General features: G+C 39.2%; 3 protein-coding genes, 1 long non-coding RNA gene and 2 pseudogenes across 4 annotated transcripts; 2 read left to right on the forward strand and 4 right to left on the reverse strand.

The window, feature by feature from the left end:
* Positions 1-6459: 6459 nt before the first annotated feature.
* Positions 6460-6586, reverse strand: LOC116587300 (annotated as a pseudogene).
* Positions 6587-35871: 29285 nt separating this feature from the next.
* LOC116587215 lies at positions 35872-43277 on the reverse strand (annotated as a pseudogene).
* A 9780-nt stretch (positions 43278-53057) lies between these two features.
* Positions 53058-118711, reverse strand: LOC116586382. Its single transcript, XR_004284011.1, has 4 exons — positions 118503-118711; positions 115302-115421; positions 71643-71814; positions 53058-53403 (listed from the first exon to the last, which is right to left on the reverse strand). It is a non-coding gene; the product is annotated as an uncharacterized LOC116586382 (long non-coding RNA).
* On the forward strand, positions 61467-76216 carry C3H5orf46 (chromosome 3 C5orf46 homolog). Its single transcript, XM_032336245.1, has 4 exons — positions 61467-61587; positions 66426-66561; positions 70886-70943; positions 74698-76216. Exons 1-3 carry the CDS (start codon positions 61500-61502, stop codon positions 70932-70934), a joined length of 273 nt encoding a protein of 90 aa, XP_032192136.1. The 5' UTR covers positions 61467-61499; the 3' UTR covers positions 70935-70943; positions 74698-76216.
* Positions 77110-80716, reverse strand: SCGB3A2 (secretoglobin family 3A member 2). Its single transcript, XM_032336244.1, has 3 exons — positions 80556-80716; positions 77643-77842; positions 77110-77251 (listed from the first exon to the last, which is right to left on the reverse strand). The coding sequence occupies exons 1-3, from the start codon at positions 80608-80610 to the stop codon at positions 77228-77230; spliced, it is 279 nt and encodes a 92-aa protein (XP_032192135.1). The 5' UTR covers positions 80611-80716; the 3' UTR covers positions 77110-77227.
* On the forward strand, positions 112690-120107 carry SPINK1 (serine peptidase inhibitor Kazal type 1). Its single transcript, XM_032336246.1, has 4 exons — positions 112690-112810; positions 114104-114135; positions 115639-115745; positions 119983-120107. The coding sequence occupies exons 1-4, from the start codon at positions 112756-112758 to the stop codon at positions 120026-120028; spliced, it is 240 nt and encodes a 79-aa protein (XP_032192137.1). The 5' UTR covers positions 112690-112755; the 3' UTR covers positions 120029-120107.
* The last annotated feature ends 1789 nt before the right edge of the window (positions 120108-121896 follow it).

Here is a 121896-nt window from a genome sequence, read left to right on the forward strand (position 1 = left end):
TCTGTTCTGTTTTACAAACATGTGATGCTTTCACTATTTACTTTTAGTTCTTAAATCCAAAATTTTCAGTGTAATCAGGTATGCCATGTCCCAAATTCCCAATTTTGCATTCTATATTAATGGCATTTAAAACCACAGAGAAAACATAAAATCACAAGTTTTAAAATTAAGAATTTTTAAATTTTCTAATTAATCATGGTTTTTTAAAATCATGTAATATGAAATGCATTTAATATAAAATCTTTAATTTCTTTTATTTACTATTTTATTTAATATTTTCTCTGCTGACAGGCACTTTTTATCTTATTTACATAAGTCTTCTTTATGCCACACCTGCTCAGAATTCTTCACTAGTTCCTCACTGCATGACTCATTCAGGAAAACTCTTCCATCTGTTTTCCAGGGCTCCCCATGATCAAACCCCAGTCCCCCTTCCCAGTTCCATCTCCCATGGCTAACCTCTACACACTACTCTCTGCTGCAGACATGCTTGTCCCCTCATCAGTACTGTAGCCTGACAGATCCCTTTCTTACATGTTCCTTACATTGTTGTACTCTCTGAAGTGCTTTTATGCATATTCAACTGTCCCACTACTTACTAGAGAAATATGAACGAAAATACTACTCAGGCATAGTAAACAGGCAGAAAACTATGGTAAGCATCCTCTCTCTTCCTGCCTGCCTCTCTTGCCTACTTGTGATCTCTGTCTGTCAAATAAATAAATAAAATCTTTAAAAAAAAAATATGGTAAGCAAAAGACACCTGATCTCTGCCCTTATGGGCTTTGCAGTCTATAGAGGGAGAATGGGCACTTATCAAGTAGTCACCTAAGTAAATGTGAAAATGCTACAAGGAAGAGGGACCTGTGCTGTAAGGGAACAAGATGGGATCTAACCTCATCAAGCAGCTTTCATGTACGGGGAGAAGGCGCAGGTAGTCAGCGGTAGGTTCCAATGGTCAGCTGAGCTGATATCTGGATAAGAGGCTAACTGGATCAGGAGGAAGAGGAAGCCCATCCTGGGCAAGCACAACAGACTCTAAATGCAAAAGTGACTTTCTTCTGACAATTGTAGATGCCAAAAATGAAAAGAAAAAGTAGCCATAAGTTCACTTTGTTTAGTTAATGCAAAAGCTGAACATGTGAGGATTCATTTGACCCTGATGGATACTCTGCAATCATTCATATGAGCCCATTTTATAGATAAGTATATTTGAGTTCAGAGATATTAACTGGCTTATCCAAAGGACAAAATCTGGAATAAAACTGTAGTCGCTAATCACTGGTGTAGTATGTTTTCTCCACAGTCATTGTCCACTACCCCTACATCTACAAAGTCCACTCATTTCTGCCCAGCTAGCTGCCCAAGTGTGACTTCTTCCCTCAAACCTTCCCAGTCTTCTCTGATCTACACTCAAAAATAACTAGTGCAGGGATACCTGGGTGGCTCAGTAGGTTAAGCGTCAGCTTTCGGCTCAGGTAATGATCCCAGGGTCCTGGGATGGAGTCCCGCATCATGCACCCGGCTCAGCGGGAAGCCTGCTTCCCCTCTGCCTGCTGCTCCCCCTGCTTGTGCGCACTCTCTGACAAATAAATAAAATCTTAAAAAACCAAAACAAAACAATCACCACCACAACAAAAAACCACTAGTGCTAAGCACAGGGTATCTTACAAACTGGAAACATATCTGTAACATAAATGGCAACAAAGATCACCATTAAAAGATGTCATAAAAGTAACTGGAGAAAGAGTGAGACTCTAGTTGAAGCAGGAATAAAATCCAGACAAAAGAAATACAAGCAGCTACATAAATACAAAAAAATACGTCAGACTTTGCTAGTAACCAAAGAAGTGCAGACTGGGGAGTCTGGGTGGCTTAGTCAGTTAAGCAACTGCCTTCAGCTCCAAGTCATGCTCCCAGGGTCCTGCGATCTAGCCCCACATCGAGCCCCAAATTAAGCCCCACATCAGGCTCCCTACTCCCTCTGGCTCTCCCTACACCTCCCGCTCCCTGGTTTGCTCCCTGTGTCTCTTTCTTTGTCAAATAAATAAATAAAATCTAAAAAAAAAAAAAGTGCAAATAAAAAGGGGGTAACATTCATCTATTAAAGTAGTATTTTTATATAATAAAAGGAAAAGCTGTCAGACTTGCCACAGAAAGATGACATTAATGTTGGTAGGAGCATAATCAAAATAGCAAACAATTGTACAGAATGTGCCATTCTCAATACTATTCATCCACTGTTCCAAGTACGTTCTTTTTTTTTTTAAGATTTTATTTACTTTATTTGACAGACAGAGATTACAAGTAGGCAGAGAGGCAGGCAGAGAGAGAGGGGAGGATGCAGGCTCCCTGCTGAGCAAAGAGCCCGATGTGGGACTCGATCCCAGGACCCTGAGATCATGACCTGAGCCGAAGGCAGAGGCTTCAACCCACTGAGCCACCCAGGCGCCCCTCCAAGTACCTTCTATATGACAACTCAAACCTATGAAATAGGTACTCATGTTATTCCTCTATTAGAAACAAAGAAGGTGAAGCACAGAAAGATTAAGTAACTTTCCCAGTCACTAATTAAAATTAATACAACCATCCTGCAAATTAGTTAGAGGTTATACAACAAGAAAATTTTAAGTATCTATATTTGACCCAGTATAATATCTTATTGGAAAGATTTATGGTTAAGCGTATTCAAAACAGTGTTAGCATTCAGGTTGTTCCTGATTTTTTTCACTGTTATATATGCAAATGGTAAAATGAAAGAGTGAAAACTTAGTTATTGTAAGAGAGAAATGGTTAAGTAATCATAGTTTATTTGTGTAACAGAACATCACTCATCCTTTCAAAATAAAATGGGTAATACATTTTTCACTGACATAAAATGTTCTGGAATATTCTTAAAAATGTTCAGGGAGAAAAATAATTCAAATATATACATATAGAGTATAATGATTCCAACTTCTTTTTAAAATAATACTCAGTAAAGGGCACCTAGGTGGTTCGGTCAGTTAAGCTCCTGCCTTCACCTCAGCTCATCCCAGCGTCCCAGGATCCAGCCCTGCCAGCTCCCTGCTCAGTGAGGAGCCTGCTTCTCCCTCTCCCTTTGCCCCCTCCCCTGCTTGTGCTCTCTCTCTCTCTTTCTCAAATTAAAAAAACTAAACTAAACTACACTAAATTAAAACAAAACCAGTACTCAGTAAATATTTGAATGGAGCTGTAAAGAGAGGCAATACCATCCTTGGCTTGATGAAGATAAACACATAATCTGTAATTAAGAATGTGGTAAATCTGCTTGGAAGGAGCACTTAAAAAGTTAGTAATTTAAGAACACAGAATCTTGTTTTATTTTTTTTTTAAGATTTTATTTATTTATTTGAGAGAAAGAGAGAGACTGCGAGCTCAGGAGGAGCAGAAGGAGAGGGACAAGCAGACTGTGCACTGAGCACAGGCAGGCTGACACAGGGTTCAGTCACAGGACCCTGAGATCATGACCAGAGCTGAAATCAAGAGTCAGAGATTCAATCAACTGAGCCATCCAGGCACCCCAAGTGAATCCTTTTTAAAATCAAAATAATGATTTACATTATGAGATACTCTATCTCCATAAAACAGTTCAGAGTTTACGAACTGGAGGAACCTCAACTCTGTTGTATTACACCTAAATCTCTTTAAAATGAATCACATCCACAAAGCTTTTTCAGTATTACAGGAACAAAACTTAACTAAATCTGAGCTACTTGGCCAGGACCCTGTTCTTCCGGTTTGGCTAGTCTCCTTGACCCACTGGGGTTAGGTCCAGCTGACCCTCTGAACCCAGGAAGTCAGATTTAGATGTCCTGTTAGACTCCTTACAGTTTAATAAGAGTTTCATAAAAAGAACCTCACCTTCTGATCCACCCAAAGGACAGCCTGCAACTTTCTCCAAACTTAAGACTCTTCCTTCCTCTCTTGAGACTGTTTGTTCTCCTGAGATTCCAAAGCCAGCTACTGTTGATCCCACTTCTCTTCTTTTACTCTGGGCCTGAATATAATCCCTGTTCCTCAGAAAGATCCTCCCTGAGGTGGAGACTGGACTGTATTAATGCAGTACTAACAGAGCATGCCTAATTCAGACCCTAACCCAGAGATCAAGAGCAAGCAACACCCAAGCTCAGAGAATGTGATGAAGGAATCCTAAATCTCTGCCTTCTCATGCCCACCCTCATGATGAGTAGAGGCTATGTATATTGATCCAGTGACCTTATCTATGTGTCTCCATTTTCTTATCCAGGAAATGGATGCAATAATAATACCTTACTAGGAACATGTCATGGAAATGTTTTCAGCACATAGGTGCCAAGTCCATAAATGTTAGTTACTATTATGTTAATGATGATAACCAAGAGAAGCTAGCTAATTCCCGTTCAGAGCAAGTATGGAAATTTAACCAGATGGTTAACTACTGACTGTTTTCACCAATAACTTTATCAGTGTCCACAGTGTAGCCAATGGCACAGAGTTACACTTGACAAATACAGATAAATGAGTAAGAAGAATGGATCTGGCAAAAAACTTCCAGCTGCCCAGATTTCAGGCATCCCTTGGGAACAGTGATCTCACACACACCTGGGTGAAGAGCCTGGGATTTCTGGGAGGGGTATCCACGTTCCCTAGTCACCTAGAAGAGTGTCTAAGTGCACTCTTCTACGAACGAGGGGCTGCTTCTTTTCCTAGATCTCTATATAATACTAGGCAGAACTAAGATTTGCTGTTAAAACTGACGGCAACTTGGGGCAAACACTATGAGAGGTCACTCCCTTGGTTTGGGCAAAACCAGTCAGAACTTGGGCAGTAAAGGCACATCCAGCCAGACCCTTGCTGGCAGATTAATGGATCGCCGTAATCAAGAAGCCACTCCCTGTAACAACCATCCGAGAAGTCCTGCAGCTTCTCTGTACGGGATGAACCTCATTAAACTCCATGAGGCAACAAGCCACACATGCAAGCAATCAAAATCTTCGTTTCGTACAGCAAGGAAGGGATTGTACATGGGTGGAGAAGTCAGCTTCCAAAGCTGCCCTCCCAGGTCACCTCCTCCTTCCCTAGCTCTCATCACTCCCATCTCCCTTTCAGAATAATGAATTCGGTAGCACAAACTAGTCCCATTGCTCCTGCACTGGAAGATCTCAGAAACAAGGTCTCTGCTCTCTGATTCTCAAATGACAAGCAATGTCATTTGCTCAGCATTCCTAATTGCCTAATTTGCCATACTGTTGTTTGTACCATGGAAACAGATTTTTATGGGTGCGAGTATCCTTAAAAAGCCATTTGGTTCATTTGTTTTCATTTGCTATTCTCTTAACTGTATAGAAAAGAATCACCAAGCAGCTTATTCAAAATTCAAATTTCTAGGCTCCAAATCCAGATACTCCAATTCAGTAGGGCTTAGATGGGGTCCAGGTGTTTTTTGTTGTCATTTTTTATTTTTTTGCCCCCTTCCTTCCTTTTTTCCCTCTCTTTTATAAATAAACTTCTCAGAAGATTTTGATGCTCAGACAGGGCTGAAAATCACAAATCTTCCTAACTCTTCTAAGTTCCTGTCTAACTCTTGAATCTTCTTCATAGTATTCACAACAAATGATCATTAAATCCATGTTGGAGAAAGCTTGACTTCTAGAATAAAGCCATCTTTTTACATAGTTACCTAACTCAGTCTAATTTTATTCTTTTATTCTAGTTTTTAACCCCCTTGGGACCTTGAAAAACAAATATAATCTCTCTTACACATCTCAAATTTCTTTATTTGACATGACTCTTTATATGAGGATTAAAGGATTATTTATGATTCAGTCTTTCCCAAATTGTGTTTCTGAGGACAATCTATTAAGATCTGTTCCATGAAAAGTGGTCTGTGGTCAAAGAAATTTTGTTTTTGTTTTTGTTTTTAATAAAAAACACAGGCTACACTCAGTGGTAAAAAGTTTACATTACACATGGCAGGGGCAAGATAGAGATATCTCTCACACAGGCACTGGAAAAGGTTTCTGCCCAGGACGAGAGAATTGACTTTATAACTAAACTATCATCTCAGGTAGCTTCAGTACTGATATATTTATTAAAAGGATCTAGTAATTCCTTCTTGCTAACAATAGACCAGTCCCATATGAAATCTCATAGAAAAGCAAGGAAAAGTGAGCATTCTGTATTTAATCTATCCCCAGTCATCAAGGGTCAGCCCTAGGTCACACCCCATCAAGACAGTTTGTCAATTAGTCATCATCATGAAGGGAAGGGCCAGGTCTATCTACTCCCACTATAATTCACTTAGTTCTCATCAATGGCAGAGGAAGATTTCACCCTTCACTTAGTAAAGGCTCAGCAGATTTCAGATGAAAGGGAATCAGAAGTCAAGGAGGTCCACACCTACTCTTTTCCAGACACTTGAGAATCTGACTTAATTTTGTTTTATACATTGTATAAACCTTTTGGTAGACTTAAACAAATTATTTAAAAATATAAAAATATATATCTGATATGTTAACCTGTTTCATCAAGGGCTTTCCCACAAATTATTCTACACTTGATCTTAGCCAAAAGGCTGAGAAGCGATTCCACAAATTATTCTAGCCCTGCAGTTACCACTTCCTATTTCACATAGTTGTAGTCATAGTGTACCTATAATTTTATGTTCTATATCTCACATATTCTGTATATATCTTTTGTACTCTTATGGTATTTATATTTTTTTAATATTTTTTTAAGTTTATTTAAGCAATCTCTACACCCAATGCAGGGCTTGAACTCATGACCCCAAGATCTAGAGCCATACACTTTACTGACTGAATCAGCCAGGTGCCACCCCCCACTTACAATATTTATGTTTATTATACAATATATATCTATGGAGTTCACTCTAAGTGCCTTAACATTTCCCCAACTTGTAACTTGTTCACACATTTACTATAATAAAGTATTAAAATAAACATTTTTGTACAGAAGGGTTTCTCCTTGTCTTCATTTTCCTAGGGTAGATCATTAATAAAAGTGGGATTACCAGCCCTAAAAGCATAAACAATTCAAGGCAAATTAATTGTTTTTTCTTATTTGACAGACAGAGATCCCAAGTAGGCAGAGAGGGAGGCAGAAAGAGAGGGGGAAGCAGGCTCCCCGCTGAGCAGAGAGCCCGATGCGGGGCTCGATCCCAGGACCCTGGGATCATGACCTGAGCTGAAGGCAGAGGCTTTAATCCACTGAGCCACCCAGGCACCCCAAGGCAAATTAATTTTTTATAATGCTATGTTAATTTATAATAACAACAGGTATTAAAATTAGATGTTTCAGAATACATATTTCATTACAAATTTACCCATATCATACATTTTCTTCTACATTTATCTATATATGACACTTTCACAAACTTTTAAAGAAAAAGAATGTATCACAGATTTTTTTTTTTTTCAAATGCCAGGAAAGATACTCATATGGAAAGAAATCCTCAAGGACGTCTCTAAAAATATTTCTTCAAAGGCCACGTAGAACTGATAGGATTTAAATTAGATCTTGTGGTAGACAGAATTCTAAGTCTCCCAAGATTGTCATCCCCTATTACACATACTGTGTCAGTGACGCTGAGTGTTGGAGGTCCTAAAAATATGACAGCAAACCACCACGAAGATCAGGCTATGGTACAGGACAAAGTAAAAGGATTTTGCAGGTGTAATTAAATTGTAGTTAATTAAAGGCAGATACCCTGGGTGGGCCTTACCTAATCAGGTGAGCCCTTGAAACAGGGTCTAGAGAGATCAGAATCAGAAGGTGAGACAGATTTGAAGCAGGAGCATGCACACTCCTCCAGATCTTAGAGAATCAAACTCTGGATTTAAGAAAGGCCATTTCTGATGAAAGGTCACTTCTAGGAGTCAAGGGCCTCAGTTCAACAGCTGCAGGAAACTAAATTCTGTCAACAACCAGCGCCTTCAGAAGAAAACCCAGAACCTCAGCTAGGAGTTTCACATCAAAAGACATCTTGATCTCAGGCTGGTGAGACTCTTAACATAGAATCCATCTAAGCCATGCCTGGACTCCTGACCCACAGAAACTGTAAGAAAATTAATCTGTGTTATTTTAAGGCACTAAGTTGGTGGTAATTTATTACTCAGTGATAGAAAACTAATATAGGCTTAACACAAAATATTAAAAGTAAAAAACCTTATGGTGATCAAAGAAATCAATGAGCATTAGAGAAAAACATAAAATAAAACCTTACTTACAAATGTAAAGAGTTAAAGCTAATGATTATTCTAAATTAATGTTTTAAAGAAGTTTAATTCATAATGACCAACAAAAAAATAAGCAAACACAGGGTTTCCTTCTTCAGATTAAAGATAATAAAACAAAACAAAAGCCAACATGGATGGTCTTTTTTTTTCTATAAAAGTAAGTAAAAAACTTATTTTAGATAAGTATGAATCAACAAGTTTACAGTTGACAATGTCTCAAATCGTATTAGGAAATAACTGATGTCATAGAAAAAAGAGCCTTTTTCCTCACAAACAATTTTAAATGTGAAATTAAATTAAAGATACTTCATGTACTAATAAGCAAGTAAAGAAAGAATAAATATAAATAAAGTATATAAAAAAAGTCAAATTATGAAAAATTTTTCAGTAAACGTATATGATCTGAACTTCCCTAAAGGCAGGGAGTCTCTAAGTGCATCTCAAAAAATAATTATCAATACTGCTTTTAAGAGACCATTTCTAAAACAAAATTACTAATTAGTTAATGAACATATTGATTTGAAAGGCTGAGAATAAATGAAAACAAACCACGCTTAAGCAAAAGAAAAGGTTTGCCAATAACAACTTCAGACAAAAAGAAAAAAGATAAATTAAACAAAGCATAGCAGATAAGTTTCGAAGGCTTATTTTATAATATATAATAAACTAAAGTTATAATAATTTGAAAATATACACAAAATTATGAATGAAAGGAATATGTAAAACAAAATACAGTTATTTATTTATTTATTTATTTATTAAGATTTTATTTTATTTATTTGACAGAGAGAGATCACAGGTAGGTAGAGAGGCTGGCAGAGAGAGAAGAGAGAGAGAGAGGGAAGCAGGCTCCCTGCCGAGCAGAGAGCCCGATGCGGTACTCGATCCCAGGGACCCTGAGATCATGACCTGAGGTGAAGGCAGAGGCTTAACCCACTGAGCCACCCAGGCGCCCAAAATACAGTTATTTAAAGAATGATCAGAAACAAAAATAAAGTTTTATATTAATGCTGCGAAAGGGATCTATTGCAGATGAAACAGAAATTTTTACCACTGAAAAATACTTAAAACACTTAAGTTTAAATCCTACATACTAGAATTTATAGAATCTGGTCACAGAACTACTCAGAACAAAAATAAAATAAAATCACACAAGAAGAAAATAAATAGAAGAAAATCAATTATATAAAAGTTGACACCAAGAGGGCTCCTAGCCTTATGCTGAGAACACTGGCATGTCCTCACTTCTTCCATGAATTTTATTTTGGTTGTAGATCATGTAGATTTTTATAAGGTTAAATTTACTTTACAGTACGTTTTTTACAGTCTTTTTTAAAATTTTATTTTTTTAAAAAGATATTATGTATTTATTTGACAGAGATCACACGTAGGCAGAAAGGCAGGCAGAGAGAGAGAGGAAGGGAAGCAGGCTCCCCGCCGAGCAGAGAGCCAGATGCAAGGCTCGATCCCAGGACTCTGGAATCATGACCTGAGCTGAAGGCAGAGGCTTTAATCCACTGAGCCACCCAGGCTCCCCCAGTTTTAGTCTTTAATAAAAAACTCCCTTCAATCTCTCTTTGGATATGAAATCCTATCACAGCATTATCAAACTAGGACTAGACAACAGGTCAAATAATGGCTTTATTTCTGCTTTTCTTTTCTTTTCTTTTTTTTTTTACAAACACCCTTAGGGAGCAGTTACTGGAAAAATGTAGATTTAGGCATAAGGCAGACCCAAGTTTCTGAACTTTTTTGAGCTTAATGTCTTCATTTTAAAAATAGGGCTAAAAATACCATGTTGTTTGCTTTGAGACTTGAGAGAAATAGGGACTACATGTGGACTAATACTTGAAAAAATCATTCTTTTTCTTCTTCAGATTTTTTCAGAGGATTAAATTCTGGTGGTGCCATCTACCCACACATTTGCTAGCCTCTCTCTCATTCTCTTTGTTTGTTGCTCTCTGCCCCTCATTGTTCTTTCTCTCTCCCCTCACAATGAACTCTTCATCACGTGATGAACACCGCCTTGGGACTTACCTAGTGGCTGATGAGAAGAATCATAGTTGTGGGATAAAACCAAGTTTGCAAAATGAGTGAGAGCCCCCAGCTCTGAACTGCTTGGGCTTGACTCTTCAACATCTGCTGTGAACGTGGGCAAATTCTCTAACTCCTCTCTCCTTCATAATAGTAGCTCCCTCATGGAGATGTCATGAGTGTTACATGAGTTAACATATGTAAGCACTTAGAGGGGACGGTGACACATAGGTAATGTTCAGTAAGTGTTAGCAATTATTACAGCGTAAGTAGTCTTTGTATGTTGAATAAAAATACAGCTACATTTAATCCACATATTCTGGACTTCCCAGGATATGACAATAAAATGAGGTCATACTTCCTTTTTATAACCAAACTGTGACAGGATTAATGAACTTCTGGTCAAAAACCATCTATCCAGGGATGCCTGGGTGGCTCAGTTGATTAAGTGTCTGCCTTCAGCTCAGATCATGATCCCAGGGTCCTGGGATCAAGCCCAGCCTTGGGCTCCCTGCTCAGCAGGGAGCCTACTACTCTCCCTCTGCCCCCGTTCCCCCCAATCCCCTGTTCATGCTCTCTATTGCTATCTCTCTCTTGAATACATAAATAAAATCTATAAAAAAAAAATCCATCTTCCACATGTCCTGCAAGTATTTCCAGGATTTTCCCCATTACTACTATTTGTGTAGTTAGAATAAGAAAACACTTCTGGGGCGCCTGGGTGGCTCAGTGGGTTAAGCCGCTGCCTTCGGCTCAGGTCATGATCTCAGGGTCCTGGGATCGAGTCCCACATCGGGCTCTCTGCTCAGCAGGGGGCCTGCTTCCCTTCCTCTCTCTCTGTGATCTCTTCCCTTCCTCTCTCCTACTGTGATCTCTCTCTGTCAAATAAATAAATAAAATCTTTAAAAATATATTTAAAAGAATAAGTAAAACTTCTAATTCATCTGCCCTCACTGCTTTATTCATGCTAGCATTCCAAAGTCTCTGTACCTTGGAAATTATTTTGTTTGATACAGCTATTGTCCAGAGGAGATCATGATTGTTATCCTCTTCTGGCCTCAGCTGGAAAAGGTGGTTTGCTTAGCAATTTTGCCTTTGCCTCTCAAAACATCCCTGAAAAAGGCTCTATACTTTTTTTTTTTACTAAAATTCACTGAAGCTTTGTGAATGATTAAAGGGAGGAGAAACACTGAGAATATCTTTAAATGGCTCTTTGCATGGCTGGTTCCTCTCAATTTAAGGGTCATCTAAAGTGTCATCTCTTCGGAGAGACCTTCCCAGATCAGCCCCTAACATACCATCCTGTTTCAATTTTCTCTTCCTCCTTCTTACCCTTCACCAGTACCTGAGATAATCTTACACGTTTGTTTACCTGTTTATTTATTCCCTTGTCTTAGAGAGTTGTTGTTTCTTCCTAAATCCTTAAAGCCTAGAACACAGCACACCTAACTGGAGGAAAACAATACACATTGCTGCAGGAAAGGATGGGCGAATAAATGAATGAATGCACAGAACCAGACCTGCTTTATAGTGTAGTGAATTTTTGCAAGGTCCTCCAAGACCTACCAGACAAGATAAGCTCTCCCTGTGCACCCTTTATCTAAAATGTATCTTTTATCTGTCTTCCCTGCTTGATTGTCAGAGCAGGAATTATGTCTTGGTTCATTTTACAATGTGTCCCAAGGCCTAAGAAGAGTGCATGTTATATAGTCAGTGCTTAATAAACCTTTTCCCATCAAATATTTACTAAAAGAGTATTCAAATTGATGAAATAACACACAATTAAAAGGCAGCCTTTTTATTTAATGGAAAACACAAAATTGAAATTATGTGAAGAAAACACTCTAATGTACAGCTGACCTGTCCAACATTTTATAAATTGTTTATATTTTCTTGGCCCTCCCTCTCTCACTCATGACTCACTCTAGTCCCACCATTACTAAATATTACAAATTCCTTCACTGCAATTATAAGTACCTTTCAGAGTAACACTCAGCAATAAATGCATCCTTTAACCCACAATGTACTAATGCTTTCCATCAAAAAGTCTAGTGACTAAGGAAATAGTTTCCCCATGGGTACTTCCACATTTTTTCTAGGAGGGGGAAACTCACAGTCAGTCCTTGTATTGTTTAACATTTGGTGTCATTAAAGAAAGCCACACTCAAAGTGACGTGTCTCGGGAGTCAACCTGCCCAAGGGTTCTCAGTTCTCAGGAATGTGAAGATGGTAGCACATTCTCACCTAAATTTCAGTGGCTAAAGTGGTAAAACAGACACTCAGCTGTTTTGATGCTTAGTTTCTGCATACGTTTACACAATGGCAAAGAATACTGTTTATTTAAATGAAGAAAAGCCATGATTTTAAAAAAAATTAAATGCATAATTTAATTTTGTAAAAATCATACTATTATATTATTTAATGTTATGGCAAAATCTCTCACCCTAGAGGCACACTGTGTTTGTGCTTTGAAAAACAATTATTTTTACAGTGCCATGCCTCCTGCTTCATAAGCGGACATGTTACTGGCCATCAAGTTTGGATGGTTGCTGTAATGTTTAAGGGAGACAGTTATCATGAATCCAATCGTTACAGCCCCCAGTTACGCTTTACTATGTGTCAAGTCATGTGTCATATATTTTATCTACATAACTGAAATGAACTTTACAAAAACCTTGTAATGTGGTATGATTCTGGGCAAGGGGAGGCAGGGAGGAACCAAGGCACAAGAGATTTGACAACCTGCCAGTAAGAACTACTGCAGGCACCATGGATGTCATCCTCTGGAGGTATGCCAACCCTTGAAATTGGGAGACTCTGAGGTCCAGAGCCAGTTTAAAATCCAGCCCTTAAAACATAAGGCTCTCCAACTTGGTTTGCTATCCAATTCAGCACTGATGCATAAATATTAGCTAATACCTTCATAAACAACAGTAAATATTTAAAATAGTTTTATTTTGAATGTCTTACTTAGAAGAAAGTATGTTAATTAAATGTATTTAAAAGGAGGAATGGTTATTTAAATTGACTAGAAACACTAATTCAAAAAAAAAGACCATTTAATCAGGCTTAGAAGAATCGCAGGTTGGCCCAAATAGGACCAAAGAGTGTAGACCACTGGCTGAGTTATTAGCAGGGGAATACTATTGCCTTCCTTGTTAACATCATATATTACAGTATAACTGTGTTAGTTCAGAGGACCATGGATATACAAGCATCAGTATTATATATGCTTTATGCAGAGAAGAAACAGAGATTCAAGTCAGATCTTTATAAGGAATTATATCCGAAAGGATCCCTTCACCGTTACGTCTTCTGACCAAGCTTTTGTCATCCAAATTGCAAGAAATTGGTGTAAGCCTCAAAACAAATCTTAATACAAACATAAAACCTTCTCTTGTTGTCTCCTTAAAAATGATTCAGAATGATTTTGATTAAATATTAACTATTTACACTAGTGAGGGCTTACAGTGTGCCAGGCCCTGTGCTAATAATGTGACACTGATTACCTAATCTATCCTTCTGGCCATTCTGAAAGTTATTAATATTATTATGATTCCATTTTATAGAGGCAGAAACTGACACACAAAGACATTATGTTACTTGCCATTGGACACATAAGCGAGTTAAGAAGCAAAGCTGGCACTGAAACAAAGCAGTCTGGACTCCTGTGTACTTAAATGTGCTGACATCTTGACCAGGTATGAATTCTAGAATCATTCCCGAGAACCAACCCCTCCATACCAAACCACATACCAGTCTTTGAGTCTCTTTGCACTGTCTCCTTCTGAAATGTGATTACCATCAACTATTAAAATAGCTCTATAGTTCAAATTCTAGCTCTTGGCTACCCTTCCTCATGAAACTTTCTTCCTTAGGTTTCTTATCACATGCTGCTTTGTGTTATAGTTATTTGAGGACAGAAATCAGAGTTCTCATCTTTCTTCCAATATCAAGAACTGTTAGTACTCCAAAATCTTCCAACACTGAGAACAAGTATCTATTTAATAATCGTGGAAAAAAATAAACGAAAAACAGAAAGAGAAAAGTAATTGATTGGGCAACAATTTTATAGTTAAGTTAGACTGTAAATATTTACAAGATTTTATGCTTTTAAAGATTTTATTTATTTATACTGACAGAGAGAACACAAGCAGGGGAGAAGCAGCAGAGGGAGAGGGAGAAGTAGGCTCCCTGCTGAGTAGGAAGCCCACCTCAGGGCTCAATCCCAGGACGACCCGAGCCGAAGGCAGACACCTAACCTACTGAGGCACCCAAGTGCCCTACTTCCAAGATTTTAAAAGTGATGTATGGCAGGACCATAATCCCCAGAAGAGGTACAGCAGCTCTAGCAGACTTGACTCAGTAGACTAGAATTCTCCCATTACCTGGCAGGTTTCTCTCTCTCTCTATCTGCCACCATTTCTGTGCCCAAGATCAGGTAAACCCTACTCCTACCCTCATTTACAACTGTGTCCCCACTTGGACCTGAACATTTTTCTTTGATGATCTTAATATGTAAAGCAGAGTAGCATTTCCAAAATGAACATCTTCATTTGTCATGTCAAATAGGTAAGTTACTGTTATGGAATAAATCAAACAAATTTCCAAAAGAAAAGTTTCTGGTACTTAGCCACTAGAAGTAGTAGAAGTATCACTCTGCCAAGCACTCAATATGTATTATTTCACCTCAGGGAAAAAGTATTATTTTTATTTCCATTTTGTAGTCTACAGAGAGTTCAAGTACCTTGCCTGACTACACAATGTTTTGTGATAAAAACAGAATTTGAACCCAGTTTGCCTGATGTTAAGGTCAATTCTGTTATCCACTATGTTCTTCTGAGTATTCCATCTCCTCAGTCCTAAGGACAAGCCCTCAATTGTCCCCAACTGTGCCCATCTGTCATTTCTCCTCTCTCCCCTCAACGGGATCAGTACTCTCACATTCATACTGGTCTCTCTATTTAACTTGCTTAATTCCCTGAATGATTTCAGAAGAGGCTATAAACATTTTTAAATTCCTTCACTTTTCTCCTTCATAATTCCCAGAACACATAGGTTTCTTCCATTTCTAGAAGAAGTTCCAGAGAAAAGGAATAGAGAATTAAACCATGGATCTGACTGTGGAGACTTCCACCATAAACCAGGAAGGTACAGAGTCCCAGATACGATGTTCCTTCCTCACAAAGAAACCATCTCTGCTCGCCTGTCCCACTGCAGGCATTGTGACTCAGGCAAGAGTCTCCATTCACCCACACATAGTCATCGAGTGGATTTTATTATTAACAGTAATAACATTCATGACAATGACCATAAGTGGCATTTACTGGAATCTTTTATCATTCTCAGTATTTGCTAAATGTTGCATATTTTTATCAGATTTAAGTCTCATATCCACACTATGAAGTATATGTGTTACTATCACCATTTGGCAAGTAATGAAAGTACAGCTCAGGAAATTAAGTAATTTTGTCACCAGGGCTGTAAGCTGGAGTTGGAAGACCCGTACTTCTGACTTCAAAGTCCTTGCTCTGAACCTTTGTCCCACATTACACCGATCCCATTCCATCAAAATTTAATTAATACTGAAGCATAAATATAGCACTGAAACAGTGCAAATGCATACACACATGCATACACATACACGCACCATATTTATACATGATGCAATTCCACGCCTACACGTGTTTTCTCACAGTGTCTTTCAAGTTTCACTTACAGTGCTGTGATCAAGACAGCCATGTCAATTCCACAAACAGTACTGGTAGTCTGATATAGTTCAGAGGAGGCCTTATTATTCTAACCAAACTGTGGCTTTTTATAGTTCACAAACACTTAGTTTTCGCTTGAGGCTCACATCAACCTCACAACGTGCAAATCTGCAAAGGAGGTGTGGCCTCCATAAGTACACAAGAACCTGAATCCAGAAGCTCATAGAGGGAAGAGTGGGGAATTGAATCTTGGCTCAAGCTCCAAAGCCTGGGGCTCTCTGCATCACTTCCCACCACCTCCCTTCAGATGTCTCATGAATTCTTTCCTCATCTCTTCGTTTCACTGGGTAGCTGCTGATATTGGTCATCTGTGGAGCTGAACATTCCCCCAGCTGGAAATCTTCCACTCATTGTATTACGCCAGAATGCTTTTATCTGGGTGGAGTCCTTAAATTGTCCCCTAAGTCCTTTCCTTCCCAGGGAACTGCCTGGACACAGTCCAAAGAAAAATGGGTTGACTCGCTCCTTTCCCTCCATGCCAAGTCAGCAAATGCAGGGTCTGCATGACTGAAGCAGTTAATCCAAAAATGCAGATCTCTTCACCTTCTCTGTGGCCCCAGGGCTGAACCCATCAAGCCAGCACTTTGCCCAGGATGGTTTTGGGCTTTTACACTGGAGCACTGGTGATTTGTCACCTTCCTTGTCTAAGTGAAAGAGATGGAAGGATGAAAGGCATTTTCCTTCTGAAATCAAGGAGTTATTTGCCTGTACCTTTTCTGATTCCATAACTCATATGAATGGGACAATCAGCAATAATCCCGAACAGGACTTCATGTAGATTGATGTGACAACAGTTTGTGAACTAGCAGTTCTGGAGATGGCACTCTAAGGGGAACAGCAGTGTGTTGAATCTAATCAATCAGCCTCCCAGGTTCACAGGACCCCTTCTCTGATGCAAGCTGACACCTGACTTGCTGTAGCCCCTGAGGACACAGGCTATTGCCACATACAAATGCAATCCCTGATTCCTTGGAAAGTAACCCCACCACGAACTCACTCCCTCTGAGGAATCCAGAGACATGGATCCAGGAACTCAGTGGTGATTTTAGTCGGCACGCAGAAGTTTCTTCATGCTGAGAATCTTGAACAACTTGAAAAACACTCATAATGACCAACTGGCCATAATGGTTTATATATATCCTCTATGGTTTGCCAGGAGTTTCCTCAGACATTTGTTTCCTGCAAGAAGAAAACTCCTGAGGAATGTATCATTTTTCCAAAATTGCCCTGTGTCATTCTCTGTCCCTAGCAGCATTTACCAACCTCCTCCAACTTCATTTTTTCTCCCCATATCCACATTCAGCGTATTTTATTTATTTGCCTTCCTATACTCACCAATAATAGCTACATAGTAAATCCATCAGTTACTATTCTAAGTGCTTTATGAACATATTCATTCATGTAATCTTCATAGCAATCCTGTAAAGTACATTCCTATTACTATCTCACTGTGGAGATGGGGGAATCGACAGAAGAGGGAGATGAACCATGAGAGACTATGGACTCTGAAAACAATCTGAGGGTTTTGAAGGGGCGGGGGGTGGGAGGTTCGGGGAGCCTGGTGGTAGGTATTATGGAGGGCACGGATTGCATGGAGCACTGGGGATGGTGCATAAACAATGAATTCTGTTACACTGAAAAGAAATTAAATTTTTAAAAAAGAAATCTAAAATAAATAAATAAATAAACACAGTTCACCATGCTGAAGTTAAAAAAAAAAAAAGTGGATGGGTTCAGTTTTGAGCATGGTGAGATTGAAACAGCCTTAAGATATTCATGCATAGCCATCAAAAGAAATGAAATCTTGCCATTTGCAACGATTGTGGATGGAACTAGAGGGTACTATGCTGAACGAAGTCAATCAGAGAAAGACAATTATCATATGATCTCCCTGATATGAGGAATTTGAGAGGCAACGTGAGCAGGTCGGGGGTAGGAAAATAATAAATGAAACAAAATGGGATCAGGAGGGAGACAAACCATAAGAGACTCTTAATCTCACAAAAACAAACTAAGGGTTGCCGGGGTGTAGAGGGGTAGGGAGAGGGTGGTGAGTTTTACGGACATTGGGAAAGGTATGTGCTATGGTGAGTGCTGTGAAGGTGTGTAAACCTGGCAATTCACAGACCTGTACCCCTGGGCTAATAATACATTATATGTTAATAAAAAAATAAGAATTAATTTTAAAAAAAGATATTCACGCACAGATATCCAAGAGGCCACTGTGCAAAATCCTGAACTCAGGAAGAGAACTGACATTAGAATTAGATAGTAGAGGGGGTGCCTGGGTGGCTCAGTAGGTTTGAGCCTCTGCCTTCAGCTCAGGACATGATCCCGGGGTCCTGGAAACAAGCCCCGCATTGAGCTCTCTGCTTGGCGGGGAGCCTGCTTCTCTCTCTCTGCCTCCTGCTCTGTCTACTTGTGATCTCTGTCTGTCAAATAAATAAATAAAATCTTAAAAAAAAAAAAAGAATTAGATAGTAGAATCCTCAGTCTGTAGATGGAAACTAGAGCAGTGGAACTATAGAGATCTCTAGGTGGATGGTCCTGGTGTGTGTGGTTGGGCATTTTTGTGCTTGTCTTTGAAGGAGATGGGGATGGGGCACCTGGGTGGTTCAGCCGGTTAAGCGCCTAACTCTTGATTTTGGCTCGGGTCGTGATCTCAGGGTCATGATCTCTTGGTCATTGAGATAGAGCCCCATATGAAGCTCCCATCTGACTTAGCTCAGAGTCTGCTTGTCCCTCTTTCTCCCCTTCTGCCCATCTCTCACACGTGCTCAAGCACATATGTTCTCCCTCTGTGTCTCTTTCCCTCTCAAATAAATGAGTAACTAAAATCTTTGAAAAAAAAATGATGGCAGTTGGGAAAGAGGAGGGGAGAGAGGCAGGATGCAATAGCAGAACGGGGCGTTTGGTGTTTTGTTGGTTTTCTCTGATATGTGAGACCAACACCTAAGCCTCCTGCAGAATTTGAAAATTAGAACTAACTTGTTCTATGACTTTGTGCAAGTCTTTTTGCCTTGACAGTCTTCATTTCTTCATGTGTTGTACAATAAGTGGGTTATACAATGTGATTTCTGAGTTTACAAGCTCCAAGCTTTAAAATTTTAAGAAAATAGTCTTTCAAATAATTTTCTGGGAATGTAAAGAGTACATCCTGTATAGAGCATGATTTGTCAGTATTCTTCAACATTACAAAAATCTATACCTGTTAACCCGTAGGTGTACTTTTAGGAACTTAGTATACTTGCATATACAAAAAATAACATAAGTTCAATGATGTCCATTGCAGCACTGTTTGTATATCAAAGCTTGGAAAGAGTGTAGGTACCCATTAATAAGGGACCAAAAAAATAAATTACAGTATATCCTTACAATGGAAATTTATATAGTCTCAAAATAGAACACAGATACAATGAAATACTAATATGGCAATGAGAACAAAGTACTATTATATGCAAGACTATCAAAACAATGTACAGAAATGCACAGCAAAAGAAGCCAAACCCAAAAAGAAAGTCCTGGTATTGGAAACTGGAATACTGGCTACCCCTGGGGGGCCAGAGCTCTAAAGAACACCAAACATGCCATGATCTATTACTAATGGCGTCACATAAATACATTTACTGGATCCCTTGTGTAACTGAATGTTACTGAGAGCAATACTCTTTATGATGAAAAGGGGGCCCAGATTCTATAATCTCTAGCCTTCAAAGGGGGCAGAGATGTACTGTATTAGAACATGATATCAATGATGAGGAAGAGGAGGGTACTGGAAGTTGCTCCGCAGAAACAATCCATCTGTGGGAACAATGGAGAATGACAAGGAAATGAACCACAGCACAAACACTCCATTAGTCTGCATCTTCTGCAAGATTCCCATGGAAGGCAATGGGGAGACTTGTTCTTTGTGGTTAAAGGAGATGAAACTAGGGCATGTGGGTGAAAACTATAGAGAGACATATTTTGGCTTGTTTAAAGAAAGGTTTTCCATAGCTAGAGCCCCCCAGGTGGATCTGATGCCTGTCAGCAGTCAGTACTGGGAATAGGCCAGATTCCAGTTGAGAGTTAGACAGGATGGATCCTCTTTGTACCCATGAGAAGCCCTTCTAGTCTTTCCCACGGTTGTAAGGACAGAACAGGCATTTTTCCTGGTTGGGCAAGAACTATGGGACAATAGCTGTGTGGTTCTCAGACAGTTCTTGACAGTGATGTGGGTGATGGAAAGTCAAGACTGAGTGTCACAGCCAACAATGGTGCTCAGAGAGCAATGGCTCTTTGAGTCCTCATGAGTAGCAACTTAAAGGTTCTCCAAGATGTAGGAGAAAAACTCTAGTTCTAAGTCTTTCCAGCATCCTGGAATTCACCAAAAAGCAGAATTACAGAAATCTCCTAGCCAGAATCACCTCAAAGTTCTAACTGAGCTCCCACCCATGTAGGAATATCCTCTGCAGCATCCCTGACAGATATCCACCTAGTCCTGTTTACACACCTCCAATGATAAGGAGCTTTCTGCTTCACAGCTTTCCATGGTTCAGCAACTCTCACTGTTGTTGATAAAATGTGAAAATCGTAGCTAGAATTTGTCGAGTTCCATGTACCAAACTGGGCTGAATACTTTCTGTGCACTTAACCATTGAATCCTTGGTTATTATTATTAATAATAATTATTAAACAGATGAGGAAATGTTAAAGAATGTGTTCAAGGTCAGGCAAAGTGATAGAGCTAGCTTCAAGGAATACAATTTTCACAGATTTTATTCATTCATCTGTCACTTTATTTGCATTATGTCTGAGAATCATCTTTACTATTATGCACTTAAAATTTCTCTTTAGGGGCACCTGGATGGCTTAATCAGTTGGGCATCCAACTCAGGTCATGATCTTGGGGTTGTGGGACTGAGCCCCACGTTGGGCTCTGTACTTAGTCTGCTAGTCCTTCTCCCTCTACTCCTCTTCCTGCTCTATTTCTCTCTCTCCAAAATAAATAAATAAATAAATAAATAAATAAATAAATAAATAAAATCTTAAAAAATTTCTCAAGTGATGATGTTTCATTTTTTAAAAAAGTTAAATACTTATTTTAACCACTTCTTAAATATATGAAATCATAAAATGTGCCTATTAGCTATATATTTTCTCTCATATGTATTAAAATAAATTCTTAACAAATCAAAGTATTCAAAGTATTCAACCATGTTCTAAGTAAAAACTATTTCTTAGCACCATTTTGTATGTATTATATTTTGATAAATACTGCCTTAATCTACATTACTGCTCATTTTTAAATATATATTTTTAGTACATTTATGATGATGAGCACTGAATAATGGGTAGAATTGTTGAATCACTATACCATACACCTGAAACTAATATATTGTATGTTAACTACATTGGAAAGAAAAAAAAAATCAAAAAACAAAACCCCTTATTTTTGCCAATTATTTTCACTATTGGTATTAACTCTGCCTTGTGAACTTGTTGGGAAGAAGTCTGGGTAATCTTGTCTTCAAGACTGGTTTTTAAGTTTCTGAAGAGATCAACTATATTTCTATTAAGGCTAATCCAGATTGGTCATTAACTGCTCTTCCAAACTCCTGGACAGGGTTTTCTAGGGCTCTCGAGATCCTCCCCTCATAGGTTGGTCAATCCTGCTTGAAATCCCCTATCTTGTAACCCAGCCACAGTTGTTGTATAAAGGCATACACACTTCTACGTGTAGAGGCCAGAATCTTTACTTGTATATCCACTGGCTGCTTTCATGCTCGGGCTCAGATCCATCCCGCTGGGGACAGAATATACAAGCTAGGGGAAAGAACATAATCCCAGCCTAGAAGACATGAGCTATTCCCAGCTCTGCCCACTCGTTAGCCATCACTTGACTTGGAGAAACCTGAGTTTACTCAACTGAAAAATGAGTAATTCTTATCCTGCTACCCTCTCAAGATAGTTGTGAAGACAAAATGAGATAACTGATGTATAGATTTTGTAAACTATGAAGAGTTACAAATACTAGTTACTAAACCAAAATCCATGGCCTAAATATACCAGTACCTACCCCTTCAATAACCCATAAGCCCAGGCCACTTACAACTCTTCTAGAAAACATCAAGTTGGAGAAAGTGGTAGGTGGACTTGATGATACTCAAGTAATTCATCGTGTGAGGGACTGCTATGTTCCAGTCACTGTTCTAGGTCCAGAAATCCTAAAATAAACGATATCTAACCACTACAAACCAGTGGCTTACTGATTGCTAAAATACTGAAATATTTTTTAGGGCACCTGGGTGGCTTAGCTGGTTGAGGGGTCGACTCTTGGTATAGGGCTCCAGTCATGATCTCAGGGTTGTGGGATTGAGCCTCGTGTCAGGCTTCGTGCTCAGTGTAGAATCTGCTTAAGAGTCTCTATCCTATCTCCCTCAGTCCCTCCCCTGACTTGGACTCCCTTGCACTTTCCCAATCTCTCAAATAAACAAATAAAATCTTAAAAGAATAAAATGAAATATGGAAATATTTTCATAGTAACATGACTAACGATTTCCTTGAGTCCCCTACTTCACATGTATTGCCCTATTTACTCTAACTCCTCCCTCAGGACTTCTAGACTTCTCACATGTCAGCAACTTAAGGGTTAAAGGACAGAAAGAAGGGTTTCCTGGACCCTAATCCAAGACTTTGGCCAGTATCAACTCCAATTGATTAGTGCCATGTGATATTATTTGTTAAATATTTGGAATATCAAACTGGAAGAACAGGTTTCATTCTATTGAGAAAGTACACAGTAAACAAGGGAATGAAACAATGCATAATTCAATTGCAGATTGTGATAAGAGCTATAAATTAAGGAGATGGTGATGGGGCAAAGGAGGGTACCTTAGATAGCATCACTGGGAAAGTCCTCCTTAAGGAAGTTAGCTTTGGGTAGAGAAAGGAATGAAGATGAAGGCATGACAGCCAGCCATGCAAAGGTTTAGGGGAAGAGCATTCATTATAGGAGGAGGGAAGATAAGAACAAAAGCCCCAGGGCAAGAATGCGTTTTGGCATATATGAAGAACAGAAAGTCCATATGACTAGATCAGAATGCAGGTTGCTCAAGGGAGGCCAGGGCCAGAGCCTGTGAATGCTGGCAAGTCTTCACTAACAAGTCTAGATTTTATTCCAAGTGCAAGCAGAAGGCATTGGAATGACTTAAGCACACTGACACGTGGTTATCCTGTTTATAAAATGCCTAATTCTGAGAGACTCAAATCCTGGAAGTCACTCCCTTTCCTACTGTCTCCCTACTAGAACTGGAATATCTGAGACTGATGAATGTTCTGCATAGATGTTGTGGAGGATTACAAGCCATTCACCAGCCTAGACTGACTAGCTTCAGAGGGTCTACAGAGACCTAGAAACCCTATCCTATGAAGATGGAGCAACAGAAAATGACCAACCTGGTGAAAACTTAGAGGGAATATATCTGACTTTCTCAGACATTTAAAACTAGCCTTGAAGACTAAGTTGCCAGAATGTTTTCCTTTGTATTGTCTGATCTTCATAATAACCAGGTACAGTTGTCCAAACTGAAGTTATAATTTCTTACCATTTTATAACAGGAAGTATCAGATTCTTCAAGAAAATTCCATTTGTGTCCTACAGAGCGACAGGCAAGGATTACTTGTCTACTTTGCTTATTGAAGTAGCAATTAAGAAAATTTGCCTGATTTTACATACAATTGTCACAGCTGAGCTATCACTAGAATACAGACAATCCCCAACTTAAGATGGTTTAACCTATGATTTTTTTTTACTTTTCAATGATGAGACAGCAATATGCTTTCAGTATAAACCATACTTCAGATTTGGAATTTGGATCTTTTCCTGGGCCAGTGATATGTAGTATGATATTCAAGATGGTAGGCAGTGGTAGTGAGCCACACAATCACTAGGGTAGACAACCAATACAATTACAACTGTTCTGTATCCATACAGTCATTCAGTTTTTCACTTTTCTAGAGTATTCAATAAATTATATGAGATATTCAGCATTTTATTTTGAAACAGCTTTGCGTTAGATGATTTTGCCCAACTATAGGCTAATGAAAGTGTTCTAAGCATGTTTAAGGTGGGCTAGGCTAAGCTAGGTAGGTTAAGGTGTATTAAATGTATTTTTGACTTGGCTATTTTGGACTTAGCTAGGCTAAGCTAAGGAAGGTTAAGTGTATTAAATGTATTTTTGACTTTAACATTTTATTAACCCTGTCATAAACGAAGGAAGATTTGTATAGGTGCCCTGATTCTAATAATACTCCACTGCCTCCTTGTGACATTAGGAGAACAGGAGAATTTGCAACTTTCATATCAGTGAGGCTGAAGAATAATCCAACTACCTCCCCATGTACTACTCAGGCCACCACACGCAATGACTATCTGGTAAGGCATTCAGAGAATCTGCATGCTTTATCTAGTGTTGAGAGGGCAGACATGCACTCAGTCTGGCATACTTACACTTCATTAATTTTCATTCCAAGTTTTAGAGATAGCTAAAACTTGCCCAGGAAATTTTCTGTGACTGAACAACTAAGAAAAAAAAAATCTCAGTTTTTAAATTGTGAAACAACAATCACAGTGTTGTAAAAGGAAGTACAAGTGGACTAGAAAGAAAGAGACATTTCTTCATTTTTCTAGAGTCTCCTAACTAACTGTAACTCCAGCCCATGGTTAATTTTCCTAAATATAGGATAACAGAGGCATATATGTTCATGGTCTTGATGTAGCACTACTGAAAAGAAGAGTCTCACACCAGCGGACATGGGGAAAGATTTTGCCCACAAGATGGGACATTACATCAAGGTGGCCTTCCCCACACTTCTGCAATATGTTTTCTCTGGGACTCTCCTCCAGGCAGTGAAGTTCCAGCTTCATGTTCACTGAGTTCTTTCCCTCTAACTTTATCTTGCTTCATCCTTCCCTTTACCTACTTTGGTATTTCCTATCTCTCCCATTAGTCCAAGGTATGCCTTGAAGACAGGGACCATGTCTCCTCTTTACTTACTTCCACAGTACAAGCATGGTATTTTTCGTAATAATGACTCAGTGCATTTTTATAAAGTAAAACAGAATATAAACAAGGACTACCATTTGGGAGCAATGTGTGCCAGGCAGGCCACTAAGTGCTTACCTATTTTATTTGTTTAATCCTTACAGCAATCCAGTGATGAGGGTGCCTTCAGTCTTGCTTTATAGAGGAGCAATAGAAGTTTTAGGAAGTTAAATAACTTGCCCAAGGTCACATAATTACTAAGCAGCAAACTGGGACTCAATCCACATTTTTCTGATGCAAACACAGCAACTACATACTAATCTGAGCTGCTTCTTTGAACTATTTCGCTATAAACTGAGAAGAGAAGAGCTGGAAGGGTGAGACAGAGCTAGACAAGTAGCCACTTGCATTAAGGAAGCTGGACCAGTTGAACTGCCAAGCGGAGTCCACATTCTTGATGTGTACCTGGGTATTAGAGGGTGGGCAGGTATCTGTGGGAAGGGAACTCATTTTCAGAATGTTAAGCTTGTTCCCATCCTCTTTAATACCAGACAAACAAACTAAAAGGGAGCTGCCCTGTGTTCAGTGTACTGGAATGCTAATCCTATTTTCCCTGGGAGAAGAGAAGGAGTAGGAGATGCTTTCTACAAGTCCTTGCCTGGCTTTGCAGACAGAGGGCTGAGTCAGAGAGAGAGTTGGCTTGAAATTGTGGAAAGACAGAGTGGCAGCTGAACCCAGGGTGGTGCAGAGTTCTCAACAGTCAACCTTTCCCAGAGCTGGGGAGCAGGATGCCCTTGTCACACAGTGGGAGTCGATATTTAGTAAACTGTGGGAGGTATACTGATGGAAGTGGACTATGCCACTGTTCACTTTGGAAGTCCAAGGTCTAGAAGTTAGTGAACAAATTAGTGAAGGGAAGACAACTCAAGTGGGTGTGGTATAGTAGAACAGGCACTATCTGGTGAAGTTGTGTCTTTGGATTTTAAACAACATGAATCTTAAACATCATGAAGATGAATAATATCTTAAAGAGCTAATTAATATGCTTTTTGTGTCCAGAATTTTCTTTAAATCTTTGTTCTTTCCCTCATTTAGTCAGTTAAGTGTTCTTAATCATTGTCTTAGAGATGAACAGACAGCAGGAAAGAAAACAAAGAGAGTCAATTGTTGGCTTCCAACTTTAGCAACCTACATGTTCTGACACGAGATGTTGAAAGAATATATAATACAATAATGATCTGAATGATAAAATTTTCCCATCTTGAGATAAAGGATGGACTTTCCAAGGCTGAGAAGAAAGAGATTGGGAGAGACCTAGAGATAAGGTGGACAAAGAATGAGGGGACATAGCCGGGACCAGGAGGACAGTACTGAGTCAACATCAGGGAATGCCCAGTGTCCATCTGAGTGTACATTTCCTGTAGCCAAGGCCTAGGGACAGAGGCTACTGCCTTCACACATAAAGTCTCATGCTGCCCATACTAGAGGAGCTCTCACGAGGTTTCTGTCTTTGACAGAAGTCAGTAACTAGCCCACTGATCATCTAGCAAGGGTGACAACATTTTTATCTTCACCCTTAAGCTTGTTCTGTCCATTCATCTTACCCTAGAATTGTCAACTCATTTAGCTTCCCAGAATACTTGTATACCAATGATATGGGCACTGAGAGGGTTAATGGTTTACAAGAGAAAACCTCTCACATATGGATTTAGGTGGGAATCAATGAAATCATCTAAGGATTTCTCTATGTAATATAATCGACAGTCTAAAACAACAATAACAATAACTGGTTACCACCAATGACAGAATAATGGCCTCCAAGGATGTCCATATTCTTATCCCCAGAATCTGTGAATGTGTTACTTTACAAAAAGGACTTTGCAGATGTGAGATAAAAGACTGAAATAAAAGATTTCCCTGCATTTTCCTGGTGGGTCCAATGTAATCACGAAGGTCCTCATAAGAGGATGGTAGAGGATCAGAAGGGGAGTAGAGTCAGAAGGGAGATGTGACAACAGAAACAGAGGCTGAAGCAATGCAGGGCTGTGAACCAAGGACTGTGGTGGAAGCTGGAAAAGCCAAGGAAATAGATTCTTCCATAGAGCTTCCAGAAGGAAGCAGCTTGTTAGCAACACAGGATCTTGATCTATAGATGCAGTTGGATTTAGGCCCAGACTTAAGTATTTTTTAAAAGTTATCCCAGGTTGGAGCACCTGGCTGGTTCAGTTGGTATAGCATATAATTCTCAGTCTCAGGGCTGTGAGTTCGAGCCCCACACTGAGTGTAGACACTACTTAAAAATAAAATCTTTTTTTAAAAAGTTATCCAGTTTATTCTGATACAGCCAACCTATAGGAGCCCACGCAGATTCGGTTGAAAAATACTGAATCTAAACTGACAAATCACTCACTACTTACCACATTCAGAAATTCTAACCTTTACCACATAAACACCAAGCAGTCATTAGTTTCACAAGAATACAAAGGGATTATGATCTCATTATCTCTTGAGTAATAATACAGCTTCCATCTAGTTAGCATATTCTAAGATAATCAATATGCTAATATTTTAAATATAAATATTTTTATGCATTATCATATTTAATCTTGGAGCAAACTTATACAATGATTATTAATGTTAAAATCTATAACAGAAAAAAAGACCTAGACAAGTTAACTGTAACTGGATGGGAAGGGTAGAAGAATGGATGAAACTCTCATGCTTGTTCTATGTTCCTACTAAGACCCAGAAATGAGGCTGCCCTTCCAAATATACCTTCTTCCTTTCGGTATTCAGAAAGACCTCCTGGCATTTTCAACTGGGCCTTAGAACATGCCAAGAAACAAAAGCTTTTTCCATACATGGCAAGGAGCTGAGCAAAATATGGGCCCCAAAGAGTTGATCCTCTTATAGGACAGAGAAGAGCATTCTGCTGGCATTTCAGTAGAGGTCTTCATAAGGAGGTAATGAAGATAAATAATATACCTCTATGGCATGGCTGATTTACAACACTGGTACAATTGCCTAATATGATCCCATGATCTGCATTAAGGATTTGGCTCCCACCTTGTGATAGATTGTTTCCCTCTTGGTAGTTGATGAGTCTTGGCACTGATTCCACTGCCCTGTCCTGGATCCTCCGGCATATTGAGTCCCAGGCACGCTGCGCTCGCCAACCTCCTCTCTTGACATTATTTTTCCTCCACACCTGAACCTCTATCCCATGGGATTTTTATGTGGTCTTAGGGGGTGGTCCAGTGCAACTCCTACTCTATGTTTCTAAACTTTTATCTAGTGTTGAGAGGGCAGACATGCACTCAGCCTGGCATGCTTTCTAATTCCTTTCAGTATACACTTACACTTTATATACACTTTAGTTCTAATTCCTTCCAGACATTCTTGCCTTTGATTCTGAAGGCCAGACTTTGGGTACTCAAAACCCTTTTTCTCAAACTACTCTCTTAGTCTTTACTTTAAACTCTAGGCAGTGTAGGCTGGCAGTGAGAGTGTGATGCAGAGGGGGCATGTGGAAAACAATATGCCTACTCAATATGGCAAAATATTGCTCCTCTTCATAACCACTGTTCCCAGGGTCATACAGGCAATAGGGATGGAGCCAGGAACCATACCCACGTCTCTCTGGTGTCCAGGCCTCTATGACGTCCAGGGCATCATTAGCTCTGACTAGTAAGCTTAACTCTAAGTCCCAGCAAACCCACCCATAGGTTCTAGTTCTGGAGTTATGGAGCAGGTAAGCTCCTCTTCTCTCTGGTTAGTTGTTCACGTACTTGAAGATAATAATTTTGGCACCTGAGTTTTCTGAGCTAATATACCCCAGTTTCTTCTACTCTTCTTCATAGTCATGATGTTTCCCACTTTTTATTATCTTGGACCTTCTTTTAGATATGCCCAAGTTTTTGTGTGTCTCTCCTGACTTGTGACTTTCCTAAATAGGCTGCCTCATTCCAACCAGGAATTCCAATCAAGTCCAAAATCCATTACAGAAACTTTTCCAATCCCTTGTTCCTGGCACCACACTTCTTAAGCAAAGGATGTTTGTACAATGCAACACGTGTGCAGATTTCTACTACACCTGTCTATGTGATAGCTGCAAGCTCAGAAAAAATATCTGTGGCCAATTTAAGGTAATCCTCAGCTTCTCCCTACAACTCAAAGAGCACACAGGTGGCCAAACATCCAAGACCATAACAAGACTAGGAAAACTTTCCTTTTAATGTATTATACAGTAGTAAGTCTAGTGAACAGAGCAAATCTTGAGTCCCTACAGGTGAGCCTTACTTGAGAAACCCCAGACGCGGAGGGCAGCAAAGCATGGATGGGTATGTTTGTAAAATAATGTAATGAAAAGCACAAGAGCCTGCCAGCTGACTCTGCCAATAATGTCTCTGGGACCTTGAACAATCATTTTTTTCTCTCTTGATTTATTTTTCCCACTGGTGAAACAGTAGCATTAGAGTAGAGTGGTTTTCAAATTCATCTGTTTATGTACTTTGATGAGAAAAACATTTCTGCACATGAAATTTATGTGTATTTTATATAAAAATCATATATATGGAAGAACAACTCTGCTTATTGTTTGTTTGCCAGAGAGAAAGGAGAAAAAGAGAGAGGGGAAAGGAAGCAAGGAGGGAGAAAAGGAAAGGTAGTTTCAAATGTTCTTTCTAGCTTTGAAGTTCTACTACATTCATTTAAAATGGTGCCCAATCAACAACTCTGGGACTGGACTTCAGTCAATCTTGAAGTCTAAAGATTTGTATATTAGGCTGTATTTTAGTTAGGTCTATTCCGATTTTCATGAATTTTGTAGGCTAAATTCTTTTCTGCAAATACAAACAGCAATAATGGAAAGTAACGTAATTTCCTACACCGTGGGCCTAAAGAACCAGAGGAACAGAGAGCTTTTTGGCGCCCTCTTGTGTCCATAATTAGTAATCACAACAGCCCACCCCACTAAGTGTTAGGGACCTCTATTAAGGCCCCAAGGCAGTGGAGTAAAATACAGGGAACAAAGAAGTTGAGGTGGTGATAAGGGTTTGTTATCACTTATACAGATCTGCTCTAAATCTTTCGCCTTTTACTAAAGATTTCCGTGGAGAGATCTGCTCTAACTGAATACAACTTCCACAAATAAGAATGCCCTACGAAGAAAACTACTTCCCTTCTCTTTTTCTAAATGCTACCCATTTTTTGAGAAAGTTGATCACCTTTAGGTGTTTCTTTAGTTCACCATAATGATCCCTTCTCTGCATGATTAAAGCAGGGCTCTACTGAGCAGGGATTGATTACACATTCTAATATCAGGTATCAGATGGATTCTCAACTGCCCTTCATCAGCTAAGTCTGGATAGACAATTTACCTTCTCTCCTAAGCACCTCTGTAGCCAGTAATCAATGAATGGGAATACACTTAAGCATAATTGCTTCATCTATGATGGAACTAAGCAAATCCACTTCTCCTCAAATGTTAGAACTGGAGATCTAAGCCACAAAAGAGAGAACAGACAATTTGGACTTCATCAAAATTTAAAACTTTTATATATCAAAGCACATTATGAAATGAATGACAAAACCTAATAAATAGGAGACAATATTTATAAATCATACAGTCTATTCTTGTTATTTGGGTTACATTCTAAAAGTCACTACAACCACTGAATTAGCAAAAACTGAAACACTGCTTCTAGGAATACATATAGACCAGGGATCTATAGAGAGGAGGGACATAATCACATAAGTTACAGTTTTCAATCCTAAAAACAATTCATCTGGGCATTTTTTTTTTAATTTTACATGACAGAAATGCAGGTTCAGAAGAGTCATACAACTTACCTGAGAGCATACTACTAACAGATTCCAGCACTGGGATTCAAACCCATCCAAACAGGCCCCAGAGCTGGACTTCTTATATTATACTGCACTGCCGGGCTGTCTCCATCCTCTGGTCATCTCTGTGTGACAGCTGGAAAAAAAGAAGGTAGAATAACACTATTTCTATCTCAGCTGGGAATGTGTGTCTCTAGCAACTGAATTTTTCACTTTTCTACATGCCTTCAAACGATGACAAGACCATACTGATTTTTGAGTGATAAATAAATTTTAGCAGGTAGACAAATTCACAAATACAGAATCTATAAATAATGAGGATCAACTTTATCTGATAAGGGACTATTATCCAGAAAATATAAAGAACTGTTACACTCAATAACAAAAAGATACACAATTTTTTTTAATGGACAGTGAATTTAAATAGGCATTTCTCCAAAGAAGTACATTAATCAAGTACAAACGAATGTCAGGTACATTAAAAAGTTGCTGACTCTTGGTGGCAATGCGCCACTATGGAAAATGGTATGGAGTATCCTTACGAATTTTTTAAAAGGACTACCTTATGATCCAGGAATCCCACTTCTGGGAATATATCCTAAGGGAACAAAAACACCAACTTGAAAGATACCTGCCCTTCCATGTCCACAGGAGTATTATTTACAATAGCCAACAAATGAAAGCAATCTAAGGGCAACTGATGGATGAATGGATAAAGAAGTGGTGGTATATATACACAATGGAATATTATTAGCTGTAAAAATGAGAAAAATCACACCATCTGCAGCAACATAGATAGACCTTGAGGGCTTTATGCTACATGAAATAAGTCAGAAAAAGACAAACACAGTATGATCTTTCATATATGTGAAATCTAAAAAAAAAAAATCTAAACTCAAAAAACAAACTCCTAGAAAAAGGGGGATCACATTTGTGTTTACCGAAGGTGGGATGGGGATAGAGGAAAGGAACTGGAAGAGTGGTCAAAAGGTACAAATTTCTAGTTATGAGATAAGTACTAGGGATGCAACAACATACAACATGACTGAGGGCCAGCACTGCCATAAGAGACGTGGGGAAAGTGCTAAGAAGGTGAATCAAAGAGTTCTCATCACAAGGAAAAATCTCTTTTCTGTCTTCTTCTTCTTCTTCTTTTGCTTTCTTTTTATTGTATCTATGTGAGATGAGGGGTGCTGACTAAAGTTAGAGTGGCAATTATTTCACTATAGATGTAAATTGAACCTATTATGCTGTATATCCTAAACTTATACAATGATGTATGTCCATTATATCTCAATAAAACTGGAAGAGAAATTGCATCCGATTTCTTTAGTCATTTGGGAAATATAAATCACCCACCACTGAGATAACATTTTCACTATGTTTTGACTTACTAGGGTCATTATACTTTAAAAAAAAAAAAGAAAGAAAGAAAATAGCAAGTTTTGGCAAAGAGGTAGAGAAATTAGAGGTCTCGTATGTTGCTAGTAGGATTGTAAAATGGTACAGCCATTGTGGAATACAGTTTGGGGGGGGGTCCTCAGATTTTAACACATATAATTTTACCATGTAACCCAGCAATCCCACCCCTATGATATGCTTCAAAGAATCTGAAATGAGTATCCACACAAAACTTGTAGCACTAGTCATAAGAGCCAAAAAACAGAAACACCTAAATGTCCATCAACAGAGGAATGGATCAACAAACTATGGTATATTCATACAATGGAAATTATTTAGCCATAAAAAGAAATGGATACTGAAACACATTACAACAGTAAAAAATATTTTGTTAAGTGAAAGAAGCCAGCACAAAAGGTCATATATTATATTATTCCGTTTATATAAAACATGGAGAATGTGTAAATACACAGACGGAAAGCTGAATAGTGATTGCCAGCGCGTGGGGGCAGAGGGATAGGAAGTGACTTCTTCATGGGTAAAGGGTCTACTTTGGAGGTGATAAAAATATTTTGGGACTAAATAGAGGTGATGATTTCACAACATTGTGGAAGTACTGAAGGCCATAGAATCGTACAGTCTAAAATGGTTAATTTTATGTTATTTGAACTTAACCTCATTAAAAAATTTGTCTTTGACAAAGGAGGAATTAATATACAATGGGAAAAAGGCAGTCCCTTCAACATATGGTGTTGGGAAAACTGGGCAGCAACAAGGAAAAGAATGAAACCGGACCACTTTCATACACCATAAACAAAAATAAGGGGTGCCTGGGTGGCTCAGTGGGTTAAAGCCTCTACCTTCGGCTTGGGTCATGGTCCCAGGATCCTGGGATAAAGCCCCACATCAGGCTCTCTGCTCAGTGGGGAGCCTGCTTCCCCCTCCCTCTCTGCCTACTTGTGATCTCTGTCAAATAAATAAAAATATCTTAAAAAGAAAAAAACAAAAACAAAAAATAACACCAAAAATAAATTCAAAATGGATTAAATACCTAAATGTGAGACCTAAAACCATAAAAATCCTTGAAGAAAACACAGGCAGTAATCTCTCCAACATCAGTCGTAGCAACATTTTTCTATTAAATAATTCTCCTGAGGCAAGGAAAACAGAAGCAAAAATAAACTATTGGAACTACATCAAAATAAAAAAGTTCTGCACACCGAAGGAAACAATCAACAAAACTAAAAGGCAACTGAGTGAAGGGGAGAAAATATTTGCAGATGACATATCCGACAAAGAGTTAGTATCCAAAATATATAAGGAACTGACACAATTCAATACCCAAAAAATTAATAATACAATTAAAAATGGGTAAAGACATAAGAAGGGCCATATGTACCCCAATGTTTATAGCAGCAATGGCCACGGCCTCCAAACTGTGGAAAGAACCAAGATGCCCTTCAATGGACGAATGGATAAGGAAGATGTGGTCCATATACACTATGGAGTATGATGCCTCCATCAGAAAGGATGAATACCCAACTTTTGTAGCAACATGGACGGGATTGGAAGAGATTATGCTGAGTGAAATAAGTCAAGCAGAAAGAGTCAATTATCATATGGTTTCACTTATTTGTGGAGCATAACAAATAGCATGGAAGACATGGGGAGTTAGAGAGGAGAAGGGAGTTGGGGGAAATTGGGAGGGGAGGTGAACCATGAGAGACTATGGACTCTGAAAAACATTCTGAGGGGTTTGAAGTGGCGGGGGGTGGGAGGTTGGGGGAACCAGGTGGTGGGTATTAGAGAGGGCACGGATTGCATGGAGCACGGGGTGTGGTGAAAAAATAATGAATACTGTTATGCTGAAAATAAATAATAAATAAATAAATAAAATTTTTAAAAAAGACATAAGTAGATATTTTTCCAAAGAAAACAGCCAGATGACCAAAAGACACATGAAAAAATGCTCAACATCACTCATCATCAGGGAAATACAAATCAAAACCACAGAGATACCATCTCACACCTATCAGAATGGCCAAAATAAACAACACAAAAAACAAGTGTCGGTGAGGATGTGAAGGAAAAGGAACACTTGTGTGCCGTTCGGAATGCAAACTGATGCAGCTACTCTAGAAAACAGTATGGAAGTTCCTAAAAAGATAAAGACAGAACTACCCTATGATCCAGCATTTGTACTACTGGGTATTCACCCAAAAAATACAAAAACACTAATTCAAAGGGATATAGGTACCTCTATGTTTATAGCAGCATTATTTATAATAATCAAACTATGGAGGCAGCCCCAGTAATCACTAGATGAATGGATAAAAAAGATGGGAGATACATATATATATACACACACACATATATGTATATATATACATGTATATATACATACACACACACAAACACATATCTACGTATGGACTATTATACAAGTATAAAAAGAATGAAATCCTGCCATGTGCTGCAACATGGATAGAGCTAGAGAGTATAATGCTAAGTGAAATAAGTTAGAGAAAGACAAATATCATATGATTTCACTCATATGTGGTATTTAAGAAACAAAACAAGAGAATAAAGGAAAAAGAGAGAGAGAGAAGCAAACCAAGAAAAAGACTCTTTTTTTTTTTAAGATTTTATTTATTTATTTGACAGACAGAGATCACAAGTAGGCAGAGAGGCAGGCAGAGAGGGAAGCAGGCTCCCTGCCGAGCAGAGAGCCTGATGTGGGACTCGATCCCAGGACCCTGAGATCATGACCTGAGCCAAAGGCAGCATCTTAATCCACTGAGCCACCCAGGTGCCCAAAGACTCTTAACTATAAAGAACAAACTGGGGGTGTCTGGGTGGCTCAGTGGGTTAAAGCTTCTGCCTTCGGCTCAGGTCATGATCCCAGGGTCCTGGGATTGAGCCCCACATAGCATCGGGCTTTCTGCTCAGCGGGGAGCCTCCTTCCTCCTCTCTCTCTGCCTGCCTCTCTGCCTGCTTGTGATCTCTCTGTCTGTCAAATAGATAAATAAAATCTTTAAAGAACAAACTGATAGTAACTAGAGGGAAGATGGGTGGGGGGGATGCAGGAAATAGGGGAAATAGGGGATGGGGATAAAAGAATACACTTATCATGATGAAATAAAATAAAGTGATAAAAAATGCATCACCAAAAATATTAAGAATTGAAACCAAAAGTAAGATCTTTTTCTTGGTCAAGATCTGTCTCGTCAGAGACTATCATCTCAGAAACACTCAAAAGGGTATCTACTGCCTACCAAGTGGACAGAAGAACAGAGAGAAAGCTATTCTGCAAAGAAGTGGAGAAGAAAGAAGGATAACCTGTGGGCAGGAGCACAAATTCAGGATGGAGAGAGAAAATACAGTATTTCAGACTCTAGTTTCAGTTCTCTTCCTCCTGCTTATGGACTTCTTGAGGTAACTCCTTATCTTTATAATGAACTTTTTTCTTAAACCAGTTTTTATTCTACAACTTGTAGTAATCAAAAGTATACAGTCTAATGCACAAAGCCAGCAGAAAGATCTTTTTTTTTTTTTTTTTTGGGTAGCACTAGGGTTTATTAAGCTGTGCCTTAGTACAGGTGCTGGGGCTTGCTCATGGTGCTCTTGATGTGTAAAGCCTAGACATTCTGCCAATTCTCCTTGAGTAATGACACCAGGAAACTGACAGCTAAGTGGATATTGCACACAAGCTCATCACCTGTCATCTACACGCGGTCAATGGCCACTGCCAAACACAGCACCTTCTTCATCTGGAATTTGATGGTAAACTTCACTCCATCTGCTTTGGCCACCATGTTCTCATTGTGGGTCAGTAAGGAAGGGAGCTTGCCATCCTTATGAGGCCTGGGCCCAGCATTTGTGGGATCTGCTTGATCAGAAATTCTGAGGCCAAAAAGGCATCATACTTCTTGGCCAGCTTCTCGACTTTTTTTTCTTCTTGTTGAGTTTCTTCAGTGCCTGAATGTCCACGTGGGGAATAACCACAGACTCATCACAGTCCTGCTGGTCCCCAAAAAACATATGGGGAGCTTGGGGTGTGGGAGTGAACTTAAGTCTGACTGTGCCCGAGAAGCATCTATCTTCCTGAGAGTCATAGTTGTTCGAGCTGATCTGTAGATCCACCGGCTCCAAAACCTAGCTGGGCTTGCAGGGGTTGCCAGGCAGGAATTCCCGCACCGCCTTGTACAGGGCAGCTCAGGAGCCCTTGCTGCTTGCGGAGCCTCACACCTGCAAGAACCAGAAAAGAGAGCCAGTTGAAGGGTCACTTCTGCCATGAATTTTGAAGTTGATTATATAAACAATGACTTGCAAGATTAGAAAATACTTCAGTGGTCCTTCTCAAACACAATCCCTACACTATCTTTTCCAAATATCAGCAGACTCTACTTAAAAAAAAATCTCTAATAATGGAGACTTTATTATCTCCAAAGGCAGATAATTTCATATTTGAACAATTTTGGCTATTAGAAAATTAGTCTGTGTAATTGAATAGAACTCTATTCACCCAAAATATTATAACATCTGGGATCATTTGGAAAAAACATGGTATCCCTTCCCCTACGACAGCTATATAGCAGGTTGAAGACAATGACCACAGCTCCACCGTTCTCCTTCCTCCTGCTCCTCTTGCGTGTAACACACACACACACACACACATGCTCACATACCCATGCACCTGCATACATACACACACTGTCTTCTCCTTAAAAAATATAATTTCCTTGCTCAATTCTCTCACAAGAAGGTTAGAGCAGTTAAAATGACATGGTTAATGTCGAACTTGGATTTGATTTCAACACTGCCTTTGTTAGATGTGTAGCTCAGGAAAAATCAGTTATCTCAGAGTCTTGGGTCCCTCACATATGAACTGGGCATAATAAAAGTGCTCAGTACAAAGGAGTATTGTAGGGCTGAATGAAATTATTCATGTAAAGAATGCAGCACACACACACAAAGAATGCAGCATAGCATCTGTCCCTGGTAGGCGTTCAGTAAATAGGAGCCATTATTATCTTATTAATAATACTATTGATACTAGTCATTACGATTGCCCTTATCTAGAAATCTGGTCTTATTTGACCAATGCTCCCAAACTGCTAGCTATGAGGATGACAGATTAGGAGCTCTGCGTGCTTACTATAATACCAGGCACCACAGCATTGGTAGATTATCTCCCTCTGCAGAGGAAGGGAAGACACAGATTAAGGAGCTTGTCCAGAGTCACACAGCTAGTAGGTAGCAGAGCAAGAGTTCTAATTCAAGAATTCTGACCCAGACACTACTGCAACCTGCCGGTTATGCCATCATAGCTCATTAATTACCCACAAGGTGGTGCTCAGCAATAGACAGTGGCTTTTTCTGTTAAACCCTCTCAAGCAATCAGATAAGCAATTCAAAATGAGGCCCCATGGGGGTGAGTCAGCATTTCTAATGGAGACATTTTCCTTCAAAAGCAGTACTTCAAGCCAGTTTTTAAGAAGAGCACAAAAGTCATGGGGATGTAACACAGAGCAGGGTGACTCTAGTCAATGATACTACACTGCATATTTGAAACTTGCCAAGAGAGTAGATCTTAAAAGTAAACTAATAATAACAAGGAGAGTAGTAGACAGGAGGTTTGGTCAGTAGTACAAATTAGGGCACAAGAGAGACACTTAAATGCCTAAAGAAAATATGAGTGAAAAACTTTCATGAGTGTGAACCAAAACATAAGCAACTCCCCACAACTAACTTCCCTATATCTGGTCCCATCACACAAATTTTACATCCTCGTATCCACGTTGCTAATTTAGTCATTTCTTTGAAGAGATATATAATATCTCTATAAATAAATTTACATGTATATTAATTTGTAAGTATTCATTATGTTTTTTCCTTCCCCCAATGTATTAAAGAAAATTCTGCCTTATTCTGGGCTTTTCACTAGACCTCAATCCCTCCCCACCTTCAAAAAATAGATTCAAAATGCTGCAGTTCTGCTTCTGGCCCATTTTTGACAGAGAAGTGGCAAATGAGAAGAGAGATGGATGGAAAAGTGAGAGAAATTTCATCAGAAAGGCAAATGTTTAGTCCATTAAAAGCATAAAATATAGAGGGAAAGGATAAGAGAAAAGAAACATGGAGATCACTAAAGCTTGGTTTTGTGTTTTTTACCCAGGTATATTCCATGGAGGATGGATAGTGAAGGTTTAAGATAAAGTCATGGGGTGGGTAGAGAGTGTAAGAGATGGGAAGATGAGAGGCAGGGCAAAGGGGGACATGGAAGAACTGAGTAGGAATTACACCCTTGTTGATATCTGCCAAGGGACTCAAGGCAGGATGTGAACCACTTTCAGACATCACACTTGGCTTCTTTGAAGATGGCTGCATAGAGAACTCCAGTTAGCGGTAGCTCTCAGGTTTATTCTGGTTAGAGCAACACGTATCCGAAGCACTCATACACATGTCCACCTTGCTGGAATGAGCAATTCTTACCCTGTTTGCTTTTCCTTGCCTACAAGCAGACCTGTCAAATAAATCATTTCTGTGATACTGATGAACCAATATTAAGCAAATTGGGCTCCCTTGCCACTTTTAAGTATGTAATATAAATACAAATCCCTAATGGACCTACTGTTCCTTACAGTTTTAAACTTCACTTTCAACTCATTTGAACTTGACAACATTATTCCTGGAAAGTAAGCAAGGGTCATTATCACCATTTTACAAGATGAGGGAAAGGAGGTTCATGGAACTTGCAATGACTTTCACAAGATCACAAAGTCAGTATGTGGCAGAGCCAGATTTTAACTTTAATTTCTGACTGCAAGTCCCGTGGGCTCCATAGGATTTGTCATCACACTTTTCCACTGTCTGTACTCCATGAAGTATGTGCTTCATGTAATTACCTCTTGGAGATGGCAGAGTATGTAGAGGCAAGAAGCATTTGGCTTAGAGCCTGAAGGACTTGGTTCTAGTTCGTCCCTTTCTATCACTTTGGATAAGTCATTTTTACACTCTGAAGTTTATTGACTTCATCTGTTTGTATTCATTTTTTATTGAGGTAGAGTTGACACACACTGTTACAATAGTTTCAGGTGAGCAACACAGTAATTTACTAAGTCTATACATTATACCATGCTCACCACAAGTGTAGCTGCCATCTGTCCCCATAGGACACTATTACAGTACCACTGACTGTATTCCCTGAGCTGTACCTCTCAGCCCTGTTGCTTACTCATTCCGTAACTGGACGCCTTTATCTCTCACTCCCCATCACTCATACTGCCCGTTCCCCCCTCACACACACACCCCCACTGGCAACCATCAATTCCCTATACTTAAAGGTCTGATTCTGTGTTTTGTTTGTTTGTTCCTTTGTTTTGTTTTTTAGATTTCACATATAAGTGAAATCATATGGTATTTGTCTTTCTCTTTTTTTCATGTTTGTACTTAAGAATTCCAGTATTCTATATTAACAGTGATAACTGCTATTATTACTGAAGGCTTATATAAGGTAGATACTAGCAATAGGTACATAGATTTGTCATCCATTTAATCTTCATAACCTTTCAAGTTTTCAGAGAGGGTAAAGTATCTCCCAAACTGACAAGTAGTAGCACTAGGATTTGAACACAGGTCAGACAGATTCTTTTCTCACAGCACCATATTGCCTCTACATCTCTTGGTGAATTATCAAAATATGTGTGACTATAAAAGAGGAAGGCCACTCTAGATTGGTAGGTGGCAGGTTTAATAAACAAGGGAACTTACACACAAGGCTTGTCTCAGATAGTGGCAAGACAAGCAGATCTTTGCACCCATCTGACAGAATCTTAAACATTTATACAGAGGTTTTGATTAGGATCCTGTCATGTATCCAATCCAGATGGTCTCAACAACACATTACTGTCTCAAGGCTATGTCTCTGAAAATGACACTTAGTGTGGACAGTGGGTGGAATGTACATTCCAATGATGGGGGTGAGGAGGATGGGGGATGAGGAGCCTCTAATTGCCTGGGTCCAGCTAATGTGTCAACTGGTGATCACATCCTCTCAGTGACCTCCTTCAACAGGTTTGGATCTGGGTTTGTCTTCCTCGGAGTCCAGGTTCTTCAAAACTGCTTTGTATCCCCAGATACGTGGAACTTCTCTGTTGTACCCATACCTATTTCTGCCTTGAATCTAGGTGGTCAGAAGGACTTCTCTTCTGACCCGAATGTGATCAGAAAGCTTTCCTCCATTGCTTCAGTAAACTTTTCTCTGAGTCTTCTACCTCTTATCTGTTAAACCCCTTGTTTAAAATTGCTGGTGCATTACTATCTACCTTCCTTCCCCTAGCACTAAACCAGGAAATACGTGTGCACACACTTTCTATTTCTTGGTATACAGGTAAGTAAACTTTAGAACATGAGAATAAATGCCTTTCTTCACATCAAAAGCTTGAGAACTTTTTGTAGAAGAAACAATCTCCAAATACCTGTTGAGACAAGTTTTGGGCTTGCTTTCTTCTGGATTGTGGCCATATTTTAGGAACACACATTCTAAGCAAGTGGGACAGGTTTGGTCACTTAATTAAGTTAGTAGGCCCTCTTCACGCCAAATGCAGTACTCTCCATTCCTCATACTTTGAGAGGAAGCCCAGCTTTCATTGGGGAAAATACCGTTTCCAAGTCAAACACCCTCTCATAAGCACATATACTGAGGACCAGAGATGTGCTCAACGTCAGGAGACTCTTAAAGACTGTGCTCTTAATCCCCTGCCCTTTTATTAGAACTTAATGCTTCCTCTTGGGAAATCAAACAATCACTGGGAGTCATCCTGGTCACCCACTATGGATGACTGCCCCTGGCAAAAACCCTCTTTTCCTCCCGACTTTTCTAAGATAGATCCACCAAATATGTCCATAAGTGTCCTTAGAGGGCCAATTTAAGATCTCCCCAAATTACTATGACAGAAAGAAGGAAGGAAGGAAAGAAAGAAATCTTTACCAATAAGTGCCAGAAATGTGGAATTATGCCAAATTAAAGGGGTGTTTTATTTGGTACTTCTTGAAGCCTTTGATACAGTAAAGGTGTATTGTGACCTCCTAATAGAGAAATAGGTTCCCCAACTTATTTGGCCATTTATATTTTTTACCCCTCCATGGAGAAGTGCACACATTCAGTGTTCTATGAAGCACACTTTGAGATATGTTAATGTGGTCTGGTATTCCTAAGATCCCATTTGCAATGCTCACAAAGCAGAAATGACTTGTTAAGGCCTTATAGAGTGCATTCCAAAGAAGGAGGACTGATCTGGACGTGGGTAAAAACTGGAGGGCGTTATGCTAAATGAAATAAGCCAGGCAGAGTGACACAAATACCACATGGTACCATTTTTATGTGGAATCTAAGTATATACATACACATTTGCAAATTTCATAAAAACAGGTGGTGGCTGCTGGGGGCTAGGGGATGCCAAAATGAGATGTCAAGGGACACAAACTTCTGAGTTATAAGTAAGTTCTGAGATCTACTGTGAAGTACAATGACTATCATTAACAATATGGTTTTTGTATACTTGCAATTTACTGAGTAGATTTTAAGTATTCTCAACACACACACACACACACACACACACACACAGAAATATAACTATGTGAGGCTTTAGAAGTATTAATTAACTGTGGAAATCAAGCAGGACTGCAATCTGTGGACTATAACTACATGCTGCCATAGTCCAAAACAGGAGTAACTTTGGTCCACAAGACTCAAAAACAATGCGAACTGCATGAGGCCAGGGAACCTATTTTGTTGACTACTGAGCATCTAGCACAGTGCTTGGCACATTGAAGATATCCAGAAGTATTTGTTTAATAAAAAATGTTCTACAACAGTACAGGATCACTTTGTCTTGTTGACTCTTTACAACAACCCTATGAATGTTATTATAATTTTTCAGAAATTGAAAGATTAGAAATTTGAAATTTGAGATTAGAAAGTGGATAGTAACTTGTCATAAGTTCACAGAGATAATAAGTAACTGTGATGGTATACTAGCTTAGTATTTCTCAAATCCTGCGTATAAATCACCTGGGTATCATTGAAAACTGTAGAGTGCATTTCTAACAAGTTCCCAAGGGAAATTGATTCTGCTATTCCACAGACTACACTTTGAATAGCAAAACCCTAGTTTCCAATTATAGAATGCCAGAGTTTTAAAAGGAAAACATAGTTGGTCAAGTTAGAAATATTAAGCCTAGATATTACAAAACGCTCCCTCTTAGGCCATTTTTGATGTTCACATCATTACTCTGAGCTAACATCAGGCCAAAATCCTGCCAACCCTACTACAGACAAGGCATCACAAAGTGACATAGCCAAAGCATAACGATGTGCCATGGAGAAGCTGGGAAGAAATACCCCATAGGACTTTCCTACTGCCCTGTGACATCCTGCTGGAGAACACCATGAGCCAAAACCAACAGGAAACAGGAAGCAGAAGAGTTCACTGATAGAATCCAGCCAGCTCGGCCTCAAAGGGCAAAAAGCAGAGTAGAGAAAAACTGAGGGTATCTCAGGAAGGGCACACTAACACTATCCAATGCACTTCTGCCTCTCTGTAGAGACCAGACCAAGCTCCTTTCCAACTACTCTTTCACCTAGGGTGGAACAAATGTCAAAGGAAAAGAGGGGAAGGAAGGGGGTATACTTTTCTATTTTGTGCCTACACACTTCCCCTAGAACCGGATGACACTACTATCTGTGAAAAAGCAGTATCTCTCTTCACCGACAGGTTAGCCCCTCTGTCGGTGTTCTTGCCATTGGCGTAAAAACTTAACACTCTTCTCTCCCTCTGAGTAGGCAGCTCTCGCTTCTCTAAATTCTCGTCCCTCTCAGCCTCTAGAGTATTAGTCCTTAGGATTCCCCTGGTCATTATCTTACTGTTTCTTCTCAGACTCATTCCGAAGTATCTCTTCTTAAATACAGTAGTTTTTAAAAAATGTTTTATCTGCTGAAGGCTATAACACCCTATCTTTGGGGCTTAGTTTCAACCCCATTCATCCAGTTCCACTGGCCATCTACTTATAGGGAACCCCAACTTAGATGATGAAGCAGCCCTTCAATCTCAAGTGCCCAACTACACTCAGCATCTTCCCCCTGAGCTCCCTTCTTGGCTCCCTTCTCATGATAAAGTCGCCATCACCCTCCTACTAGTTAGTCACCCAGTCTCAAAGCCAGCTCTAACAAATTCTAACTCTATGACACCACTAGTACTTATATCCTTTGTTTATTTCCCAGTGACAACATTGCTGTTTAGTTTCTCATTTTTTTCTTTCCTTGGCTAATAAAGTAATTTCTAATTAATTTCTTGCTTCTTGTTTTTTTTACCTTTCTAGCCCAATTTACAAACACAACCAACCATCAGATTAATGTTCCAAAAATACAGTTCGGATTATATCATATTAAAAAAAAAAAAAACTCATTCAAACCTTTAATAGCTGTTGAAGGGAAAGTAACTGTGAATGTATAAACAAAGAGGAGGGAAGGCAATATTAGCATCCCACTTCTTTGGATTTCATCTGTTTTTCTGTTCTTTACCTTCGTATCTTTTTTTGCTGGCAGTGAGTGGATTTTTGCATTTCTTTTCGTTCACTTCCAAATCATTTGCAAATTTTGGAAATGGAGATAGTGTGAGAGAGAAGAAAGGAGAAACAAGATTTGTGGTAGTTGAGGAAGAGAGGAGGGAAATGAAGACTGGGTGACCGAATTGGTCTTCAATAATTGCTAGTCATTCATTGGGAAACTGAAAGCATGAATGGGTATTTTTAAAAACCAGGGTTTCTGAGTATGGCTGCAATGGAACTAACTTCATTGACCAGAGTCCTTAGTGTCAATATCATTTCTGGGGGCTTGGAAGTTTTGAAAGAGAAATGACCAAATTCTAACTACTTCAATCTGAATGGTACCAAAATCAAAGTACTCAATTCAGTAGATATTCAGGAAAATATTAAAAAGATAGAAAAGTCATGACTTGTTTAACTCTGATATCATAATCCTAATAACTGAGAAAGTATCTTTTTTTAAATTTTATTTTTTATAAACATATATTTTTATCGCCAGGGGTACAGGTCTGTGAATTGCCAGGTTTACACACTTCACAGCACTCACCATAGCACATACCCTCCCCAATGTCTATAACCCCACCCTCTTCTCCCACCCCACCTCCTCCCAGCAACCCTCAGTTTGTTTTGTGAGATTAAGAGTCACTTATGGTTTGTCTCCCTCCCAATAATGACTACAGCATAACATACTAAAGGGATTTTGAAGGCAGGATAATGAACATCAACTCTGAAGAGGAAGAGAAAGAGTATGGAAATAATCATAACCAAGCTAATGGGGAGGACGGAGCTGGACCATCCAGAGAATATGAGGAAGAGGAGGAAGAAGAAAAGGAGAATGAAGGCAAGATGAAGCAAGCTCAGAATTGGGAAAGGGAAAATAGGAAATAGATCTCTCATGGCCAATGAAAGATTTTCAGGATGGATATTACGATGATTATGTTCACAAGGAGAACATAGAAGATGGAGAAGAAGGTCTTTAAGGGAAAAAGAAAAATCAAGATGCAAAGGATGAAAGAGAATGACATAACTAGATTCTTCTTAAACCAGACCATGTAATGCTACTGGTAGCATCAGTAAAATGGCCATTACAGTGATTTCCATAGAAAACAAACAACATGTAACTCTTAAAAGAATGTTTTACTATTTTCATATTGTCTTCATTAAAATAAGCTTTATTAATCTGCTAATGATTATATTATTTGTGGAGAAACATTTTTATTGATTTCATTGTCATAGTCCCTAGAAATTCATTTGGAATCTTAATTTTTCTCATTATCTTATTCTTGTTAATCATTACTAGCCAACAATGAAAACATGACTGATTCTACAGTTTAATACGGTACCTTTTTTTCATGTTTTAAACTTACTTTAAAAACAGAAGTAAAAGTTGCTATAATATATAAAGGCAACAGTTTTTCTTTTGAATGGCAAGTTGGTTATTTTCATAATTGACCCAGAGATCTCTAGTTGGGAAGTTCTTAGTTTTGTGTTCGTTTGTTTAGTAAGAGTTTTAAAATTTTTTTAGGTGTTTGTTTTGTCACACAATTAGTTTGGAGGATAGGAGTAAAATAATAAAGATTCTATTCAGTCACACAGATCAAGAATTTTAATACTCGTTTTATGATTGTGTGTGTGTGTATATACATATATATATAGTGTTAAGTTCCTCATGAGTCTCTTCCTAAAAATTTGAAGTTATTATTTTTTGTGCAACTGGTTTTTTTTTAAGTTTTTTTTAAAAAAAAACTTTAAAGATTTTTTTTTTTAATTTATTTGAGGGAGAGGGAAAGGAGAAGGTGACTCCCCACTAAGCAGAGAGCCCAACACAGGTCTAGATCCCAGGACCCTGACATCATGACCTGAATTGAAGAGACTCTTAACCGGCTGAGCCACACGGGCACTCCTGTTTTCCAACTCTAATGAGGTATAATTGACAATTAAAAATTATATATGTGTAAGGTATACAACACAATGACGTGATATACAAATACATTGTAAAATAATCACCACAATCAAACTATATAACATATCCATCTCCTTACATAGTTAGCATCATTTTTGTGTGTGGTAAGAACACTTAAAATCTACTTTCTCAGCAAATTTTGTACACTGTACAGTATCTTTAACCACAGTTACAGTGCTGGATATTGGATTTCCAGAACTTACTCACTTGGTGTAACTGAAACACTGTACACCTTGACCAACATCTCCCCATTTCCCCCTACCTGAAGGACTGTCATTCTCCTCTCTGCTATGTTCATCAGAGGTATTAGCCTCTAGTGTTCTTTCCTTGTAGTGTCTTTGTCTGGTTTTAGTATTGGGGTGATGCTGGTCTGGTAAAATGAGTTTGGAAGTGTTTCCTCATCTCGGATTTCCTGAAAGAGTTTAACAAGGATTGGTCCTGGGCGTTCACTGGCGAGGGGTTTTGATTACTGACTACTGATTTCATCTCCTTGTTTGTTACTGGTCTATTCAGGTTGTCAATTTCTCCTTGATGGAGTTTTGGTATGTCATATGTTTCTAGGAATTTAGCCATTCCTTCTAGATTATCCAGGGTTTTGGTATGTGATTCTTCATGATACTCCCTATAATCCTTTCTGTTTCTTAGATATCCACTGCAATGTCTCCTTTTTCATTCTTGATTTTACTTATTTGAATTTTCCCTTTTCTTTTTCTTAGACTAGCTAAGAGTTTGTCAATTTTATCTTTACAAAAAAACCGTAACTCTTAGTTTTATTGATTTTTTCCATTTTTATTCTATATTTATTTCTGCTCTAATCTTTATTATTTCCTTCCTTCTGCTACCTCTGAGTTATGCAGTTCCTTGAGGTATAATATTAGGTTGTTCATTTGAAATCTTTCTTCTTCCTTAGTGTAGGTATCCATCACTAAAAACTTCCCTCTTAGAATGCTTGTGCTGTATCCCATAAATTTGATACGTTCTGTTTTCATTTTTGTTTGTCTCAAGGTACTTTTTAAATTGTTGTCATATATTCAGGTATATGACATTTCTAATCTGACATCTGTATACACAACAGTGATCACCCCCAAAAGTTTATTTATCATCCATCACCCTACAAGCCCTTATACCCACCCTCAACTCCTTTCCCTCTGGTAACCACTGATCCGTTCTCTGTATCAAGATACTTGTAAAATTCCCTTTGATTTCCTCTGACTCAATAGTTGTTCAAGAGCATGTTCTTTAGTCTCCACATATTTGTGGAGCTGGGGTGCGGTACACAGGCATGCATGGAGGGGTAGCAGTGCCAGGGTCCAGAGCACAGTGCACATGGAAGAGGTGTGCAGCCAGGGTCCCAGTCATGTGCCAGAATGGAGCAGGTGGGTCAACAGCCCTGGAACCAGTGGAGCTGGGAGAAGTGGCTGCTCTGGCCTGGGATGAGGGGTGCAAAGCAGCTCATACTCCCCATGCAGCTCCACTGGCTGGGGTCAACATCAACAAAATCTGCAGGGATTTTCAGTGGTAAAGCTGTGTGCAATGGGTTGCTGGAGTCTTCTATGATGAAGGCTGCTAGGATCTTCCTGCTCCTATTTTCCCCCACAGTGAGGAAGTCATGGACAAGGGGATCTTACTGGGTGCTAAGCAATACAAGACTGGATGATGGGATGATGAAGGTAAAATGCTCCCTCTACTTTTTAATAAAACCAACCTCAGTTTATGTGTTCCACTGGTTTGCTGCAACTTTCTCATTATGCTCTTCCTCATTTCACATTAAATAGCTCTTCTATGGTGAGCACCTTAAGTTCTTCAAACTTTCCTCAAAGGTCATGTTTCTAAAGCCCTTCTGCATCATTTCCAGGTTGGTGGGTTTTTTTGTTTTGTTTTGTTTGTTTGTTTGAGAGAGATGCAGGGCTCGATCTCACAACCCTGAGATCACAACCTGAGCCTAAATCAAGGGTCAGAGGCTTAACCAACTGAGTCACCCATCTCTCTTTTTAAGACATATTGTCTGTGCCAGAGGTTGTGCTACTTGTTCTCCATGCATCATTACATTTGTGTCTCTTGATGAGTCTGAGAGCTAGGTATTATAATCTCCATTTTGCAGATAAGAAACTGAAATTTTGAGAGTTCAAATAACTTTCCCAAGATATCACTTATTGAGCAGCATCCAAACTGAATTCTGTCTGACTTCAGGGTCTATGCTATGCAGTACCCACTATGTTGTCCCAAGAGGTAGTGGACTGCCTAAGTTCAGAGGTATAATTGTAAAATCTGTATGTGTACTTGGAACAACAGAATGAGGGGCACCTGGGTGGCTTAGTGGGTTGAGCATCTGACTCTTGATTTTAGCTCAGGCAATCTCGGGGTCCTGAGATCAGCCCTGCATCATGCTTGTATGAATGAGGTTCTAAGTGGCTGATGAACTGAATGAGACCTTCGAGAATCATTTTGGCCTTCCCAATCACGTGAGACTTTGAATTTTAAATAGTTCTATAGTTCTATAGTATGCAGTGATGAATGTAACAGGACATTTAAGATCGAACCAGCAGAACTATCAAGAACAGAATATGATTTCCCCCTTTCTCTTCCATACGTGGCAAGTATAATGAACATATTCTGCCTCATATTAAGGTTCTTTGCATTTCCTACCCTTCTGAAGTAGAGAAGGCTGTGGATACATGTTTCACAGATGAAGAAGCCAGCCTTGAGAAAGAGGCATGGAATTGACTTTGTTGACTCTGACACCAGAGAGGAAGTATTATCACCAATGCTACATGAGCACCCGTCCTGCAAGGGACCAAAGGCTCCTCACCACGAGATTAATGAAACATCACAACCCTATCTCTGAGCAGTCTCCAACAAAGACAGCTCGCCCTTTCATAAAATCCCTCTTCTCTTGGTTAACACAGCATCTAAATATTTTATTTCCTTCTTCCCTTCTGATAGCTTTTTCTAAACTTCTCTTCCAAGCCCTTCTTGCTCTGTGGGGCCCTTAAATGTGGATGCTCCTCAAGCTTCTGGTGAAGTGCTCTTCTCTTCTAATCTTCCCACTATCCTTGAATTATCCCATCTATTCCAATGGCTTTATCTTTCAGCAATGACTCCCAGGCCCATATCTCATGTAAAGTCTCCTCTTTCCAAGGTCAGAAAGTATTTGTTGATCAATGAGTAAATGTAGTAATGGATAAATAAGCATAGGAGAAGTAGCTGGGTGTCCGTATTTCAGACTGGAACCCAGTAAAATGCATTCTTATCACCAGTTTTTCACAACAGATAGAACTAAGTTCCAGTCAAATCTTGGCCCCTTACTAGTGGAGTGATGTTAGATTAAGGGATTAAAATGCCCACACCTTAGTTTATTTTTCTCACTGTGGCTGTTAGTTTGTTTTGCTTTGTTTTTAAGAATTTACAAAATGAGGATAATTATACCCATCCTGACCTACATTTCAAGTAGGGTAATTATGAGGAATGCATGAGTTCTCACATAGGAGAGGGCCTTAGGAATGAGAATTATCATTACTAAACAGTATTGAGTTATTCATTCAAGAGACACAGAGCAGGATGCCTATCAGGGTGCAAGACAAATGTTTTCTTTTGTTTATCCTGAAGGTCTGGGTAGCTGTTGATGGCAGTTATTCACAGCTCAGCCATAAAAAGTCTCCTGAAGGAAGGGTATGAAGGATAAAGGGTGGTGGCCACATTAAGTCCAGCCCTAGCTATCCACAGCACACACCCACCTGTTGTGTATGGTAATGCCTCAGAACACGGGCCCAGCCCAGACCTCAGCCAAAGCACCTGGTCTCAAGCGAATACAAAAGTAACTAGTGAGATGACCTCTTTAGTCATCAAAGAGTGCCAAGGCTAGAGGCATTCTAGTCATTACTCCATTCAACAACGTCATTGGAAAAATGGAGACATTTGGGCCCTCGAAGGGAAAAAAGAAGTGCTCAAGTCACCCAGCTAGTTAGTAGCAGAGCTGGAATATAAATGTCAGTCACCAGTTCATTATACATTCTAACCACTCTGACTACAAGACTAATATACTTATTTTTCATCCAGAAGGCTCTTAAAATTATTTTTCTTTTTCCTATTAGGGTATAATTTACATGTACTAAGATATACTAAGGTACAATTTACATATAGTTTGAATTTACCCTTTTAATATTTTTTGTGGTTTAATTTAAATCCAGTTAACATGCAATATATTAGTCACAGGAGCGTAATATAGTGATTCAACACTTCCCTACAACACCTGGTGCTCATCACAACAAATGTACTCCTTAATCCCCCATCACTGCTAATCATCAGTTTGTTTTCTATTAAGAGTCTATTTCTTCATTTGCCCTCCCAATCTCTTTTTTTCCCCTTTGCTCATTTGTTTCTGAAATTCCATATGAATGAAATCATGTTAAATTTACCCTTTTAAATATCAAGTTCTGTGTCTTTTGCCAAATAGAAAATTTCATGATACAAGCATATTCATTGCATAAAGCGTCCATCATCCTTAACAATTCCCTCTAACCCATTTACAGGAAACCCTTCCCTCCCTGTTCAATGAACACATCTGTCTCCTATCCCTAAAAATTTCCCTTTTTCAGAACATCATATAAATGAAATTAGAATTACACACTATGCAGCATTTTGTTTCACTTAGAATAATGTGTATGAGGGGCACTTGGATGGCTCAGTCCTTTGAGGATCTGACTTGAGCTCAACTCAGGTCTTGATCACAGGGTCATGAGTTCAAGCCCCATGTTGGGCTCTACACTGGGCATGGAGCATACAATAATTAAAAATAGTAATAATAATAATAATAATAATAATAATAATACTTTGGAAATTAATCCACACTCTTCCATGTATCAAGAGTTTGAGCCTATTAATACTAAGTAGACTTCTTTCTTAACTATTTTAATTCAATTAATTAACATATAATGTATTACTGGACTCATAGGTAGGTCTGTGATTCATCGGTCTTATATAATACCCAGTGCTCATTACATCACTTGCCCTCCTTAATGTCCATCACCCAGTTACCCCATTCTTCCACTTCCCTTCCCTCCAGCAACCCTCAGTTTGTTTCCTATGATTAAGGAAACAAATGGTTTGTCTTGCTCTCTGGTTTTGTCTTCCTTTATTTTTTCCCCTCTTCCTTGATGAGCCTCTGTTTTGTTTCTTAATTCCACATATGAATGAGATCATATGATGATTGTCTTTTTCGGACTTGTTTCACTTAGCATAATGCCCTCTAGTTCCATCCATGTGGTTGCAAATGGCAAGATTTCATTTTTTGATGGCTGAATAGTATTCCATTGTGTGTGTGTGTGATCTTTATCCATTCATTTGTTGATGGACATCTAGGTTCTTCCCATAGTTTGGCTATTGTGGACATTGCTGCTATAAACATTGGGGTGCAGGTGCCCCTTTGGATCACTACATTTATATCTTTGGGGTAAATACTAGTGCAACTGCTGAGAGGTAAGGCAGCTCTATTTTCAACTTTTTGAGGAACCTCCATACTCTTTTCCAGAATGGCTGCACCAGCTTGCACTCCCACCAACAATGTAGGAGGGCTCTCCTTTTTCCTCATCCTCACCAACATCTTTCATTTCCTGACTTGTTAATTTTAGCCATTCTGACTGGTGTGAAATGGTATCTCATTGTGGTTTTGATTTGTATTTCCTTGATGCCGAGAGATGTAGAGCATTTTTTCATGTGTCTGTTGGCCATTTGGATATCTTCTTTGCAGAGATGTCTGTTCATGTCTTCTGCCCATTTCTTGATTGGATTTTTTGTTCTTTGCGTATTGAGTTTGATAAGTTCTTTATAGATTTTGGATACTAGCCCTTTATCTGATATTTCATTTGCAAATATCTTCTCCCATTCTGTCAGCTGTCTTTTGGTTTTGTTCTGTTTCCTTTGCTGTGCAAAAGCTTTTGATCTTGATGAAGTCCCAATAGTTCATCTCTGCCCTTGCTTCCCTTGCCTTTGGCGATGTTCCTAGGAAGAAGTTGCTGTGGCTGAGGTTGAAGAGGTTGCTGCCTGTGTTCTCCTCAAGGATTTTGATGGATTCCTGTCTCACATTGAGGTCCTTCACCCATTTTGAGTCTGTTTACGTGTGTGGTATAAGGAAATGGTCCAGTTTCATCTTTCTGCATGTGGCTGTCCAATTTTCCCAACACCATTTGTTGAAGAGGCTGTCTTTTTTTCCATTGGACATTCTTTTCTTACTTTGTCGAAGATTAGTTGACCATAGAGTTGAGGGTCCATTTCTGGGTTCTCTATTTTGTTCCACTGATCTATGTGCTTACCATACTGTCTTGATGATCACCACTTTGTGATAGATCTTGCTAAGAAGTACTTTTTTATGTGGATTCACCACATTTGTTTATCCATTTGCTGGTTGAAGAACATTGGATTATTTCCATTTTGGGTCATTACCAGTAAAGCCACTATAAACTGGCATGTATGTTGTATTCTTTGAACATAAAATTTATTTCACTTGATTATACATCTAGGAGTAAGATTTTTTTTTTAATTCTAGGGTCATATGGTTAAGGATATATTTAATTTTATATGAAACTGCCAAACTGTTTTTCCATTTCCCATTTCCCCCAGCAACCCATGAGAGTTCCAGTTTATCTGTGTCTATCTAGCACTTACTATGATCAGTTTTGTCTTTTTCTTTTTTAATTTTAGTGATTCCAATAAGTGGGTAGTGACACCTCATTGTGGTTTTTAATTTGTATTTCTCTGATGACAAATGGTGCAAAATATATCTTTTTATGTGTTTTTCAACCACACACCTACTTTGATGAAATAAATGTTCAGATCTTTTGCCCTTTTCTTTCAATCAAGTCATTTTCCTATTACTTAGTTTTGAAAAGAATTTATGTATTCTGGCTATAAATCCTTCAATAGATAGGTGAGTTTTCTCCTTCTGTCTGGTTTGTCTTTGTTTTTTATCTATAGTGTCTTTTTGTGTATGTGGATCATGTTGTTGTTGTTACAGCTAAGAAATCTTCATCTAACCCAAGGACATAAAGCCTTTTCTCTATATTTTTTCTAGAAATTTTAGAGTTTATGTTTTTACATGTGATTCTCTGAAATATTTTGAATTTAATTAATTAATATACTGAATAAGGTATAGATGAAAATTTATTTATTCTTTTAGTGTGGATGTCCAATTGTCTCAGTACCATATATTGAGAGGACTACTGTTTCTCCACTGAACGACATTTGTTGAAAACCAGTTGATCATAAAAGTGTGACTATACTTCTAGACTCTGCTCTGTTTCACCAATATGTCTATCCTTTCTCCAGTACAATACTGTCTTAGTTGGTGAGCTTTACAGAAGTCTTGAAATCAGGTAGAACAACTCCTCAAACTTTGTTCTTTTTTTCTTTGTTTTGTTCTTTGTTCTTTCTTCTTTGTTCTTCTTTTTTCTTAAATGCATTAGGCTTATTTAATGATTTAGCAAAGTCTATCTTGAATAATGTTTCCTCTGCAAAAGAAAAAAAAGGGTATTTCATTGTTTGATGTAGAGTATTTTATAATGTAATTTAGGTTAATTTGGTTATTTAGGTTTTCTGTATCCTTCTTAACTTTCTATTTGTTCTATCAATCTGTAGATTGATCTCTAGTTTCTTTTAACCCCAAGTTTTTTTTTAATTAGTGTTTGATGATATACGTTTTTGCATTTACTTTCTTTTACTTATGTCTTCATATTTAAAATAAGTTTCTATATATAGTATAGTCTGACAATCTCTGCCTTATTGATGTATTTAGATTGCTTACATTTAATGCAATTATTGATGTGATTGCATTAAAACCCACAGTGTTGCTAGATTTTTTTTTTAATTCCCTCTATACTTTCCTTTCCCCTCCTTTTCACCTACTTCTTTAAAAAAGATTTTATTTATTTCTTTGGGGAAGGGAGAGAGAAAGAAAGGGAGAGCACAAGAGTGCAAGAGCAGGGGGAGGAAAAAGCAGACTCCTGCTGAGCATGGAATCTGACGTAGAACCTGAACCCAGCGATCCCAGAAAAACCCTGTGATTTAAGTGTTATTATACTCTTATCTGGCATGGATAAATTATATATGAATGACATAGAAATATTTGTACTATGAATTTAAGGCTGGGGTCTTTATAATTTAGGGTAAAATTACTATTTTCATGTGATCAATTTATGCTTAATTTTTTTTTAAAGTTCCCTTCATTCTGTCCCATGTGCCAAAATGAGGCATGACCAAGTAAGTACCTATTCTGAAATGTTGTCTCCATCCTTAGCTCTAGCTGCTAGAAAAACAAAAGCCACTGGACTCTTAGGTATCTTTCTATTTATTCCTCATCTCTTGGCCTGAGTTTTGGCTCTCATTCCAGTGGGCATCTAGAATCCTCTGCCACTAGTCCCAATTGTCCATTTACACATTTAATTAGCATCCACTGAATACCCACTGCATTTATTCAGCATTGTCCACTTGCCAGGTAGGCAAAGAGTATCTGAGGATAAATAAAGTATGGCTCATGCTTGATGAGCCTGTAACTTAATGAAGGTATCAAAAATAAAACATGACCTTACAACTCAAAATAATGCATACTGTAATAGAGGTAAGTGCAAATGAGTCCACAGCAGAAGTGATTAATTTTGCCATGGGTTAGTCCAAGGATGTGGTCACAATGTTTTCTGAAGGATGCAATATTTGAAGGATGAGTTGGTGGGAGTTGGATATTCCAAGTAAAATTAATGGAATGATGGAATAACTAACAGTCTGGAGATATGCCTGGTAAGGCAAGAGGGGAAGCTGTATTCTTCAAGAGTGGTAGGAAGTTATAATGCAAAGAGTAACATGTATTAGACACACATTGTGCTAACCTCTTTACAGCATGATCTCATTTATGCTCATAAAAAATTTTATGAAGCTGACACTCTTGATATCTTCATATTCATGATGGAGAAGTAAAGTTCTCTAGTCATTATTAGGAACTGGAGAGATATTATATAATAAATAATTACATAATGAAAGTACAGAGATTGATCCTCCTTAGTGGACTGGATATGAACAATCAGTGTGAGCATTTCAGTACTTGCCAGGTATATACTAGTCCTTATGAAGTCAGAAATTAAATCCAGGCCAACTGACTGCAGACCTGTGCTCTAAGACTCTTTCTATACTATAACTAAGATAAAATAAAACTACTGATTGAAAATAAAATATGAAGGGCTTTATCCATATGCAGTAAGGAGTCATGGAAATTTTTAGTGAAGGGAAATGACAGAGGTTATTAAAATCATGTTTAGAAACATTAAAATGACAGCAATGTCGAGGTGACAGGAGAGGTGTACATCAGGAAGACAAGTTGTTGTTGTTTTAACAGTCAAGACAAATTTGCAAACTATGACACTTTTGGTGGAAATGAAGAGAATTTGATAAATGTGAAGGCTATTTAACAGGAGAATTGATAGGACTTTGTGAGGAAATGGGCTCCAGAGGGAAAAAAGAGTTAAACAAAATCTGCATTTCTAGGGGCACCTGGGTGGCTCAGTCAGTTAAATGTCAGCCTTTGGCTCAGGTCATGATCTCAGGGTCCTGGGATCAAGCCCCTCATGGGGCTCCCAGCTCAGTGGGGGAGTCTGCTTCTTCTTCTGACCCTTTCCCCCAAATATGTTTTCCCTCTTTCTCTCTCTCAAATGAATAAATAAAATCTTTTTTTTAAAAAAAGAAAATTTGCATTTCTTTTATTAATTTTTAATTTTTTATTAACATATAATGTATTATTAGCCCCCCAAATTTGCATTTCTAACTCTTATAATTGATGGATGGCCATGTGCTTCTCTGAGATTTGTAATAGATAAATAGAAACAAAGGAAAAACTAACTATGAGCTTTAATACTTAGTGATCTCTGATTTGTTACTCCTCCCAATGTTGTTTCCTCTTCTTGGTCCTTCCTTCTCTTTCTCTATTATTTCTTCTAGGCATGTTCAATTAATTAAAGCAAACTTCAAGATTCAGTTCACTCACTTCAATGTTCACTTCTAGTAACACTCAAGAGTCTGAAGGTTCATTCCTAGAAATATGCTACACTCTTCCATGCTTCTGTGCTTTTGTAGATGTCATCTCTCCTACATGAAGTGTCTTCTCCACAACTTGCTTGCATAGTGAACACCCACCGATCCATTTTTCAAGGCCCCAAACGATACTTCCATGATTGTCTCTTGATACAATGTTAACCACTACATGATACACTCCCACAGGAATCTGTTCATAACTCCCTTAGCATGTCTCATATTTAAATTGTAATCATTTGGTTATATATTTGCCTCCTCAACAAACGTAAGATCAGGGACTAGTGTTTTACATTTACTTGTCCCTCATGCCTAGCAGAGCACCTGGCAAATAGCACAAGCTCAACAAATGCCCATTGACTAAGAAATTAATAAATTTATCAGTAGCATAAGGACTGACTAAGACATCAGGTACAATGCAGAAAGGTGACCATGACTATTGTCACTCCTCAGCATATGGTCACCAAGGCCAGAGGAGCCCTTTCTGAAGCCAGAGGCATTCCTTCCAGGGCTGGTCTGATACTTTAACTAGAGTGAACCAAGAACAAGAGAGAGGCTAATGATTTCCTTATGAGGAACGCAGGGGAGATAAATGCCCCAGACATGATATTAAAGAAGAACTGGGCCCCTTAATAACTTCTAATTTCCCCCTTCCACATGTGATTTTAACTTCTCATGTACTAACTTTTAATCATTTATTTGACCCTCTTATCCTGGTCATCACTCTCTGATCTTGGGTTAAATGCAAGAAAACACTCATGAGTGCCTACCCCTGTAAGACGGCCAAGATTGGGCAGATACAAGTATAGGACACTCGGTTAAATTTAAATTTCAGCGGAACAACGAATATTTTTTAGTTAAGTTCATCCCGTGAAATACTTGGGACATACTTACATGAAAAAAATTATTCAGTGTTTATCTGAAATTCAAATTTAATTGAATATCTTGTGTTTTACTTTATAACCCTATCTCTGGTTTACTTTCTGCAAGGATTAAGACACTCCATATCCTGCACCTCTGATACATCAAACTGAGCTACAATAAAGGTGAATAAGGTGGGTCAGATCTTCATCCAGGAGTCAGTGGGAAACCTACAGACCAATGGGAAAAACAAAGCAGACACAGAAGGATCCGTGTGCAAGCAGGCTAATGAGTGCAAGTTTCGTTTGACCTAGGATTTTTGCCAGTCTGTGACCCAAAGCACATACCAGTACAACATAATATAATAGTTAAAAGTGCAAACTTTGAAATCACACAGCCTTGAGTTTGATTCCTTCCTATGTCTCATACATGATTTGCAAGCCTGGACAAATCACTTAATTTCTCCAACAACTTAACTTCTCAGACAACCCAAGGTAGAACAGGATAGGACAAGACAAGAGAGAAGAGCATAGGACAGAACTGGATAGGACAAGGTAGAATAATAGGATAGGGTAGGGTAGAACGGAATAGAATGATTAGTCCACCACTTATTTTTCACTTAGCGTGCTCAAGGCATTGTGCTAACTGTATGTATTTATTTTCCCATCCAATACTTGTAACAACCCTGAGAGATACCATTATTTCTATTTTGTAGATATTGGATCCAAAGCATAATGAGATTAGGAAATATTTCTAAGGTGACAAGGTCAAACAACTTGTAAGTGGCAAATCTGAAACTAAACCCATGTCTGTCTGATCCCAAAGCCCATGCTTAACCAGTAACACATACATCAAAATCCTTCTGTGAGATTTCAACCCAGACTGCAATTCTTTCCTATATCAAGAACTCTGGTGACTATCATTTATTCATGCAAATGTCCATAGGAATTAAAGAGTCCCACATTCCTTTCATTCTCGTATCTTCTTACCACATTAGAATGATATTCCAAGAGAAGGTCCCTATCTTCCTCTTCTCGGCTTGGATAAAGCCATCTTACATAATCTCAGTTTCTCCTCCACCTAAAGGCAAATTCATTTGCTTATGTCAATGGGGGATAAGTCACAGCTTATTAAAGGCTCTTTATTTACAACTGCCAAGACACAGAAACAACCTAACTGGCCATCAGTGGATGAATGAATAAAGAGATTATTTTACACACACACACACACACACACACACACACACACACACACACGATGGAATACTATTAAGCCATAAAAAAGAACAAGGAAACCTGACCAGTTGTAACAACATGGATGGACCTTGAAGGCATTATGCTAAGTCAAGTAAGTCAGAAAGATAAATATTGCATGATCTTACTTACATGTGGAATTTTTAAAAAGAACAATAAAAAACCAAACTCATAGGAAATGAGATCAGACTTAACAGTTACCAGAGGCAGAGGGTGAGGAGAGGGGAAATTGGAGGAAGGCGGCCAAAAGGTACAAACTCCTATTTATGAGCTACTAGAGTATAGGACTCTAACCACCCTTTATATGATCCATAGGAAAGTAGTGACACGTTGCCTTCCAGTAGCCCAGACAGTGGTTCCTGACTCAGGGAAAGGATTATGTGCGGCGCTCAAAGACACTACCTCTAAAAAAGATTCATTTCTTTATTAAGGAGCTAGCTATGTTCTGGAGCGGTTGTTTACACTCAGATTTTTCTGCATTTGCTCTCAGAGCTTGAGAGTATCACAAGGAAAAAATGTTTATCCTTTTTCTTTTCTTTATATTGTATCTATTTGAGAAGATTTAGGTCAACTAAACCTTTTATAGTAATCATTTCACAATACACGTAAATCAAAACATCATGCTTTATGCCTTTAACTGATATAGTGATGTATGTCAAGTATCTCTCAATAAAACTGGGGAAACAAATAAATATTCTTTACAGCTTATCAGTTATTCTATCTGTTATCTCTTATATCCTTAAATACTGTAGACAAATAGGCAGGAAATTATAATATAGCCCAGTTTTACAGATGAGGAACCCAAGAGTGTGGCATCAGTCATTTGCCAGCATCACAGGTATTAACTGATAGAACTATCAAACAAGACCAGACTTCTTTTCTCAAAATTATTCATTTATTTGGTATGTATTTTTTCTGTACCTTCTACATGCACTATTTTGGAAACCAGAGCTATCTCAGCAAACAACAAAGACCAGAATCCTTCCATCCTGGATTTTAACATCTCTGGAAGAAAGATGTTGAGTAATGAAACAAAAATTAGTATTTAAATGCTAAGAGGGAAGACTACAGAGTATACAAAAGATAATAATAAAGGGATCTGAGTTACATTAGAGAGTCATAGTTTTCCTCCGAAAAGAGGCATTTTTAACTGAAATCTGAAGTTAAAAGGAATAAACCAACAGAAAAGAACAGATAAAAATAAAGTAAACACAGAAAACTGAGCATCAGGGCTAGAGAGTATTTAATCAGGGTCGTACAATGAGTCAGTGCTACTGACAGGAAGAGAATCCAGCTATCCTGACCCCTCAATGTGGTGTTACTTCTGTGATACCAGACCAGTGAAAGCAGATTCAGGAATTTGTCTGCATGGCCCATTTAACTGGTATCTTTGAGAAGCCAAGGGGCCTCTCCCCAGGCTGCAATATTAGAGTCTTTGCTTGCCTGAACAGCATTTTTATGGTGAATTAGAGTCCCCTGAAGGCTCAAAGCTCATACAAAATAGAAGGTACTTTCCCATGCAAATCAGGGACTGAGGCCTGGCTAAAAGAAGAAACTTGACTGTTATTTTCCCACTAAGATCAAAGGACAAGCACAGTGCTTTCCCAAACGGTGACCCTGATGGTATCAATCTAATTCACTGAAAGCTTCTTACTATGGACAACTATCTCCAGATCACAACCTTTTGTATAGGAGTAACAGGATCAGGGTCTTCTTAAAAAGATAGATTGGCGTGGGGGCACCTGGGCAGCTTAGTTGGTTAAGCGTCTGATTCTTGATTTTGGCTCAGGTCATGATCTCAGGGTTCTGAGACTGAGCCCCACACCAGGCTCTGTGCTGGACATGGTAACTACTTAAGATTCTCTTTTCCCCCTCTGCTCCTCTCAACATTTTCCCAACTTTCTCTTAAAACAAGGAGGAGGAGGAGGAGGAGAAGGAGACAAAGAAGAAGGAGATGAAGAAAAGGACAACGATGAAGAAGACGACGACGAAGAAGGAATAGGAAGAGGAGGGAGAGGGGTGTGGGAGGGGAAGGAGGAGGAGGAAAGGAGGAGGAGAAGAAGAAAATAGGTTGGAATTGGAGAGAAGACCTGGAAGGGTCTAAGCAGAGGTGCTTGATGGCTTTCAAGTGCAGCTTCGTATTTAGAAGTACTAACCTGAGTTAGAGAGCCATGTCCTGGCTCCGTGACACCAGATAAGTCTCCTATTTCCATACCTCAATTAATACAACAGGGCCCTCTGATACTCACAGTGTATATATTTGGCCAATCTGTAAGTTTAGGAACTAAAGTCTTATTCCAATTAACTAAATTTGTAGCAGTTATCAGGATAACCAATATCATATAGACTTGAACTAAAACTTATCCCCTTAAGTGTTTGTATTCAAGAGGAAATATATTTTACCCATGAGATACATAGCAGCATCTCAACCCCAATATTCCTTTTTAACGACTATAAAAATTTATTTTTCTTTTCTTTTTTTAATGTTTGCTACATGCCTTAAGTAACATGTATTCAACTCTGAGAAAGACAGTCTTGCCCTTAAGGTACCTACAGTGTGTTGGTAGAGACATTTAAACACACACTTATCAGGCACATAGCGGAGCATCTACCTCTTCCAGGAAGAACCAGGACAAGATTCCCAAGAACAGGAAGTCAAAGCTGAGAACAGTTAGGAGAGCCATACTAAACTCCTTGAAGATTCAGTAGTAAACAAAACCCTCTGCCCTTAACAGATCCATGAGCTAAAGGAAAAAAGAGCTCTTCAAGAACTTTGTTCTCAAACAATATGGCAGGGTTCCAGAAGGCAGACAACAGAGCAATTGTTTGGAGTTGGGCGGGGGGGGCGGGAGGGGGCGGGAAATCATCATCAGGAAGGTTTCACAGCGAAGGGGGCATTTGAACCTGAACCTGAGGAATAAGAGGAAGGTTCTAAGGGGAGATGATGGGGAGGGTATCCTGGGAAAAATAAAGAGCATGAGCTAAGGGCATGAGGGTGTGACTGGGCATGCCCATGTGGGGACAAGTAATGAGTTCAGAGCATGGAAAAACAAGCAGAGTACACAGGGAGGGGAGGAGGCACACCTCACCAATCTGATTTATCACCTGCTCCTTGGCCCTGCATGGTAATTCTGCCTCATATCCAACAAATCATCAATGCAAGCATTGGAACCACCTATAAAAGAGTTACTCCAGTGCTGTTTATAAAATACACATTAGAAACACTGACAGGGCTTTTCTTTCCCTATATGAAAAACTTTTGGTTTAAAAGATAGGGCAGGCTTCATTAGTAGAAATCCAAGCGCAAACTGTGCAGATATCTTGTGCAACAACCTAATTCCATTGCAGATGATGTCACCTATAAATGCCTTATAAATGGGGCAAGTCTCTGGGTGCATCCAAACAGGTGATCTGCACCGATGCCCAGTGCTGCAGGCATGGCTGTCTCTGTGCTGCGGCTGACAATTGTCCTGGGACTACTCGCCCTCATCCTGACTTGCCAGGCCGGTAAGTGCTCCTCAATGCAGCTCATGCAATGTGTGGTAGTCTGCCAGGAGTGGAGGGAGGTGGTGGCGCTGATCCAGAACATAAAGGGGAAAGAGAGGAAGGGGGCTTTGGGCAGTGCAGAAAGAGCACTAGACTAAGGGCCAAGAGGCAGATCCAACAACAAAAAAAGGATTTTTAGACTAATGTGCTTCAGTTGTACCTTCTATCCTCAGTGAATGTATGAAGTTTGGGATGATTTTTTTTTTATATTATTGATGCAATACAGTGAAACTATTATATTACAGATTTCTTGATGGGGGGATTTTTTTTTAATCATTCTAACTAATAATATTTAAAGGTAAAGGATATATACCCTGGAATAAGACTCCTAGGCCTGGCTGTCCACTGATCAGGAATGTGACTTCAGGCATGTTATTTCACCTCTCTGGGTCTCACATGTTAAAGGGAGTATCAACAGCTAACCTTCTCATAAAGCTAACATAAAAATGGAGTAAACTGAATAAGAGACAAAAGTCTGGTCCTTAATAAGCACCAATAAATATTAACTGTTATTGTTATCACGTATTATCTCACTTGATTCTCATAATAATCCTTTTAAGTAAACATTCAAACTTTTATCCATTTCCCTCTCAGCAGCTTAACAAGCAGAGCTTGCAGAAGGAAAGTCACTTGGGCAAAGACAAAGGTAGAAGAGGCATACCTGGAACTGAGACCCCAGGTCTCTTGAGACTGACCATTATGATTAAGCACCTACTTCTTTCGGGTCTGTCCCAAGCAAATAGGGTACCACAAGGCACCTTTAAGAGTCTCCCTAATTAATTTATTTTTGGCCTGCAGAAGATGGAGAGCTCTTGACTTGTCTTTATTCAGAAGGATAGGTCAGAAAACACAGCCAGTGGAAATAATTTAGTACCAGAGCCTTTTGAAATGTTCTAACTATAACTTGGCAGAACTCAACACCATCAGCCACCCACTGTCCACCAGCAGAACATATAGGCAGATATCCTAACAGAACTGCTATAGAGATGGCCTCAGACACTACTGTGTCCATCAACTCCTCGAGAGTCACCACCACAGTAAAGTGAAAGATGAGATTTATATGCTAAGGACCAGGCCGAAGCTCTGTCTCTCATGAACTCTGAAACTGGTTAAATCAGTTCACTGCTTTGTATCTCAAGTTTCTTCATCTATAAAATGTGATAACAATCAACTTCAACAGGTCAAATGAATATGCCTCTGTCATCACTTTGTAAACTATAAACACTATACAAATATCAGCAGTAATATATTTTTTCTGAACTTTATTATGTAACATTAACTGAAAAACTCAACAAAGTACTTAATGTAAATAAAGGCTAGTCCACAGTATATTTGAAAAGAAAAAATATTCAACTATTGGCTTTGATAATTTGTTTCTAGTATGTCAGACTTCTTAATTTTTATTATTTATATTTCTCTTTCTGTTTCTCAACATTTTCAAATGCCTTAATATTTTAATCACATTTTTAAAGTTTTACAATCTCTTAAAACATTAGAGAAAAAAGCTACTATAAATTGTTTTGCTACTATTACTATGAATATATTATGTGTGTGTGTGTGTGTGTGTGTGTGAGTGTGTTTATGTATCTTCATTATTATGGATATATATCCAGAGTAATGCAGCAAGCATTTATTGTAGGTTTACTTTGACCTGGTATTGTGATAATGGCATACACACACACACACACACACACACACACACGCTTCAGATGTTTCAGATGAACACACGTGTGTGTGTATGTGTATGTGTGTATGATATGGATATACAGATATGGGTTTATATACATATATATGCATTTATATTGAAACACATATATGACATATATGAAATATATATAAAATATCTCTCAATCCTGACAATAATACAACGGAGTAACTGATACAGAGTGGTTAAGCATTGTGTGCAAGGTTATGTGGTGGATTTTTTGCTGAAGACAGGAACCAAACTCAGGTATATAGGATTCCAAAACATATGGTCCTCCATATTCTAAAACCTCTTAATATAGCTGTAGTCCAAGGGCTAGAGCCAAAGATCCAGTCTTCACACATACTCCAAAAAAGGGCTCTTTGTATAATGAAAAGCTAGCATTTAGTAATCATATTAAAATTAAAGGTCAGTAAAATTAATGTGCCAATGCAATTATGCATAGAGCAACATAGGAAAAAGGACCCACCTTTCATGCAAGAAATTGCTGTTTTGTACCTGGTAAATGTCTTCAGGGGAAAACTGCTTGAAGATAGTATTATATCATGTAGATAATGCAATTTAGGCTCAAACCCTGGCTCAGCCAGATTCTAGAGGTGTGATTTTACGTGAGTCATTTAATTTCTCTGAATACATGTTCTCTCTCCTATAAAACCACAGTATCTTCACTGAACTAAATAAAGATAAAAGCATGTCATGTAAAAAGTATCCCAGTACCTGCTCAACAGGCACATCACAAATCTCCATTCTCCTTCCTTCTTCCCTTGATGAAAACACAGCAATTCTGGTCCCTGTGGTGGCAATCCATGAAAGGATCATGTCTTTATATGTTTGTTCATACCCTAACTCGTAGCATATACTATGTACATAATGGTAGGCTCAAAAAACACTTGCTGAATGCAAACACTAACAGCTAAAGGAACAAATACTTGGTGATTAGTACATTGATTTTGGTTAAGGTCCTAGACTGGTGCTCCTACCAAATCTTATGTTGTGGCACAGTAAACCACAAATGCTTGCAGAATTGGAAGCCACATTTTTTGACTAAGAGTTTCTATTTTAGGATATAATATAGATGCAAAGCTTCTAATGCAATTTTTGACAGTCTCCATACAAAAAGCTAGTTACACCTCCCTCATTCAGAGTCATGGGAAACAGGGTCTAGATGCTGGGACTTTTTGAGTCAAAACTTATGGTGGGGTTACCAAATGAAATACAGGATACCTAGTTAAATTTTAATTTCAGATGAACAACGAGTAATTTCTTAGTTTAAATATGACCTAAATATTGCATGGTCATTCTTACACCAAAAAAAGTATTTGCTGTTTTTCCAACATTTAATTTTACTTGGGTATCCTAAATTTTTATTTACTAAATCTGTGACATTACTTGTGAGGCTACAGTAAAACTGAAAGATAAAGGACCCACTTTATCCAGGCACCAGAGTCCAGGGAGGAGGCCACATGAAGCTGCTGACACTCCTCCCTTACTTTTTTTTTTTTTTTTTTTAAGATTTTATTTATTTATTTGACAGACAGAGATCACAAGTAAGCAGAGAGGCAGGCAGAGAGGGGGAAGCAGGCTCCCCGCTGAGCAGAGAGCCCAATGCGGGGCTTGATTCCAAGACCCCAGGATCATGACCTGAGCCCAAGGCAGGGGCTTTAACCCACTGAGCCTGGCGCCCCCCCCCCCTTACCTTTAATCTCTTGAACAATTTAGACTACAAAGCAAAGCCAACCTCCGCCCACCCCCCCCACAAGGGACCTTGCATGTCCCAGCCTCACTCCCTGGATCCTTAGTCCTCATTCCAAAGGGCACTTGACTAAAAGTTAAGAGTAAGAAGACTAAATTTAGAATTCCATTCTCTCTTGCTATTTGTGAGATCTCCTGCAAGTCACTCGATCTTTTCAGTTTCTTAGTCCAGTGGGGTAAGAACTATATACCCCATAAAAATGGACAAGGGTAAAATCACCTGGTATTTGTAAAGTCATTATTTACAGAAATATCAAATCAGGTACAAGTGATAGAATTTCTCCTTGTCATCATCCTTATTATACTACTTTCAATCTTATGACACACTTGTGGTTAAAGCATAATTTTTTTTGTCAAAGGCCACTACAGCACATTTTTGTTGCTGTTGATGATATTTGTATTTTATAAGTATTCTATGTTTGTTGTAGAAAAATTTAGAGACTATAAAGAAATAAAGGTATTTCCATGGGGGTGGGGGGTGGGAACAAGGCTAAGCAGTTCAGCAGAGTGCTTTTGGATCTAGATTTTAATGCCAGGAGGACTTGGGACTGAATTCTATTTTGGCCACTCACTAACTCTGTGCTTTGAATTAGCTCCTAAAGTTCTCTCAACTTTACCTTCTTGACCTTTAGCTTGAGATAATAGTTTTGCCTACTTCACAGTGCTGCTGTTGAGAATAAAATGATGTGATAATGAATGTGGATCATCTGTCATAGGTCTATCCTTAACAAAGGCTACCCATTATTATGTCATTATTATCATTACCACAGGTCAGGGATTGCATGGAGAAAATGACATTAAAATGGGCATTCTGGAGGTACCTGGCTGGCTCAGTCCATTAAATGTCTGATTCTTAATTTTTGGCTCAAGTCATGATCTCAGGCTCATGGAATCTGGCTCCTCACTCAGTGCAGAGTCTACTGAAGACTCTCTCTCCTTCCGCCCCCTCCCTCCACCCACTTGCACACCCTGTCTCTCTCTAAAATCAATAAATAAATCTTTTTAAAAAGGGGGAGGACATCCTATATTTCAATCCTAGTACTGGCATTTACTAGCTGCTTTACTCTGGACAAGTTACTAAACTTCAGTGAGCTTCAATTTTCTCTATCCAGAAAGGAAATCTATGTCTACCTAAGTATTAATATATGTTGTTTTTAGGAATAAGTGAGATGATGCATGTGAAGACTTTGTCCAGGAAGGCATTAAATGTTCTATAAATATAACTGTACCAGGCTGTATAATTAGTGAGGGGAGATACAAAGTGGTCCAGGAGCTCCCTTCAAAGAAAAGTCTTCCCTTTCTTATTGCTGAGAATCACCTGAGATTCTGTTCTGTTTTTCAGATGACAAACCAGATGACAAGCCAGATGGCTCGGACAAAAACCCAGAGCCAGAATTCCCCAAATTCCTAAACATCTTGGGCACAGAGATCATTGAGAATGCAGTGGAGTTCATCCTCCGCTCCATGACCAGGAGCACGTAAGCCCTGAGACAAACCTTGTTTTTGTCCAGTTTGCTGTTGGTAATAACCACATTGTATTAAAATGAATGAGAAACAGAACTGTGCATGACAATATATTATTTGAGTTGAAAAGTATTGTCTGACCCTAAGCTATATTTGCATCTGACTGAATTTTCCTAAACTCTTTTGGAGTGTGCACATTGCCAACAAGTGGTTCCATAAAGTATTTTTTATCTCAGGACCAAGGAGAATGGAGGAAGAGCACCAGACCAGGAACAGAAGGCCAGGTTCTGGTCTTCCCACATGTGCTACTTGACTGGGTGACCTTGAACAAGTCCCTCCTTCTCTGAATGCCTCAGTTTCCTCATCTGGAAAGTTAAAAAAATAAAGGACCCATCCAATACAGGCATTGTAATTCTTTGAAGGTGGTGGGTAGTGATATGTTCACTAATGAGAGGTGTGATGAGTCCTCCCTTTATTTCCTAGTTTGAGAAACTCAAGAGGGTTAGCAAAGAGAGTAGCTGATTATTTCCTCAGAGACAATCTAGAAAACCTCTCATATGAGTGTTGGTCATGAGGAACTGCCATGGTGGCTGAGCATATACCCAGAATCTTCCCAGAGTTCTTTACATGCTTCCAAGCCACTGTATCCAACACATAACACATCTTACTCCAATCTACCTAGCTCAGATTTTCAACTTTACTTCACCCTGTTCTCACTCAAACCACAGTAATTCCTACTTTCAGCTCTCCAGGATCCAATTTGTTCTGAATTTCCAGGTGCTTTCAATCCCACTTCACTGAGCCCCTGTCTCTAATTCTCTCCTTCATAGACCCCAAAGCCCAGTTTGATGAAGTGTGGTCTAGAATTCCTGGATAATTTATACAAAATGAAGTTTCCTTCATCCCATCTTGTGTCAAAGCTAAGGGCGTGCTTCTTAACAAGCTTGCTGGTGATTCTGATATCCCAACAATTTTGACAGCCCTTGATTAGATGCTCTACACTACATGGCCTTGACTTAAAGGTCCACATATCCTTTAACTTTTTATTCATTTTGTGTAAATGTGCATCTTAGCATTTGAGTGGGGGGGATGTTTCTGACTTTTTTTTTTGATTCTCAGTAGGGTCTACGACCAATAACAGATTAAGAAACACTTCTACAGAGGAGTAATCAGGGGCCATGTTGTAATCTCTGATTTGCTTAAATCAATACATTATCACATGATAGGCAGGATTCTGCATACCATCCACATGCACAAATTATTGAAACTCACAGATGTTTATTTTTGTATTGTTATTTTTCCTATTGTGGTTGGCTTTTGCAACTGTTTAGTTTCAGTGATTGTTAATATAAACAAGGAGGAAACTGACAAGGAAGCAAGAGTAACACCCATCATGTACAAAGTACACATTACACTCCGGTAGAATTCATACTGTACAAAGCATGACAAAAGCAATGCAAGGAGTTGAAGCAATAATATTTCTTTTTATTCCTTCCTTGGGGAATTCTCCAGACATAAAATAGCACACACCCCCACCCCCGTGCCTCTGTTAACTCTGAAAACTCATTATCTGAAATACAAGACAATTGCTGTCAGCTCTGGGTTCAGGAATGGCACCTTGACTTCAACCATTTCCACTTTTTCTCATTTTTTCCCAAGTAAATGATGTTCTTTCTGTTTCTGGAACTTAAAACCATCAAAGGCTCTCTTGCTTTCATTTCCTAAAATACTCCTTCCTTCTTTCGTGGCTAGTGCTTTATCTTGCAGCTCATCTAAAAGTCACCTCCTCAGAAAACAGTTCTATAACCACTCTTACTCACACTACCTTCTTTCATTCCCTCGTTCTTCTCTCTTACTTTACCTTGTCATAGTGTCATTATAATATTTTTATTTATTTGTAGTCATGTAGCTATATCAGAGACCAGATCTATCTAGCTCATCGCTCTAACACATACCTTATAGACTGAATGAGACACTCAGCAAATAATTGTTGGATTGATTAATTAAAGAAATATATCTTAAAGATCAGATCTAAAACCCATTACTGCAATATGACTGAGAAATCTTGAGGGATATTTGTTGCAAGATACAGCAGTCCTTGCTCAAGGGAAAAATCTAGCTGTCCTTTCTCTGTCCAAGGGAAGACCATAAATATAATGGGGATGGGGAATGGGAGAAGACCATCAAGAAGTGTTTCTAAGTACATTAGTATATACCAAAGTTGGGACAGAAATTGTGAAGGAAAAATCTAAAATGTAAAACCTTCTCAAAGATTTGCAGTCCTTATGGTAAGACGACATACCAAATGCCACGATGACTAATATGCTAAGATGAATGTCAGTAAAACAACACAGGTGATTTCTGGAGAATGGAGCTGTGACTGACACCAGGATGCTTAGGGGAGTATTTATAGCAAGGGTGAGATGCAATCTGGGCCTTAAAAGATGAAATGAGCTTTGATTAGTGAAAACGACAGGAATGAGGGAACTTCATAAAGATGAGAATTTTCTTTATTTACTCCAATATATCTGATGCCTAAGTACTGCGTCAGGCACATAATAAATGCTAGATATGTACTTTCAGGACACTGAATAGAAGAGCTCACTTCCTCCATTCTGAATTACTTTAGAGCTGTGTGAACTGGATTCTGGTCACCATTGTTTGGAAAAATATATATATTCTTAATCTCTCTGACCCCTCAAGAAGGCTCCAATCTTTGTGAATTTCCCCTTACCTGCTGAATTTCCAGGACATGGCATTTTCCTGGCTCTTTCCCTGCATCTAGCCATTCTTTATTCTTCTTTTTATTTGACTTATGATCCAGTGACTTCCAGAATCAGATGTCTATTGTGTTCTTTTTATTGAGCTTCAGACTGAAATGATTAATTGCTTGCTAGAAAATTTCACCTAGGTTTTCCACCAATAACTGAAATTTAACTGGTCTAAACCCAAACCCAACATCCCACAAACCTGCTCCTCCTCCCATGTTCCTTATTTCAGGAATCACATCCCCACCCACCCAGAATCCAAAAACCTCAGGGTCTTCTTGGATTTTTCCTGCTTGTTACCACAATCCTCGAATTGAAGAATATTCTACCTCTAATTTTTTTCCTGTATCATTGCTTTTCTTCAACTCCACTGGCTAGCTGGCCTAGTAGAGTCCTTTGTTACTTCTTTCCTGAACTCTTTTTATTAGATTTATGATTAGTTCACTGTTTCTGTCTGCCTCCCTTCAAACCAACCTCTTTCTCTCAGAGTTATATAACAAAAACACAAGTTGGGTTGTGTTACTGCCATGCTTGAAAACCTTTTGTGAATTTCCATAGCCTACAAAATCAGAACAAATGCATTTGGCTGATGTTAAATGTTCTTTCCTGAAGCTTATGTATCTTTCAATCATGCATCTCACTCCTAACATCAAACACCTGATGCCCCAATAACGAATGATTTGTTTCAGAACTGGTCATGTTTGTATAATGCCCAACATCTTTGCACATGGCTCTTCTCTCTGCCAGCAAGGCCTTGCTAGGTAGACTTGTCCACCTAGCAAGTTTAATCATTTTCTCAAGTCCAATTCAAAGATAAGCTCTGTGAAGACATCACAGAGCCCTATGATTACAAAACACAGGTATTCATACTCTGGATTTCATAATATTTTGGAATAACCTTCACATCAATTTTCTTTCCCCCTCATTGTTTTAAATTACTTGTTCACTGTTTTAAATTACTTGTATCTGATTGTGTTTATTTTCTGCACTAGACCATAAACTTCTCACAGGTCACATTTTTAATCATTTTACCGTTCCTGTAGCTACCATGTACCGTGTACCCCTTTCCTTGAATGGTACAGTGCTTCTAGTATTAACTCCTGACTCTAGAGCTCTCAGTTTTAGACTTTGCTATGTGATTTAGACAGGTTGTTTAATCTCTTTGAGCTTTAAAAGTTTCTTCATCCATAAAAAGAAAAAAATTATTCATTCATTTATTATTTATTTAATTCAAACTTTTATTAATTTATACTATTTGCCAGGTGGGATATATTACTGGGGTTATATTACTAAAAAGAATATACCAAATTACTGTCTTATACAGTTTGTGTATGAATGGACACCTAATGAATAGATTTGTTGGCAGATTCAAAAGAGGTAATTGTGCATAAATAGCTTACAACTATAAATTGTTGTGGAAGTCTTAAATCTTATTTATTTATGACATAGGAAAATCTGTGGAAGAAAATTGTGGCTCAAACAATTTAAGACACCCTAATGATCATTCTAACATTCTTATTCAATCTCAGTCATAATTCATTTTTTTTCTCTTTATTTTTTTCTTTTCAAGAGGATTTATGGAATTTGATGATAAACAAGGAGAACATTCAGCAAAGTGACTTTCCCAGGTGATTTTAACTTATAATTTACAACTAAAATAACAGCATACTGTTATTTAATTTGGGCACCCCTCTGCCTACCTATAAGCAGAAAAGGTGTATTTTGTTGTTGTTGTTTCTATATTGTAGTTTCTTAAACTTAATTTTAAATACATTTTTTTTTCAATCATCGTAAAGTCCCTGACCTAATCAGATTATCTTAAGAGAGGAGGCACAACTGTGGGGTGAAACACGCAAGCACTGGGAGTTAGAGGGCCTGGCCCTACCACAACTCTGCTCCCTTGCTTTGTGTTCCTGGCACATATGACATGAGGGGACTGTGTGCACTAGAGTAGAAGTGCCCGTAATTGTGCAGTTAGTTACTCATGAGAAGACTGAGATTTGTTGAATCTAATTCCAGGAGAAAATACTAACAAACTCTCTAATCCCACATAGTTGGATTTATAGTAGTCCCCCGCTTATCTGTGAGGGATACATTCCAAGAGGCCAGAGGATGCCTGACACAGTGAACAGTAAGAATCCCATATATACCATGCTTTTTCCGATATACACATACCTATAATGAAGTTTAATTTACAAATTAGGCACAGTTAGAGATTAACAACGATAACTAATAATAAAATAGAAGAATTTTAATAATATGATGTAATAAAAGCTCTGTAAAATGTGGTCTCTCTCTCTCAGAATATCTTATTGTACTGTACTCACCTTTCCTCTTCTTATGATGATGTGAGACGATAAAATGTCTCCATGATGAGATGAAGCGACTTGAATGACACAGTCACCGTGACACAGCATCAGGCTATTACTGATGCTCTAACATTATGTCAGGAAAAGGATCATCTGCTTCCAGACCTCAGTTGACTATGGGTAACTGGAACTGTGGAAAACAAAATCACAAATAAGGCACAATTACAAACAATATAGTTTGAGTGCTCAGAAACAGCCACTATTTCCTTATTCTAGTCTCTCCTGAGAATGGATATTGAAATATAAAAACAGAAATGTTATAGCTGTGAATGTAATTATTGTATCAGCAGCTAGCATGAACTGAGTACATACTCTGTTTTAAGCATTAAGCTAAGTTCTATATATGTAGTACCTAATTTCATTCTAACATCACTATGAGAAAAGGATATTCTTCTTTTTTAATCTTATAAGTAAGGAATGTGACCAAGTTACTAACATGGCCAAGTTAGTCAGAGAAGAGGAAAGGATTTGAACTCAGGCAGCCTGATCCCAGGGTGTGCATTCTATCCGTAAGCAGCAGTGCAAGTGGAGAACAAAGAACAGTGTAGAAGGAGGCAGTTGAAAAAAGTGAGTTAGCTATGTGATCTTACACATGCCTTCCAGATGCCCAAGGAAACAAAACACTACCCCTTTGGTTAATTCAGTTACCTTATATGCATCTTCAGGAAGCATGGCCTTTCCTAACTTCTATTTCATGTCTGATATAAGAAGGCTCCTTTTCCCTACAGTCTTCACTTTATACCCTGGGTGTTATTAAGCTTAGCAAATTACTATCATATTACCCAGGAACTTAGCCCACTCTTTTCCATAAGCTTCTAAGGACAGAAATCAGTTTTGGGCTTTTGGGCTTTGAAATCAAGAAATGCCCAACCCATACACACATCTGATTCTCACCCCAAAGCCAGCTAAGCTTCTAAAAGTATTCACTTATGTTTCCATCATTCAGGCTACTGGTACATGCCTCCACCCATTGGTAGCCACACCCTGAACCTTAGAGTGCTATACTAACAAATCAGTGTACGAGGTGGTCCAACAGAGAAGGTGTCATGAAGGGGTAGAAAGACCGAAAGACAGAGAAGAAAGAAGTTCAAATTCTAACTTGTCTGCTATTGGTTATGTGACCTTGTGGAGGTTCACTTTACTCCTTATTAATGTTAAAACTCTTGGAAACTTCATTGTTCAAGATCTTAATGCCAGAATTCTTTTTTTTTTAAAACTAAATCTAAAAAAAGCTTTGAATAGATTCATGAACCAATTGTAGATGCTCTTACTGACAGGAAGGAATGGCTCAATTTAGGGATATTAAAAAAAACTGGGCTAGAGAGAAGGAAGCCTCTAAGGCAAAGATTAAATTTTGAATGGTTTGATCAGGAGTTATCTCTTTAAACCCTGGTGACTGTGCATTTAATAAGTAGCTTTAAAGGCTGCACATGTATGATGATTGCTGCATCAAATCAAAAGCAAGTCACCACCTTAGAATTAAATGACTCACAGCAGTGCCTATTTCTTCAGTACATAAAATGTGACCAAAGTTCTCAGTATTTCCTAAATTAAGACAGATAAACAGATATCTAGATATCCCATCTTTCTCCTATAACATATGTCCCTTTCTAACATATCCATTTAGTGCTTATTTACTCTATACCTACTATGGGTCAGATTCTGCCAGTACTCTCAAGATAAATAATGATGTCCAGCCACTGAGAAGGTGATAGTCTAGGCTGTCACTTAGCAGTGAACCCCAGGACTGTGTAGGGAAATGATAGAGTTATGTATGGAAGTGCCTTGGACGTGCCTTGAAGAAAGGAGGTAAGAGACATGTCTGCAGAAAAGGGTGGGAACTAAAAGGGTTTTACAAAGAAGGTGAACTTCAGCACACATTCTCAGATGATTTACAGAGAGGGGCAAGGTCTCAAAAGCAACTGATCCAACAGCTGGACACTTAATTAATCTGAGACCCTCCCAACCTCTGCTTAATCACAGTAGTACAATTACCTTATATTAACAGACTTAAAATCTTTTTTCCTATTGTCCAGCATCACTTGAAATATATCACAGGGATTCAATATATCACTTGAATATATCACTTAAGTCACTAGACCTCTTAAGATATGAATTTCTTTTCTTGTATTAAAAAAATTTTGATCTGGGGCGCCTGGGTGGCTCAGTGGGTTAAGCCTCTGCCTTCGGCTCAGGTCATGATCCCAGGGTCCTGGGATAGAGTCCCCGCTTTCTGCTCAGCAGGGAGCCTGCTTCCTCCTCTCTCTCTCTAATTGTGATCTTTCTCTCTGTCAAATAAATAAATAAAAATCTTTAAAAAAAATTTTTTTTTGATCAAAGAAGTAAAAATTGGGAAAGCACTTCATGAATTCCTAATTTCTAATTACATATTTTGAATTAAGAAAAAATTACTATGGACCCACTAGATGACATGTTTATAGAGTTGCTGAGTCAGAAATTCCAAGAGAGGAACCTGGGAATAAACACATTCTGGGGTGTTCTGGGGGGTGGGGATAAACACATTTAACAGGAAATCCTCACGCTGCTGATGAGCAAAACTGCAGTCGGGCATGACATTACTCACCATCCACTCCATGATACCTTATGGAAGAAGATTCTTGCTGAATTTAGAGAAAGAAAAAACCTGCCTTCCCTAAAAACTCCTTCTTCTTTTCTCATTTTAAGATTTATGAAGCATGGTCTGTTCTTTTTTCCTGTCTACAGAAACTCAAGAGTAAAACTGATGACTCATTTTATCCCAGAGTTTAACCTATGCACCTCCTTCCCTCATCCTTGTCACTGATTCTTGCCACATATACCTTGCATGTTCATTTGTGTTGTTGTTGCTCTTTTCATCAAATATTATTAGAGTTGATTTATTATAAATCATCTCACATTTTAAAGTGCAAAGGCATTAAAATGTTAAAGATTAAAAATTCTTTGTATTTTTCTTAAATCCTTAAACCTTCTCTAGTTGGTAATTGTTTCCCTCTATCTGGCTTGTGTTTCTAAGGACACACCCGCAAGGCTCCAGAATAACCCAAGGGCAGCCAATCCTGCTTTTCCAGTTCTGCTTCCTGAGTCCTCCAGAACAGAGGCCCCAAAAGCAGCTCCAAGCAAGTTCTCAGAATTCAGGACCTGGCTCAACCAAACACAACTTACTTTAAACATCCTGACTTTGCATTCTTGCCTCTAGAAGTCAGAATAAATATGTCTCCTTAGGGGTCACATATCCTAGGTAACTGAGATTTTTATTGGTAGTAGTAGTAACTTTCCGGGGCATATTTAATGCCAACAAATATAAAATATACAGAAGTTATTATTAGCCATCCAAAGAATGGTTCAAAATAAGGAAGCTACAGCCCAGATAAAGTAATGTGTCCAAAGTCAAAGAACTAGGAAAAGAAAGAAAGGGAATTTGAACCTGACTCCAAAGAACAAACCCTTCACCCACCAAAATGTATGAAGTTTCACAGTTAAAAGCTTCATATATTCTTTTTGGAAAGTCTTTCAAATACATCTGAGTCCACTCTCCTGGGCTAGGTAAATTAAAAACCAACCATGTTTCAAAGAAACAAACTTACTACAGTTCCAGAGAGTCTTCATCATTCTTATAGAATAGGAGAGTGTCAGGGATGGGAGAGTCTGGAAAAGGACCCATTACACAGAGGCGGGGCCCAGTGGCCACTGTTACGGTACTTGCCAACTTGGTCACAGAGGATCAAACTCCTGTATAACCTGATCCACCTGAGCCAGAAAGATTCTCCCAGAATTATTTATGTGGCCAGTAGGAACAGACTGAAATCATGGAGCATGATGATAATTATGGCAGTGCCCTAGAATAAAGGATCTCGGTATTTCTGCTACTGGGTTCTCAAAAGCTGTCCAGCATCTAGCCTTTCCTAAGCACTCTGAAAGCAACAGCAGTGTTTCAACAAATCTTTTTTTTTTTTGTATTGCTTCCTATTTTAATAGCCAGAATATGTCTACATACAACACAAAGAACCTTTAATAATAGAAATAACTTTAATAGTGAACACCTACAAAATACTGAAAATTCATCTAACTCCCTACAATGTATTCAGACAAACCACCTTTTGCATTTTCCAGAGATTGTTCCAATTTCTTCTTTTTTTTTACTGAGATAAAACTGCATTTATTCTAAGTAGGTTTAAGGTATAAACGTGATCATTTGATATACACGTATAGTACAAAATGATTGTAAGAATTAGGTTAGTTAACACATCTATCACTCACATATTTACTATTTTTTTGGAGTAAAAATTTTTAAGATATACTCTCTTAGCAACTTACAAGCCCATGATACAGTATTATTAACTACAGTCACCATACTGCTCCTTATCATCCCCAGAAAGTATTGCTCTAATAACTGCAAATTTGTATCCTTTGACAACCTTCACCTATTTCCCCCACCACCTTCTGCCCGTGGCAACCATCAAACTACTGTTTCTCTGAGTTCCATTTTTTTTGGATTCCACATGTAAATGAGACAAATACTTTCTCTGCCTGACTTATCTCACTTAGCATAATGCTCTCAAGATAATGGCAGGATTTTCTCCTTTTAGGCTGAATAATATTCCACTGTGTGTGTGTGTGTGTGTGTATTATATTTCTCTATCCATTAATTCATGAATAGACACTTAAATTGTTTCCATGTCCAGGCTTTTACAAACAATGTTGCAGTGAACATGGGGGTATACATATCTTTTCAAGATAGTGATATCTTGGGATATATACCCCAAAGTAGATTGCTAGATCATATGGTATTTCTATTTTTCATTTTTTGAGGAATATGCATACTGTTTTCCAGAGTGGCTGCACCAGTTTCCATCCCACCAACAGGGCACAAGCGTTACCTTTTCTCCGTGTTCTTGTCAGCACCTGTTTTTTCTTATTTTTTGATAATTGCCTTTCTAACATGTGGGAGGTGATATTGTGATTTTGATTTACATTTCCTTGATGAATAGTGATGCTGTGTATTTTTCCATATACCTGTTTGACACCTGTGTATTTGCTTTGGAAAAATATCTACTCGGGTTCTTTTGCCCATTTTTAAATTAGATTACCTGTTTCACCTTGTTTTGGTTTTTGCTATTGAGCTATATGAGCTCCTTATACATTTTGGATATTAACCCCTTATTGAATACAGATTTACAAATATTTTCATTTTTATATTTAAAAAATTCTTTAGAAGTGAGGGAATAGGAGCCTGAGAGGCACAGAAATACTGTCAAAGAGCAGTTGAAGAAAATGATGATGTTTAACTTAGAATCAAGCAGAGAGGGAGGAAAATGTGTGTTCTCTTGATAACAAGAAGCTCTCTGGAATTTATGACCCAAGGGGAAAATTATCTTCTGGGCCCTTCTGAACAGAACATCCAGAAATAAACACAGGACAAAACAAAATCTATTCATTGCTTTATTCATTCTTTTCAGGGGTCACTACATTTTAGGATGGAAGGAATTCTAGCCCTGGAGGAGAACACCATTCCCCTTCCCCTCTGCGGCTGTTTTGTGCTGACATCACACCAAATGCGACAGCGCCTCCTGAAAGGCAGAAGGATAAGAATAAAAATAATGTGGCTTACATGTGCTTAGCATGTTTCCAAAAATAGTCACCAACCTATTTGGCCACCATTTTACTGATGTGGAAATGGAGGCCCAAATGGTTAAGTCCCAACTAGAATTACCAAGCTGAGAAATGCAAAGTGACAATCAGAACATAGGTCTCTTTCATTAAAAAAAAATCCCTTCTAGAAGTGTAGATGTTGCACCTTAATTGAGATTCCTAGACATGCAAACTTTGTACAAGTACATCCAGGGAAATACATGTCCACAAGTGAGAACAGGGTAAGGGGGAAAGAGGGGCAGGGGGAGGGCAGATGTTTAGGTGGCTAAGCTCTGCCCATTGTCAAATAAGCCCACAACCTATAGTTACCAGCAGTTTCTTCACTGCCTCAGAGGCCTCTGGTCCCAGCTCATTCACACACTTTCTTAGCCCTTCCACAAGGTGCTCAACAGAAATGCCCAGAGTTTTCAGAAGAAGCTTTAATGGATCCATAAAAGGGAGAATGTTGTCCACAGGTAAAGGTAATTTGTTGACAGCATCTGGCAAACTGTTGATGAGGAAGGCAGTAGCTGCAGAGCAAAAGGGAAACTGAGTGAAATAAGCACATCTGACTCCTGTCTATGACTGTCCTACTTTCCACTGTATCCATAAACAGCTCTGTTTCAGTCTCACTTGATTTGATGAAATGTCACTTTTTTCGATGAAATGTTACTTGATTGATGAGGGCCTCAGGGCCTTTGCATCTGCTGTTCTGTCTCCTTAAGAGTTTTTTTCTTCAGTTAGCTACATGTCTCTCCTCAAATGTTACCTCCACAGAAAGGTATCTAAAGTAGTATCATCCATTATCCTTTAACTTCCTCTATTTTTTCTTACCATTACTTAAAACAGTAAATCTCACTTATTTATTTCTTGCCTTCAACCTCTCACTAGTATGCAGGCTCCATGAGAACAAGAAGTTTATGTTTTATTCACTCCTGCACCTCATGCCTAGAATAGACCCTGGCATGTAGGAAGCACTCAGTAGATATTGGTGGTTCACTGAACAGGAATGTACTTTGCATGTGGCTATCTCCACAGTCCATGGCTTTGAGGCCAAAAAGTAGATTCCATAAAGAATCTTCACTTGGGGACATGCATGAACCCAACCAAATACAGCCCAGGAAACTGCTCCCAACCAATTCAACTGAATGCTAGAAACATAAATGAACCCCAGCTCTGTAGTGGCTAGTGCAGATACATAGATGAATAAAACAAAGATATTCCATTCAGAGAACTTACACAATCTAGTAGATAATAAAGACCTGTATATGCCACAATGTGACGTGTGCTATGCTCACATCATGGATATAGCTCCATGGAAACCTAAGAGAAGAGGTGATCAGTTCTAATGTGGTAGAGTGTTGGAGCAATCTTCACAGAAAGATGTTGCTGGAGCCCTGTCTTGAAGCAGAATCAAGAGTCACAAGGTAAAGGGGAGGGGAGGTGCACTGTAAAAAGGAACAAAATTAACAAGGGCACTGAAATGTGAGGATGAAAGTATGCACACTGCCTGGAGAGCCTTCCAGAGTAGATGGAGTGTAAAACTGCAGTAAGGTATGCTGAGGTGGGGAAAGGAGGTAAGGCAGCAAAACCCACATTTTCAGAGCTTGGAATGTTATATTAATGTATTTGAGACTTTTTTCCCTGTGGGCAATGGGGAGGTATCAAGGCTTTTCTACGGACAACTGAATTTTTCTATCTTTGTCTTTAGAAAGATAATTTTCATATAGAAGATGAATAGGAGGTAGAGTGTAGAGAATGAGAAAAATATATACAGATACATTTTAACAAAACACATGTGCAGATATGTAAACACACACATTCATAAGCACACATGTAAGAATGCACATCTTCCAGGATGCCTGGGTGGCTCAGTGCATTAAGTGTCTGCCTTCTGCCTGGGTCATTATCCCGGAGTCTGGGGATTAAGCTCCATGTCAGGCTCCCTGCTCAGTCAGGAGTCTGCTTCTCCCTCTTCCCCTCACCCTGCTTGTGCTCTCTCTCTCCCACTCTCTCTGTTCCTCTCTCAAATAAATAAATAAAATCTTTAAGGAAAAAAAAAAAGAACACACATCTTCCTAGTAAGACCCTGCCATAGTTCATTTTCCTTTGGAATCCTTTCCATTTCCCCATTCAAATGAAGTGAAGTGAAGCCTGTGCACCTATCTTCTCTTTCTCTTCTACCACCTATTGTCCCTCCAAAATTCTCTCCCATAAAAGGGATATTTATTTCCTTCCACCCAGCTTTCTGTTTCCACCCCCATATGTAGATATTTGATGCTAGTTACTAAATAAAACAAAATAGCCAAAACCGGTGAAGTTACAAATTGGTCCAAAAATTCAGTAAAAAGCACAAACTAAAGTTGCCAGTGTGGGTGTGAGCAGCACCAATTTTCTCATGATTAATCTCCCTACTTAATTTAAAGGCTTTGGTGACTGACTTCTCTGTATAGACCTATATACTTCCAGGGGAAGACCTTCAAGGCTTTCTGTTCTTTGAATGTACAGTGGCTATCACAGTGCCTTTTGCAGATGCATCCAAATGTATTTTCCCGAGGTTAAAATGACTCCCTTCAAAAAGAACAGAGCAGTTCCCATTCTCCTCCAAGAATCCAACTTCTATGCCTCAACTAGAAATTGAACTGTAGGCCCCCCAGTTCTCCCACAGAGCACTGGCTGTATACATCTCCGTGCATTAGTCTCTCATTGCAGTGCCTTCTGTGTGAACAAGTCTTATCTCCCCTGTCAGACTACATGCCCCTTGTAAACCATCTCTGTGTCTGATTCATATCTAAATCTTCCACTACTTATCCAAGTGCCCAACAGGTGTAGTTATTCAGCAGCTATCCATTGACTGTGTGAATGATAAATGTAGCTATGTCTCAGGAGAAACAACCTGGCAACTGATTACAGAGGATACGAAGAATGATTCCACATAGTTTCAAAAGAAAGAAGTTACAAAGTGAGATTTTGACTCAAGATTAAGAAAGAAAAGGAAAATGTTCGAGAATGTTGACAATTAGTGTGAGTTGGCTAACTTCTTAAGTAGGATTCACTAAGGATAGTGCTTCTACAGGGTTAGAGCTTTGTAGGCTGGGGTAGGGATTGCTGCATATGAAATCCCTTCCGACCTTTCCATTCTGTGATTCTAAAATTCCCTCCACCATACTCCCCTGGGAGCCAAGGCTTACTGATTACATTAGTATTAATAGAAAAGTAGAGACATGTGTTCAGGCCACTTACCAGAGTAACTGCAAATGCTGATGGTCACCAGCAGAAACACAGTTACCAGCTTCATGACAGGGTTTCTGTGAGATACCGCCTGGAGTTTAAAATTGAATCGCAAAATGCACTGAATCCACGGAGCTAGGGCTCCAGTTACTATACGATTTCTGCACAGACACATATTTATAGCCCAGTCATAACCTAATTTCAGTCACTACCACTTGACTCACCCTAGAGAAGAGCATGAAGATCATGTTTCCTCACTAAACAAATTGGAGGTTTTTCCACTTTCCCTCGTATTCCCACAAGAAACAAGGCCCTAACTTGAAGCATTCTCAAGGACCTCTCATAAAAGCCCTTCCTTGTACAGAGAAGCCAGTGGGAACAGAGAGCTCTAAGAGTCCTTGTCTTGAAAGAATCTTGAAAGGAAGGGGAAGTTTTATATTAGGATTAAAAGGAGCAAATGTTGTTTTCCTCCAGCTTTCTATTCAAAGTTTGCAGAATCATATTACTGATAAGCGACCTAGTCGTGGAAGGAATCAGTAGGTCCCATCAGCTGCAGTATATACAGACTCAGCCTCATTGCATTTAAGGCCTCTAGAATTTTCCTCTGCCCACCCCATCCCCACTCACAGATCTGCCATGGCAAGACCTCTTATTTTTTCCTAGTATCTGCCAATTAGTTTGAGAATCCCTACAATGTGCCTTCTGTTCTCATATAGAATAATGTGTTATAGGAGCTAAAACTCAAAATGCCTTTGTAAAAACGTAGGATTCAATATTTACTCTTGGTGTAATCTTGGATTAAACTTTTTATTTTTATTTTTTAAAATATTTTATTTATTTATTTAACAGGGAGAGAGAGATCACAAGTAGGCAGAGAGGTAGGCAGAGAGAGAGGGAAGCAGGCTCCCTAATGAGCAGGGAGCCCAATGTGGGGTTCGATCCCAAGACCCCAAGATCATTAGCTGAGCCGAAGGCAGAGGCTTTAACCCACTGAGCCACCCAGGCACGCTGGATTAAACTTTTTAAATCTATAGTATTGGTTTCCTCATCTAAAACGTGAGTGTGTGATCCTAAGGGAAAAAAAATTTTTTTTCAAGACCCTATCTACATAAATAATTTAGGTCACCAAAACATGCATTTCAGAACCATTCCCACACAGTCACACAAAACAAACACTGTGCCAGCCATAAGAGCAGTCTGTTTGCAAGGCTTCCTCCCCATCCCAGAGCCAGGACTCAACCATGGAGCTCCAGGACATCCCTACTTCTAAGCAGGAGACCTGGAATTCCTTGAGACTTCTGGTGCCTCCCATGCAAGAAAGAGGGAAAGAAAGAACCCTGAAGGAGAACAGTAGGAATCAGGGTTTAGGTAGGTGCCACTTCCAGATCAGATGGCTGGTCTCAGCCATTGCCATCATGAAGGAGGGACACAGAAGATACTGAGAAAGCTATGCCAAGACACAAGCCCCTTATGGTGCACGGCCACAAGTTGGTGCTCTGCTTGTGGGGGTGATTATGTTAGGAAAATTCAGTAAAATGATGGAAACAGAGAATGTAACTGCACCAAACCAAGATTAATACTTATCATGTGTCACCTGTTATTTATTCTTATAAGGTACTGTGTTATAAGTGTCAATCCTTTATTTTATAAACTGCATGAAGGAGAAGATGAATTACCACCATGCTGATTCCCTCCTTCTGCTTCTACTGGCTATCTCTGCCAGAGACTGTTTCCATTTCTCCTGGGTATTAAACACCTAGGAAGGCATACTGATCTGCCAAAATGCTCAAAAGGCCAAGGTTGTTTGGGAAAGTGCTGGTGAGTCGATGCCAGCCTTTATTTTTATATTGAGGGACACCTGCCTGGCTCATTGGGTAAACCATGTGACCCTTGATCTCGGGGTTGTAAGTTGAGGGCCCATGCTGGGCATGGAGCCTACTTAAAACCAAAAACTGAAAAAATAAATAAAAAATTTTATGTTGTGATCTCTTTATGGGATACTAACCAACACTGCCCTCATCTGTGCTTGTCATTTCCCAGTTTCCTTTCAGATCCTTTCCCTGCACATCCTCTCTTCTGCTCTGTCCTAGAGGAAGCTGAGTTTTCCAAACTGTGGTTTCCTGGTTTCCTTACCCACGGTGTCTGGTTAGGTTCAGCTGATGGAGAGCACTAGTAGAAGATTCAAAGGGAGAGAATGGGAGAAGCCAGGCTACTTGTTCCTTGGTCTACTTTAGAAAATATCTTGACCAGTGACTCATCTTCTCCATGGCTCCAGCTCCTTCCAAAAAGGCCCTGTATCTGTGTTCCCACCCAAGCCAGGCCAACCCACCATTGTTCCAGCTTCTGCAGCATGGCCCCAGCTCCTGGCTCCAGCTCCTCACTCTCTGACTGCCAGCCAAAGAGCACTAGCACTTTCCAGCATTTTTTAATATCTGGATTGACTCAGCTCCCTGCTTCTTGCTTTAATTGCATTTCTAGCACCTTGTAAATTATCCTCCAAGTTTATTAAATTATTCCTTTTTGCTTACCTGGAATGGTTTTGATTTTCTGACTGGAATCTGATTAATAAAGCATTCTAAAGCATTACAGAGTTTTTGTTAAAAACAGATCTTTCAGTTTTTAAGCAGAGATGTCTCTCTCATAAGTGGTAAGTTATACGTCCACGAGGGGGCAGGGCCAAGACTCCTCCACAAGAAATATAGCATTATATGCACAAAAATGATTCTTCCTTCCAACCTCTGAGGTGTCCTCTGAGGTGTCCCATACTGTCTTGAGCTTGTCTGCTGGCCTGACCAGTATGAGTTCACTTCTCCAGGAAGACCTGTGTGCTAGATTCTGATAGGCCTAGCAAAGAACCTGCCAGACATGCAGTGTTGGCTGAAACCTAGCCACAGACACAGCTTAGACTAAAGGCTGGAACCTGCTCTATGCAAAACACACACACACATTCGGCAACACAAATATCCACATTTTTACACATGTATGAACAGTGATATGTGCCTGTGCACACATCCACACACAACCATCAAGTACTACTGTTTTCACTCACTCGTTAAACAAATGTTTATTGGTAATCCTCTGCATGTCAGGAACTAGAACTGGAGCAGTAAACCAGACAAGCAAATTTCTCACCTTCCTGGATGTGACAGTGTAATGGGATAGAGAGAATGAACAGGTGAGCAAAGAAAAGAACAAGCGGTAAGTGATAAGAAGTAAATAGGGTGCTGTGACAGGGGACAAGCGGATTGGGGATACAGTTGGATTTGAAAAGAAACTTGGACTTGGCTACTTCCATGCTTCATGAGTTCAGAGCCACTGCATTCATCAGGTCTTTTTTTTCTGTATCTTTGATGCTCTGAGATCTTGGGGCCTTGCTGACCTTGGAGGTACTGCTCTTCCCAGAGCTAGCTAATTCCTAGAGATAGAAAATAATTCACTTAGGAGTGCCCCTTCCATATGCAAACCAACCAAAAGCCCTTATCATCAACCACCTCCCTTAATGGAACTCACACTCGGAGCCACTCTACGCCTACCACAATCACGCAAGGCCAGGTACCAGACAACTAAAGACAGCCCCTACATCCCAGAACCAAAAGAAATTATTCAGACAAGGCAATCCTAAACCTGCTAACCCTGTCTCATCCAATCCTTCCAAAAGAAGCAGTAAAGGCTCAGTCCACTTCAGCCACAACACACACACTCCACCCCATCACCATTCTTCCCTTGTGCCCCTACCCCCTGTGATGTGGCCACAGGGATCTGTGAGTATAACAAACTGTCTTTCCAATGGCAGTCATCTGATCTGCTGGCCGAAATAATAAAACCTGTATTTTAAAACAGGAATCAAGTCTTTTCTTGCACCTTTGTGATGCTACTGATGCTGTCCTTCTTGCAGTATAATTATTCAATTAATGTTTTCTTTGCCACTACTAATTTGTAAACATCCTAAGGGGGTTTATCTTGTTCACATTTGTATCCACAGAGGCTTACACACCTGATATTTTTAGGAACCATTAATCAGTGCCAGGTACTACACTTTGCATATAGTATCTACTTCATCCTCACAAAATGCCTGACCATAAGAGCTTTTATCCCACTTTACAAATGAGAAATCTGAAGCCAGAAGCAATGAATTGCCAAAATTACTTAGATAATAAATAATGCAACCATAATTTAAGTCCTTCCTCTTCCGATTTATATTTCTTTACTTTTAAACACTTATTAATATGCATTTCCAGTAAGCATTGGTAAAATAAATTAATTCATTAAGATAAACAAAATGAAAAGGAAACAAGTAGCAATTTTTCCAAGTTAATTTGGGATGTGCTTTTTGAATGAATTCTTTTTGTAAAGACTAAATTTATAATCAGGAATGGAAATTCCATTAGCCATTTAACAATGATTTACTAAGCATATTTCGTATTTTTGGCTCTGTGGTGGATGCTAGGAATACAACAGGAACAAAAACAAGAATGACTCTTGCCTTATTTTAATTCTATGAAAGAAAACTAGAAGCAAGTCATTAAGTCTTTTTTTTCTCTGTAAGAGGAATGACAGTTATAATGAAACCAACTGAATATAGATGCAAGACACTGATCAGGAAAAATAAAAGAATCAGCCTGAGATTTCATTTAACACTCCATCTCCTAGCTGCAGAGGAGACTGTCATTGGGAAGTTACACTGGAAGTGTCATACTAGAGCTTATTTTCTCTCTTCTACTTGTGACAATAGGATGGTCAAGTAGCCTAAACTGAAGGCCATATAAGAGGGGGAAATAGTCTTAAAATTTGTCTTTAAAAATACAATCACTTTGGCGCACCTGTGAGGCTCAGTTGGTTAAGCCCCTACCTTTGGTGCAGGTCATGATTTTGGGGTCCTGTGACTGAGCCCGATGCTGGGCTCCTTGCTCTGTGGGGAGTCTTTCTTCTTCTCCCCACCCAACTTGTGCTCTCTCTCAAATAAGTAAGTAAAGTCTTTAAAAAGAGCACACATACACAAGGACATAAAATAAAATCAAATGTCACAGCCCAGTATGTCAACCTCATAAATATTGGAGAAAAGCAAAAAACTCTGTTCCTGGCTTCCTTTCATACTGATTGAATCATAGCCAGTGAAAATCAGTCCCTTGTCATTTGAGGCTTCTGGCCCCTTTCTAGGCACTGCAGGGAACCCCAAATGGAATGTAAGCTCAGGATGATGAAACACAGGAAGTAATAGGCAAACCAAGAACTGCTTGAACCAAAACATGGGGAACATCAGAAGGGGAGATAAGTGATTGGTCCAGGGGTTGATTTTTCAATAGAGACTTCATGAATGTAAGTGGTTCTTAAATTCGAAGATATGAATAAACAGAGAAGATAAGAAAACTACAACTTGCAATGTTTTATTTTAGAAAGCAACAAAGATGATAAGGTGGGCTGAAAAGAATGAAGTATGGACTGTGTCTCTTTTACCTTTTGATGCCTACCACTGTTCATTCACAGTGCCTGACAAAAGCAGATTTCAAACAAAACCTTTATTTGCAGCCAAGCAATGAGCTGTGTCATGAATTCAGTGAAAAGGTATGGCTAGAAAAAAGACTAAATGCTGATTGACTGAATCAGACAAGCACTTGATCCAGCAAGACCTTTTTTACTTTTGAACTATAATTGACATACAACATATATTAACTTCATGTGTACAACATAATGATTCAGTATTTGTATATACTGCAAAATGACTGGCACAAGTATAGTTAACATCCCTCACCATACAGTTAGATAATTTTCTTCTTATGATGAAAGCTTGTAAGATTTATACATTTAGCAAATTTAAATATGCCACAGAATATTATTAACCACAGCAGCCATGCTGTACATGACACCTGCATGACTTACTTTATAGGTGAAGTTTGTACCTTTTGACTCTCTTCACCCATTTTGCCACCCTCACCCCTACCTCTGGCAACCACCAATCTGTCAATCTGTTCTCTGTAACTACAAGCCTGGTTTTGTTTCCTTTTTAAAAAATATTTAAAAAATACTTGAGATACTACAGAATTTATCTTTCTGTATCTGGGTTACTTCATTTAGCCTGATGCCCTTGAGGTCTGTCCATGTTGCTGCAAATGGAAGGATTTCCTTCTTTTTATGGCAGAATAATATTCCATTACGTATACACACCATATTTTCTCTATCCATTCATCTATTGATGGGCTTTTAGGTTGTTTTCAAATTTTGGTTATTGTAAATAATGCCGCTATGAACATAGGGGTGTGTGTATCTTTCTGAGTTAGTGTTTTCTTTTTCTTTGGATAAATACCCAGAAGTGGAATTGCTGGATTGTATGGTAGTTTATTTTCAATGTTTTAAGGAGCTTCATACTCTTTTATATAGTGGTTGCACCAATTCACATTACCCCCAACAGTGCCCCAGGGTGCCCTTCTCTCCACATTCTCACCAACACTTGTTATTTCTCATCTTTTTGATAGTAGTTATTCTAACAGGTGTGAGATGGTACACCTTTGTGGTTTGGATTTGCATTTCTCTGATGATTAATTATGTTGAACACCTTTTCATGTACTTGTTGGCCATCTGTATGTCTTCTTTGGAAAAATGTCTAATCAAATCCTCTGCCCATTTTTTAATTAGATTGTTTGGGGGTTTTTTGGTATTATGTTGAAAGAGTTCTTTATATTTTTTTATATTAACCGTTTATCAGATAAATGATTTGTAAGTATCTTCTCCTATTCAGTAGGTTGCTTCTTCTTTTCTTTGTTGGTTTCCTTGGCTGTAGAGAAGCTTTTCATCTGATGCAGTCCCACTTGTTTATTTTTGCTTTTGTTGCTTATCTGGCAAGACTTGATCAATAATGAGAAATACGGATTCTTATGCAGAGGGAAATCTGATCATAAGAGTTCACAAGCAGATTAGTGGAAAGGAAAGCATAAAGATCTCTTAGTGACCAGGAGGACTCTGGGCCCACATGACCACATACTGCCAATCTATGGTCCACTCCCCCATTCATAGTTAATGTTGTTGTCTTTTTAGAGGACCAGGAGAGCATTTGCTACGATTTACTTCCAGCAAAAATGTCAAGCCCTCACAGAAGATGGCTCTTCAATGTCTAGCATGCATTCTTTTTTTTTTTTCTTAAAGATTTTATTTATTGATTTAACAGACAGATATCATAAACGGGCAGAGAGGCAGGCAGAGAGAGAGGAAGGGAAGCAGGTTCCCTCTTGAGCAGAGAGCCAGATGTGGGACTTGATCCCAGAACCCTGGGGTCATGACCTGAGCTGAAGGCAGAGGCTTTAACCCACTGAGCCACCCAGGCACACCTCTAGCATGCATTCTTCACACCAGGATCTTGTCCTAAGTCTTGCCTTCTTAAAAAAAAAAAAAAGAAAGAAAGAAAGAAAGAAAAGTCTTGCCTTACAACTGCTCTTTATAGAGAAATGACTTCACCTTGGTACCCTGGCAACCTTGCCAAGATCCACTCAAGCAAAGGGTCAAACCATAGCTTGTATGAGTCTTGGGAATACCTGTGGTTCTCTTGGAACCTGAACCTGAGAGATGGGGGGCCAGCTGGAGCTACTCTGAGGTCATCTCCCACTCATCTTTCTATTTTCCCCAGAAGGCTATCTTAAGACATTCCTCATCACCTCCCAGGTTCTATGAGGTCTAAGGCTTCCTGCTCTACCCCTCTCAGAAAAGACCTGAAGAACATAAAACCAAAACCATTTTGCTATATTCTAGAATGGATACTCAGGCAAGAGGATACCCCTCAATTTATGCTATAGTCCTCCAACCTCTTCTTGTCTGGTGTCATCCTTTCTGCTGTATGGGACAAAGAGGACAGGGAGCTGGCACTTTACATAGACAGCACTTCGCTATGTAAGTGGTGAACTGCCTGATCTAAAAGGGGTTCCTGTCTCTTTAACAGCTGAATCAATCAGGCTTAGCCTTGGGGCACCTAGGTGGCTTAGGGGGTTTTAAGTGTCTGACTCTTGATCTCAGTTCAGGTCTTAATCTCAGGCTCATGAGTTCAAGCCCTGCATCTGGCTCTACTTAAAAAACAACAGGCTTAGCCTTGCCTTGTCTTAAATGTGTGTGCTTGACACCCTTCCAGTAAACAGCCAAATAGCATGTACACCATGTGGGTGCGACTTGGAAAGGAAAATGAAAACTTCACGGTACACTGCCAAGTTTAGGTCCTCACTCAGCATCTCAGCTATAAATCATTTTCCCCCTTTCCAAATGTTTACACTGTGACTCTAATGACCAGCAGTACAGTTTGCTGTGGCATTTTTACTAAGGTGTGTGGGCCCCTGGCAAGCCTCATTCAAATATGCACAATAGATGATATTTTCTCGACAATGTCTCCACCTTCTCTAAATCTTTCCACTGTTGCAACTGCTCTTTTGTTCCTTCAATGCCCTTATTCTTCCTTTAGTGATTAAGTGCACAGGTCCTGGGGCTAGCCGTTTTTGGATTCCTGTCCTCGCTTCTCCACTGAGGAGGTTATGTTACCTTTCTAGGTATCAGTTTTGTCAACTTAGAAAATAAAGCCGACAAAATGAGTTCCCTGTGGGGCTGTTAAAAGGAGTAGTAAGTTAATACATGCAAAATGCTTAAAAATTAGTACCTCAGAATGGGTACTCAATATATGTTAGATAGTACTATTAACATCACCATGCTCCTTCTCCTCCTCCTCCTCCTCTCTCCATCTCTTTTAGTTTTCCAGCCTCCTAACCATAACCTCAAACACAGCAGGCACCATGATCAATGACTTCATGAGCAGGACTCACGTATTTAATTTTGAGTTATATTTAGGAAGCTCTATTTATAATTTTCTCTTTAAGGATTTCCATATTTCTTAAGCTTGCTACAAAGAATAGGAGGAGAAGAGATCTTCACTGTATCCTGTAAACAAATAAGGGAGGTTTTTTTGGCACATGGTCTTGAATTTGAGACAATTTCAGACTTACAGAAAAGATTTGAGTACAGTACAGATTTTTTTTTCAGAACCATTTGAGAGTCAACTGTTGACCCAATGCTCCCTCGCTTACAAATATTAGTGCATACAAGCAAAGACATTCTCCAATGTGACCATAAGCAGGAATTTAACATTTATACAGTGTTACCATCCAAAAGTTAGATCCAATTCAAATCTCATCAGTTCTCTGAAAAATGTCCCTTACAGTGAAGGATCCAGTTCAGAATCATGCGTTTCATTCAGCTGTCAGGTCTTTTAGTCATCTTCAGTCTGGAAGACTTCTCAGTCACTCCTTGACTTTCAGGACCTTGACATTTTTGAAGATTACAGGCCAGCTTTTTTGTAGAACATTGCTCATTTGCGTTTGTCTGATATTTCCTCATGGCTAGGTTCAGGTTATGGAAGAAGTCACACTGTGATCCCAGCGGATCCTAAGTTGGCACATGGCATTTCCCCTTACTGACTTATGTTGTTCATCTCAATTACTTGGTTAAGGTGAAGTCTGCCAGACTTCTCCAGGATACTTTTTTCCTGTTGTGGCAAGTTATTTTGAAACTATGTAAATATCCCATTCCTAATCAAATTTTCAATTTATCATTTAAATATCAAAATGGACTCATGGTTTACTACTTTGTTAAATGGATTATGATCCATTACTCTAAAGTTTTACTTGAGCCCCAAATTTTGAGCCTCTTCAAGCTGACCTCTCTGCCTTTGGGTGTGTCCCCAACATTCTTTGTGCACTGCCTTGCTTTCTGGCACTACCAGATGCTTCAGGCTCATGATCAAACACTTCTTCAAGGAGAGACCCTTAGTACTTCATCTAAGAGTAATCTTGGGGGATCATTTATGTACTAGGTTGCTCATTTCAGCTGGGCTGTCCAAGGTCTGATCTTATCCTGTATTCATGCCTCAGTTTACTAGCTCCATTAACTTGTATTGATGATGAAATAAAAAGAACAGTTGACAGGTGTCAGAGAAGTTTTAATTGAGCCCCATCTCTTTCATTTAATTCCTGTAGCAAATCATCTCACCTTTCTGACTCTTGGCTTATCCATCTATAAAGAAGGGCCACTAATGCCTACCATATAGGGCTGTGTGGATTAATTTAGATGGTATAGTTTCAGTCCCTTGGTTTATAGTTGGCATTACAATAATGAAAATCAGCATTCTCATTCTATCAAATCTAGAAAAAAAAATTCAGGCTTCATTCCTTGATTGTCAGAAGAGGGAAGTGAGAAATAAGACATAAGTTCGATAGTCTTTCTTTTTAAGTCAACAAGAACAAAAAGTGTCCAGGGCTCTGAAGTCACCTAAAACTCCACAGGTTATGAAAACACAGATATAAAAATCTACTAGAATTACCTCTGAATGTGGTATCAAAATCAAAGAAAAACTCATTTTATTATTGGTTATTATTTACAGGCAACCTATTTAGATCCAATTCAAAACTTTGAAGCCATTTGCAAAATCTTACCAGTTATTTCAGGCAGCATAACAAATCGCTCCAAAATTTGGCCTAAAACAACCCCAGTTTATTATTTCTCATGATTCTTGAAAACAACCACATTCTTCTGCTTCATGGATGTTTACTGGAACACTGGGAAGGTGGATATATAAAATACTAGCGTTTATGGTTGGCTTTGGCAAGGAGCCCAGCAGAGGCTGTCCACAAGAAGTCTTGGTTGTCTGTAAGTTCAAGAAAGTGTATTCCAAGAAATGAAATTGAAACTGTAGATGTCTTAATGTCTTAGCCTCAACAGATACACAACATCTCTTGTGCTATAGTCTGTGATGACAATCAAACCTTAAGACCAGCCCAGATCTGAGGGGAGAGGAAATAGACTTTTTGGTGGAAGCTCCTGCAAAAATGACTTGACAATATTTAATCCACAACAAAGCTATATTAAGAAGGGTGTCCAAGACTTTCGAAGAATCATATTAGAGACAGTTAATGAATATGGTAACACCAGCCTTGAGATAAGATGAATCAAGGAGACCTTAAAATATTACTCAAATACTTGGAAAGCTACCTTAATGAAAGAATAGACTAGGATATAGAACAGAATTTCAGAGGTTTTTTTTTTTTTTTTTAAGATTTTATTTATTTATTTGACAGAGATCACAAGTAGGCAGAGAGGCAGGCAGAGAGAGAGGAGGAAGCAGGCTCCCCACTGAGCAGAGAGCCCAATGTGGGACTCGATCCCAGGACCCTGAGATCATGACCTGAGCCGAAGGCAGCGGCTTAACCCACTGAGCCACCCAGGCGCCCCTCAGAGGTTTTTTTGGAAATGTGATGAGAAATCACAGGAATGTACAGTTTAGTATTTCAGTACTGAAACCAACAAACAGTGGTTGGCTGAGGCTATATTTACTCTAGAAAGGTTCTTAGAAGAGAAAAATGGATAAGATCATCCTTAATACCTTTTCCAATTCTATGATCATAGATTCTAACAGCTTCCTTAACCTGAAGCATAATTCAAGAAGAAACCATTTTAGAATTGGGGAAGCTTCTCATCTGTCATTTCTTGGACTCTATCACAAGCAGAATTCCTCAATGCAGTAAATGTTGATGCACAAATTACTTTTTTCTCTGAGATTTTGGGTATGACAGGAATTCAGTAAAGTGTCAGGATATAAAATCAATGCACAAAAATCAGTTGCATTTCTTTACACCAACAACAAGACAGAAGAAAGAGAAATTAAGGAGTCAATCCCATTTACAATTGCACCCAAAACCATAAGATACCTAGAAATAAACCTAACCAAAGAGGCAAAGAATCTATACTCAGAAAACTATAAAGTACTCATGAAAGAAATAGAGGAAGACACAAAGAAATGGGAAAATGTTCCATGCTCATGGATTGTAAGAACAAATTTCGTGAAAATGTCTATGCTATCTAAAGCAATCTACACATTTAATGCAATTCCTATCAAAATCCCATCCATTTTTTTCAAAGAAATGGAACAAATAATCCTAAAATTTATATGGAACCAGAAAAGACCTCGAATAGCCAAAGAAATATTGAAAAAAAAAAAAAAAAGCCAAAGTTGATGGTATCACAATTCCAGACTTCAAGCTCTATTACAAAGCTGTCATCATCAAGACAGCATGGTACTGGCACAAAAACAGACCCACAGATCAATGGAACAGAATAGAGAGCCCAGAAATAAACCCTCAACTCTATGGTCAACTAATCTTTGACAGAGCAGGAAAGAATGTCCAATGGAAAAAGACAGACTCTTCAACAAATGGTGTTGGGAAAATTGGACAGCCCCATGCAGAAAAATGAAATTGGACCATTTCCTTACACCACACACAAAAACAGACTCAAAATGGACAAAGGACCTCAATGTGAGAAAGGAATCCATCAAAATCCTTGAGGAGAACACAGGCAGCAACCTCTTCGACCTCAGCCACAACAACTTCTTCCTAGGAACATCACCAAAGGCAAGGGAAGCAAGGGCAAAGATGAACTATTGGGACTTCATCAAGATCAAAAGCTTTTGCACAGCAAAGGAAACAGTTAACCAAACCAAAAGACAACTGACAGAACGGGAGAAGATATTTGCAAAGGACATATCAGATAAAGGGCTAGTATCCCAAATCTATAAAGAACTTAGCAAAGTCAACACCCAAAGAACAAATAATCCAATCAAGAAATGGGCAGAGGACATGAACAGACATTTCTGCAAAGAAGACATACAGATGGCAACAGACACATGAAAAAGTGCTCCACATCACTCGGCATCAGGGAAATACAAATCAAAACCACAGTGAGATACCACCTCACACCAGTCAGAATGGCTAAAATTAACAAGTCAGGAAATGACAGATGCTGGCAAAGATGCGGAGAAAAAGGAACCCTCCTACACTGTTGGTGGGAATGCAAGCTGGTGCAACCACTCTGGAAAACAGCATGGAGGTTCCTCAAAAAGTTGAAAATAGAGCTACCCTACAACCCAGCAATTGCACTACTGGGTATTTACCCTAAAGATACAAATGTAGTGATCTGAAGGGGCACGTGCACCCGAATTTTTATAGCAGCAATGTCCACAATAGGCAAACTATGGAAAGAACCTAGATGTCCATCAACAGATGAATGGATAAAGAAAAGGTGGTATATATACACACAATGGAATACTATGCAGCCATCAAAAGAAATGAAATCTTGCCATTTGCGACAATGTGGATGGAACTAGAGGGTATTATGCTTAGCGAAGTAAGTCAATCGGAGAAAGACAACAATCATATGATCTCCCTGATATGAGGAAGTGGAGATGCAACGTGGGGGGTTTGAGGGGTAGCAAAAGAATAAATGAAACAAGATGGGATCGGGAGGGAGAGAAACCATAAGAGACTCTTAATGTCACAAAACAAACTGAGGGGGGCCAGGGGGAGGGGAGATAGGGAGAGGTTGGGGGGGTTATGGACATTGGGGAGGGTATGTGCTATGGTGAGTGCTGTGAAGTGTGTAAACCTGGTGATTCACAGACTTGTACCCCTGGGGCTAATAATACATTATATGTTTATAAAAAAATTAAAAAAATTTTTTAAAAAGATTTGGGGTATGAGATAAATGAGACTATAATAATTCAAGTCAAAGGCAAAGCTACTTGATGCTCAACACCAATTTAAATACTTAAAATATTTCTCTTTTGAAATATTTCAAATAGCTCACACAAATAGCTCTCACCAATACTTTAAAGAATGACACTTTCCCAGGTCTTGAGAGCTGGGGCCGTTAGGTTGACCAGCTGAATTAGATTATGTCTGATATGTTTCTCTGCTCTAGAAGTCCCATAACTACATTTTATTTCTTTTTTCTTTTCTTTTTCTTTCTTTTTTCTTTTCCTTTTTTTTTTTTTTTAAGATCTTATTTATTTATTTTCCAGAGATTGAGTGTGCAAGTATACAAGCAGGAGGAATGGCAGGCAGAGGGAGAAGCAGGCTCCCTGCTGAGCAAGGAGTCCAATGTGGGACTCAATCCGAGGATCCTGGGATCATAATCTGAGCTGAGGACAGACACTTAACCGACTGAGCCACCCAGGCGTTCCTGTATATTTTATTTCTTCCAGGGCTGAATAAAAGGAAAAAGTATGGGAAACCATAGGGTTTGTGAAATTTGAAATGAATCATTTAAAAAATGGTTCACCAATGCCCTCTTCTGGCCAGTTCAGAGATGGCGCTATAGTTTGTCTATGAAAAAAAAAAAAAGGCAAAGCAACAGCAATAGGTTAATGAATTATCTTTGCACTAGGCACCCTCCTAGAGGAAAATAAGGAATTGCAAAGTTAAAAAAGGGAAGGGAGGGTTTATCGTTTCTGGTTTTTTTATCTACTTCTCAGATTGTAAGCCAGCTAAAAGAAACACTCTTAAATGTAGAAGAAGGTGTGGAAACTCTTAAAATGGATTTGGGGGTCCACAAAATCCATATGGGGAGGGGCTGTACATGGAGTGATGGCAGAGTAATCAAACTGACCAATAAACCGGGAAGCCTTGGAAACCTGTAATCCTCAGAGATTTTTACAGCATCCCTAAATATTTAGCAGTGTAGAAGGAGACCTTCAAGATTTGTCATGCCAGAACCTTGATAAACAAGCAGACTTTACAGGCTGCATCAATATTCAATCGTCTGCATTTCTTAGCATGGATTCCAAATCCAGGACTTCCGAGATGTTATCAACAACAATAGCAGAAAGCATTTAGAAGGGACAGAGCTGATTCGGGTTCCAATATAAGGGGCCTGCAAGTTGCCATTCTGTCCTAACAAGTAAAAAGCTGAACAGATTGAAAAATTAACAATTCTTTATCTGTAAGACAAACTGCTGCTGTAGGACTGGAGAGACAGCCAGGTAATTACAGGGAATCACAACTTACTAGAGCAGAGACTCATCAGTGGAAATTGCCATGGTACCAGTACTGGGGCAGGAAACCCTGAACTGTGATTGATAAATTGCTGCAAGCTCAGTGTGGACAAGTCTGAGAGTTAAAAACTCCAGGAGACTCCACAGTATTGTAAGATTCACCTCCAGGAGCTTGGCAGGATTCCCACAGTATGGGTCAGAAAAATCCCTTGGGCTTCCAGCAGAGAAAAGGGGAAAAGGGACCATTTTAAAATAGGCCAGAGCATTCTGTTCTTCTTAACAAGGCATGCCCTTAGTGTAAACTATTTAACCAGAGCCTAACCAACTGGGGTATTATCAGAGCCTAACTGATGTGGGGAAGACATATATACCCAGCTATAGGCCATTTAGCCATCCTGTCCCATCTAAGTGGGGAAAACAAAAACTAAGAACATTTGTGAAGTTCGAGATCCAGAGGCATAGGCTTACAGAACAGAGACCTAATCCAGGGCATAGAACACTTTGCCTCCCTGACTCCTCACCATGACATTACTCAAGGCCAATTTACAACAGTCCCTTTTACCTAGTACATCATATCCACGTATCAAGAAAAAAAAAATTACAAGGCATCTGAAGGCTAAAAACACAATGGGAAGAGACAGAGCAAGCATCAGAACCAGACATGGAAGCGATGTTGGAATTACCAGAACAGGAATTTAAAACAAGTATGATTAATATGCTTAGAGATCTAACAGATAAAGAAGACAGCATTCAAGAAGGGCAATAAAAGCAGAGAGCTGGAACTCCTAAGAAAGAACCAAAAAGAAATGCTAGAGGAAAAAAAAAAACCACTATGTCAGAAATGAAGAAAGCTTTTGATATGCTTATGAGTAGACTGCCCACAGTGCAGGACAGACACTTTGAACTAGTGGCTATAGTAATACAATCCCTGAAAACTGAAAAAAAAGATAACAAAGACTGAAAAAACAATACAGAATATCCAAGGACTTTGGGACAATAATAAAAGGTGTAATATTCATGTAATGGGGATATCAGAAGGAGAAGAAAGAAAGGAACAAAAGAAATATTTGAAACAATGACTGAGAATGTCCCCAAATTAATGCCAGACACCAAACCATGGATCCAGAAAGCTCAGGCGACACCATGCAGGATGAATGCCAAAAAATACCCTATACTTATGCATAACATTTTAAAGACAGAAAGAAAATCAAAGGTAAAGAAAAAGTCCTGAAAGAAGCCAGAGGAAAAATACCACCTTACCCACAGAGAAACAAAGATAAAAATTACATCTGACTTCTCAGAAACCATGCAAGCAAAAAGAGAGTAGAACGCAATAATTAAAGTGTTGGGAGAAAAACCCCACCAACCTAAAATTCTGTACTTTGTGAAAGTACAGAGTAAGTACAGAGAAAAATAAAGACTTTTTTAAGTTAAATAAACACCGAGAAAATTTGTTGCCAGTAGACCTGCTTTGTAAAAAGTGTTTTCAAATAGTACTTCAGAGAGAAGGAAAATAATATAGGTCAGAAACTTGGATCTACATAAAGTAAGGAAGAGTATCACGGAAGGAAAAGGAGAAAGGTAAAATTAAAAACTACTATTTTATTCTTAATTATCTGACAAGCAACAGTTCAAAATAATAAGAGCAACCATATATTTGAGTATGCATGTTTATGTATATGTATATATTATACATGTATTTATGTAAGCTTATATACGAGTGGAATGAATGAGAGCAATGACACAAGGAATGGGAGGGAGGTACTCACACTACACATGAAGTCACATAGTGGTATAGTGTTCCTTGAAAGTGGACTTAATCTTAAATATATATTGTAAACTCTTAGGACAACTACTAAGAAAAGTTTAAAAAGTATAACTGGGGCGCCTGGGTGGCTCAGTGGGTTAAGCCGCTGCCTTCAGCTCAGGTCATGATCTCAGGGTCCTGGGATCGAGTCCCACATCGGGCTCTCTGCTCAGCAGGGGGCCTGCTTCCCTTCCTCTCTCTGTGCCTGCCTCTCTGCCTACTTGTGATCTCTCTCTGTCAAATAAATAAATGAAATCTTAAAAAAAAATAAAAAATAAAAATAAAAAAATAAAAAGTATAACTGATATGCTAACAAATATGAGAAAACTGAATCAAACAAAATGTTCAGTTAAAATCCCAAAAAGCAGGAAAGAGGGGAAGACAAAAATAAGAACAAAGAACATGGCCAAAAAAAGAAAACAGCAATGAACATGGTAGATATTAATTTAACTATATCAATAATTACTTTGAATGTCAGTAGTCTAAATGCACCAATTAAAGATAAAAGATTATCAGGGGGCCTGGGTATCTGAGTTGGTTAAGCATCTGACTCTTGATTTTGGCTCAAGTAATGATCTCAGGGTCATGGGATGGAGTCCCACAGCAAGCCCTATGCTGGGCTCCATGCTCAGCACGGAGTCCACTTGTCCTCCCCTTCTCCCTCTTCCCTCACTCATGCTTGCTCTCTTTCTGTCTCTCAGAAACACACAAATACATATCTATACAAAAAGATAAGAGACTGTCATAGTGGACAAAAAAACATGATCCAGTGTATATTTTCTACAAAACAACCAACCAACCCCCTCCCACCAAAAACATCTCTTTAAATACAAAGACACATTAAAAGTAAATGAATGGAGAAAAATACACCATGTTAACAGTAATCAAAGTAGCTATATTAACTTCAGAAAGAACCAACTTTCAAAGGAAAGTTTTAAGAAATAAAGAGTATTACTTATTGATAAAGGGGTCACTTCTTCAAGAACCACTGCCTTAAAAGTAATGAAACTTCATTCCTCACCTCTATTTGTCAGCGTAACTTATATCCGGGAGCTAATTAAAATTCACATAGAATTTTCACAAACTTACTTCACTGCATTCAAACTATTAGTTTGTTAAGATTACAGATGCCCATTTTTCAACTGAGGAAACTATGGTTAGTTGCCACTGTAAAGATCACAGTATGATGCACTCAGTATAGTTCATTCAGATCCTACTACCAGGTGTTCAGAACACTAAGGAAATGCAGAGATCTCCCAGAAGAAGTGAAATCCAAGCTAAGATGAAGGTGAACTGGTTCCTAGGCAAGAGATGAATCATAAATGAACAATTATGCATTTTATTTTAACTACAAAAAGGGGTCAATGAAAATGTTTAATTAAGAGAGTACATGACCATTCTGCTTCCAAGTGAAGATTAGAGGACCAAAAAGCTGGCAGGGAAGAAATGGCTGATTCTAGGCCTAGACAGGCAAAATACAAGATGGTTTACAAGCATCTTACAGTGCCTGAAAAGAAGGAACTGAGCAGAAAACAAAAGAATTAGAGCATGCCCCATGGCTACAGGGGTGGAAAGGACTCCCCCGGGGCAAAAGCACGAACAATGTGACCAACAAATAAACAAACAAAATAAATAAATATCCATGAAACTTTGTCCTTCTATATTGCTATATAGAAGCTATTGGTTATGTGAATAAATAAATACAGAAGAGACAACTCTTCCCGTGGAGAGGGATTCAACATAATTTATACAGACTCTCCACTCTCAAGGAGATGGAGCTTAACTTCCCTTCTCCCCTGTGGGGGCCACATTTACTGGCTTTATGCTAAATAACAGACTATGAAAAGGGATAAAAGGTAACTCTGCAGCCGAGGAAACTGGCAAGCACAACCTGGACCAAGTAACTGGGTTTAACACTCTCAACCACAAGTCATATGAATTGCACACGATCGTGGTATATGGCAAGAAGGGTGTCTCATTTTTGTGATGCTCTCCCTGCCAAAATCCTCAGCTCCAGTCTAACCATGAGAAAAATACTGAACAAACCCAAATTGACGGATATTCTAAAAATGGCTAGCGCTCCACAAAACTTGTCAAGGAATAAGCAGGGTATATTCATAAGGAATAAATGAGAAAGTGTGACCAGAGGAGACTAACGAAGCATGACTAGTAAATTAAATATTGTATCTTGGATTAGCTCCTGGGACAGGAAAAGGACATTGGTATAAAAAATAGTGAAACTGGAATCAAGTCTGAGGTTGAATAATATAACGTGTCAGTTGCTTCCTTAGTCATGACAAATATACCAAGGTAAAATGTTAACAATAAGGAAAACTGGATGAGGGGTATACATGGACTCTCTGTATTACCTTTTTAACATGTCTATAAATCTAAAACTACCAAAAACTGCAGTTAGGAAACTGTTTCAAGGAGTAAATAACGGTCTGAATTAGGGAAGTAGAGGACACTATATGAGAAAGAGAACAGAGTCAGTCAGTATGCTGAAAGTAGGCTCAACAATACTTGGTGACTATGTCAGGGGACATAGTCCCCTGGAGCACCTGGGTGGCTCATTTGTAAATTAAGTGTCTGTCTTCAGTTCAGGTTATGATCCCAGAGTCCTGGGATCCAGCCCCCATATTGGGCTCCCTGCTCAACAGGGAGTCTGCTTCTCCCTCTCCCCACTGCTCTTGCTCCCTCCCATTCTCTCTCTCTCAAGTAAATAAAATTCTTTCTTAAAGAAATTTAAAAAGAGCCACACGGGGGCGCCTAGGTGGCTCAGTGGGTTAAGCCTCTGCCTTCAGCTCAGGTCATGATCTCAGGGTCCTGAGATCAAGCCCTGCATGGGGCTCTCTGCTCAGCAAGGAGCCTGCTTTCCCCCACCCCCTCGCCTGCCTCTCTCCCTACTTGTGATCTCTTTCTGTCCAATAAATAAATCTTAAAAAAAAAATTATAAAATTTTTTAAAAAATAAACAAATAATTTTTAAAAGGAGCCATAGGGTCAGAAATCAAAATTCATTCCATTTATTTTAACGTTCTGGGCATCCTCTTCCTCTTGCTATGTTTGTTTCATACCCATCTTATTATTTCCTTATTTGAAATGTGGTTAGTTGCATATTTGTTTTTTGTGCCCAAATACAGGCTTCTACCTTTGGCTATAAAATTTTTTCTTTTTTCCCATATGTCATAAAAATATTTTCTTTTCTCTTGGTAAACATTTATATTTGCCAACTGGAATGCTTCCTTCTCCCCTGTTTCAACTTTTAGTTAATCATTCCTGGAAAGGAACCACTGCCAGTCTGAGAGAAGGTAAAGCTGCTAGAAAGGGAGACTCAGGGCTCTGTCAACAAGGAAGCAAGAATGGGAGATGTTCACAACTGTGCTGCGTCTAACAGAGGTGGTCTGCAACACTGCAGGCTTACTCCTTCTAAAAAACAAAACAAGGGGTGCCTGGGTGGCTCAGTGGGTTAAGCTGCTGCCTTTGGCTCAGGTCATGATCTCAGGGTCCTGGCTCTCTGCTCAGCAGGGAGCCTGCTTCCCCTTCTCTCTCTGCCTGCCCCTCTGCTTACTTGTGATCTCTCTCTCTCTCTGTAAAATAAATAAATAAAATCTTTTTAAAATAAATAAATAAATAAAACAAAAAAAGCAAAACAAACAAACTAACTAAAAAATGTAATGTAACAGCAGTTTGGAAGTTTCCTATAAATTAAATACACAGTATGGAAAGATTTTACCAATAAGAGGAAAGAGAAAGGGCAGGAAGTTGATCCTAAGTTTAACATGTGCTGAAATAGGGCAGCAGTGGTAATAAAAACCATGTATTAAACCTTTAGTGTCACGGTCTGAGCTATGAGCTTGACATACATTATCCTCTTTATGCCTTGTGACAAGCCCATGAAGTAGATATAGGTCCACAGTCCCTAATTCATCATTCCACACTCCACAGAAGTTTTTGTTTTGTTTATTTTGTTTATTTTGTAACTCATTTGACCGCAAAACCTATCAGGAGACGACTCAAAGGCTATTTATTTTCTTTATATCATCTGTTTTGCTGCAAAATTACTAGTGCGTTTGAGCAAACAGTGCTACCCTAGACACCATGGAGCTTTCTGTAATAAACAGTACGGCATCATATGACCTTTCTAAAATTAAGAAAACATCTGAATTCCAAAACACATCAGCAGCAGGGATTTTAGAGAAAAGACTAAAAACTGAGAATCATAAATGTGAAGTTTCACTCAAAGTCACACAGGTAGATTTGAAATTAGGTCTGCTGTTCTCTGAAGACTGGGCTTTCAATTATTATGTAATGTGCTGAAAATGTTATTAACTTAACAGGTGGTACCAGAATTTATCCTGGGGAAAGTTCTGTCTTTGTTGGAAAAAGACCCTGGAAAAAATGTTCTGGGTATGGTATCGAAGACCTACGTGTCATCTGGCTCTGCTTTAGAAAAGGAAAGAAACTGGCTGTTTTATTCATGAGTGGAGGGGGTAGGAAAGAGGAAGAAGGAAAACGTGCAACCAAATATTTGCAGACTAGTCCCTAGCTTGGAGGGAAACAGACCAAGAAAGACTTTGCATAAGAGTAGCTCTAAAGGCTAACATTGCTGCACATTCTAAGGTGTAGTTTTACAGTATTTTGTTGTCTGGTATGTGATGTTATCTCTTCCACCATTTCTTTGTATATTTACTAAATCTACTATGCCCTCAAATGCTTGGGGGGAATGGATTTTTCCCATTTTATCAAGTGCCTTCTTTTTGGTTTCAAGTTTTTATTTAAATTCTAGTTAGTTAACATATAGTATAGTATTTGTTCATGACTAGAATTTAGTGGTTATCAGGTACCTTTAGATTGAACAGTGTGCTTGACTCTCAGGATGAAAACCAAAAGGTTATGACTTCTAGCAGTTTAGTAGAGAAGAAAGATAAAAAAGTGAAAAAATTAGAATTCCCAGTTTAACCTTTTATACTAGAAGCATGCATACATGCAGGGTTTGCAGAGAGAAAGGAGCAACTCCATCTGCCTAGCGAGGTCGCATTATTCTCCCTATGGACCCACAGGTGCAGCCCAGGCAGGGAAGACCATCTTCACAGGATACTGAAACATGCTTCTTCAGTAACTGTTTTTTGGAAATTCACTATTTGGATCCCTAATGCTGGGAGAAATTTCCCTCTTGAGCTCCACAGTTGCTTTTGATATTTCTTAGCAGTCCTATATTCAAAAATACATGTTCTCAAGCTCTTTTCTTCCTTTACTACCCCAACAATGGAAACTCATCACCTGTTTTTTTTGTGTGTGGAATACTGGAAAGCTCTAAGGAGTGTCTATGACATTATTTTCTTGCCACTCTGATGAATGATTAAAGGAACTCATGATTTTGAGTCTTCAGGAAAAATAAAGTATTTAGAATGGGCCTGACTTCATAAGCCTTTGTTTGAAGCACATCATGTCCCACCTTAAAATTCTTTTTAACCCCATGTCCACATGCAGCAATGACTCTTATTTCTCACTCTCTTCAGAGCAAAACTTCTTGAAATAGATGTTGTTCTTTGTCTCCATCTCCTCACATTTTGTTCACTTTCTAACCCACTTCAAATGAATTCTACATATCCCTTCTGCCAACTTCTAACATGTAATAAGTTTATTCATGTATCTGTTGAATGAAATATAAAATTTCAATGTGCTCTGAAAGCAGTAAGGTTGAGGTGCTTCCCCATCTGGCTTATCCTGAAGAAGCTGAGTGTCAACAAAAGGACAGATGCAAGAGAAGAAACTCAGCAGCATCGTATGAGGCAGGGAAAGTAGTGCTTACATTTTGTGTGATGAAGTGAAAGTACAGCTTTGAGTCAGAAGATAATTAAAAAAAGATTTTGGACATTAGTTTTGTGTGTTGTGTGAGTGGAGATGGGGAGGTAGGGGAGAGGGTAGCAGACCTTAGACCACTGTGGTCATCTGACTGTCCTGGAGTAGCCTTCCAGGCAGTTCACGCTCAAAAGCAGAAAGACAAAATGGAGACATGCTGAGGGGGGAAAACCTGAGGTACTACCAAATGAGAAGTAGTTGATGGACCAGATTATTTCACAGAAAGAAAATTTAAAGTGGACTATAGTTGTTATTAACAAACATTTGAAGGAGGATCATGGAGATAATCAAGTAGAATTTTTCTGAAGTCAAGCACTAGGATAAATAAATCAAAACCCCAAGACAGGTTTCAGCACCATATAAACAACTTCTGATCCTGATCTATCACCTGAAGGATTTAAGCATTGACTAGATGCCCACTAATAGGTGAGATTTAAACACAAGAGTTAAAGTTGGAACAGATGACAGTTCTCCCTCTTAGACCTGTGAGGAACATAGTTATTCTAGAGAACAATTGCAAATCTTGGAAAGGCATGTTGCCACCTGACATTTATTTCGCCTTAAAGCTGTGTTGATAATAAAATAGTATGTACATTTCCTAAGGTTAACTATGACATGTTTGTGACAATGCTGTTACTGGAATCATGAGGAACCTCTAATTTCAGTACCTCACTGACACCTAAACTCCAAGCGCTCACCTCCACTATTTTCAACATTCTACCAAAACTTTACTACCAAAAAAGCAAGTGCAAGAAAGAGAAGATAGTTCAACTCCAGCTAGATTCACTAGCAGTTATTAAAGACCTACTTCAATGAGGCCAAAGTGGTCCAATAGACAGGTTAGGGTGGATTTTCCAAAGCCAAAGAATGGCCCTCTACAAAGTCAAGAAACATCATCCAATAGCAAAGACAAGAATCATATAGGGGAGGGGCGCCTGGGTGGCTCAGTGGGTTAAGCCGCTGCCTTCGGCTCAGGTCATGATCTCAGGGTCCTGAGATCGAGTCCCGCATCGGGCTCTCTACTCAGCAGGGAGCCTGCTTCCTCCTCTCTCTCTCTGCCTGCCTCTCTGCCTACTTGTGATCTCTCTCTGTCAAATAAATAAATAAAATCTTAAAAAAAAAAAAAAGAATCATACAGGGGAAGGCTGCATATACTGTGCATATAGCAGTATACATATGTGTATATACACACTTTTTTTCTGTGTGTGTGTGTATATATATGTATATACACACACAGAGAGAAAACCCCATCAGATAAAAAGTTCAGTATGCAATCTTTTCAAAAAATGGTGCTGGAATAATTGGATATTCACATGTAAAAGAATGAAACTGGCCCCAGTGGATCTTACATCACTCACAAAAATGAACTCAAAATAGAATAAAGACTTAACTGTAAGACTGAAGCCATGAAACTCCTAGAATAAAACATAGGAACATAGTTCCTTGACAAGGCTCTTGGTAATAAGTTTTTGGATGTGACACCTAAGGCACAAGCAACAAAACAAAAATAAGTAGATAAATGGGACTACATCAAACTAAAAAGCTTCTGCACAGTGAAAAGACAATTTTTCTTTTTACAAATATTTACAATATTATAAATCTTTACAAACCATCTATTAAAGGGTCAATATTCAAAATGTACAAAGAATTCATGCAACTCAGTAGCAAAAACCCAGATAACCCAGTTTAAAAAGGCATAAAGACATTTCTTAGTGAATAGACATTTCTGCAAATGTCCATGAAAATATGCTCAACATCACCTGTCATTAGGGAAATACAAATGAAAACCATAGTGCAGTATCACCGCATGCCAGCAATACAGCCATCCACAAAAAAACAGAGATACTAAATGCTGGCAGGGATGTGGAGGAAAGGGAACCTTTGGGCACTGTTAGTGGGATAGTAAATTGGTGTAGCCGCCATGGGAAATAGCATGAAGGATCTCCAAAAAATTAAAAACAGAGCTTCCGTATGATCCAGCAATTGCACTTCTGGGTATTTACCCAAAGACTTACGAAACATTAACTAGAAAAGATATCTGCACCCTCATGTTCATGGCAGCATTATTTACAATAGCCAAGACACAGAAACAACCTAAGTGAGCATCCACTGAAGGATGAACGGATAAGGAACTGGGATATACATGTGGTATACATGTATGTATATATATACACACACCATGGAATAGTACTCAGCCATAGAAAATGAGGAAATCCCACCATCTGCAACAATATGAATGAACCTTGAAGGCATTACAGCTAAGTGACATCAGTCAGACACAGGACAAATATCTTACGATGTCACTCACATGTGGAGTCAAAACAAACAAACAAACTGAAAAACAAGAAAACAAATACACAGAGAAAGAAATCAGACTTGTGGTTACCTCAGGTAGGGAACGCAGGTTGGGGGAATTGGAGAAAGATGGTGAAAAGGTACAAACCTCCAGTTACAGAGGAATGTGTTAGAATAAATCCTGAGAGTTCTCATCGCAAGGAGAACATTTTCCTCCTTTAATCTTTTCTTCTTTCTTTTCTTTTTCTTGTATCTATATGATGAAATGGTTGCTAACTGACCCTACTGTGGTAACTATTTCACAGTATGTGTAAATCAAACCATCGTGCTGTGTGTCTTAAACTTATACAGTGACATATGTCAATTATAACTGAATAAAATTGTGGAAAAAACAGGGTGCTTGGGTCACTCAGTCAGCTAAGCGTCTGCCTTCAGCTGGCTCAGGCCATGAACCCAGGGTCTTGGGATTGAGCTCCACTTCAGGCTCCCTCTCCTTCTAACCCCCCACTACCACTCAGGTAGTGATCTCAGGATCCTGGGATGGAGCACTGAGTCAGGCTCCCTGCTCAGCAGGAGGTCTGCTTCTCTCTCTCTCCTTCTGTACCTCCCCCTGCTCGTCCTCTCTCTCTCAAATGAATGAATAAAATCTTTAAAAACAAACAAACAAGAGACCACTAGAGAGATGATAGACCTCAACAACCCAGGTGGTACCTGCACGGCTCAGGTGGTTAAGCATCTAACTCCTGATCTTGGCTCAGGTCATGATCTCAGCCTTCGGAGATCATGGAGTCAGGAGCTAAGCTCTGTGCTGGGCTTGGAGCATGCTTAATATTCACTCTCTCCCTCTCCCCTTTCCCACCCTGTGCCTGTGCTCTCTATCTCTCAAAAAAAAAAGTCATGAGGTTCCGCGAATAATGAAAAATAAGACAGAAGAGTTAAGATATAGTTAAGTCAGAGATCTTCACATCTCAGGCTAAATATATTAGTTTCTGTCATTTTTCTTACCAGTCAAACCTTGGGCCCAGGATGTGAAAATCAACAGGTGCTCAAGCAACATCCCCATTCCAGCAAGTCTTATCAGCAACCATGAGAACAGGTCTCTCAAGTTTTGTCATCACTCTTTATTCAGGTGAATAATTAGTCCTTGAAACTGAGGGGAGTAGGTCACAGTGTGTTTGCTGAGTCCCTGAAGACATGCACACACAAATATGTCCCCAGGGAAGAAAAGAAGACAGATGGAGAGCTTTACACAAGGCTAGGCCATGCAGACACACTAAATATGACTACAGTCTAGCAGGGCAGAAGAGTTGTTACAGCCAATGCCTACCCATCTCATCCCTTAGGGCAAACAATATTTATTCTATCAAGACAGTGATCAGAAAAAGCTTTAATATATGATCCATTCATTTCCAATCCGTGGAAGGCTCATGTCATTACCTGCCAATAATGATTATTCCAGGGGAAATGGAGGATATTTTTGCACAGTATTTATTTGCTTTCCTACATTTATTTTTCACACCAAATGAATATATCATGACACACATTTTTTGTAGTTGAAGATTCAACTAGAATCACATCACAGGTGAAAGGGTAGGCTTGTAATTGCCGCCAGATGTCTCTCTTCATGTCCTCTTCAACTTGCCGCCTTCAAAGAGCCACTTCCTATTACAGTTTTAGGACTAGTCTCTAACTAGAATTTTATCCTACTTTCATAGCAATTAAGAAAACAAGATTGTATGAGGGCACAGGATATTACTATACTTAAGCATTTTCAAAATGCAAGTCAGAATTGGTGAATTATGAGACAGAAGAGAATAAAAGGCATCAAGAGTCATCCCATATAATAAGGCTATGTTCTGTTTCTTTCTTTCTTTTTTTTTTTAAGATTTATTTATTTGACAGACAGAGATCACAAGTAGGCAGAGAGGCAGGCAGAGAGAGAGGAGGAAGCAGGCTCCCTGCCGAGCAGAGGGCCCGATGTGGGGCCTGATCCCAGGACCCTGAGACCATGACCAGAGCCGAAGGCAGAGGCTTTAACCCACTGAGCCACCCAGGCGCCCCTACATTTTGTTTCTTAACAATTTTATTTGTCTACACATATGTAGGCTATAACACAAAATTTATTTTTTGCCTCGGATATACAATCAAAAATGTTTAAAAATCAAGGCAAAGAGCTTGGGGTTTGGCATGAGACAGGTCTAAATCTGAATGTTATCACTGCTGGTATTATTACCTAAAGAGTTCCTGCAACGAGATGCTAGCCAATTCTTTTCTCCTCCGACTGCTTACGAAGCCAACGAAAAAAACCTCCTCTCAAATATTAACTCCCCTTACAGTGGCTATTAGAAACTTCTTACTGTCAACCAAACTGCTATTTAAATTATGAAAAGAAAAAAAATTTTACTCATTCAACCTGTATCCATCAATGCTTAGCCTAAACTCCATAAACACAGAAATTAAAATCTATTTCCCTGGCAGTCAGGCCAGGGCTTTTAAATATGAGGAACTCAGTGGGTATCTGAATTATAATGACGGCTAAATGAGTAAGACTAAGTGACCCAATAAGGGACTCTTCTGTGGCAGGCAAGAAACACAGAAATAACAAGGCATAGATCTAGGCCTTCAAGAAAAGAAGCATATGCTTATATATTACTTTATTCATGTTTTCTGCAAATATTTATTCAGAACTTTCTATTTACCAGGCACTTGGTGAGGTACTGCAATTAAAAAGCAACCATATTTTCTCCCTAAAGGGAAAGGGATATTACATAATAATCATATAAACAGCCACAGAATAAAATTTAAGTGTGATGCAGTGTATCAGGGAATAATATAACAAGCCCTAGCATGCATGCAGAACAGAATAAGAAACTACTTGGAAAGCAGCTCCATGAGAAAATTATATTTAGCCTGAGTTTTGGAGGTTAAAACCTAAAACCTATCTTTTTTTTTTTTTTTTTTTTCCTGTGGAGAGCAGCTGAGGAAGAAATAACTGTAGATACTGTCTTGAAGGAAACTTCAGAAAGCCAAAGGGGACTTTAAAAGTTCAAGAATTTCCCAGGTCCAAATTTATCCTCAGGGAGGGACACAGACAATGATGCCATCATCTTTGATATGTCAGCATAAAATGATGAGAAGCTTTCAGCATTGTGGTTATTTTGGATACAGATTCAAGAAGAGAACTTGGGGCACCTGGGTGGCTCAGTCAGTTGGGCGTCTGCCTTCGGCTCAGGTCATGATCCCAGATTCCCGGGATCAAGTCCCACATCGGGCTCTCTCCTCCACGAAATGCCTGCTTCTCCCTCTCCCCCTGCCTGCTGTTCTACCTGCTTGTGCTCTCTCTGTGTCAAGTAAGTAAATAAAATCTTTAAAAAAAAAAAAAAAAGAAGAGAACTTGGTAACAAATTAAGTTTGGGAGGTAGTACAAGGTAAGGGCAAAAGGGGGCATATCACCCTCGACCCACAAGGACGACAAGAAGCCTGGTTCGGTGTTAATGCTTCATTCCCCTTATTTCGTCAACTTCCTTAGCTTATATGCAGCAGGGTGACCAATAAGGGGCCAAGCAATGGGGAGAGCCAATGAGAGTCTTGTTACTATGCTGATTAAATTTGAAACAGCCAATGACTATGTCCTCCTTTAGGCAGGCTTCACCAGAAAGTTCGTTGTTTACTCGCAGTGTATTTTGCTGGCAGTGAGCCAAGCGCCATCTTGTAATGGTGGGGACTTTCCCAGCCGGAGGCGATCCCCGACAGGGGCGGTGAGGGGAACACTTAGATTTTGGCTTAACCAACCTGTTGGAAGGCAGAGAAGCAAAGGGGAGACTGAAGAGAAAAACGTTTGTGGTTAAGTGATCAAAGCAGTAGTACGGGACATATCACATCTGGTGTTCCCATAGGATGTCCAAAGAGTTGAGAAGGCTCTTAATATCTGGTCTAAAGATCCCAAGGGCAGATCTAGGAAATATATACATATCTGGGGATTTTATAAAGATAGAATTTAAATGATGTGAATGAAAGAGTTCACCTAAGGAAAATGAAATTGAGACATGAATAGGGCACAAAGACTTGAAAAACTCCAAGTCTTCACTCATTAGAGGAAGAGGAGTCAATGAGGAGGATGGAGATGATGAGAATGAAGAAGGTATGGGGAAATACAGAGGACTGTGCAGTCATGAAACCCAAGAAAAGAAATTATATTGAGAGATGCCAGGATGGCACAGTAGGTTAAGCATCTGACTCTTGATTTTGGCTCAGGTCATGATCTCCGGGCCTGGGATCCAACCCCGCCTTGGGCTCCACACTCAGTGGGGAGTCTGCTTATCCCTCTCCCTCTGCCTCCCCCCACCCCACGTCCTTCCCTCTCTCTCCCTCTCTCAAATAAATAAACCTAAAAGAAAAGAAATGATATTGAGTGTGATCACGTGTGAAGAATTAGAGGCTATGAGTTCTGAAAAATTGTCCATGGAATTAACTGATTTGAATCAGGGACCAAAACAAGCAAGTTCAGCAGCATAGAGAGGCAAGAGGAAGCTAGGATGGTGAAGGTTGAAGCATAAATGGAAGATGGGGGAACCCATCATACACAGTTTCAACAATGTGTTATGTGTTGCATTCAACCACATTAAAAACACTAGGGCAGCCCAGGAGGAGCAGAAGTTTTCCAATAAGAAACAACATTTGAAGTGAACCTTAAAGACAGAGGAAGAATTCATTCATGCATAACGGTAAAGAAAAACATTCCAGTTAGATGGAACAGCATTATAAATCCTGAAAAAATAACAACAATGAAATTCTAGTGATGGGTAATATTTCTAAGTGTTTACCATGTGCCGAAACTGTTGTAAACACTTTACATGTATTAAGTTCGCATGAACTACAGAGCCAACCTCTTTCTTCCACTCCCATTATCAGCTCTTGGATGGATGAGTGTAAGAGCCCAGCAGTTGGTTTTCCTGCGGCTGTCCTTATCTTCAAGTTTATTCTCTTAAAAAGGTAAAATAACCTTTTACAATGTATGCCGTATCGTGTTATTCCTGTACCACAGCTCTTTCACAGCTTTCCCTTTGCTTCCAAATTAAAGTCCTTACTACAGCCTACACAGCCTTTACCACTCAGACCTCACTGCTTCCTTCACCTCCCTGCCATCCTTGATGGATGTCCTTCCATCACTGTGCTCCAGACAGATTACCCATCGCCCTAGATGTTTGTCAAACAGATCAAGCAAGTTTTTGCCTTTGCCCTTGCTGTTCTCTCTGCCTGGAGTACCTGTTCTTGGATATCTGCATGGTTCAGTTCTTCACTTCCTTCATGTTTCTGTTCAAACGTGACTTAATCAGCAAGGTCTTCTCTGCCAATCTATAACAACTCTCTCCCAATCCTCCAGCACCCTTATCCTTTTTCTCCATAATATTTATCATAATCTGATATGCTTTATAATTATCAGATGACTTTCTTTTTTTTTTTTTTTAAGATTTTATTTATTTGTCAGAGAGAGAGAGGGAGAGAGCGAGCACAGGCAGACGGAATGGCAAGCAGAGGCAGAGGGAGAAGCAGGCTCCCTGCTGAGCAAGGAGCCCGATGCGGGACTCGATCCCAGGACGCTGGGATCATGACCCGAGCCGAAGGCAGCTGCCCAACCAACTGAGCCACCCAGGCGTCCCATCAGATGACTTTCTTATTGCCTGTCTCCCCCAAATAAAATGCAATGGAGGGGCGCCTTGGTGGCTCAGTGGGTTAAAGCCTCTGCCTTCAGCTCGGGTCATGATTCTAGGGTCCTCGGATCGAGCCCCACATCAGGCTCTCTGCTCAGCGGGAGCCTGCTTCCCCCACCCCCTGCCTGCTTCTCTGCCTACTTGTGATCTCTGTCAAATGAATAAATAAAATCTTTTTACAATTTTTTTAAAATTAAAAAATAAAATAAAATAAAATGGAGGCTCCACGAGGGCAGGGACTGCCATTTTTACTCACTGATGTATCTCCAGACATGAGCACAGTTCAAGACTAGGGAAGATCTGAGATTTACCCTACCTGGAAGCTAACAAGTTAGCCTACCACAGTTAGAGGGATGCTGGCAAAAGACACAAGCTGCTGAGACAGAGACAAGGGACTTAATTATTCAATTACAAGAGCCAAAATGCCAATGTCATCTGGTTTCCCAAGCCCCAATTTCTACAGGGTGACAAGAGGAAGACCAAGGGGTACCTACAGAAAAAGTGTACTGTGCTCCACAAGAAGGATGCCATGCTTCTTAAAAATCCCTAATCCATGCCCACCTTACCTTTGCACTGGTGAGAGATACTATCTTTATCTCTTTGCTCCAGAGAGAAACACTATTCCACCTTCCAAGTCCATTTGTTGTACAAACTCTTGAAAAGAGCAACTGAGTCACAGGCAGTCAGTGCTTCTCCTCACAAGATAGGCAGAAACACAAGAGAGAAGGGAGAACCATCTCCCAAATATTGTTCTACACAGGTAGAAACAATATTTGTGCTTGAATGAAAGATAAACACTTTGAGTTAAATGCTATTATTTTTTCAGATCTCAGATGAATAAAGTGAGGCACAGCTCGAATGAACCACCTGTCCAAGAACACAGATCTAGTAAGTGTCTGGCAAGCAGATCTAGCCCCAGAACACACATACACACCTTAGGGACCTAAGCCCTCTCCAACTCTACCCTGTCTCTCGGTCAGCAACACTGGGATTTGTGAATGAGTGACAGAACATAAGAAAAGAGAAGAATAAAAGAGGGAAAAGCTAGGGATGCCTGGGTGGCTCAGTCAGTTAAGCGTCTGCCTTTGGCTCAGGTCATGATCCCAAGGTCCTAGGATCAAGTCCCACATCAGGCTCCTTGCTCAGTGGGGAGCCTGCTTCTCCCTCTGCCTGCTCTTCTCCCTGCTTGTGCGTGCTCTCTTGATCTCTTTCTCTGACAAGTAAATAAATAAAATCTTTAAAAAAGAAAACAGGGAAAAGCTGAATGAAAAGAAGAAATAATAGAAAGCAATTTTTGGATATCCACACCTCTTTATATATCCAGAGCTAAAGAGCACAGGCGACCTTTGAGTTTACCTTATGGATGAGACCACTGGGGCTCCCCACAGTCATAGAGGAAGTTAAGGGGAGAACCAACTAACCAACCACCAGAACTTTTCTGACAGAATCTTGGCCTGGCACATTGCAGGCCTGTGCTGTTTCTTTTACCTTTTTTACGAAAGTGACATTCCTGGAACTTGGGGCCAGGCTATGCTACAGAGTCAATCAATAACCAAAGACCTGTGACAGGGCAGGAGGTGGCGTCTGGAAGGCCAGCCTAACTATATAACCCTTCCCATCCCAGGGTTCTGAAGAGAAGTGGTAAGTTCAATGCAGTTTTCGACTGAGCTCTGAATACCGAACTTTCACCATGAAGGTAACAAGCATCTTTCTTCTTAGTGCTTTGGCCCTGTTGAGTTTATCTGGTAGGTGCCTTTGCATATTTTCTGATTTGAGTAAAACCCTTCTGACGTGTTGCATTACTGATCTCATTACATTCTAGACTTAGAGTCTCGTCTTGGACAGATCTTTTGGTCCCAATGAAATGAAATAATGTCAGGGACCTATTCTAGAGGACTTCTTCAAGACCAGAGGTGCCTTGTTGCTTCTCATAAAACTGACTTAGGAAGAGCTACCACTTTATCTACATCACCTCAGAAATTGTCGGTATCATAATCAAATCTCACCAACGTTTCTTCCTTTAAATGCTATCAAGTTAGTTCCTCTTCTCTTCAATGAGCTCATCCAAAATCACCACCCCTATATAGTGTCAGTAGACTTGTAATTTTCTAGAGAATGCAATACGGCAATTTTAAGCATCTATCTGTAAATTCAAGAAATGTGAATTGGACTAATAATCAGTGTAATCTAACAGAGGGAAAGAGCTCTTTGGGGACTGATGGTGAGATGTCAAAGTAGCTCTATTTTTAACATTACTTACTAAAGACGACTTACATGTAATTGCAAGTAAGTTTTGTGTCAGGAGATCTGGTTGGTGCTGGTGGTAACTGTTTCATAAATTTTCATATAAATTCTCCACATCTTCATCTATAAACTGAGTTAAAGATACTGACACTTCTTACATCACTAATTATAAGACCAAAGGTTTAGTAACCAGTTGCGAGAAGGCAGTGAACATTCAGAAGGTATTTGCTCTGTGCTTGACACATCTCAAGCAGTAAGTAAATGACTTCTATTTTCAAAGAAATGATGAACTTTCATGAAATGGCCAATTGAGATACTTTGATCCTAATCAAACTTCTGCTTCATTTTCTTGAGACTTCAGCAGGCAGGGAGTTATTGGACACCAGTGAGATGTCCTTGAGAGAAGGCAGAAACAAGAAGAGATGGGGTAGGGTGCCTGGGTGGTTCAGTCAGTTGAGCGTCTGACCCTTGAATTAGGCTCAGGTCCTGGTCTTGCCCTGTGTCAGGCTCCGTGTTCAGCAGGATGTCTACTCAAGGATTCTCTCCCTCTCCTTATGTCCATTCCCCTGCTCATGCTCTCTCTCTCTCAAATAAATAAATCTTTAAAAAAAAAAAAAAAAAAGAAGAAGAAGAAGAAGAAAAAGCGGAAGAGTAAGAACATGGTGGGTGAGAGGAGCAGAAGAAGCCAGCAAAGAAGTCATAGTATTCAATGGAAGTGGATGATTCTAAGTAAGAGCAGATCTGGCTTCTCCCACTTAGTACCTGACCCCCTGTGTCTCATTCATGTTTTCTAGGCAACACCAGAGCTGGCTTGGAGGGAAGAGAGGTAAGGAATATTCTGTACTTTTTTTTTTTGTCTGTCAGGCTAGAGCTGTTTGCTCCACTCAAAGCACAGTCAAGCTGTGACATTTCAGTTTCACCTGAAGTCAGGATGGATATGGGGTACTAGTGAGGCTTAACCTGCAAAGTATGGAGAGTAACAGCAGTGCCCCCACAGGGCTTATGCTGAAGGACAAACGCACCAATACCCAGGCAATTTCTACATCGTCATATAATGTTTGCTGTGGAAGCATTCTGAACGTTCTGAGGCTATCTGGTAGGGCAAGGATTTGGGGTGGCACTCTTCTTAACTTCCCTCCAAGGAGCCCTTCCTCCTTTCAGCCAGTTTGACCATGTTGGCATAAAACTCTCCCAACCCCCAAGTTGAGCTCTAATTTTTAATGAGCAAAAGAAAATAATAAACTATGTTCTTCCTCTAGAAAAACATTCTATACCTAATTTTTCTTTTTTTGGTTCTGTGTTTATAAATTTATTAACTGCAGTAAATTTGAAGATCAGAGGAGGAAATGTCCCTTTTCATTTATATCTAGTGAGGAGATAGATGGCAAACCAAAAGGATGAGTGAATAAATTATTACACTAATGATAAGGGTTTTAAGAAATTCTGGTACCATCTGGAACCAAGCCTGGTTAGATCACAGAATGTGCCCCTAAGTGAGATATATTCTGAGCCATGAAGGGTAAGTGAATGTCACCAAATATAACCAATAGATAGGAGTAGCAGGCTGAAGTGGGTATGAGCCAAAGCTCAGGACCTAGACAAAGTGGGTCTGAATCCTGGATCTGGAATTACCAGCTGTGTAGCCTTGGGTGACTTAATCTCTTTGTGCTTCACTGTCTTCATTGGAAGAAGAGTATAATAAAAAATTCAGAGGATAATTGTAAGATTTAAATAAAGTAATAAATAAACGCACTTAGGAAAGTGCCTGACCTATAACAGCCATTCCGTAACTACAAGTTCTTACTGATGTCCAGGAAACAGCCTGTGCAAGGGCTCCCAGGGCAGAAAGCACATGGTGTTGTCACATGATTAAGAGAAGGGCAGTGTGAATGGACCACAGTGTGCAAGGAAGACATGCCCACAGTGTGGCTGACCTGAGAGGAACCATCATTGATCTGCCGTCATCGCAAACTTGAACATGATGTCACTCACCTTATTTAAACCTCATGATGCCACCAGGAGACAGGTGTGGAAGTGATAATATCCTCCCCATTGTGCTGATGAAGTGACCGAGGGTTGGAGACACAAGGAGATTTGCCAGCGTCTCACAGTCTGTAAATGGCAGAGGCATTACATGCAATCAGGCATTCTGATTCCAAACCTTGGCTTCTTCCTTTCAAACACTCAGTATCACTACTGTCACGCCCACAACCATACTTCCATCTTTAAGCTGACCACTCCAAGGAAGTGAAAACCATTTCAGAGATTTCACTATAAACTCAAAGAAAGTTAAATGATGGAAAATAATTCTGTTTAATTCCATTTTTAGGCTAAATGTAACACTGAAACAAATGCATGTACCAAGATCTATGATCCTGTCTGTGGGACTGATGGAGAAACGTATTCTAATGAATGTGTGTTATGTGTTCAAAATAAGTGAGTACAAACTCAAATGTCTTAAAACATAGTTTTAAGCTAGTTGTCTTCAAATTTTCATGTATCTTATCCCTCTAAGTTCCAGTCAATTTACCAATAATATTAATCTTACCATGAGAGAAACAAAACATCTCATCTTTCCAAAAATAATTCTCAATCTCTTCTTCTCATTACATATCTGGTATGATTATCTACAGAGATGTTTATGTGTGTGTGATACGACAGAAAGCAACACTTACTGTGTCAGGCATGGGGCAAGGCATTGAATATTCACAAATCTCTGAGGCAGAGAATACTAAGCTCGTTATAAACATGAAGAAATTGAGACTGAGCTTAAGTAACTTGCAGTGACAGACAGACATGGGTCCAAATCCTTGCTGTTTCAACTGTGCTTTAAAGTCAGACCAAGTATTTGTGAGATACAGAAGAAGCCCAGCATGTTTCAAGTCTCGATTTGGTTACACTCAATGCTAACTGCAACGTAGTCAGTGGAAATAAGAGCAAAGTACTCAGAGAGCACAATATTAAAAAAAACTAATTATGCCTGCTAGGATTTTGAAAAGTTTGGAGGCTTTGTTTAGGATGTAAGGGAGAGAGAGAGACACTCCAATAAAAATATGAACAAAAGGGCGAAAGGTATTAACATAGTGTAAGATAAATGTGTTAAGGAAAAGAGAGTGGAATAAAGTGTTTGAATGGTTCTCTGAATGAATTTTTTCAAAAATCACTTGTATAACAAAATCCCATGCTTTAATAGCAAATCAGTAGATAGTCTAGATTTTTAAAAAGCTAAGACACCCAAAATACCTTTAAAAAATCACAGAGCTGGGCGCCTGGGTGGCCCAGTGGGTTAAGCCCCTGCCTTCGGCTCAGGTCATGATCTCAGGGTCCTGGGGTCAAGCCCCACATGGGGCTCTCTGCTCAGAGGGGAACCTGCTCCCCCCCCCCACCCCGCCTACCTCTCTGCCTACTTGTGATCTCTCTCTCTCTGTGTCAAAGAAATAAAATCTTTAAGAAAAAAAAAAATCACAGGGCCATCTGGCTGGCTCAGTTCCTAGACCATGTGACTTTTTAAAAAAATATATTTTATTTACTTATTTGACAGAGAGAGAGATCACAAGTAGGCAGAGAGGCAGGCAGAGATTGGGGGAGGGAGGGAAGCAGGCTCCCCACTGAGCAGAGAGCCTGATGCGGGGCCATACCCCAGGACCCTGAGATCATGACCTGAGCCGAAGGCAGAGGCTTAACCCACTGGGCCACCCAAGTGCCCCTAGACCATGTGACTCTTGACTGATCTTGCAGTTGTGAGTCTGAGCCCCACGTGGGATGTAGGTACTACTTAAAAATAAAATCTTGAAAAAATCATTCTTGGTGATGGTAATGACTGTGTATACCAAAGCCTCAAAAATGCAAATATGAATTATATAGATCAGGTGACCAAAAACATACTTTTGTAACATTCTCATTTATGGAGATGAGAACCAGCCTCAATGAATCTCATTTTCTGAAGTGATCACAGGTAGATGCTGGGAATCAAATCCATGCCCTCAGAGAAGCAGATCTGCCACAAATTTTCTATTTTCCTCTGCTCCTGAAAACCTAACTTGTGCCCAGCATCATGCTGGTTTCCTCTGCTTTCCTTGTGCTTTTGAGTAAAAGAAAATAGGTCATAAGTTCAAATAAGGCAGCTTCTGGTAACTTGGGACAAGTGCCATCAAATGAGGTGTGAGGAAAGTACTACCAGAGTGAAGGAGAGACAGATTCCTTAGTACTGAAAGGGTCAAGAAAGGATTCATGAAAAGGATGTCATTTAAAGAGGGCTCAGAATTTTGGTAGCACCGCAAAGACATCCCAGGTTAAAGAAAGGTGTAGAATGATCAAAACAAATAAAAGAGATTCCACAAGTAGCCTAGAAAACTCTAAGTTATTCTAAGAACTGATTTAGCATTAAAGACTTTGATTTAGACTCAAATGACTGCACGCATTTCCATTATTCCATAGTATAAATTCCCGATAACATGACCTCTCTTCTGGGTTTACTTTAAATTACGTCAGAAAATCCTGAGTGTTAGCAAGGATTGTTGAAATAGGGCCCCAGGGAGAGAGATTTAATATCCTCAAGTTTTAAGACCCAAATGTTAGGTGTTCTACTTTATGGTGAATTTATTGCTACAATAAAGATTTGTAAAAGGAACTGGAAAACACTTGTTAATTTTCTCATGACCTAGGCTGATGACATAAAGGTGAAACATCGTATTTCCATCCAAGGGGAGGAGAAGCAGTAAAACAGCCTTGAGGTATAGAAAACTTCCAAGTTCCAAAAACAAAAGGCCCAATGCTTAAAATGAAATATTAGGAAAATACGAGCATACAGCTGAGCCACCCCACTCCCTTAGCCTTTAAAACCCACTGTCCTGCTTACTCATTTTATTTTTTCAAAAATATTTAATATGGGAAGAACATTTGAATGCCAGAAAACGTAACTTTTCTCCCTGTATTTCTCAGATAAGAAAACAAGTCTAGGGGCGCTTGGGTGGCTCAGTGAGTTGAATGTCCAACTTGGTTTTGGCTCAGGTCAGGAACTCATGGGTCTTGGGACTGAACCCAAGTTGGGCTCCACACTCAGCAGGGGCATCTGCTTGAAGATCCTCCCCAACTTCCCCTTCTTCCACTCTCTCTCAAATTAATTGATTTAAAAAAGAAAAAGAAAACAGGTCTAGAGAGAAAGTATGGCTTTTCCTAGTGTAAAATACTTACGATGCACCATACCACCTTTCTTTCTACTGTCCATTAGGAGCCTCCCAAAATCCATTGTCAAGTTAACTAGAGCCAGGCTCTGACCCTAGATGTTGGGGTTTTTTTGAGATAGGTGGACAAAGGCTTGCATCTCCTTGAGCATTATGTGCTTGTCAGATATAGTCAGTAAGGACTTTTTTCTCTTTGTGTCTTCTCCGGGAATCTGTACTGGAAAATTCCATTCTATAGGCCAGCACTCTCTAGTAGAACTTTCTGCAAAGATGGAAACGTTCTATCACTCTGTTGTCTAGTATGTAAGCCACTAGCCTTGCCACCAGTGCTTAAAATGTGTCTAGTACAATTAAGAAACTTAATTTTTAATATTATGTAACTTTCACTGATGTGAATTTAAACAGTTAAATAGGGATGGACAACACAGCTATAGAAGGTAAGTCAACCTGTGTACTGTGTTTAGATGTTTGTGCTATGTATGCTAAACAACTCAGACATAAGTATTATGAATGGATAATACCTATGGAATAACAAAACATTAAAAACTCTTAAAATGAAGAATCATCGGGATGCCTGGGTGGCTCAGTCATTAAGCGGCTGCCTTCGGCTCAGGTCATGATCCCAGGGTCCTGGAATTGAGTCCTGCATCAGGCTCCTTGCCCAGCGGGAAGCCTGCTTCTCCCTCTCCCAGCCCCCCTACTTGTGTTCCCTCTCTTGCTGTGTCTCTCTCTGTCAAATACATAAATAAAAAAAAGAAAATCATCAAGGTCCAGATCAATACATGCATAGATATATGGAAGTCAGATGTCCTCAAGAAACAGAGAAATTGAAGAATTTCTATAAACCAGTATATTCAAGGAAGGGATGGTTTAAAAATTAAAGGAGAGTGAGAGTGAGCTCTGTAAACAACCTCATGAGGCACAATTACAGGATTTAGGAATATTTAGCTAACACAACAGAAAACTGGTTTGGGAAAGGTGGTGTCCTGGGGAGCAGAGAAGTTTTTATCTGGAAGGGAGGATGCTCAGACCTGGCAGTTATCAGTTAGGATATAGACATGATTTCCTTCTGTGAGATCCCACAGGTATTAACCCCCAGAGTTTTAAAGCAAAAGATCAGTTGATTAGAACATCCTGTAGTAGCCCAGGCACCAGCTAAGATAGAAACCTTGTGGGTAGAACAAAGAGTAGAAGAAAAAGAAGCAACGATGAATTAGAGATTGACTTCAGAGGTTTACTGTAATCCCATAGTAGATCTGTAAACGTGTAAAGGCAGACATTTTTATTTTCTTTTGTATCCTTATTGCATGTAAGAAATAGTGTCTGTGAATATTTGATGAATTAATGAATAAGTGAATGAATAAATGAATGAAAGGCAGAGAAATGGGAATAAAAATCTGAAACCTTTCTATTTTAAATAAAGCTGATGTTTTTTCATTGTTTTCTTCCCATAGTCACTTTTTTCATCCGCTGTTTAACCTCTTTTACAGGAAGCGTCAGACCCCTGTCTTCATTAAAAAATCTGGACCTTGCTGAAAACCAAGGTTCTAAAATCACCTGTGGTTACCACAATGCCTAGCAGGCCTGACTGTTGAATAAAACGCATCTAAATACTTCCTGTTGTTCCTGAATGCTTTACCCTCAAAGGTATATTTGATTACACTGGGGTCAGGTGACTGAGACAAACTCATTTTTTTGTAAAAAATATAGCCATTCTGAAATCTTGGACAAGGTTTCCGTCATGATGCTTTTTCCTTCCCCATTCCCTTCTTCACATACTGACGACTATCTCAGGAAATGTGATTACAGTTATTGACTGACAGGACAGGACCCAGCTGGTCATGAGGACAATAATCCCATGGAGAATTAAACTAGCATCAGAACAATACTTGGAAAACTCTCAGTCCAGAAACATGTTATCTGCTAGCTTTCGCTGACTGAAATAAATTCTTTAGGGTTTCCTTGGGATTTAATGGAGCATCTGTTGTATGAGGTCTGTGTAGTTGACTTGGCTCCGTATGAGAGCCACCATAACCCTGTAAGGTTATCCTTATCTTGTGAGTCAACTTAGAAAAGTTCAGTAACCTCACTAACAGCACGGGCAAACAAGTTAGCAGAGTGAGGTTTTTGTTCCAGGGTGGACCCAAAAATCTAATGCTTCGTCTAAACCACAATTACCTCAGGTGGATTATTCTTTGCCTACTTCTTCTGTAGAAACGTTAGGTAACTTCCTCATATTAAAAGACCTATGTGCTTAGGGACAGCAAATAAGGTAGAAATAAGAAGTACCTCAGTAGAAAAAGTGTCTGTAATCACTAAAAAAGAGGGGGAAAAGCAGCTTGAATCCTTGAGTCCTTACGGAGAACTAGGTGAGAATGGAGACTTGAAGGGGGCCAAAAAAAACCTGAGCTGTATCAGGTGCATCAAAACCCATCCCAACACAGTTGTCTGACACCTGAGGTTAGGATAATTTCTCGTCATGTTTAGAGTACGCGCGTCTGGAAGCTTAACTCTGACCACTAGAGGATGCTGTGGTCTCCTGAGTGACTCAGCCAAACTGGAGCCTAACAGCTCGCCAGATACCACGTTAACGGAAGGTCTGGATGCAAGATGGCTTCCTGAGTCTCGTCTGGGGATGTTAGAGGACACTTGAAGGGCACCCTTCATACGAAACAATTTAGCCACAGTAAACAGAACTTAAGTCACTGAATGCTAGAAATCATCGTGTCTGCTCTGGACCACTTTACAGGTCTGGAGAGAAGAAGCTGGAAGGTCATAAGAGAAACAATACATGATAAACCCAGTGCCCTCTCTTGTGTTCCCTCTCTCTCTGACCTGTGAAAAGGTAAAGAGAAGCAGCCTGGCCATAGTTTTGGAGCTGCCGACCTGACAGATGCCAAGCCAAGCTCTCCAGCTGATGAGGGAGCAGAAGGCTGGCTGAGGAGAAAGCAAAAGCTGGCACCTTGCACCCCCTCTCCACCCGCTCCCCTCGGTACTATGTGTGACATTCCTCAGGCACCCCTGGCTGCCCTAAAAGAAAAAGAAATAGTTAACTTGCAGAGACCACAATCCTGCAAGACAGGAGTCCCCCTCAGTTTACAAATGTTCCAGTGACTTACAACAAAGCAGCTATCTTATCAATAGGTCAATTTCCAGAGACAAACAACTCAGTTCCTCAAGCCCTGATGTCGCCCTCCCCTCCATAAACAAAACTGAAGAAGGCTGAGGTAGAAGGAAATGTAAATAAAGTTAAATTTCTTCTACACCTAAATCTCACTAACAAGGACGCTTGATAGCAGGTATGTGACATTCCACCAGGAGACTCCCAATTGTCCTCACGTTAGCGCCTCATTAGAGGGAAAGACGGCCTTGGCTTGATAGTAACCAGGCCTTCAATATCCAGA

Source organism: Mustela erminea, chromosome 3 (assembly GCF_009829155.1).
Source record: "Mustela erminea isolate mMusErm1 chromosome 3, mMusErm1.Pri, whole genome shotgun sequence".
Lineage (NCBI taxonomy): Eukaryota > Metazoa > Chordata > Mammalia > Carnivora > Mustelidae > Mustela > Mustela erminea.

Coding starts and splice junctions, on each gene's coding strand:
- SPINK1 (XM_032336246.1), top strand. CDS start 112,756: ATGAAGGTAACAAGCATCTTTCTTCTTAGTGCTTTGGCCCTGTTGAGT. Junction 112,811..114,103: donor GGCCCTGTTGAGTTTATCTG/GTAGGTGCCTTT, acceptor CATGTTTTCTAG/GCAACACCAGAGCTGGCTTG. Junction 115,746..119,982: donor GTGTTATGTGTTCAAAATAA/GTGAGTACAAAC, acceptor CCTCTTTTACAG/GAAGCGTCAGACCCCTGTCT.
- C3H5orf46 (XM_032336245.1), top strand. CDS start 61,500: ATGCCCAGTGCTGCAGGCATGGCTGTCTCTGTGCTGCGGCTGACAATT. Junction 61,588..66,425: donor CATCCTGACTTGCCAGGCCG/GTAAGTGCTCCT, acceptor TCTGTTTTTCAG/ATGACAAACCAGATGACAAG. Junction 66,562..70,885: donor CGCTCCATGACCAGGAGCAC/GTAAGCCCTGAG, acceptor TTTCTTTTCAAG/AGGATTTATGGAATTTGATG.
- SCGB3A2 (XM_032336244.1), bottom strand. CDS start 80,610: ATGAAGCTGGTAACTGTGTTTCTGCTGGTGACCATCAGCATTTGCAGT. Junction 77,843..80,555: donor CAGCATTTGCAGTTACTCTG/GTAAGTGGCCTG, acceptor TTTGCTCTGCAG/CTACTGCCTTCCTCATCAAC. Junction 77,252..77,642: donor AGGCAGTGAAGAAACTGCTG/GTAACTATAGGT, acceptor TCTGCCTTTCAG/GAGGCGCTGTCGCATTTGGT.